Source organism: Pelecanus crispus, chromosome 12 (genome assembly GCF_030463565.1).
Source record: "Pelecanus crispus isolate bPelCri1 chromosome 12, bPelCri1.pri, whole genome shotgun sequence".
NCBI classification, from domain to species: Eukaryota; Metazoa; Chordata; class Aves; order Pelecaniformes; family Pelecanidae; genus Pelecanus; species Pelecanus crispus.
In genome coordinates, this window is record NC_134654.1 from 16,778,871 (window position 1) to 16,923,049 (window position 144,179).

A 144,179-nucleotide genomic window follows, 5' to 3' on the forward strand; every position below is an offset into this window, starting at 1 on the left:
AGAGTTCATTCTTTGGCATTTCAGAAAGCTTCTGCTGAAGAATGTCCTGGACTGCCTGCCAGTGCAACAGCACCATAAACTGATGCTGTGGGGGCAGATGCTCAGGAGAGTGCTGCTGTGTTCCTCCATATTCCTCCAGCTGTGTTCCTCCATATTCCGCCAGCAGTGTGCCCAGGTGCCAGCAGTGTGCCCAGGTGCCAGCAGTGTGCCCAGGTCGCCAGCAGTGTGCCCAGGTGGCCAAGAAGGCCAACAGCATCCTGGCTTGTATCAGGAATGCTGTGGCCAGCAGGAGCAGGGAGGTGATTGTCCCCCTGTACTCAGCGCTGCTGAGGCCGCACCTGGAATACTGTGTCCAGTTTTGGGCCCCTCACTACAAGAAAGACATTGAGGTGCTGGAGCGTGTTCAGAGGCGGGCAACGAAGCTGGTGAAGGGTCTGGAGAACAAGTCTTATGAGGAGCGGCTGAGGGAACTGGGGTTGTTTAGTCTGGAAAAGAGGAGGCTGAGGGGAGACCTTATCGCTCTCTACAACTACCTGAAAGGAGGTTGTAGTGAGGTGGGTGTTGGTCTCTTCTCCCAAGTAGCTAGCGATAGGACAAGAGGAAATGGGCTTAAGCTGCGCCAGGGGAGGTTTAGACTGGAAATTAGGAAAAATTTCTTTACGGAAAGGGTGGTCAGGCATTGGAACAGGCTGCCCAGAGAGGTGGTGGAGTCACCATCCCTGGAGGCGTTTAAAAAACGGGTAGATGTGGCACTTCGGGATATGGTTTAGTCTGGTCTACCCTTGATTAGTCTAGAGTGGGCTTGGTAGTGTAGGTTAATGGTTGGACTGGATGATCTTAAAGGTCTTTTCCAACCTAGATGATTCTATGATTCTATGATTCTATGATATGAGCGGGAGGCCAGCTGGAAGGACAGTTGGGGCTGGTTCTGGCATGACCAATTCAAAAGGAGAGGCAGCTCTGAGGATAAATCAGGGCCTATTGGGATCCCTGGATCCAGAATTCCCAGCATAGTGACAAAAGAAGAACATTCGGTAATTTTGCTCTCTTGGAAGACACATTGATGCTTGCAGATGGTCACCAAGAAGATCTCTGAGTTGGAGTTTATTATAAAGATGAGACTTTAATACAGCAAATAGCTAACAAAAGTTAGCATGAGCAAATGATCAATGAGGGAAAATGAAGAATCTTTGCCTCTCTCTGGATCAGGCTGCTTACAAACCACTCCTCAGGTTGTTCCACTTCAACACATGCCCTTTAAGAAGACAGTGACCTTGCCACACTGACCAGCATTCACTCATGGAAGGCAATCATACATACTGAGAACAGAGCAGGTGGATATTTAGATTTTCTCCAGCACTCAGGATGATTGATGGGGCAGAAAGTCACTGCCCAGAACAAGGGAAGAGCCTAAGTCTAGTTCACATCAAGTTCTGGGCTAGATGAAAAACACCAACATCTTAACTAGCAGTAGATTTGCCCTGCACATATGGGGACTATGCACTGCATTCAGCACAGTGGGCTAGGAGTGACACAAGGAAGTCAGGATGACTGTAGGGAGAAGAGTCCTCTGTCAAGGACACTCACTTATGGAGTCTCTTGAAAGAGGTAAGTAAACCCTACAAGCTTCAACCATCACAAAACCACTGTGGTGGTGTGACCCTGCCTGGATGCCAAGTGCCCACCAAAGCCACTCTATCATTCCCCTTCTCAACTGGACAGGGGAGAGAGAATATAAAGAAAAAGCTCATGGGTCGAGATAAAGGCAGGGAAATCACTCACCAATTATCGTCAAGGGCAAAACAGACTTGACTTGGGAAAATTGGTTTAATTTATTGCCAATAAAAACTGAGTAGGGTAATGAGAAATAAAACCAAATCTTAAAACACCTTCCCCCCACCTCTCCCTTCTTCCCAGGCTCAAATTCACTCCCAGGTTTTCTCTATCTCCTCCCCCTGAGTGGCACAGGGGGAAGGAGAATGGAAGTTGTGGTCAGTTCATCACATGTTGACTCTGCCACTCCTTCCTCCTCAGGGGAGGACTCCTCACAGTCTTCCCTTGCTCCAGTGTGGGATCCCTCCCATAGGAGACAGTCCTCCACAAACTTCTCCAATGTGGGTCCTTCCCATGGGCTACAGTTCTTCATGAACTGTTCCAGTGTGGGTCCCTTCCATGGGGTGCAGTCCTTCAGGAGCAGACTGCTCCAGCGTGGGTCTCCCGCAGGGTCACAAGTCCTGCCAGCAAACCTGCTCCAGCGTGGGCTCCTCTCTCTCCACGGGTCCTGCCAGGAGCCTGCTCCAGCGTGGGCTTCCCACGGGGTCACAGTGCATCCACCTCCTTTGGGCACATCCAACTGCTCTGGCGTGGGGTCCTCCACAGGCTGCAGGTGGATATCTGCTCCACCATGTACCTCCATGGGCTGCAGGGGCACAGCCTGCCTCACCATGGTCTTCACCATGGGCTGAAGGGGAATCACCTCCTCCCCCTCCTTCTTCATGACCTTGGTGTCTGCCTAGTTGTTCCTCTCGCATATTCTCACTCCTCACTCCAGCTGCAGGTTGTGTTCCCTTTTTTTTTTTTTTCCCCCTTCTTAACTATGTTATCACAGAGATGCTACCACTGTCGCTGATTGGCTCAGCCTTGGCCAGCGGTGGGTCCATCTTGGAGCCAGCTGGCATTGGTTCTATCAGACATAGGGGAAGCTTCTAGCAGCTTCTCACAGAAACCACCCCTGTAGCCCCCCTGCTACCAAAATCTTGCCGCACAAACCCAATAAAACCAGTCTGACTAACTCTGGCAGATCTGGCTAACTTCTCTAACTGGGTGCACTAGGCCTAGCTGAGGGAAATCTATTTCACCAGCCAGATGCTGACTGAGGGTACAGCAGACACCAGCAGTAGCTTGGACAGTCTGGGGCTGCTCTAAGTTGTGTTGACATATTTGGCAGGAGCACCAGATCTTGATTTCTCTTTCACTTCTTTCCCTGAGGTGCAAGGGAGCATGATGTGAATTCATTATACCACCTTTGCACTAACTCCATGTGCTGGATAAAAAGGTGCTTATTTTTTAAACATACCTGTATTTCTGCACTCCCTTTGGACCCCAGCTGAGGCTGACACCTGCTTTTGCACAAGTGTCTGGAGCCTCCAAGAAGAAAGTCATGTGTCTGATACTGTCCTTCACTCAAAAATCAACTCTCCCATGGAAAATACTCCTGCTGTCCCCTCCCCAGTTTTAGAGGTCTTCAATGTTGATGGAGATAATGATGCAGAGCAAGAGCAGCAGGACAGACAGAAATGATTGGGACAACTCTTTGTTCTACAACCTGTCATGCAATATGAAATTGTTGTCAGAGCCTTGCCAGTATGGGAACAGATGCGAGTCCCCTCAGCAACTGTGTTTTAATGAGGAGTCTCCCACACATGCATGGGGCAGGGAGCCCTAGTCAGCTGGTGATGGAGAGTCACAGGGTGAAATAAAATGACGGAGAAATGACCTAACACCACTGTAAGGGGAATGAAGCAACAGAGGTCAGTTCTGGGAGAAGTGCACACTGGACATAGACACTTCAGGGAGAGGCAAAAAGCCTGGTCATGGACCCTCCTAGAGAAGGTGAATGCTTATAGTCAGCATTTGCTCCTGTCATCCCACTGATTTGTTCCCTCCAGCTCCTGGCTTAGGTGGGAACCAGCAAGATGTTTACCACATTGCAATTGCCCCTGAATTGCCCCCCTTGGGACACCAGCAGTTCTAACTCTGGGATCACAACTTATCAATGCACTGTAGTAGTCTGCATTTAGACATCTAAACCAGCCCTCCATACTGCTGTTAGAACTCAGTTTGGGTGCACAGCCCTAGGGGTGTAATGCCATTGAGAGACCTAAGACACTGATACCTGCATTAAGGGATAGTTATCTCGAATTAAATCCTATCTCAGGAGCTCTTGGAAGCCTCTCCTTGTGCTACTAGGATCATCATGATGGAATCAGTGCCATTGGCACACCCTGGCACAAGCTGAACTTGTGTCCTTCTGGTACAGGACCCGCCCCTGGTGACACAGGGAGGAGTAAGCAGCCACCAAACAACACTATGCCCCTAAGAGACATAGAGCACACTTACCCTGGAGTGCTCACATCCTTTCTGGGTTTGCATTTTAAACTGATATTCTACAGCTCTTCACATTCTTCCTGTTGCTTATTATGGTTGGAAATATTAGATTTCAGGCTCTGCATGTTAATTCTTCCCTGTCATACTCTCCCTGCTCCTGTGGCCCCGGCCAAATGATCCCAAGGGTACCATCTCCTTTGTTTCATAGAGAAGACTTGCTTGTAGAAGCTCATGTTTGTTTATCAGGAGTTCTGTCTACAAGTCTTTAAAAACCCAGCTGATTTCTATTGCTTGCTTACTGAAAATCAAAAAAGCCTGCAGGAAATTGGCTAGGACAACCATTAGATTAAATAAAAGCTGGCCCCTCCATCTCCCTTGACTCCCTAATCTTCTCTGCAGCAAGTGTAATGCACACTGAGTTAATCTATGGGACACAGGAGGCTGTGCACTCTGTGCTTTTGGGCTGGAATTAGATCAGCTCCGATACAGGATAAGTGAGGAACACATTTTATTGTCCTCATAATTTTCACAGCCTACAGTGTCTTTTGGAGAGAGGTGTGATAGGGGGAAGGGAAGGGAGGATTTTCTGCAGAGCTGAGCCTACAGGGAAATTACAGTTCCTCCCACTGGCTCTGTTGCAAAGATGTTCCCAGCAGCTATTCCGCATGCCTCTAGCAGTCGGTAACAGTGAAATTCCAGATTGCCCTGTGTAATTCTCGTACTCACTTCACTTCCAAGATGGAGGCAGCAGCCACAAACCATCCGAAATTTTCATGAAGTCAAAATTTAAAAGAAGCAAGTAAAAATATCTGAATACAAGCTACATGACAGAACTTGACCTTCATTTCCTGGACCACTGGAGCTCTACAGCTCTGCTGTCTCTCCTTCAGAGATTTGAGGTCTTGAGGTTCAAGTATCAGATTTGGGTGCCTGCCTTCTCCTCTTGACTCCACCCCATCATCACCAGTTCATTTGTCCCAGGTGATGTTGCCTTTCTATACCTCAGTGGTTAAAATTCCCTGTTCACAGTTGCATGTCCTGAGAAGACCTGCAGAGGTAATAGAGCAGAGAGTGTCCTAAAGGCCTGAGAAATGAGAGATACATCATGTTTCAAGGAGTGTCCCTATTGCATAGGCTTAAGAACTGTATATTTTATTCTAGGCCCTTTACCTAAGTGATGCACTGAAGCTATAGATGATGTAAGCATCTCTTAGAGTCCAAAGTTATATCCACCATACACTTGAGAGGGTAGGAATTTTTCTCTCGGCAAATTCCTAAGCTGCTCAATTAGATGGGAGGAAGCCAGACCTTACAAAATAAGCATTTGCATAGTTCTTGGTTTAATTAGCACTCAATACTCCCTTGTTTAGTATGTTGAGTCCCAATCTATTGGACCAACATGTTCTTAAGCTTCTTTGTATCTAAGACCTCCCCCTATCCCTGCAGTGTTGCAGGTCACTCTGGGACTGAAGTTGAGCTCCTCAGTACTGTGGGACTGAAATCACACAAGAAGGGTTGTGGGATCCTAAATATCTACCTTGTGCTGACATGGGAAAGATACAGGTCTCCCAAGCCTGGTGTGCCATCCTGTGCCTCTGTTCCCGTGCATGGAGAGCCAGTGTACAGTTTGCGTTCCTTGCTTGAATGTACACTGCTGCCTGTCTGAAGACAGCGAGGAGACAATAAAAGGGTTTGTTGCAAATGGAGTAGAGAGAAAGGAGGTAAAGATGATAAAGATCAGCAGCTATCAGCTTCAAAGATACTTCAGATGTCTGTATTTGGGGCTTGCCATGCCCCTGCAGCTGTGTACACGCTTGAGAACAGTATCAAACCATGGTAATGAACCTCGCTGAGGAACAGAGAAAAGAAACTGGGTTCAACCCCCTGCTCACACCACTTCTCATCTTCTGGGCTGAAGCTGCCTCTCACACGGATAAATCGAGCATGGCTATGTGCCTGTTTGCTCCCACCCACCCAGGGCCACTGGCCTTTCCAGGGAGACTGGTCCGCAAGCCCCAGTTACTGCTGTCACCACATGAGCACTCTCTGTTAGGCACACTAACATCAGCTTGAAGTAGTCTGGATTTTCCCTTTGGACACAGCTCACCACAGCCCCGTGATTAGCCCCAGGCCTGAGGACTAACCCTCCACCTTGTGTCACAAGAGCTTTTTCCTCCACCTGCATCCATGGGTTTCCCAGTCAATTCCCAGTGAGGGTGAGTGGCCAGGGATGTGGGGATAAAGCTGAAGGGACTGTAGAAATTTGAGTGGTGCCTAAGCCTTGTGTAGGCTCTGGGCACAGGCTGATGGCCACATTTCACTGAACCGGAGCTTGTTGATGAGGGAAGGGACCAGGTGTCTGTCTAGCATATCACAAGCCTGGGTTTAATGGAAGAGGAAGGGGGGTCCTGTGGTCCCTCTGACACACTGGTGCATTCTGCAAGCCATGCAAGCAGACACGGTCCCTGCCCCAAACACTGGCAGATACATCCAGCCCTTCTCAGTTCATCAGGAGAGAGTCTGGTCTATGACATTTTCCTTGGTGTATCCCCAAGATGGTCTCAGCTGCAAGCCTCTGCTTACTCTTTTGCCATTCTTGTTGATGAGGGCAGCTCGCCCAAATGGTTAAAGCACACAGCCCCAAGGCAAAGGTTGTCCTTGAGGAGCCTGCTGGTATTGAGGATCTGCCTGGCTCAGTGTTGGAGCTCAGCTGCAGCTCTTCAGATGCAAAACGAGCTGGCTGGCAATCCCATTCCTCTGCACTGTGTGCAGACCACAAGATATTTACCGATTTTCCATGGCTCAGGATTTTTGTTTCTAAAAGCAGCGAACAAACCCAATAAAGTCAGCAGCCTTGCCTTATTCATCTTCATTGCTATTTAAAGGCTGAGAACATTTTCAGCTAAAAAGTTCGCTATATTTTTCTTTTAACACTTTTGCCAAGGAAAACAATTAAAGAGCAGACTAACTCTGAAGCGGGATCTGTTACACTAAAGACTCTTATCATCCTCAGGTGGATTCATGGCTATGAATCACTCAGTTCTCCAGAAGTTTAGTACCTGCTGCCATGAGGTAAACACATTTTATCACAAGTGCATTACTCTGACTCACTGTAGCATAGCTTGTCAGGCACAGTTGTTCCAGTCCTAAAGCTGTTTAGCTTGATATCATGGTAAGTGTGATCAGATTCTTTGAAATACCATTGAGCAAGTTCATTGCCTTGGAAATCATCCTGAGTTCACCTCACCACTCCTACTGCCTAAGAATTAAACATCTCCCACTAGACCTCAGTTTCCTCAGCTGTCTGTGCCTTCAGCAAGGAGGAGTGAAGCTCACCAGGGGGTGAGTCTCCTGCCCTCTGAGATGACCCACTTACTGCTGGTGTGTGTCTCCACTGGTGGGGGCTGAGTTGGCCCAGGCTCAGGTGTCTAACTTTGGAGTCTTGCTCAGATGCGTGAACCTGACCCGTTGCAGACTTGGACCCCCCCTCAGAGTTCACCACAGCTGACTTCCTCACCTTTCACAGACACCCTCAGGTGAGGAAATCCACCTCCCCAAGCTCAGTCCAGGGACCAGGGTGACCAGCTGCAGATAACTCTTTGCAACCTCTCAACAGCTCCCTTTGTACAAAATAATGTGCAATGCTTCTTTAATTCTTCCCAAGATAAAGCAGTGTGGTGCCATTAGGCAGTGGCTTTGACCAGTGGTGACCATAGGACACAGTTGTGCGGGGCTGGGAGGACACAACCCAACACACATTATAGCCTTTACCAGGTTCTTGTGTTGAGCCCAGGTGAGCTCCCAGCCAAGGACTGAGTTATGCGTGTCACACTCTAATAGACACCAATAATAATAGTGCTGTAATATAGATGTGAAAATTTAAGTGAGCAGAATTTCACTCACACTAGTGGATGGGGAAGAGAAAGTACGCACTCTGGTGAAGGGCAGCTGGCTGGGGATGCAGAGGCCTCCAGGAGCACGTCTGAGGATGCTGGAGCAAACAGAGTTGTCCTGATCGGTTTCTCAGCAAGGTCACACAAGCCTTTTCCTTCAGCTATTCTAGCCACTTCCCTTGGCTGGCGCTTTCTCTGCCAGGAGAGCAGAGGTTTAAGTAGAAGAAGAGCAATGCTTTGAGCCTTCAGAGAGATGAGGTACTTGTTCACACGTGAGAATGACCTTTGGCTCCAGCATTGCTGCATATTCGTCGGTTGGGGGAAGATGCTTGGCTTTGAATGGAGTTCAGCAGCCTCAGGTGAACCTGGCAGAAAACTGAATTTCTTTTTCAGAGCACTGTGCAATGTTATGATTTGACAAAAGGCCTTGTTGTCTCTGTCACAGAAAAGAATAACATCCTCATGCTCGCTGTGACGCTTTTATGTGACAGAGTATTAATTCCACTGAATGGTGCATCTGTGGAGCCTGCTCTGATTATACTGCTGGGCCAGGTGACAAAGGCAGGCAGGACATGAGGGTAGCCGTTAGACAAGCCCCAGGGAAAAAAACTACCACTGATCAGACCTTCACAGAGAATGGAAACTAAACCCAAAAAACCCCATATTTTGTTCTTCTACTGTGGGCTATTTGAAACACAAGGCAGTATTATTTCCAACAGATCCTGTATATCATGAGCCCATTTCTTCCTAAAATACCTAGATTTGCTGTGAAGTCATAAGGTTATTTTAAACATATATGTAAAAACAAATATATATATATATTCATTTATAAGTATTTTATAAATACACACACTCCTCCATATAAATTTATATATTTGGTCTGTTTGTCTTTTTTTGAGTGTGAATTTTTGGGTCATATTTATGTCATTTCCAGACTTCTCTGTGAAGCTATGAAATACAGGCAATTCCCTAAAATATGACTGTAAATCAATGAAAGATGAGATTCCCCTGGGACACCATGAGTCTGGAATGTGGGGCTTTAACTCCCCTACTTCACAGATATCCAGCTCTTTGTTAAAGATTTGTATCTCTTTGCAGTGGTCACCAACAAATGCCATTTTCACTGAGGTTTAATTTGTGTGGGAAATGTCAAGTTTTTCAGGAAGAACATGATTTCAGTGTAATGTAGCCCTCCTTTTTTTTTTTTTTGTTTTTGAGAGCAAAGGGATGTTCTCCTAGCCCGGCAATGTTGAAACAGAGTCATTCTCACTCAGCAGAGTGCAGGGCTTTTCCTCTGAGGTTTTGAAAGTGACAGGATACCCCATCACACAAACACCTGCTATGTTCATTTGATCAAAACCAGTAACAGATAAAATAACCTTGTTGGAGAAAAAAAATCCTGCGTAACACCTGTGACACTCATCAGAAGAGGCACAGATCTGATGCCTGCCTGGAAGCACATCAGATTCATCCAGCTGCTGGAGGATGAAGCACCTCCAAAACCCCTGCAGACCATGGAAATGCCAGCACACCAAATAACTGCTCTGCGCTGAGTCTTTCCCATGGTACAGTCCACAGAGCCCACCTCTCAGAGGAGAATGGGCAGGGAGGTGAATGGCCATCACTGGAGTCCATTTGATGGTCAGCCTCAATGCCTGATGTGATATCCCCTACCCAGGATTTGGTATCTGCTTTCCCAGACTTCATTCAACCACTCATCCCCTGCTTCCAATGCCAGTCGTTGTGGGGTATCAGGAGGAGGGATAGAAAATAGAAACACACTGGAAGGTTTTGGGATGTCTTTGACCGGGTCCTGTTGGCTGGTTCTAGGAATACCCCCAGTCTTGCTCTTCCTGACCACCAACCTGGTCTATGGGAGGACTGAATTCTGGTCTTTGTTGCCTTTCTCTACTTCATCTTTACTCTTTCCTTGTCTACTGTGTTGGCATCAAGGATTGTCCTGGTTTCAGCTGGGATAGAGTTAATTTTCTTCCTAGTAGCTGGTGTAGTGCTGTGGTTTGGATTTAGGATGAGAATTATGTTGATAACACACTGATGGTTTAGCTGTTGCTAAGTAGTGCTTACAGTAGGTCAAGGACTTTTGAGCTTCCCATGCTCTGCCAGGTGCACAAGAAACTGGGAGGGGGCACAGCCAGAATAGTTGATCCAAACTGACCAAAGGGCTATTCCATACCATATGACATCATGCTCAGTATATAAACTGGGGGGTTTGGCCGGGGAGTAGCGATTGCTGCTCAGGAACTGTCTGGGTATTGGTTGGTGGGTGGTGAGCAATTGCATTGTGCATCACTTGCTTTGTATATTATTATAACTATTATTATTATATTGTTGTTATTATTGTTATTATTATTATTTTACTTTCTTTCAATTATTAAACTGTTCTTATCTCAACCCAGGAGTTTTCTCACTCTTACTCCTCCAGTTCTCTCCCCCATCCCATCGGGGCAGGGGGAGTGAGTGAGTGGCTGCGTGGTGCTTAGTTGCTGGCTGGGGTTAAACCGTGACAGGATGGTGGTACTGTGATTGCAGGTGATGTTGAGCATATGAGCCATGGCTCAGGAGTCAGTCCTGGCTCTGGGGCTGGGCTGCATGTGGGATGGAAATGACAAAGAGACTCTGTTGTTGCTCACAGCTCAGCTCAGAAGTTCTTCTCTTGTAGCCCCATTCAAGCATTCATATCGCTCAGAAATCCAAATGAATTATTTTTGAAGGGTTCATTCTTTACATGTAACTCAATGTTTTTTATGAGAAGTCAGGATGGTTGTAAAAGAGCACAGACCTGAAAACACCAGTCAGGAGGTCACAGAACTGTCACACAGGGTCAGGATATGGTCAGGACCCTCCTGCCCCAAGAAAGCCCTTTGGACACAGGTGAGGCAGGGGACTGTTGCCTCCTGTCACATCCCATCTCCCTGAAGATAATGAGGAACTTGGTTACTTGAAGAAGGAGCACACACATCAGGAAGAGGGAGGTAAGGACTGGTGCTGCCTGTGATCGTGTCAGCTGTTTTACACTTCATGATACATAGATCCTGGATTCAGCAGTCACCACAGGATCAGAGCATCTATCACAAGGAACAACATAAAAATTATCTCTTTGCCAGCACTGTTGGCAGGAACAAGGTTAGACCAGTTATTTTTATTACTGGTTTTATTTTGTTTTACACTGTTTGGGAGAGCTATCAGCTCCATCTGTGGAAGTGTGATGCGATTAACCAATGAGTTATACAAAAATGAAGATGAAAAGTTCTGCTTTTTGTTTGAAGGCAAAGTTCATCTTTATTTGGTCTGGCAGCACAATCCAGAGGGCTGAGCTAGTTCCTGAGAAAGATGGGATCAGGGCCAAACCCACGTTGTCTGGGGAAAGACCAGGAGTGGATTAAAGTGGGAGAGGGAAATTGAGCAGCTGGGAAACTGCCTGAGGAGCAGAACTTTTGAAATACATTCTGTTATATGGGATTTGGGACATTTGTTTCCATCTCATAACCAAACCCAGGGACCTGAGACAGAAACATGAACGCTAGACGACATTGTGCCATTTGCATTGACTGTAGGACAAGCAGTTTTACCAAAAAACTCAATCTTTCAGTGACCATAGAGGAGGGGAGAGTAACATTCACAAATCAAGAAACAAGTATCACTCAGTTAAACGAAGGCTCATTAGTGCTGCACAGAGCATCATGCACTGTGAGGACAAAGGAACACCGGACCAGAGGGGGGTCCTCACAGCACAACCAGTCCCCACTACTGAAACCACTGTGGAGTACAATTCTTTTGGGAAATAAGCCTTTAAATACAGATAACTTTTGGCCCTTGGCTCCAGGCCCTGTTGGAAGGCTGTTCAAGAGCTTGAAGGAAATGTGTTCCCCTCAGAACAAACATAATTTTCTTTGTTTATCTGCTTATTCTGTTTTCCCATACTGATACAAACCACCTCTGCTAGTGCTCAGTTGTCCCCCTCTGACAGTGCTCAGCAAATACCTAGGGGGCCATGGGGCACTACTTATCTTCATTAGGCAGAAGAGGAGTCAGAATGGCGTGCTGCATCAGTGCAGAGGAGAGAGAACCAGCTAATTGCAGTCCCAAAGGTACATTCAAAACAGTCAAATTAACGATGTTCAGGTTTCCAACTTTTTCTTTTCATACACAGCAAATGGCACACAGTGCAAACAGGATTGAGCAGGGAGGTGCCGTTGCAATTCTTTTCTTTAAATGAAAGAGAGGATGTGTGGACTTGTGTCAAGGGCACAAAGTAACACCAGGCTGTTTGTCTCTGATATAACACTATGTACCATTATGGGCAGGATGGAGGTACCTTTCTGAGCAGAAGTTGGCCCAAATTCTCCCAGCATTAGCTGTGGATACTGCATTCTCCACCCACTACATTAAGAAATGCTCTGGGGAGGACTGTATTTGGGCCCCAACCCCAAGCCTTCCAACAGCCCCCTGGAGTCCTCTTGTGGTGGGACCAGTCTTGCTCCATCCTAGCATGGACATGAGGGCTTCCATTGCTGCTCAGCTTCTGTGCAACTGCCCACTTGTTACTGAAGCACCAAGCAAGTGGGAGACCCAAGCTAGATGCCGTCCTTAGACCCATAGCTGTGCACTAAGCTATGGAGTTCTGTAGATACGAGTAGCTGCAGTGGAAACTCTGCAGGAAAAGTTTCAAGGTCCAGAAGCAGGAAGGATGGATGTTTTCAGGTTACTTTTTTGAGCTCTCACCCAGGAAAGGGAGCTGTGGGTTCCCACCCCATTCACTGGCCTTCTTTGTGTTTTACTTGGTGGGTGAATCATTCCAAATCCATGGAGAGGATGATCACCTCTAGGAACATGCATCTATCATCATAAAATAAAAAGTGAATGAACAGTGGTGGAACATGCAGCAGGGAATGATCTGCTATAGGAAAGGTGACCTCAGACCTGCACAAAGACAAGCAGCTCCAGAAGGTGAGCACATGAAGAAGAGACCTGGCAGCACCAGTGTCTGAGCTGAGGAACAGGAGGACTCCTTTCACGCTTGGTAGATGAGCAGACTTTTTCCCTGACTTCAGCATAATGTTTATTTTTCACTAAGGCTTCTTCTGAGCTCAGGGAATAATAACAAACTCTTATTTGCAGATCAGTAGGATCTTGAATCTCCAACCACTTTACAGACAAAGGTGTTGAGACAAAAGGACTGAGAAGCATGCAGTTATATGTTCTCCTGCAGACAAACAAGGAGATTCTCAGCCAGAATCTAGAGAGAAAATCATGGCACAATGTCCTGCACCAGTGACCTAGTGAACTGACTAAGCAAAGATAACTAAAATGTAAGCTGATATCTGGTTTTCCCCAAGCACAAAGGGTTTTCTTCTGCCCCTTTTTGCTCTTTATTTTGGGTTCAGAAAGGAGTCTGGCAGCTTTGGTGAAATGATTGCTTTTGAACATGACCCATGATGATGATAAAGGAAATAGAGCTTCTTTCATATGGGGAGAGGTTGGAGAGCTGGGCATGGTAGAGAAGAGAAGGCTCAGGGACATCTTTTTAATGTGCATAAATGCTCAAAGGGAGCAAATGAAGAAGTGAGAGCCAGACTCTTCTCAGGAGCCCACACTGACAGGGCAAGAGGCAATGGGTACAAGTTAAATCACATAAAATTCCAACTGAACACACATACACAAAAAGGTTTCTTAAAGTGAAGGTGGTTGAACATTGGCACAGGTTGCCCAGAGAGGTTGTGGAGTCTCCACCTGTGGAGATATTCAAAACCCAACTGGACACAGTCCTGGACAACCTGCTGCAGCTGACCTTGCTTGAGCAGGAAGGAATTGGACTTCATGAGGTTGAGAGGACCCTTCCAGTCTAACTGATTCTGTGATGATGAAATGTCCACATCCACAGGAGGCAACTGGGATCCCAAATCCCACTGGTCTTATCTAGAGGTAGCTTGACTTATGACTGCTCTGTACAGTCATTCTCTGTTTTTCAGGAAAAACAGCACTAAATCCCATATAACTGATGCAAGAATGACTCTTCCTAAAGGGTAAACAGAGCCAGTCCCAGGACCATGGTGAACTCTGAAGCTGTGAAGAAAACAGATCCAACAGTGTCCTCCAGCCACAGGAAAGATCTCCTGTTGAAAAACTGCATCAATGACTGTGCAAAGGACAGTGGTGGCCTCTGGATATACAGCACCTGCATTATCAGAGACATCCCTGACTTGGGTTTTGTGAGGGCTGTCACTCCTGTAGGCCCTTGGCACAGGGTGGATTCTCCCCAGTATGGTCCAGTTAGCACTAGCTGTGTTGCATCAGCAGCATCCCTGAACAGGGAAAAGCAAAGCACAGTATCACAGCAGTTTGTGCTGCCTACTGCTTTGGTTCTGAACATCATGATTACAGTCCCAGGGTGATACTGTTAAGCTTGGAGTTAGTAATTTTTCTGTAGCTATTAGAGCTGAATGCTTAATCCAAAACAAAAACAACAGAGCCCCCTCTGAGCCAGACATCAAACTCTTCACTTAAAAAAGTAAATGTACCAAGAATGTAGTTGTTGGCTCAAGACATCATGCTGTGGTCAACATGTGTCCAGCAACCAAAGCATGACAGTAGGACAGACACACATGCCTTGGCTTGTGCTGTCATCAACAAAGAGCATGCAAAGCCAGAGAGCCATCAAAGGGAGAAAAAACCTGCTGTTTCACAAATGCACAGTCCACAGGGAGGAGGTGAGGGGCAAGAGAGAGGGCAGGTTTTCAGAGTGCAGGAGTTATCAGTGTAAGGGAGAGTCTCAGAGGAGAAGAGGACAGAGGACAACCTGGGGGAGCTGGTGTGTTGTGTGTGAGAGAGGGGACAGATGGGGCAGGGCAGCTCTGTGGGGGAAACTGAGGCATGCATGAAGCCTTGGAAAGACCAAAATGGAGTAGGAGACATGAAGACGTGGAGGGTGGAGAGGGGAGCTGTCAAAATAAGTCTGCAAGACAGTTGAGGTGGCAGGAAGAGAAAATGGGACTGGGACAAATGAGGTGACAGTACTTTGATAGGTTAACCATGTTACCTGACAGCCTTCATTGGGCTCCAAGCTCAGTAGATGTCTCCAGACCTCTCTGGTTAATTAACCCAACAAACACAGCTGATCCAACCTAGACCCACTCCCTGACATTGGGGTTGCAACGTGGAGCACTCCAGCACTTCCGAGGGTTTGACAACAGCAGCAATTAATCAGCAGATATTTTTTTCTTTTTTTTTTTTTTTAAAGGCACGCTCTGCTGGACTTTCCTCTGGTTTTACAGGCCCAGCTTTTTGTACAGGCTAGATTTTATTTAGGTGAAATAACTTCTGGGGTTTTGTTGTTGTTGTTGTTCAGGTTGGGGGGGGGGGGGGGGATGTTAACAACAATTTCTGCAGGAACTGTGACTAGAATCATAGAATCATAGAATCGTTTAGGTTGGAAAAGACCTTTAAGACCATCCAGCTCAACCATTAACCTAACACTACCAAGTCCACCACTAAACCAGTTAAGGGTAGAGTAGCAATTTCGTGTTTCCTGGCTTGGTGGCTGGATCATTTTTAATGAAAGTAAAAACTAGGAATCATTAAGGTTGGAAAGGACCTGTAAGGTCATCAGTCCAACCACCAACCCAACACCACCATGTCCACTAAACCATGTCCCAAAGTGCCATTCTATGTATTTTAATTTGAAAATGCTGGTGAGGAAAAGCCAAGCAAAATATTTCATGGATTTTCACTTTTTCCCAAAATGTTCAATTTTGCTTTTTTCAACTGGAAAATGAGAGTACTTGCCTCTACTTTCTGGGACTGTGACGATGTGAAGAAAGTACTTCTTACAGAGAGAAAGTAACAGGCTCTCAAAAGTGCCAAAGGGCTGAGAAGTTATTTGGAACATTTATTTTTATGAGTGAAAAAGTTGTTATTTCTTCAAGTTGCTTTCCCCGATTGTCTGTTGTTTCTGTGGCTTTGTCACTGAGGGAAACATGGAGGAGGCAATGCAAAAACTAAACTTTTCAGCTTGAAAACAGAGCTAAAAAACATCCTATTCCAAAAGGAAAATGCTGGTTTTGTTTCCAGCTGTTGCCTGGAAACTTAAAAGCAAAGCATTTGACAATTTTGTCTCACTTAGAAATTTCCCCTGGGAAAACCTCCCAGTTTTCAATCAGCTCCTCTTTTTGAGCTTCCCATGCCACTAAAATCTCCACTGACAACTTGTTTCATGGCAGAAGCCAGCTAGAGGGGTTTTCATAATCCTGATAGTGAATTGTCTCCGTCACAGACCAAATCTGCTGCTCCCTGCTCTGTCCCCTTTGACAAAGGAGAGTAATTGATTCCTGTAACATCCCACTGACTGTTTGTTTCAAACTCTTTGTACCAGAGATTGATTTTAATGAAACGTTCCACTTTCACACACATGAAATACATCAAATTAAGTTTTTGAATGTGAAATAACAGTTATCAAATACTGCCAAACAAAGGCTGTCAGACCAGCACAGATAGAGTCTGGGGGAATAGAAAGGGGAGAGGGACCCCACTATGTCTTGCAAAAGGTTCAAATCTGGCCCAGGATCATGTTTGCCCCTAATATCACCGAATGTGCACATTATTATACCACCTATGAATTCTGCCTTCTTTTGACTTTGTAGGGATTTACTGGCAATAGGACATGGGTGATTGTTGTGGTTTAGCCCCAGCCAGCAACTAAGCACCATACAGCCTCTTGCTCACTCCCCCTACCCCCGATGGGATGGGGGAGAGAATTGGAAGAGTAAGAGTGAGAAACACTCCTGCATTGAGATAAGAACAGTTTAATAACTGAAATAAAGTAAAATAGTAATGGTAATAATAACAATATAATAATGATAATAATAAAAATATACAAAGCAAGTGATGCACAATGCAATTGCTCACCACCCGCCGACCGATACCCAGACAGTTCCTGAGCAGTGATCGCTGCTCCCCAGCCAACTCCCCACAGCTTATATACTGAGCATGACATCATATGGTATGGTATAGCCCTTTGGTCAGTTTGGATCAACTATTCTGGCTGTGCCCCCTCCCAGTTTCTTGTGCACCTGGCAGAGCATGGGAAGCTCAAAAGTCCTTGACCTACTGTAAGCACTACTTAGCAACAGCTAAACCATCAGTGTGTTATCAACATAATTCTCATCCTAAATCCAAACCACAGCGCTACACCAGCTACTAGGAAGAAAATTAACTCTATCCCAGTCAAAACCAGGACAGTGATAAATTATTCCACTTTTTCCCAGGTAGCCCTGTCTCTAGGTGCCAAGTCCTCGTTTCCCCATAGGTTTTATGAAATCTGGGTTTGGTTCCTCATCCATCCCATTTTTCACAAACATCCCTGTTTTATACAACCTGGAAAAACAGTTGAATACTGACATGAAATTTGCTGATGGTATTGGGTTTTTAGGAGATACCAGTTTGTTTAAGGTAATGAACAAGGGCTGAATAGGGAGAATTACAGATAGGTTTGATAATTAGTCAGTGAAAATGGTTGCTGAAATTTTGTGTAAATAATTATAGTCATCTGCTTGAGGAGAAATGATCCTAACTTCACACGTAAAATGGTGAGCTCTGAGCTGGCCACTGTGGCATGGGAGAGAGCTCCTGTTATTTATGCCAAAGCATACAATCCTGTAAGTCAGAAAGATTATAGCAGAACTGCAAGAAGTTCAAAGAGCAACAGAGAAGATGAAAGATGCAGAAAGGCTTCCATACCCATAACATTTGAGTAGCCTGGGACTTATCAGGCTGTAAAAGGGTCAACTGCAGTAGATGGCTCTAAAAGCCAGAGCTACTAGCTGGAGGAGATGGACAAGAATTGACTTCTGTGTCTACAGTATGGGAGCTAGGGGTCACTAAATGAAGCTAGTAAGAGACACCTTCAGAAAAAACTTAAGGTGGAGGTTCTTTATGCAGTGGAAAGCAAAGCTCAGGACCTTGTAGAAAAACAATGACAGCTAACAAAAAAAAGCACAAAATAATTTCTGTCTGTTGAGAAGTAATGAAGCACAGAATTGTTCTGCAGCCACTGCAGTGTAGCGTTACCCTTCACTTGTGGAGCAAAAGTGAATATAAGCACTCATATCACAGCATCTACCCAGGAGAAGGCTCTAGTCATGCTGAATTTTAGCTTTCATCATTCCGCTGTTTATTTTCAAAGACACCTGTCAGTGGATTGTACTGTTAAGCTGATGAAAAAAGAGGTTTGATCTGGAGTTTTTTTCATTCATACTAAAACTGATGCACATGACTAGAATAATGATTTTCCTTCCTCAGAAGAACCCAGAACTGAATCAAAAGTCCTGTTTTTCCTTGGCAAATAAATAACTTGGGCCCATCTCCAATTATCTGAGTTCTTGTGCAAAACTTCACTTCTATCCATGAAGTCCAAACATCACTGGAGCTTTCTGATCCTGATCTGCCATGGGAAGTGTTAGGAAACACTTTGGGCTTCCTTATCATGTTGCCAAAGAAAGTCAATATTGCAGGTTAATGCACATCCTCCTGCAGAGATCTCATCACACAACATTTGGCTCAGTTGTTCAGATTGGATCAACAATGTCTGTGATGAGATCAAAGTGATTGATACAGAAGATATTCAAGGCGTTGGATATATCTCTCACCTAACACACAAAATGGGGAAAGCTGTCACTGATGGGGGCCGACATGTGGAACACAAAACTGTCCAAGTCTCCATCGTTCTTCAGATACAACATCCACATGAAGAATTTGCTGGGAACATCTGTGGTGGATATCATGACCATTACTGCCTGTTGCTGTTTTGTAGTAGTGAACAAGTTCTGAAGTTTTGCAGCAGTCTGAATTCATTTCCTGTTCTTAAGAAAAATTTCTGCAAGCTAATCTTAAAGAGGCAAGTTTAAGGACTGGTTTCTAAGATTGTGGTTCCTGCACACTCAGTTGACATTCATCAGTTCAGCTGTTAGAGGTCTGTCTGGAGCAAGACAAAGAGGAAAGAAGTCTGCCTTGGGTTTGAAGAAAGGCCCATCCAACATTGCATCCTGTGTCTAGAAGGAATCAGAGTGCATACTTAAAGTATGAGACAAGTCTTTCTCTGTGTCCTCCTCTTTGCTTTCAGTCTGTAACTTAGGGAGTTTCTGAATGAGAAATCATAAATTACTATTTAACAGGTCTTCTAGGTTTTTAATCACTTTATATATTCATGCACCATTTCAGTATTCACAATATCTTGTATTAAAGTTCCACAGTTTGATTATAAGCTGAATGGAAAATACGCCTTTTTTTTTTTTTTTTTTTTCCTAACTTGCTGACATGTGTTACAAGTTATTCCTTCTTGGTTTTTGGGTTGTAAGAAACAGACTAATTATGCCCTATTCATCTGTTTTGTGCCACTTACAGTCTTGAGGACTGTTATTGTATCTCCCAGGACATTGCTTTTCCTGATGGAAGAGTTCCCTTCAGTTTCATCTTTCCCCTATGGAAAACATAGTATACTTTTGAACATCCTTCTTGCTGTTCACTGTATTTTCATAGTTCTATGCCTGCTTCTACTTGATCTTGTTAAAAGTTTTTGGATAATCCATGTACACTGCATCGATCAATTCACCCTTCTACACATGCTCCTTTTCTCCTTTAAAGAGCACTAATGGGTCTGCAAGGCATCACTTCCCCTGATAAATGCTATGCAGATGCCTTTACTTCCAAACCCCAATGGGTTTGGTTTATGAGCTTGCCACTTCCAAACCCCAATGAGGATTTGAAACTATTAATTTCATTAATTCCAGACAGTTCCTTCAACTCATATCACATAAAGAAAATTTCCACTGCTAGAATTTCCCTAAGTTCCTCCACAGCAAACTTCAATATGAAGAATTCATTTAGCTTTTCTGCTCTAACCTTATCTTCCTTGAGCCATTCCTTTCATGCCTCACTCATTTATTGGCCTTGTAGACTCTCTGGCAGTGTTCCTGCTGATGATGTGTTTCAAATGGATTTATTAGTATTTTTTATTCTGTTAGCAAGTTGTTCCTCAAAATATTTCTGGGCCTGCCTTATTATGATTTTACATTTATCTTGCCAGAACTTATGCTCTTTCTTATTTTCCCCATTGAGACATAACACACAATTTAGGACTTGCAGCAAGGTGATGCTTTGTGACATATGTTACAGTGGGGAAAAAAGCACAACTGTTCTTGAACAGAAATGTTGTCATGGTATCCCTCAAAACCTGGATTAGAGGTGATACTTGCCAAACTTGCCATCACCTCAGAAAGACTAGTTATTATCATGTCAGTGTTGTGATGTAGGTAAGTAGTCAAAGCACTTGTCAAAGTATGCAGCCCTCTATGAAAGGCAAGGCTGGAATTCACTCAGCCGTGCTGCAGATCTTGACATACAAACCAATAGCTGTTGATTGCCTTTATAGGTCAAATGAGTCACATCCTAGAAATGCCCGTCTCTTGTGTGACTCCAAAGGGAGTTGAAGGCAATGGGCTCAGAGATATCTGCACCAGAGACATCTACACCATGGGAGATGCCCCCATCCCCCATTCTGAAGATGGCTCCATATTCCATGTTCAGTAGCTCTAGGCACCTCAAAGAGTGCTTCAGGCTAAATCATTAACAGAAATCCTTGGGAGGACAGGAGGAGGGTTTTAACTCCAATAGAAACTTTAAGGGAGTGTGTGTATGAAGATGATATGTGTTCCCAAGCCTCTGTCTTTTTTGTGGAGGAAATTTTAGGTTTAAGAGTTCTTGCATGAAAGCCTGATCCCCCAGGGTAGTATTGGTCAAATGTTCTGACAGCTTGAATGCTCCCTGACAGAGGAAGAGACTTCTCAGGACTTTGTTAACATAATGTAACTGGGTTACCCGTATTTGGACTTTCTACTTACAAATTATTTCTACCCTAACTTTTTGCCATGAGTTCGGGGTGATTTCAAGGTAACTAAAAAGCAGAAGGAACACGCTGGTCACCAGCTGATATGACCCCAGCTTTGGAGACCTTTCCTTGGGCTCCACAACCAGGCTGTTCTCTGGAGATTCAGCCCAAGCTGTCTCAGCTCCTTTGCTGCCTTGATGGTGCTCTTATGTCCTCTCAGCTCTGCTCACTGACTCGAGCTAATGTCTATTAGCCTGATCTTCAAAGAGAAATGGCTCACCTGCAGGACTTAAGCTGAAGAGACTGTAACCAGACAGGTCTGTAGCTTTTCTACACCATGCCAAGCCTTACCATAGGTACAGGAAAGTGTCCTTCACCACAGGAAGAACAGACATGGAGGTCTTGTATGCTCCCTCTCTACCAGGGTCAGCAGCACCCTCCCTCCCCACTCCTGTATAACTGTTGTAACAGGAAAGCCACCCACCTAGTTCTCCATCCCAGGGGCTCAGGAGACCCTCATCCTCACCAATAGAGCATATGACTTAACCTTGCTCTCCTAAGGCTGCAGGGACTGTTGGAGCTGCTTGACCCTGTGGTAATGTAGGATGCTGGAGAGTCAGGAAGATCAGGGCATTGCAGTCAGTCATGGGTAAAGGCCACAGATTATGCTGGCTTTGCTGGTACCTGGGCTACTACTTGCTTCACAGCTTAGGCTGTGGTCAGTCCTGCGGTAAGCCTGGCTTGGTCTAAGTCATTCACCTTATCCTGGTGCCCCCGAACTCTGCAGCTGACTGGCAGCATCTCATTCACTCTTGTGAGCCACAGCTGCTGCCACAGGGGCACGAACACAGGGAAAGGACCTTCTACCCTATACTGAACTTCTCCCTGTGTCATGAACTGCTTCAGATGGTGGAGTTCATGCTCCATCAGAGCAGCTTTCCTTCCCTGACAGAGGATCTTACATTTCTGTTTGCAGGAAGATAAACAAACAAAACTGAATACTTCCCAGCTAAAACCTTTTCAGAAAGAAATTTAAATTTCTGAAACTGTGTTGATGAGAAGTCAGGTCTGGGAACCAGCTGCTGTGGGTGCTGTCAGTGCCTTCAGGCAGCAGCAAAGTCTTACTGCACTGGCAGATGCATTTAGAAACATCTCATCTCTATTTTACATGATACTACAGTTTGGCTGGGAGTTGTATCCTCTGTAAATGAAAAAGCCATGAGAAAAATAGTTGCTTACCTGGGAACTGGGAGTTTGTCCAGGATATTAACACAACCCTCCCCAGGAAATGGCTTCATCTCGTTTCACTAAGGGAAGATAAGGACAGGGAAGGGTTGATTCATAGAGGAAGAGTACCAAGGTACTGTTAGCCAGTACCTCAGCAACAGTTCTCATTGTGGTGGCTTTGGACTTTTCTGGAGTTATACAATTCCATTTTATAAGGGTCTATAACAGTTTCCATTACAGAAGACAAAACTGACGGATCCTGGAACAAAGGAGATGTGAACTGTCATGAGTCCAAGCACTGGTGCATGTTTGTCTGAGGAACCTTGTAGGATTATTCACCTCTGAGCATTTTCACCCTAGCTGGAAAGCATGCATCAGCCAGACCCACTGGTGCACAAGAAAGGCAATGATACTCAGATGACTGGTCACAACCTGCAAAGAAAGTCCATGTTAGGAATTTTGGAGTGTGCTGCCTGCTCAGGCAGCAGGGCAAGTCCTCACCAGCAGTTTCCTGGAGCCCAGCATTATCTGCAAGTGCCAGTGTGTAACAAGAATGGGGCTGCCCCACAAGGGCAACAATCTGGGAGCCAGGAGTGGCAGCAAGGCAGGTAGAAACAGTGTTGTGAATGGAGGAAGAGTTCAGCAGCACCCAAGCAAGGTGAGCAGAGGCAGAGCAGGTCCCACAGCACCATCAGGTTCAGTCAACTGTCCAGTAATCATCAGACAGGTTCAGAGTGACAAGGACCACTCTGGGGTCAGTCCAAGAAGCCCCATCAGCAAGATGGGACAATATAAGAACAGGACCAGGCACAAAAGTACCCAGAGCATAGCTCAGGCTAAGCGTCAGTGGCTCTTCTGGGTCAATGGACATATGAGGAAGAGTTCCCACATGAGAGTGGTCAGGACAATTACTGTTTGTTGGTGCATTGAAGGCCCTGGCAGTAGAGGTAGGTCTTCTCTTCCTACCTCGGTTGGGAAATCACAGAGGTTTGTGATTAAATAACCACTCTAGAAGGGCTAGTGGGAAGCATTTAATGGGGCTGTCCTGTTCCCCAGACCATGAACAGCTGCTGCCTAAAGTTTCTCCAGCACAGCTCCAGCCCTGAGGGAGGGGAAGAATCCCAGGAGTCCTTTGTGGGCTTTGAATCATCCTGACAAACCAGAATCACCTTGGGCCCATCTGTTGATGATGCCAGGAGGGCCCCAGGAGGGCCTTCATTAAAACCTAAGAATCCCACCCCCCCACACCCCGCTTGTGCATGCATCTCAAAGCTGTTCCCCAGCCTCCTTCACACTTCCAAATCTTGTTTTCCATGGCTGCTCAGAACTGAGATGAAGGAAATTTCAAGGGCTTTAAACAACCATTTGCAGTTAATTTGGTGAAGCCTCTCCAGGCAATTAGTGCTGGAGGCACCCCCAGCACCCCGGGATGTCCATGCTCCCAGCATCAGACCTGGGCTCTGTCTGGCACACTTGCTGCTCGGTGTGGGAAGGGATTTGTTGTACACAATTAAGTAGCCAAGACACTTAATTTAAAATGAAGTGAAAATAAATGGGTGACTGTAATTAGTTATTACAGTTTATTAGCAGCTCATATCCTTTGGCAGATACTGTCTTTTTTCAGTATTTAACAGGATTAATAACTTCTTAAGCAGGCATGTGACAGCAATGAGCAGTTAAAGTTTACAAATGGGACACAAGTGCTCTCTTGACTCTTCCTTTTTTTTCCTTTTTTTTTTTTTAAGAGGGACATTTTTTCATGTCTCTTCTATACTACTTGCTGACTTATTGGCACAGTAAATAGATAAGCTATTGCAACAGGAAAACGGATAGTGGCTGCTCTTTTAATTCACCCTAACTAGTTGTGATTTGCAAGTCACACAGCATCAGCCATGAAACCCACCCAGGGCATGCTGACTCCCCTGGAAATCCAGAAGTCTCTTAACCAAAATGTTTCAGTCTGCCACATCCTGGTGCAAGCTGCTAGCCTCTGCTTCTCTCCCCTTGTTCCACAGTGATGTGTCAGGAGGATTTTAAACTTGACTGCCCGGCAGGGTGAGGGTCAGTAAGTGGTGCTGAGTTTCCATGAGGAGCAGTCTCTCCTTCTGACCACCTTCCACTGTCTTCCTTCATGCTCTCCTTCTTCTCACATGTCCCTTTTTAGGATGCCAGATTTTGCTCAGGACCTGTTCCAAGTGCTTCCCCCTGGGGAGAGCCATTCCAACCAAAGTCCTTATCTCCTCCCATCAACACTCCCAGCAATTTCTCCACTGTGGAAATGAAAGGTTCAGGACTCTGCTGCCTTCAGCCTGCTCAGCCAGCAGAGTCATGGGATAAGCTGGTCTCTGTGGTTCCCCAGCCCTTTTATCCATACCCATTCAAAGAGGTTTTAATTTCCCCTCCTGAGACATAGCTCAGCAGTTCAAAGAGTGAGTCACTTTATTCTAGCCCTGAACAAGCAGCTCTGTCAGATAAGAACAATCTCACCATTGAATGTCCCTGGACCCTCCTTGCGAGATAGCCTGGGTACTGCCATGACCACCAAAAATCTGGCTGGGTTGTGTGGGTCAATAGCGATGCTCAGGGACAGGGTGCTTCACAGCAGTGGCATCTCTGCCCTTCTCCAAGCAGAAGCAGTCTGAGAATGAGCATGCTGCTGTAGTCAATGGAGGACACAAATTATTCATTGCTTCAAGAGTAGCTTAGGCAGCCAGGCATGGGGAACCCCCCGGAGGTGGACCAAGCCTCAGCTCAGCCACCCTGGAGGACCTTGTTAGAGACACCCCATGAGGCACAGCACATTGCTGTAGTCCCAGTGTCATGCAGCTCATCTGGCAGTTGATGTTAATTGCAGCTCCCACAGTGGGTTCTTTCTGCCTTATCTACCCAACCACCACTGCCCTGGTTTCGGCTGGGATAGAGTTAATTTTCTTCCTAGCAGCAGGCATAGTGCTGTGTTTTGGATTTAGTAGGAGAAGAATGTTGATAACATGCTGATGTTTTTAGTTGTTGCTGAGTACTGCTTATGCTAGTCAAGGACTTTTTCAGCTTCCCATGCTCTGCCAGGCGCACAAGAAACTGGGAGGGGGCACAGCCAGAATAGTTGATCCAAACTGACCAAAGGGCTATTCCATACCATATGACGTCATGCTCAGTATATAAACTGGGGGGGGGGTGGCCAGGGAGCAGCGATCGCTGCTCGGGAACTGTCTGGGTATCGGTCGGCGGGTGGTGAGCAATTGCATTGTGCATCACTTGCTTCGTGTATCATTATTATTATTATCATTATTATATTGTTATTATTATCATTACTATTTTACTTTATTTCCATTATTAAACTGTTCTTATCTCAACCCAGGAGTGTTTCTCACTCTTACTCCTCCGATTCTCTCCCCCATCCCATCGGGGTAGGGGGAGTGAGCGAGCGGCTGCGTGGTGCTTAGTTGCTGGCTGGGGCTAAACCACGACAACCACCCACCTTGATTTCATTTGCTAGCAAAAGTACCCTTTGTCTATGAGTCTGTTTGTTTTTCTATCTGCAACTTGATGATTTTCTGTTGTGCGTCAAGGGGATGTAGTTCTTAATTGTTGGTTTTTGCAGTAGAGTGTCTTAATTTAAATGAGCAGACAATGTCTGTCTTATTGCTGTCAGGACACAGATTTTCAGTTTCATCCTTTTTTGAAACTCATCACCAAATCAGTGGGATAATATACCAAACATTAGAGAGAATCATTCTTTGGAAAAGGTCCCCTAGATTTAACCATGTTTGAGTGGGAGATGGTGAGGAGCATGGTGTGAACATGCTCTTCCAAATGTTGTTGTTTGTCTTGTCCATTTATATTTGTTCTCTACAATGGTGGAGGACAAGCCGATTACTAGGGTCAGGACACTGGAGGACTGATAAGGGTTTTGTGTATTGATTCATTCTTAAGATATAGGAATTGGAGAGCTTCACCAGATGCTAAACTTCCTAACTCAGAAAGTTGGGTAGGATTATGAAATACAAGAGAAAAGAATTCAGGGGAAGCATGTGCCTTGTTGGCTTCTGTGTCAAAATGTTGAGTGTTGAGCTGTTGAAACAATGAAGCAAACTCAATACTGCCTCATCTACATTTTTTCTTAACAAGCCAACAAACAACAAATTCCCAGGCAAGACAACAGGAATGAAGAGTAATAAAATCAAAGCAGGGCACACTGCTGTCTTCAGACCTTGTTCTAAGAAACTGAGCAATAAGAGCCAGGAGTTTTTTAAAGACTAATTTGGCCATACTATTCCCAGTTTCTCAATGAAGAAGGAGTGTCATTTTGCAAACTGCTACTGCCCCTAACCTTGTGAACTGCTTCAGCTTTTGTTTTTATTGCAAACTTGATCCTTGAAAGGGAAGTAAAATCTTTTAGCAACAACAGTGGTAGCTTTGGTGGACATGACAGCAATAACTCATTCTTTTGTGAGCAGAGAAAACTTCAAAACTATTAAAATAGAAAATGTGCGAGTTCTCCTTTTAAGAAGAACTAACTAGTAAAATGATTATATTTCCCAGAAGACAATGAAATGTAAATAATCTTGTCACTGCACATCTTGTAGTCAGTCCACCTCCTTTCTGTGTACTTCGAAGACCCATGAAGTTGTTTATTCACACTTGGAAACTTTGCAAAAATTATTTGTTCTATTCTCCAGTTTCCCTGTTGTTTGAATTTCCCACTTTATCTGCACCACCAAAACCCAGTCTCAGCCACTGCCCCGGGGCTACCCTGCAATGCAGAATGTAATGTCTTGCTGAGAGCTGTGCACACACACACTTTTTTCATTTATAGAGTGCTGTGTGTCTCAAAAAATGTGGGCTCCAAGGACTGTTTTATATAATATTTATGTTTCTCAGACACATGAGAGATCACTCACAACCTGACAGAAGAGAAATGATGCCTCTGCCAGTGGGAGGTGTTTTTTTGCTGCAACATCAGCAGAAAGTAAATTAGTTCCCAAATGAGAGTTCATAGAGTTTCTAGCTGTCATTTCCATCCAGCTTTGGACTATGCTAGCATCTTCTTTCTTACAGGGAGGAAAAGTTTCTGCAAGTCTCTGGTCAGCACCAAGTATATCAGCTACTGATGCCAGAAATGGAGCACAAGGTGATCAAGCACTTGTTCTCATTAAAAGGAAAGAGATACTCAAGCTGCAGTTGAGGCACTTCTGGCCATTATTGCCAATGATGTCAACTAATGAATGAAAACCTTGCACAGAGCAGCAGAGCTAGGGTGAACACCTCTGTTTGCCAACTGGATTCACAGGTTTCCAACAGCTAGCCCTCTCCTCCAAGAACTTTGTAGCAGTTCAAGCACATGAAGTAGGGAAGTCTTGCATTTCTTTATCTCCATCCTCCTTGTCAGGACCCTAAGCACAGAGATGTTAAATGAGATCTCTGAGGTCATGATAGCCACAGAAAGGCAAGAGTGCTGATTTCAGCTTCCACCTCACAGCACTCAGCTGCCTTCAAGCTGCTCACAGTATGTTCAATAAAAAAAACCAAAAACCCGAAGATTCATGAGCATCCCTGAAGAGCTCTGCTGGTAAGAGGGTGCAGTATAAAAAGGCCAAATACATATATCATGAACATTTGTGATCAGCAGGTGATGTCAAGCAAAACATCTGTTTCACTCGAGTTGGGACTCATTCTCTTGTGTTGCGACTGAGTCATTAAGGTGTATAATTAACACAGGGGTCTAGTCCCATTTCAGGAATCCTGGAGTAAGAAAGACATCTGCCCAAATCTGACAGATATCACACAGTATGTTCAGGAGACTGTCTTTCTGGAAAGACAGCTGGAAGACAGGCAGGATATCCTAAGGCATCTCAAATGTCATTAGACACCTATGATTAGCTGGCTGAGTCCTACCTGCAGCTGAACAGGCTGCAGAGGAATGGGAGACTGTCACTGACTTGCCTTCAAGGAGGCTGAGGTCCATCTGGACTCCTGGATGTAAGTTGTGTTTTGCTGAGCTGTGGCTTGCTGATCCCCTGGTCTAGCTACTGTTGCAAAACATGGAGTCAATCAAACACTGCCCTTGACACAGTGACAGCCCTGAAGGGTGCCCAGCTGCACCATTTTCACTCCCTGAAGTCTTGTTTCACTTTTCTGTTCCACTCCTGACCTCTGTCACTTGCTGAGAGGGAGTACAGTGATAAACTTCTGTCATTCACATGAGTGAAGATATCATGTGACTTTGCAATGTTATGGTGTCAGCATGTGAGACAGCAACACCTGGAAGATACTCTTATCGTCCCTGATACAAGACAGTCCTTTGCTCTGTTTGCACAGGAGGTCAGACAGCTTGATCCCATAGGTCTCTCATAACTCTACCCTCTTTAAATGCACAGTGCAGACACTGGCTTTCCATTCTGAGTAAGCATGCCCTATTCAGCAAGGGTCAGGGAGCCACTGAGACCCTGGAGTGAACAGTGGCACTTGTGCCAGAATGCAAGGATCTTAGGTTTTCTGGCTGCGAAACTGCACATTTCTGATCCTTTCTCTGTGGTCTTAAAGGAGCATTTGGCTTTAGCCCTGCTTGTCCTCCTGATTATTCCCATGCTTCCTCGACCCAAGACTGCGAGCTGAGAAGACTGCTGACTGTGCTGACTTCCCAAGCAGACTGGTTTTATAATTATTCTCTCCAGTCTTCAAAGTTTTCTGCTTCTAGATTGCATGGATATTTTAAAAGAATAAATGCTTTAGGGCCTTCTCCAGAAAACACTGGCATTAGTCTTTCCATTGAATTGTGTCAGTATTAGGTCATATCTCTATTAGAGGTCTTTCAATGACTTTGAGGTTTCATGGGTCAGTCAGGAGAAACAGCCATTGGTTTGTAGAAGCTGCAGCACAATCAGAGTGGAAAGTATTAAGGCACTTCAGGCTCTAGCAAATGCCTCTTTAGTGTGTGCACTATTAACTTTTTTGAAGCTTAAAATGTGAATGTCACCATATCTCAGAGGGACAAGAAAAGATCCCTGAGCACAAACAGATCTCCCTGAAGACATCCTACCTTCACTCCAAAGTAGGATTTGTTTTGGCAATAGACAAACTAGAATATAATCTTTGTTGAACTTTTCAATGGAAGGGATGACTCCTTTGGTTGAACTTGTCACCATTAGAAAGCCCACAGATGTGGCTGATGATAAATGCTTGAACATACTGGCATCCTGCCTACCCAGCTGCAGCCTGTCAAAAGCTGGTTGCTCATCGGAGGTCACCTTAAATGCTAGACAGTCAATGAGAAATTTTTTGCTTCTTTTCGCACCTTGCTGAAGAGCAGTACTAAGTGAAGACTTCAGCCAGCCAGTTTGGACACTTAGTCTCTGCTGGTATAGATGTTGTAGATGGACAGGAGATCCACAGATCAATTAGAATAAGGTTTTTTCTGAGCCTCAAAGCCAAACAAAGTCAATGATGTATGCAGTTAAAAAGAAATTTGGAAAGGAAGTACCAAAAGTGAATTAACTGCTCTGAGTCCCTAGCTGTAGACAGCTTTTCAGTGGCTTCCCCTTAGATTTAGATGATCATGTCTAAATTAAGGAAACTAATTAAACACTCATCGGCTAGTTTGCAAACAGCAGGCAATTAACTCCAAACACACTCGCTGCTTGAGTTAGCTCAGCAGCAATGGAGAGAGTGTCCCAGACAATACAAAATATCACATGGTCTTGAAGCTTTGCTTTGCCATATATGCTACAGACCAGAGCTATGGAAGCTGTAGAGCAACCAGGATTCCTTTGGAGCCGGTATTACCACTACATCAATACCCCTGTCTTGCTGAATTTAGTGAATGGCACCACTTCTAAGCACCAGGAGTATTGACAAGTCTTCCCACTGGGTTGAAACCAGGAACCAGAGCTCAGGCTGCATGAAGGTAGGTGTCACCATCACTCCCAAAGAAGGGGAAGGACCAGATGATACTGTCATGGGAAAGCACAGCTTTGACCAAGTCAGGTGAAGAGGTGGAAGACCACAACCTTTTCCCTCTTGACCACTTCTAGCCTTGTCATGAAATCACCAAGGTGCCATAAATGCAGAGCTAACCCTGTTGCACTCCAGGGGCCACCACCGCTCCAGGGCAGTTGGGCAGTTCTACCTAAATTTGGCTCCTAGGCATAAACGTACCCATGGAATAATTTCTACATGATTTCTCACTGCCCAGGATATATTTTTATTAAATTTTTGCTAAAACCTAGGAAAGCAATTTTCAGGGAAGAGTTAGCACAAGGCTTGTTCATAGTCAAGAGAGAAAGTGGTAAGAAAATGGTTATCTTCCCCTGCAGATAGCTACCAGCTGTATTTCAGAGAAGCCAACCTGGACAGCCACATCTGTGGCCCCTTAAACAATTTCCATGCTTACACCATTGCCTGCACTGCAGTTTAAAGGCAATGGTGTGAGCAGGCAAAGTGGTTACACATATAACCAAGGAGTAAAAGGGCAGAATTACCAGGGATGCCACTTGAAACAGTAAAGCTGGCATGAAGGAAATACAGTCAGCCATTGCAGGGGGATTAGGCAAGACAGGAAAGCAAGTGCTCTCTCACTAGCTTAACATGGAGCATGAGCTGAGCTTGCCCTCATTTGGAAGTATGCATTTGTTCTTTTGGTTTTCAGTGAATACAGCTGAGGGACTTGATACAACCCTGGGGATACACAAACAGTGAAACATGTCTCGTTGACTTGGTAGATGCGCAATAGCCTAGGTTGTGTCCAGTGTTGCTCTCCATCTCTTTTCTCTCCACCTTGGGACAGAAGTTGGGTCAGCTCCAGTACGTTGGCATTTTATATGAGGGAACAGACCTGTAAGGTTACAAAGGATCCCACAGACCTTAGCCACCTGTACCATCCCCTTCCCAAGATAAAATCAGCTCTACCTCTAGTCTAGCTTCTTCTTGAAGACTTTGGTGATGGATTCAGATCTTCCTCATGCAGTTTATTAGGTGCTATTATGATGATACCATTAGATGAACATATCTTGGCTGCCAAGGACATGGCACAAGGCCCACCTTTACAGCAGCCTTTTCCAAGTCTGAGAATGGAATTGCCTTCTCTTTCCCAAAGTTGAAAAACCCTGATTCATCAGAGCACTCCAGGGTTTTACGTTATTGATTGTTCTCAGCGTTTACCTCTGGATTCTTCTAGGTTACTCCAGTTGTCGTGCTGTGCAGCACTCCAAACTGGGCATGGTGTCCCAGCTGGTCCTTCTCCTGGTAGAGGTTCCTGGTGTCCTGAGCCCTGCCTGCACACAGCCAGAGTAGCCTGCACCCTCTGTGGTGGTGGGACACTGCTATGTCACACCCTTGTGTGATCCCCTCCTAGGTCCACAGTTGGATCCCACCTAAAGGGAGAGTTTTACATCACCCTTACTGAACTCTGGACTAGAGCTTTTTTTTTTTTTTTTTGGCTCTTTCCTCAGTCTCAAGGTCTTTTAAAATCCTTTTAAGTCCTTTGCCATCTGAGACCATTTGCAAATGCAAGGTACATGAGCATCTTCTGTTCTATAGTACAACTCATGGATGGGGATATTGAATAACCCAAGGTCCGGGGAAAGCCTTAGGAATAAGCTGTCCCAGGCTGAAAAAGAGTTACTGGTAGCTGCTCTATAATCCTGGTTGGCTGCCCAGTTCTGTATCCCTATCTGGTAGATTCACCTCACATATATTTCTTTAGCTTATTTATGGGGATTTAAAGACCGAGAGATTTAAAAGTGCCACTGCATCAGAACAGGTAAGATCTATTGCCTTTGCGTTGTCCACAAGATCAGTTACCCTCTTACAGAAGGAAATTAGATGGGTTTGATGTGATTTGTTTTTGACAATCAAGGCTGACTATTACTCACCTCCACATATTTTCCAGGTACTATTCTCCTTAATTATTTTTCCAGGAATTAAAGCTGAGTTACAGGATTCCAGTACTGAGAGAGAGGACCTCCAGTACCCACTCCTTTTCCCCCTCCAGGTTTAAACTTTACATGCTAAGAATAGTGTTGAGACTGAAATGGACTGTGCTGCCATGGTAGCTGACAGTGCTGCCTTTGATACCCCCTCCCTGTCCTGTCCAGTCACTTACCTGCTGAGGGGCAGATTCCCCAGATGTGTCGTCTCCAGAGCAGACTTCTCCTTGCCTGTGCCTCTGTGCAGGGATGTGTCAGGATCCCACAGCAGGAGCTCTGACTGTAACCATGGACTTTATCATGAGGAGGTACCCCCATGACTCTCTGGTCTGGTCTCCTGTTAATGATGTGGGCTGCAGCACCTTGCTGGCACTGCCTCCAGGAAGTTCTCTCCGAACATGTGTTAGCTGTTATGTGGCAGTAGTTACATTGTGATCCAAACTTTGCTGTAACTTCCCTACCAGATGAACATCTGTGTGCAGAGAAGAAAGCCCTCCCCTCCAGCCCTGGCAAGCAGGACTGACGTTAAGCTGCTCCTCACATGGAAGAAAACCTGTAAAACTGTATTGGAAAACTCCTAGATCTTTTAAGTCTATTCACATCTCAAATGCTACATGGCCTAGAAACTTCAGAGCTGATATATTGACCGGATATTGCTAAGAACCAGCACACAGGCTGCTGGAGAGAGCAGGGAGACTTTCTTTTTCATACCCACCCCGCACAGAGATAGCAGTGTGAGGGCAGGGTTCAGCAAACAAGCATTTCGGGGGCTGTATTCAAAGGCACATGGCGCCAGCAGTCCTCATTTCACTTCTGAAGTGGCTGACCATAATGTCAGACCTACTCAGCTCCCAAAAGTTCTTTTCACCCCTGTCACTCTGTGTTGGTGGCTCCCCAGTGCTAAGTGCTTCAGAATATTCAGTCCTCATCAGGACCTGAGGCACCAGAAAGGATGAAGAGAGGTCCCATAAATTGTAAGTCTTGCAAATATTCCAAGAAGCTGGAATTTCTCTGATTTCTCTGACTCTGCAGACTTGTCTTTATCTTTTAACCTTATCCTGCCCCTTGACTCCTTCTCCTTTTTGATATTGCTAGTTTTGCCTTACTAAAGCTTATTCCCAGTCAATAATTGATAAATGCTTCCCCCCCCCCCCCCCCCAATTCCTCTTTAACAGAGTTTTCTTTTTTGCCTGGGAAACAGCTGCAGAAAACACCCTTGACAGCTTTCCTTTTAACCTCATTTCCAGAGTTCTGGTCTTATTTAACAATAAACCACACACATCATTTACTGCTGTTCTGTAAGTAACACTCTGTGGTTCAACTCAGATTTATTCAATTTCACGCTGGAGCAAGCTATTTATTCCTGAGTCTATTTTCTCATAAGCCTAAATCACAATTTATCAAGGCTAAGCATTGTTTTAATTTAAAATAAAATATGAGAGAACCCATTGCAAAAGGAGCATGATCTGCTACAGTCAGGTGGTTACTCTCATCTCGGAGTTGCAGCTCTCACTTTTTCCTGCAGTCTATTCACAAGGGGGCTGGATGAACAGGGGGATGGTTTACATCAAATAGGGCTCCGAAGAAGAAGCAACCTGAGGTGTGACAGCAAGCTCAGAGCTGAAGTCTTGCATTATTATTTTATTGGGTAGTAGTGGCAGCAGACTTCAGCTAAGCATGAAAGGACAAATCACACAGGCCTTATGAGGAGCTGCTGAGAGAACTGGGATTGTTTAGCCTAGAGAAGAGGAGGCTGAGGGGAGACCTTATTGCTCTCTACAACTACCTGAAAGGTGGTTGTAGTGAGGTGGGTGTTGGTCTCTTCTCCCACATAGTTAGCGATAGGACGAGATGAAATGGGCTCAAGCTGTGCCAGGGGAGGTTTAAGTTGAATATTAGGAAAAATTTCTTCATGGAAAGGGTAGTCAAGCATTGGAACAGGCTGCCCAGGGAGGTTGTGGAGTCACTATTCCTGGAAGTGTTCAAAAACCGGGTAGATGTGGCACTTCAGGACATGGTTTAGTCTAGTGTACCCTTGATTGGTTTAGTGTGGACTTGATAGTGTAGGTTAATGGTTGGACTGGATGATCTTAAAGGTCTTTTCCAACCTAAATGATTCTATGATTCTATGATTCTATCATCCAACCCCAAATGTGAGAGGAGCTGGGGAAGGCAGGGGAAAGGGTTTTACAGCTTGTTAGGACCCATGGCACCCACATGTCAGACAGGGAGGGATGACCAGCAGTAGCTACACAAATTCATGGCTGTCCCCATGGCAAATGCCCACCATCAGGCCAGGGAACAGGGGCAGAGGATGTGTTGTCTTCTGGAGACCCAAGGTCACAGCACTGACTGCTCTTCAGGTCCCCTGAGCCACAGATGAGACAGTCCTCGCTCAGAGGCAGAGAAAGAGAAAAGCTGTTTTGGATGGCACCAAGGTAGCAGGGAGCAGGATAAGCCACGTACCTGGTCACCCCTCCAAGGGACAGCAGTGATGGATGAACCCTCAGAGCTCTCCTGTCCTTGTAAAGGCACTGGTGGTACCAGTGCCATGGGTGTTTCAGAGAATAAACACCTGTCTGCAGCATTTGCTTGCACTCAGTGAGGTCTTGGTGTTTCACAAGCTGTAAGGACCTTGTCTTGTGGGGAGGACACCTGCCCTGTTCCTCCTGGGAGCCCATCCCTGCTGTGTGTGCTGTCCCCAGGCAAGGAAGTTCATGCAAGACCCAGGGAAAGCTGAGAGGAGGTGACCTGCTGCTCCAGCACTGCAGGGGTTCACCTCTCTGTGATGGATCACCCTCTTGTGCCACTGGGCACTTAGGAAGCATACATGATATACTGCATGAGTCAAGGTGAAGCTCTATAATACAAGTGGGTTAGGGAGGTTAATTAAATGTTGCTAGAGGAAAGCTAATGAACAGAGAGTTTCCAGAAACAATGGTATGTACCAGGTGATGTGCTGTCAGCTGTGATCATGAATCAAGAATGTCTCGAGGGCTATCCAGACAGAGCTCTCCACAGCTCTCCACTTCATGGCCCAGAAGAAAGCACCTAAGCAGCAAGAACAGAGCGAGCCATGCAGTCAAACAGCATCCCTCCCTCCTGTCCTGTGCATGCTGCTCTTGGGTGCTGGTCTGCATCTCCATCACTCCCTCCTGCAGGTCCACAGGCGCTCCCTGGAGCCTCTACCTGCCTCCCCACTGCTCTGCCCCACAGCTCTCCCTTCACAGCCAGCACACACCAACCTCCTCCGCCAAGCTAGGACAGAGCTTCAGCACACTGCTGGCAATAAAAAAACTGCTGGGCATCAGTAACAGAGAAAAAAAAAAATGTGAGCAAAGAAGGGCCGTAGACTTGAAGGGAAAGTTACCATAACCAGAATATTTCTGTATGCGGTCATATGCTGGAAAAAGAGCAACTAAAAAACATTAGCATGATGGAGACCACTCCTGAGAAGGGTGTCACAAGGCAGTTTTTCCTCTTACTGATTTGGAAGATGAGATTGTAAATAGACTTGAAATGAGTTACAAGACACATACAACTGCCCTGCCATTTATAAAATGTTCGCTTGCCACATGGTGCCATCCGCACATTGGTTACTTAATGGAAACACAGGTTCTGCCAAAAAACAGAAACAGGACTGCTTCTAGTGTCTGTAAATAGATTGTGAGGGACATTCATGGAGCTTTAGACAACTGTGGAAACTTAATGTTAACTACAGCAGTGGATACCTGCAGAGTGACAGACGCTGCCAGATGAAACTCCTGGTAAATCAGAAGGAGAATGGAGAAGCAGCTGGTGTGGTTGCTGCTAAAGACAGCAGTCCATGTTTCATAAAGTGCTGGTAATGCAAGCCAGCTGCCAAGCAGGGAAAACCTGGAAGGAGGTGATGCACTGCTGAAGGGACAGGGAACAGATGTCCTCCTGCAAGAAGCAGCAGCCAAGGTTCACCAGCGAGAGCCACAGGGTTTCATAGGTGCTCTGAGCACTGGTTCATCAAAAACATAGCTCCCTGGGAGAGGTTGTTGGTTGCCTGTACCATGTGCAATTAAAAATGTGACGGAGCTGTGGAGCTGGATGGAGACCCTCTCCCCGCTGAGCTAGAAATAGCTGCCAGATCACCATAGTGCCAAAACAGGCAGAATGCATTCAGCAGCCATCTGGGCAGAGGACGACAGCAGTTCAGGAGGTGCAGAAGTGCAGAGGTGACTTTGAAGTGCAGGAGGTGTGTATGAAAGCACAGGGAAAGCCTCAGTTCCAGCAGCACAGGGCTCAAGGACGTAGTGGAGAGTGCCTGGAGCAATGCTCCAAGAGCCAGTATGAGTGCCACCCTGCCAAGGAGAGATCACCTCCCATAGACACATGAGCATCTCCCTGGTCCCTGCCAGGGGACAGCCTGTGGTACTGAATGAAAGTCTGGGGCATACTTCAGTCCACCATTTACCCCCACCCCCATCATAGTCTGACAGCAACTTGGTTTATTCACGTGCTACCAGGAAGGCTGCTCACTCACTTCGCATTTTTCTGGAGAAAAAGAGGAAAAACTGCTGGAGATGGTATCTTCAATGCATTTAGTAACCTACAGAGGTTGATTTTTGTCTGGTTTAGAGTTTAACATTTCCAGCGCAAGACTGTTTGAGGTATGGTATGAACTGGATTTAAAACCATCAGCTTTGTAGGGAATGCATCCAGAAGACTCCTGTCTCAAGGTCACTCAGGGGCTGAATGAGATGTTCTTAAATTATTATGGTGGTTTTCATGAGGACTGAAGAAAAGCAGTGTGAGAATGGAGGGTTATGACAAGCATAAAAAAATCAGTGTTAGGAGAGTATCATTAATGTGAGATGAGTTTTCCCTTGTGTGTGATGCTGCACACTAACCACTGTGTGCACTATGGGATACACTGGCTGGTGTACATGTGGTTCCTGGGGGACATGGGGAAGGGGGCCTCATGTCTGTGTCTCATTCAGGAGGTGCCACAAGTTCTGGAGCAATGCTGTTGTATGAGCCTCTTCCAATGTCTCCAACACACTCAGTCCCACCATCTTCAGCTTGCTCTTGGAAGCCTGGCTAGCACAGTGAGGTGTTACAGTGAGGACCTCTATGGCACGGCTCCTGTTTTCTCAGTGAACCTTGTCCAAAGGGATCTGGTCACTCCTACAAGCTCCATAGGCAAAATGCTCATACTGGGAGTGATGTCTCCTCACGCACGGTTCAGGCTTCACAGGTTCAGATGAGTCATCTGCAAACCACCACAGCCTGAAACACATGCAGGGGTCCCTGCACAAAGGGACAGCATCACCTGCCCAAGGCAGGAGTGTCAGCCCAGGGGCTGAGCACCCCTAACAGGAAAGACTAACGCAGTGGGGACAAACCGCAGGAATCTGTCTCTAGAGCTGTCACCCTGAAGGCTTAAAACAGCATGGTTCTGCTACTACTGCATGTCCTGAAATGCTCTGGAGGCAATGTTGTTTATATTTCCTGTAAGATTTCAGCCCCCAAAGTAAAAGTTCCAGAAAGGCATAAATATAGGGGAAAAAAAGAAAAAGAAGAAAAAAAACCCAAACAAACAAACAAAAAAAAAAAACCAAAAGCTGTTCAGTGTAGTTGGAGATATTTGTGGCCAGGGCTGTTCTAGAGGATGTTATTTGCACCTGCAGTCACATGCAGACACAATTTGCAAACCAAGACATCAAGGCAAGAAGCTTTCTCAAGTAAATATTTTTACTTCTTTCAAAAAGACAAACGAACCCAGCTGCAAAGGACCTTTTCTGAGCTGCAGAGGGCCGTTATCTACTGGAGAACCTCATTCTTGAGGCTGGTTATCCATAATTTTTCAATGCAAAATTTCTGGAAAATGAACATGATTGTTATATTTATTTTTAATTCTACATTTCTTTGAAGCTATATTTTTAATATCTTTTCCTCACACATTTACTCTGCTATTGGAAAGTGCTTCCCTACTTTTTCCCCCTTTTTCCTTTTCCAAATCCTCACTGTTTTGTAGTGGCAGAGTGACAAGAGAGCTTTGAAACTGCACAAATCTGCCAGTCTTCCAGTGCTGGCAAAGTTTTGCAGAAAAATAGAACAGTGGAAAGAAAAACTGAAAAAAGGGGAAAAAAACCAAGCATTTATTGGTACTTAAAATAAAAATGTAAAAACTTCCCCAAAAAATATATCCCCCCACAGGAAATTTGAAGAATCTGAACTTTGTGGAAGAGAAACACACTGGACTGGTTTTCCCCAGCAATTATTAATTTTTGACCAGTTCTCTTAATCTCTGTGGCAGAAGGACAACCCCTTGCCCATATGTAGCACTTTTCTGCAGTAGATAAATTTTGCTAGCAAAGGAAGTGGATTTAATCTGCAATAGGGAAACTGAGTCACAAAAAGCCGTGATAAGCTCAAGCCAGCAACAAGGTGAGGAATAACACCAGGTCGTCTGCAGTCAAAGGCGGGCTTTTATTGCTAAATTGGAGGATGACTAGACAAAGGCAGCCCTGCGTCACATGCCTAATATAATTTGTTGGTGAATGGCTGAAGTAATGGGAAGTGACACAATCTCTCACCCAGGAGCTACAATGCATTAGGAGCGACTCTCTGAAAGACAGAGCTGGCAGAGAGCCACGGTTTAAAGGGTTGCAATTTTCAATCAAACCAGCCAGAAGATTAAAACAGACATTGGCTAGATACAGAGGGGTGAAATATTTCTGTTAATCACAGATGTTTGGTAACATTGGGCTTTTTCACAGCTGTCACAGGCCGTGTCAGTGTCTCCTCCCTGATGCTCTGCTCTTTGGGGGTTCCCTGAGGGGTCATGGCTTGCAGAAACTCTCCTACCTCCTGTCCTGTGTGTGGGAGCAGCTGCTCCAGGAGCATCCAACCACTCTGCCTTGTTCCCTACATGCCAGTCCTTAAAACCCCACCTGCCATTGATCTGCCTGTGTGCAACACTCAAGTACCAGTTGAGCTCTTCAGCCACCAAGGCCACATTCAAAAAAGAGTCATGCTCTGGATCCCAGTGAAGGTTTGCTCCAGATTGAGGACTCTTGTGAGATGGAGCATGCCCTGACCTCCCGGCTGAGCATTACTCCAATCACCGACACTACTGAAGGTATAGCATAGCTGTTAGCTTTGTCAGAAATACCTGAGAGAGAGCAAGGACTTTTTCCTGTTTGGTGCTCCAGGCAGGGTGCAAAGCAGCAGCCCAGGAGTTCACAGCTCAGCTCCTCTCTAACTACTGTTAAGTGGAAGGAAAAATTATAACCCTTGATGTGAGGACCCATGGGGGAAGCAATTAGCAGACACCCATTTTGGCTGTGTGCAGAGAGGGGAAGCCTGTGTCTGTCTAAGTGTCCCGAAGGTCACAGCTTGATTTAATAAAGGTATCTGCCTAGAAAGGCAGCCTGATTTCCCATGCTGGAACAGCAAGCAGCACTTATTATCTAGACCTCAGGGCTTTGCTAATGAGCTCACAAATGTCTCACCTGGAGGCACACAGGGCTGAATCCTGCTCAGTGGAGATAAGAGTTGTTCCCTTTTAACAAAAAAAGTGGTCCATCTCAAGATGAGTCTGCAGTGCCAAAGCCCCGGCTCCCTCCTCTCAGACTGCTGCTGAGATTTGAAAGGAAGGGTGAGCAGAGCCATGGCCTGCCTGGGTGCTTAAGCTTGAATACCCACGGGGGTGGGGGCATTCCTTTAGATGAACACTGTCTTTTATCATCAGGGCACTGCAGAAAGAATTTTCCACCTGTAGATGAACAGCCAGTTGTTAATAACCATCATCACCATAGCCAGCACTTTCCACTGCTGCCAAATCTGCCCTGGTTTTACCCAGCAGTAGTTTATGGACTAGTGAAAATGTCTTCACTGCCTGTTTTGCCTCAGGGAGCAATGTGGAGCTGCTCTGAGCATTGCCGTCCTATGGGCTGATGTTTCCCTCTCCATGTGTCCTGGGACAGAGGTATCCTGCTCCCTCTACCAGTGTTACCCCCAGCCCAGGCTGCCCCTGCTGCCACCTTGGAGTGTGAATAACTCAGCTATGTTTCAGCCCTTGGGCCACCCAGCTGAGCAGCTTGGCAGGTGCTGTGAGTCTTGTTTTCATTTTTCGTCTTTCTCCATTAAGGGAGGAATGAGCATTTTTTCACTGTCCTTTTTGCCTCACAGGTAACTGACAATACAGGGACTTAGTACATGGCAACAGCCTTTATTGCTTTTTCTTAGCCTGGGATGTGTTATCATCTGTGGTGAGCCTGGATCTTCAGGACTGATGGTCTGAGGCTTGTTCACTAGGAAAGTCCTTGCTCTGTGGGGATGGTCCCTCTCCAGTGTGGTCAGGAGAGCTGCAGCCCAAAACTGGACACTGGCTCTTTGCCTTCTCCCATGCTGCTCCCTATTTCACTCTTCTGACAAGTCATATCGCACCCCCCAGCACCATCACACTGAGAGTTGAAACTGCTGCCAAAGATCAAAGAGGACAAGAAGGTGGCAGGCACCTTCATTATTTTAGGAGTTGAAAGGGATGTTTACAGCTTCCTGAGTGAGGTTGTGTCTCTGAGGTAACATTCCCAACACTTTCAGCATTATTGCTGTCATCTTCCATGATTAAACTTGTTCTCTTTTGATCCTTTCATGCAATGGGATCAAAACAAATCAGGCAAAGGTACAAGATCCAGAAGTATTTAGTCAGCACCCTGTTCAAAGCCTTTCATTTCTTACTGAGCTGGGGATAAACAAGCAAATAAAATGTGCAGACAATTAATAAGAAGGAAAACAGATCCTAAAGAGGCAACTAAATCGTGGAGGCAACCATTATGTTTACGCATGACTTGACACCCATCAGTGTGGAAGTGCTAAGGAGATTTAAACTTCAGAGAGGAGTGAAAGCTGAATTTGGAGGATGGGTAGAAAACAAGGAGGTTCCCCACAGACGCAGAAAGATGCTGAGCTTGATGAGTAGCTCAGTTTCTCTCTGCAGCCAAAGGAATAAAAATTGCCTGATCCCAGAGATCTTCATCCCTCCAGTGGAGAAGCTTTACTGGGATTACAGAAAGGCATAAAAATAACAACTAGCTTAAAAAGTTCTGTTAAACCTGTGAGAAGATCCCCTGAAGGATTCTCCTTAGACCAGGCTCGTTGACCACAAAGTGCTCCCTCACCAAGCATCTCTTGCCAATGTCACTACTGGGATACATCATGCTTGGGCTGCATGTGCATCTCAGATCAGAATGAACATTACAGGTCTAATAAGGTCATTTCAAATGATTGTTTTTCATGGTTTGTAAGGTTTTACCACTGTGCCTTGAGAGAAATACGGCAGGCAAGAAGAGGTACAAATGAAGCAGGGCACAAGGAATATCACGTAAGAGAAAGCAGATGGGATGGATAGAGGATATGACCTGATCTCTTCAGGTCCAGTGCAGGGAGTACAGATGAAAAGACATCTGAAAGGGCAGATAAGAGGACTCTGCCATGCTTTGCTCTCCTTTGTTTCCCAGTCTGAGTATCTGACTGCATTGCTGTTCTGGTTGATGGCTCCAATGGGGAACTTGACTGTACAGATGAGCAGAAGAAAATCAGCCAACACTGTGGAAGACCGGGCAGGAGGTTTTTGGCTTAGGCTCTCAACAAGGTAGAGATGAGTTTGAAGATGTTTGTGTCAAAGCTGGCCTCTGCCTGGAGCTGAGACCAACATGTTCAAGAGATAAGCAATTGACAGGCCACCCGTGTGGAAGTGTCCAGAAGATGACAGCACGTTCCTCACTGCTAACACAGCTTGCAAGCCTTGGCCTGGGAAAGAGCTGCTAATAGAAAGTGTCTGTGAGGCCCATGTCTCCAAACCTCAGGGAGGTCCTTCAGGGTGAGGATTTCCTAACTCCAGGACACAGTTTATTATAGAGAGGCATCCACTTTGTCATGTTCTCTGCCCTCAGAGCCGTATGTGACTTGCAAATCATTGTCATTCCCCTTCTTTTTGCCCTAGCAGGTGTTTCCAGAGAGTGAATAAGGCTGCAGAGGGGAGAGCTAAAACAGTACAAGATGTGACACTTAAAAAAAAAAAAGAAGGAAGAAAAAAAAAACAGTGGTTCCAAATCTCTTTCCTCAGACAATCACATGCGATTACAGTATTTATCAGCCTCTATCTTAACACTGAGCAGTTCCAGCTCATAAAGAGTGACACATGCAGAGCACAAAATAACAGGGCTGCCAAAGGATCCTGAACAGAAACAAAACCCACAGCATCTCAGTGAGTGGATTGAAAACACACCAGGAGGCCACACGGCTGGGCTGCTTGGCAATTAGTGTGACAGCGGCTGCAAAAACACATTCCTCCAGGGAATGGCAAACCCCATTATTTGCTGAAGGAGACAGCTTCTCTGCTTTGCCATCCTGGGAGTGCAACTTGGTGGCTTTTAAAAAAAATAATGCCTGGAGCAGGGGACCGTTCAGTGTTTTCACTAATCAGTCTTCCTGGAGAACACAAGAAGAATAGTTCATATCTAAAAGAGGGTAGATTTAGACTAGATATAAGGAAGAAATTTTTTATGATGAGGGTGGCGAAACACTGGAACAGGTTTCCCAGAGACATAGTAGATGCCCCATGCCCCATCCCTGGAAATGTCAGGTTGGATGGGACCCTGAGTAACCTGATCTAGTTGAAGATGTCCCTGCTCGTTGCAGGGGGGGTTGAACTAGATGACCTTTAAAGGTCCCTTCCAACCTAAACTATATGATTCTGTGATTCTATGTCTTGTCTTTTTGGCTTCCCTTGCATTAATAGGGAAGCAGGGTTTGGGTCCTCTGCTGTGGCCAGGCTGTATCTGCCCACCTGCACGGGGCAGTGTATCAGCTCAGCCTGCACTCCTGAAAATGATAAAACTGATAAAATTATAAAACTCCCAGGAAAAAGTGACCCCCACAGTACTGGGACCAGGAGGGCTGTGGCTTCACTGTCACTCTGTGTCACCCTGGTGTTCCCCTCCTGTCTGCCTTCATGTGGGCAGGGGAATCCCTGCAATGACCCTCTTCTCTGTCACGTGCCAAGGAAGGGTTTTTTTCAAACCAGATGGCCTGGACCAGAAGGGTCTGTCCAGGCTAAGGCTTGAGGCTCCAAATCTGGCTGTCCTCGGGTGTCAACCCCAAGTCTGAGCTGCTCTTGGACCGTCAGCCTTCAGGTATCCTGCATCACCCGCATCTCAGGCTGCTCCTGGCCCAGCCACCTTCAACCAGGAGATATTAAACCACTTCAAAGAAGTGCCCAGGTGACTTAGTGAACACTGTGGGTGGTGGGGAGCAACTCTTCTTCCCTCTGCCTGACCAGTCTTACCTGTGACTTTCTATGGACATTTTCCAGGTCATATGTGAATTCGCAAGAAGTTCATCACAAATTGCCTGTCCCTCCTGGCCACTAATCATGGACCCTCAGCAAACAGCCTGGCATCCTGGGGTTTTCTATCCTGATAATAAGCCCAGTAAATGTGATTTTCTGGGGAGGATTTTGGGCTTATCCTAGAGATACCTGTGCAGCTGTGACTTACCCTTCCTACCCAAGCTATTCAACCTAACCTAGAGCCACTTGGGATCCACTTCCCACTTGTCATGCATGACCTTTCAAGAGCAGGAAATAGATTCCTATTGTCTGGTTAAAGGCATCTTTATTTTGCCATTATATTTCTCAGTCATTTTCCTGTAAATGTCAATAAAACAGCCAGGGTTACTGGAAGAACTGTTTTAACAATGAAAGCAGCTTCACCCTAAAACTTACATTCTCCTTAATGAAGATCCATCTGCTACAGTACAAAAAGCACAGAAATAATGAGCGGAAATATGTTCGGTGATCACAGTCTTCATTCCCTGATAGCAGCTGTCGCTGGGAGCTCCCCTGCCTGTTGTGAAAGAATATAGGGAACATTTTCTGCCCTTGTGGTTTGGAGTCAGTAAATACCGAGAAATAGGCAAGCTACTGAAAGTTTGCCCAGCCTAAGCCCCTGTTAACAGTCAGGGTTGAAGCAGAATCACAGGTCACACCTGTGCAGGTGGGAGCACCCCTGAGACCTGCAGCAAATACGAGGGCAGGTGGGATCTTCATGTACATTGGAAAGGTCTGCATCTCTCTGACGTTGGATGGGCTGCCCTCAAAGGCTTGGTGGGACATACTGGACAAGTTGGAAGTGACTGAAACTCAAGCAGAGACCTTTTCCTGATGAGGGTTCAGGAATCTCAGCCAAGGCTGTGGTGCTCAGAGCCATCAGAGTAAAGGTAGCAATATATTTTCATGTCCCTGTATATCCTGGGACGGTGACTTCCCACACAGAACACAACTTGATTTGCCCACCACATTCTCAATGCTCAACGTTTCCATGGCCCCAAACAGGACCTTCTTGCCTTATATGTCAGAGGCGCACCTAGGTTCAAACTGTGCCTTGGGGATTTCGCTTCTGATGTGCCATGTGTATTCAGACAGAAAGGACCAACTAGTAGAGCTTCAGCCCAAAGGGGAAATGAAACAACTCACCACCTGCCGTTGCCATATCCATCTGTCTCTCTCCATGCTCTTGCCACATCTGCAGTAGCCGAGCTGCACCAGAGAGGAGGGTCTGGAATAGAGAAGTTGCCTTGACACAGCTTGGGGCTGCCCAGACTCCAGCTGCCCCCATCACCTGCTGACCACCCTGGGCAGACCTGGGACTTGCAGGACATGCTGGCTCTCCCCATCTAATAAACCTGTTCATTAAAGTGCACCCAGCTCTCTGCAAACTCCATAATGAGGCATCTAAAAACATGTATTCATGTTCTCCCTGATTAGGTGCCTTTGATAAGGAATGGTGACACTCATGTAATTAACACAACCATTAAGGCAACTGCTGGCTCTTTTTCTCTGCTGAGTTATGGCATACCTCCTGACAAAATGTGCTCTGTGGCTCTTGAGAGACAGACACCCTCTGCCCCATTCTCTCTTCATCTGGATCTCAGGGCCCAGGGACAACTGCAGGACCAGCACCAGACAGAGAATCTCAGCCCCTTGCATGCCAGCAGCAAGGAGAGGAGATGACATGTCCCTGCCTGCCTACCAGTTTCTCACCCTCACCACTGCATCTTCACAGCTCATCTGATCTTTTCTGCATGTCAAAACCTGGCACTACGACAAGCCTCCAGTGAAGAAGGAGAAGCTGAGCTGGGTGTCAGCTGTGCATGAGGAGGAGGAGATCCTTCTCTTAGTCCTCCTTAGTTAGTCACCTTGGCTCTTGCCCTCCTCCCTCCATGACCTCCCACATTCCTGCTCCAAATCCAGCTGGTGCATTCTCTACATTTAGTGACACTTTCAAATCTTAGCACTTGGCAGAGGCAAGGTCAACATCCTGAGTCCAGGAGATGTCAGACACAGATGAGTTCAGGACAACACCTGACCTCCAAGGTCTCCTCTCAGGGCAATGGTTGTCCTTATACCAGGGAAGAGAAATGAGGAACAAGTTCATCAGACCTTCCAAATGAGTTTTCAAAGATCCACTGTCAACTTTGTGTCAAGGCAAGAGGGAGACAGACAACCTGTCTGGACACTGACTTATAAAGGGATTTATCTGACTACGCCACAGCAGAAAATCCAAGAATAAAGCAGGAAGGCAGGTTAAATGCTCCATAGTGCTTTGTCTTCTGTCAGCATTAATATGCAGAATTAGGTTCTGAGAGATGTATCTTTGCAAAAGCATAATTAAAATGAGTGAGTCCTTCCAAGGCCCAGCTGAAAATTTCACTTTTAATGAAGAAGATAGCTTGTCACTTTCTGACCAAAACGATCAGGGGAAAAAAAAAAAAAAAAGCACAACTAAATCACATTTGGCTTTAAACATTGGCCAAGAAAACACAAAATTCTTTTTCAGATTCTGAATTTCTTTATGACAAAAATAGAAAGAAAAAAACTTCATTGTCCTGGTTTTGGCTGGGATAGAGTTCATTTTCTTCCTAATAGCTGGCATAGTGCTGTGGTTTGGATTTAGTATGAGGATAATGTTGATAACACACTGATGGTTTAGCTGTTGCTAAGTAGGGCTTACAGTAGGTCAAGGACTTTTGAGCTTCCCACGCTCTGCCAGGTACACAAGAAACTGGGAGGGGACACAGACAAGGTAATTGATCCAAACTGGCCAAAGGGCTATTCCATACCATATGACATCATGCTCAGTATATGAACAGGGGGGAGTTGGCTGGGGGGCAGTGATTGTTGCTTGGGGACTCACTGGGCATTGTTGGGTGGGTGGTGAGAAGCTGCATCACTTGGGTGGTTTTTTTCCCTCGTGTTTTTTTTTCTCTCTCTCATTTTTCTCCTTTTCATTATAATTTTTAAAATTATTATTGCACTAATCACACAATGGACTCAAATAGGAAACCCCAGTCGCCCAGGAATCTTGGAGGTGATCATGGACTGGCCAGAAGGCAAAACTTTTAAAATATTGCCAGAGGAGGAAGTGACACATGCTGAGGAGGCCCCACTGTATAATAAACTGCCAGAAAATGAAAAGCAATATGCCCTGTTCACTGATGGGTCCTGTCATCTTGTGGGAAAGCATCAGAGGTGAGAAGCTGCTGTATGGAGTCCTATATGACAAGTCGCAGAAACTGCTGAAGGATAAAGGGAGTCAAGTCAGTTTGCAGAGGTGAAAGCCATCCAGCTGGCTTTAGATATTGCTGAACGAGAAAAGTGGCCGGTCCTTTATCTCTGTACTGACTCATGGATGGTGGCAAATGCCCTGTGGTGGTGGTTGCAGCAATGGAAGCAGATCAACTGGCAGCACAGAGGCAAACCCATCTGGGCTGCCGCATTGTGGCAAGATATTACTGTCTGGGTAGAGAACCTGGTTGTAAAAGTATGTCACGTAGATGCTCACATACCCAAGAATCGGGCCACTGAAGAACATCAAAACAACCAGCAGGTGGATCAGATGGATCTGGACTGGCAACATAAGGGTGAATTATTTATAGCCTGGTGGGCCCATGACACCTCAGGCCATCAAGGAAGAGATGCAACATATAGATGGGCTCGTGATCGAGGGGTGGACTTAACTATGGACAGTATTGCACAGGTTATTCATGAATGTGAAACAAGCACTGCAATCAAGCAAGCGAAGCAGTTCAAGCTCCTCTGGTATGGAGGGCGATGGCTGAAATATAAATATGGGGAGGCCCGGTGGATTGATTATATTACACTCCCACAAACCCGCCAAGGCAAGCGCTATGTGCTCACCATGGTGGAAGCAACCACCGGATGGCTGGAAACATATCCTGTGCCCCATGCCACTGCCCGGAACACCATCCTGGGCCTTGAAAAGCAAGTCCTGTGGCGACATGGCACCCCAGAAAGAATCGAGTCAGACAATGGGACTCATTTCCAAAACAACCTCATAAGGCACATGGGCCAAAGAGCATGGCAGAGTGGGTATATCACATCCCTTATCATGCACCACCCTCTGGGAAAATCAAATGATACAATGGACTGTTAAAAACTACCCTGAGAGCAATGGGTGGTGGGACATTCAATCATTGGGATACATATTTAGCAAAAGCCGCCTGGTTAGTCAACACTAGGGGATCTGCCAATCGAGCTGGCCCTGCCCAGTCAAAACTTTTACATATTGTAGATGTAAGTGTAGCCATTTATTGACTGGGCATTGTTGGGTGGGTGGTGAGAAGCTGCATCACTTGTTTTTTTTTTTTTCCCCCGGCTTTTATTTCTCTCTCTCATTGTTCTCCTTTTCATTAAAACTTTTTTATTATTTTTATTATTATTATTATTACTATTATATTCCAATTATTAAACTGTTCTTATCTCAACCCACAAGTTTTCTTACTTTTGCCCTTCCAATTCCCTCCCCCATCCCACTGGGGGGTTGGGTGAGAGAGTGGCTGTGTGGTGCTTGGTTGCTGACAGGGGCTAAGCCATGACAGTCTTTTTTGGTGCCCAATGTGGGGCTACGAAGGGTTTGAGATAATAACAGATTAACCAGAGCTTATTAAGGAATTTGTACCTGTTAATTGTTGCAGGTCTAAGCCACAACATTGATGAAAGTAGGTTTTCATTAAATTGTTGTTCTTTCACAAACCAGTTCCTTATAGATCTGAAATTCCCAGCAAAAATGTCCAAACTGTTTGAAGTGGACACTTACTCTCTGTCCTACAGGCTTTGGGTAGAAGACCAAAAAGGATTAAGGATTAAGGATTCAAAAAAATAAAGAGCATTTCTATTCCTTCAGTGGCTAGGGCAAACCTGACACTTGAAGGTCCCATGGGCATGCAAGGTCATGAACTGGCTTTCTGGAGCACCACAAGCCATCTTCTATACAAAAAAATCCCACGTAACTGGCATCCTTGGTGCAGCTGGGTAGCTTTAGCTCAAAGACTGATGCCCTATTCTACCTGTGCAGTGTTTGCCTTTGCAGAAAGACTGCTTGAGGTTTTCCTTTTCTGGTGACACACAGTACAATGAGCCTTTAGCTCAGACCCAGAGATATCTACAGATGGACTTAACCAGTATGGAGGCTGATTTGCTGGAGAATGGTCATTTTTACAACATACTTAGCAAAACCTTTCTGAAGTGACACAAAAAGTTCACTGCCCACACATAAAATCCCAGCAAATTACATAGAAAGGGCATGCTCTGGAAGATGCTATTTTCTAGCCCCAGCCCTCGCTTCCTTTCTGCTCCCATTAGCTCAGAGAGCTGTGTCTTGCTTCACACTAATAACACACAGACATTGAGCACAGTTACCTTGTTTTCTCCCTGGTCACGGTCAACATTTAAATTTATACCATGCTCCTCTTCCATTTAGGAAAGCAGAATTACAGCAGAGATTTGTATTGGTTTAACAAAAGTATTTGCTAGGCAGCTTTGGAGACTATTAAGCAGCGAGCTGCGTTTCATGCTAATTTTCTTTTTAATAAAGAACAAATGGGCAAGAGTTCCACACAAAAGCATGTAGCTGCTCTGAAACGAGAGGAACAGAGCTACGAGCAGCACAGCCCTGCTGTGTTATTATGTTTTGAGGGTGAATAACTCCTACAAATCATTTGTATACATTGTCTAAAAGGAATGCAGAGGGAATAATTTAAAGCAGGAAAGCATTAAGAAAGTGAAGGATACACTACTGCACTCATTTGCTCAGCTTAAGCTCCTTTCCTTTGTTTGCTGCCCTTGTTAGAGAAATTGTGCCTTGGTTAAACTTAAAATATGAGTGTGATTATAAACCAACACAGAATATAAACCACTATTCATAGCCACAGAGAGCAAGAGCTTTACATAATTTCCGTAGTGTGTCATGCATTTCTAGGAAGGAGAAAAAGGTCTTGAAAGGAAACAGCTGATGGGGAAATCATTATGAGAGATTTTTATGCTCACAGGGTAGTCTTAAATGAGAATAATGTTGCTCAGGAAAATAACACTTGCAAAGTTATTTGGGCCTAAAGTTCCAGATAGGCATCTCATGGGGTTTGCAGTAGTGCTGAATCAGGGCAGAAGAGGCAAAACATTTGCACAGAAGCTACACAGAGAAATAAGCACTTCTGGCTTGCAGCATGCCCCTGCCAGGCTGCAGGAGAGGATTTCTCCCTCCACCAGCCCCTGCCTTGCCTCCCACCCCAGGCAGACAGGCTGTTGGGCAGGTAGAGCAGGGAATACTCAGTGGGGACAGGAGCATCCTGCCTCCCTCCCTGCATGGGGCTAGTGCATGAGCCAGTCCTCTGTCCAGGGAGACAAAGAGGCTAGATACACATAAAACAGAGAAGGGGACAAATGGATTCATCTGCCATGCCTGCCCAGCTCTTCTGGGAATGGTATGGAGGTGAGGAACCACACAAAGCCCGGCTAATGACATGCCACAAAAACACAGAGCAGGGCTCATGTCAAACCCGCAGCAAACAGTGTTGGAAGGATCTATGTCTGGGTGAACTCAGGGAGAGAGAACATGCTTTGACTTTTCCTCTGCCTGCTTGAGTCTGCAAGAATTACTTGAGCCAGATTTTAAAGTCAAACATTAGATTCATCTAAGCTCAGTGGGATAGAAAGTGTCCTCAGAAATGCGGTGCTGGCAACAGATATTACAAACTGCAAAGTTGGTAGCAGTGGTTGCTCCTTTTCTCTGATGACCTGTGAAATGCAGTGGCAGAAGGGCAGGCAGGGGACTGCCCAGGCAGCATGGGCTGGGACCAACCCCTTAAGCAGAGTTTCAAGTCTGGTGCCAAATGCTTGCTCCCAGTTTTCATTTATTTATTTATGCTTTTAATTCTCTCCTAGATGCTGGGAAACATATTTGCATTTCATTAAAATGTATTTTCCCCACTTAGTTCTGCATTCTTTTCTGGCAAACATTCCCTTTCTGTCATTTTCCCTGGGCCTGGAGCAGACTCAATGCATTGCAGCTGCTTTGTTTTAACAGCTACTTGAACCTCAGGGTTGTGCTTCTTGCTGTTCCTGAATCAATGCAAGCATCTGACAAGACTCAGGCCATCAGTGGCTCTCTGGTAGTCGATGGATCATCATCCACCACAAGACATTGCACCCTGAGAGGGTGCAAAGGGCAACCACATGCATTCAGAGGTCCCAAGAGGATGGGCATTAGTACAGGTCCAGGAGCTACACCATTGCAAAAGGGGCTGAGGGTGTGATTTAACAGTGATTGGGCACACATCTGCCATCAGTGTAGGGGCCAGGTTAAGATTTTGTCTCTGCTGGGAGTAGCTTGGCTAGCACAGCTAGCTATTGGCACCATTTCACTGTAGCCAAGTCCCAGTCCAACCTTAGCTGCAGCATCTGGGGATATGCAAATTCTCCAAGTCCCACTTCCTGCTCAGCATTGCCCCTGCATATACACACATCCCCTCCAGCTATGATGGGCCTTGGCCAGAGGAACAGCCCTTTCTGCCAGTGTGGAGATGACACCTCCTTTCTTAATAATGCATGTCACTTTCCTCCCATCCCATCCGTAGATGGTAAGTGTTATGTGTTCATTCCTCAGCACTGCCCCTAATGAACGTACTCCCTGTCCCTCTGCCCTGTGTGTGCTGGTGTCCAGCTCCTCCCAAGCTGTATGACGCATTAACACCTTTTCTCACTCCCAGAGGAATATACATCCCTCTTCCTGACTGTGTCTTAGTGCTCTGTATGCTGACTTTTCCTGCCAAACAGCTTCAGAGCTGTCCTGAGTGTCATTACAGACCAACTCTCTGCTCCTGGCCACCAAACAAATTACCTTCTCTCTGGAATAGACACGTTTTCACTGTGTGTCTCACTCAATTACATCTCAGCTCAAGTAACATCCATATTTAATTATAAGAGGTGCTATTAAAGTGCTGTGGCCTCCTCAGGTGATATGTGCTGTTCTGCATTGCTCATCAGACTGCAAGACAGGCTCACTGAGGCTGGACCTTGGCACCAAGAGAGTGAAACGCAGCCTCTGTGTCTTTGAGTGGAAGCAGGTCCACCTAATGATTTGTTGCATTTTCACATCTATAAGATGTTAATGGAAATCTGCACACACCCCCAACCACTTTTTCTTCCAGAGGTGCATTTAAGATCATCAGATGAAAGGCACTAGAAATGCAAAGTATCATTAATATTTAAGTCAGATTTGCAGAAAGATAAATTTAAGCATTGTAGAAATTAACTGGATAAAGATAACCATTTCCTGCAGTAAAGAGCTTAAACTGATAAAATATTTTATTGCAGAAACACTCTCCCTTATCCCTGTATGCCCACACATTTACTCACATAGAAAAACAGATAGTACTTCTGAGGTCATGACACTGGTGTAATGGAAAGCAGGTTTGGGCTCCTCTGGACATCACAAAGCACAGCTGGGTCAAAGTCCCAGCTGTGTCTGTTTGGATATCACACCATGACTTGAGTATAGTCCGGTTTTACCAGACTATCTCAGAGACCAGCACTGTGCTTGCAGGGACCCCAAAACAGCCTCTCCTCTCTGCAGAAAAGGGGCAAAGGATGTGGATCCCAGCCCCATATGGCTCCCACAATCCGAGCCCACCGTGACTGGGAGGTGACTGCCAAGTCCCTGGGGACCCTGTGGGGAGGCAGCTCCATCACAGAGGATGTCACCAACTCCACAGCAGGAATGCAAATAAATTCCATCTTTTCTTCTTGGTAATTTGTTTCTGTGCAGAATAAATTGAATATGTAATTTCATTTTCTCTCTCAGAGCATTAACAACCTTGGAATTGTTCAGATTCACAATGAAGACAACAAACAAGTAATTACCGACAAACTGATACCGCTATTGAGAAGAGAATGCAATTGATTTTTATTCTTGTCAGCCCTGTTTACTCTCCCATTGCATTAGGCATAATAAAGTGTTACAGTAGATTATGTTCTGTTGTAAAGTAGTTCTTATCAGACACCATAAACTGCCTCCTTATTAGAGAGCATGCCTACACCATTATGCTCTTCACCCAGTGGCCTCTGGGAAGGGGTGCACTGCCTCCGGCATGGCTGCCTGCTCACAGCAGGCACTCACAGTAGATTCATCCCCAGATGGGAGATGAGAGCTGCAACATCCATGGTTCTCCCAGGGCCAGCAGCTCCCAGGCAAGGCTGCTCCTCCTCGAGGGACCCTTTCTTGTGCATTAGTTGGAAATGTTACCTTGGAAGCTAAGCTGTTCACTGCCTTTCCAACATCCAGGAGCTTCACAGCATAACGAATGAAGATGCAGAGCCACTGTGCACAGTCACTAGGACCTTCAAGCAAAGGTTTGGCCCAGGTTGTATTTTTAGTGATTTCATGAAGTGATCACCATAAAGTTGTTGGACTGCAATTTATTAGAATGAAATTGATTGTGATGTGAAATTTGGTGTGCAAAATGTAGCTTATGGTGCATCCTTCAAAAGACAGGACATCTGGATCCTGTTTCTTTTGCCATCAGAGGCTTGTGTCCCAGGGAAGGCAGGACCCTTAGTTTCAGTCCCTGGCTTAGTCACTGTTTGGAAAGATGACCTTCATCTTTCTGTGCCTTGGTGCTTCTGTGTGTTGAAGAGAAGCAGAAATCTTTCCCTCTCACCCCAGAGGTGTGAAGATTCAACCAAAATTTCTGTGGTCAGTCTGTACTGTCACTGGTTTACAAGAAGTGCAGAGGAGTGTGGTGAGCAGAGCTTTCCAGCTTGGAAAGGATACTCTGATGAGTATGCACAGATTATTTCAGTGCTTGTGAAGGGATTACAGAAACATGGAAGTGTTGGTGTGCAGGGACCACTGGAGGCCTCCAGTCCAGCATCCCACTCTGAGTAGGGTGGTCATCAGCATTAGGTCAGGTCAGCCATGGATCTGGAAAACTCTCAAGGATGGAGAGCGATTATACTGCCTCTCTGGGTATTACTTTCCCATCTTCAACCACTCTCATGGTGAAGACATTCCCTGGCTGCAATTTGTAACCACCACCTCCTGTCCCTTCCTTGTGCCATTCTGGATCTGTCTTCACTATAACCACCAAATGAGCAGTGTGGTACTGCTGTTAGATCTCCCCTCCTCACCAGAGGGAAGCTCAGCAACCTCCCTGTCCAAGGAATTTGCTGCCAAAGGGGAGATGCTAACACCATAAACCATGACATCCCAATGAAACCACTACCAACAAAATGGCACAAATTCTCTGACAGTGACCTCTGGCCCCTGGCCCTGAAGCAGGAGCTGGAAAGTTCAGGAGGTGAAGTTTGGCCCTTGCCTGCATCCTGCCATCTCCCAACTCCCAAGCTCTCTGCAGCAGCCGGCTGGGCTAGCAGGGTTGGGGAAGATGCAATACCCATTCCAGAGGCTGAGGCATGCCCAGGAGTTTGCCACATGCAGCTTCAGAGCAGTTTATGCTCCTTCATAAGCTCATCAAGGACACATCTCCAAGATAGATGCTAGAAATGCCTCCTGCCACAATTTTCATTGCCTCAGCACCATTCCTGGGGCTGTCTCCTAAGAAGTTTCTGCAAGAAATTCTTGGAACGTCTTTAAAATGGGGTTTTTTCCTTGTTCATGCTGTTTTCTGAGATCTGCCTTCACTTCTATCAGATCTTAACAGACAGTTGATGTTCTGCGTTAAATTAGGCCCTCGTGTTATGTGCAAAGTCCACCAGCTCTCAAAATAATCTTTCTGAGCATAATTAATTATTAAAGAAAGTCTAAATTGTGAATGATCGTTAAAGGAGGCATTGTCTCATCTTAATTATCTTTGCAGAGGTTTCTCTGGTCTTTCTGAGTTTGGTAAGAAAATTGCTTAAGCACTGTAAGATAACTAAGTAATTCCCCAATTAATATAACTAATGTTTACACATAGATGGCTCCTTATTTTAGTAAGCAATTGCAGCATTAAGTGACCTTGCTAAACTCATATATTAAGTATCTCTCTCACAGGACACAGATACACTGATTTTATTACACAAATATTCATCTTTATTACAAAATATTCCCAAATTAACTTCTTTGAAGAGGCTTCTCATTTGATAAAGAACATAGGTTGCCACACTGAGGAAAAGACATTATCATCTAATTAAGCACCAAAATTATCCAATAGAATTACTTGGTATCTCCTTCAAAACATTTTCTTCCTTTGAATTCCCAAAGAACATGAAAAATGGAGAGTGCAATATGTTACCAAGAAATAAATCCTCTTAAGACAAAATCTGCAGTCCTTCATGAGCAGGTTTAGATGAAAGCATTGGGATTTTTGTGCAAAGGAAAGTCTGCTTACAGAGCTCAGTAATTCTGAACCAAGTGCTTAATTTCCTCCCGTCTCTTGGAAGCAGGGATACTTTTTAAAACATAACTCTTGCAGGGTCTGTCATGTGTTGCAGAGTCTTTTCCACTTCAGCAGGTGCTTTGTATCAGGTTGCTGTGGCCTGTTTATAGGTGAGATGATGCTGGCCAGATTTTTATGTTTGACCAACTATCCCCTGGTCTACAGGTTAACAATTGCTGTCAGTCTATAACATGTAATTAAAAAAGCTCTATCCACTGTTCTTTAGGCAGCACAATGCCAATGCCTACCCTGACATGCACCAGTCACTGGCATGATAGGACTCTTGTACAAGAAAGCCTCTGAGGCATGCAGAGCCTTCAGCCCAATTTCTGGACCACCAGCAGCAGCAGGGGTGGACAGAGGTCTGGCACAAAAACCACAAACCTCCTGAAATGGCTTTCATGGTCTGAACATTTTTCTCACTCAATCAACCAAACCCATGAACGATCACTGACAGGGGGTCTCAGGTACATTTGAACGGTTGAGTGAGCAGAAGTGAACCAGGTCATAACATCACAACCCAACACTATCACAGTGCATCATAACAGTTGCATTAACAGCTCTTTGGTGCCAATGCCAAGGTGTCTCCTGCAACCTGTTGCAGCACAGCAGGCTCTGAGCCTAGCCAAGGGGGCAGGCAGAGTCCAGCCCCCAGCTCCCAACTGCTGTGGCACCCCAAAGCTAGCAGAATCATAGAATCATAGAACTGTTTAGGTTGGAAAAGACCTTTAAGATCATCCAGTCCAAACATTAACCTACACTAACAAGTCTACTCTAAGCCAATCAAGGGTAGACTAGACTAAACCATGTCCCGAAGTACCACATCTACCTGTTTTTTGAACACTTCCAGGGATGGTGACTCCACCACCTCTCTGGGCAGCCTGTTCCAATTCTTGACCACCCTTTCCGTGAAGAAATTTTTCCTAATTTCCAACCTAAACCTCCCCTGGTGCAGCTTAAGCCCATTTCCTCTCATCCTATCACTAACTACTTGGGAGAAGAGGCCAACACCCACCTCACTACTACCTCCTTTCAGGTAGTTGTAGAGAGCAATAAGGTCTCCCCTCAGCCTCCTCTTCTCCACACTAAACAATCCCAGTTCCCTCAGCCGCTCCTCATAAGGCCTGTGCTCCAGACCCTTCACCAGCCTTGTTGCCCTTTTCTGAACACGCTCCAGCACCTCAATGTCTTTCTTGTATTGAGGGGCCCAAAACTGGACACAGTATTCCAGGTGCAGCCTCACCAGCGCTGAGTACAGGGGGACAATCACCTCCCTGCTCCTGCTGGCCACACTATTCCTGATACAAGCCAGGATGCATGAAAGACATGTCCAAGCAGTCTGGGAGACCTGTCCCCTCAGAAGCCTCTACTCCTGTTCCTGCCTCACCATTTTCCTCCCAGCCCCTGGGCCATGATGGACCCAACAAACCCTCGGGTGTCCCTGGTCCACCCAGGCTGCCTGCAACCACCCAGGGCTGAGCTGTCTTTAACAGCCACTGCGGAGACAGTGGTCTGTCTCAAGGGTGACCCATCTTATCTACCGCCCACATCTGCCATAGGATGGGACACACCATCCTAAGAGGAGTCTGCCTCTTTCCAGTGACCACAGGGGATTCCTGACTTAGACTTTGATCCTTATCTTTTCAAGTGCTAAATTTGGGTGAATAAACCCCACTGTCTTTATGTTACATGTATTAAAAATGTTAAATTAAAATTATTAAAATATCAAATAAAATCTAATAATTGAATATTAAATTAAAATATTAAAACATTAAATTTATTATTATATTACTAATATTTAAATATTAAGAATGTTAAAATATTAAAAATATAAAAACATTTAAAATTAAAACTTTTTAAAGCTATTAAAATAAAAATAAAACTATGACACATAAAACAAAGGTGTAATTATGTTATAATTTAATAAATTAAAGATATTTACAAAATTCACAATAAATCTTTGCAGCCAAGGGCCTAAGGAGTCAGTGAGAGCTATCCTAGTGCAGGTGAAAGAAGGACTCTCACAATGAGGGCTGGGAACACCAATTTTTTTGCCCAGAGCAGGCAAAACCAGCAATGTTTATCAAGAAAGCAAACAAGTTTCTCTGCAGAAGAGTGTAGATGTCCAAGGATGACTTCTACTAGTTCTCAAGTTCTGAAGAACATGGTAACCAGAAACTGTCTGGTTACACAGCTTTGCAAACAGTATAGGAACTGTTTGATAAATCCATTTTAAATGTAGACCGAGTTTAGAGACCTTTTTCCCTGTATCCGGTTAATTTAAATTCCATTTCACAATACTAGTTTAATGTACTTTGATTGAATTTTAATTTGTATTCAAGTGACCTTGACACAAATCATCAATTAAAAATGCATCATTTAATGTGAATAAAATTTACAAACTAAAAATTCTAGTAAAAGTATGTTAAGTTATATAACTGCTTAAATAAATACACATAAAGAAAATATTTCTTTCTTGGTAGTAGTATGAAGTGCAAGACTGCATGATGGTATTTATTAACATATTTTAAAATTTATTGCTTTTGAGGGTGGAAAAAAATTATTATTATTCTTGAAGACAATGACCTCCAATCCTTCTCACTGCAAATGATTTTCTTCATCTCTGCTGCATAGAGGCAACTGGCTCGCTCACTAGGATGCTGAGACATACTGTTTCATCTCAGAATCTTCAATTCACAAGGAATTTCTCCTTCCATCACAAGTTCCTCTTTCTCCTGTTTGACTCATCTTCTTAAGCTTCACCTCAGACCCCAATGTGGCACAGGAAGGAGGTCAAAGTAGAAAAGTGCACACAAAAGAAACACAATAGAGGAAAGGATGGTGAGAGAGAGCACAGCAGAGAAGCAGAAGGGTACAAGCGCAGCTGATGGTCTCCAGTAATGTGGCAGATAATTGGAAGAAATTCGAGTAAGAGTTTGTATTTTCATGAAGATTAATGAAGATACTTGAAAAAATGAACAAAACACAACTATGTTAGTTGAAGAAGAGAGGTATGAAAGATAAGTATTGTGAGCAATCGGAAAGATTGCAAAGAGCAGATTCTAGAGTGAGTCCCAGTTTTGTGGAGTTCTGATTTTGAGACAATTACAATGGGGATCCAACCCTAGAAAACTGGATCCTCACTTACATTTAGCAAAACGGCAACAGTTTTCTGGTTGCAAGACAGTGTCAGATCATCTTAAGGACTTTGGGAGGGAAAGACAATGAAGCTGCCGGTGACTGAGTTATCAAAATGCAAGGAGTCTGCAGAGGAAAATCAAAAGAGCATAGTCCAAGGACAGGACAGCAACAAGCAATTAGAGAAGCCTGTGAGAAGGTGAAGAAAGGATTGTACATAATTATTTTTTTTAAAAAGAACAACATAGACAGTGCCAGCTTTTGGACAGAGGCACAATACCTGCAAAAAAACAGTCATTTTACAAAAGCCTGAAGGATTGAAAATACCAAAGCAGAAAGAAATCACAAAGCATGAAGGAAGGAACAAAATTATATGCAGAAACCTTTCAAGCTATAACTGTATCCAGTGATCAGGCCATCATGCTGAACAGGTGTTAAATCTTTATTTTTCATTTCAACACTGACCAGTGGTGTAGGACTTCCCACTGCATCTGAAAGTGCAAAACCCATGTATGAGACAACCTAGTCAGACTGGAGAGATCTAAAATTCAGACAATGAGAAAATAATTTCTACTGTGCGACTCTGTGAGCTGACCTAGAGGTAAAACAAAATCTTATGAGGATAATTTGGTAATTGTTTTGGGAAGCAGAATATGCATTTCAAGGCTGAGAATGTCTCCTCTACAGAGAGTGGGATTCATGTCACCTTGTTGTAGAAAACAACATCTGAGCTAGTCACCCTCAACTCCCTTGACAACCAGGGGAGAGAATAGACACTTCTGGAGCATGATTCATCTGCCCCAGCGTAGACACCTACCTAAGGATGAGAAGAATATACATTAAAATACCTAGAGCTTCTGTCAACCATAAAGAGAATCTGGACTAGCTCAGAAGTAAATATTTCCATTGAAGACATCTAAATCTGTTGGATGAATCCTGCCCTGGGTCTCTCACACAGAAATTATACTGCTAAGGACATAACCTCAAAAAGAAAGAAAGAAAATAGGGAGATGAAAAGAAAGCAGAACTAAGGAAAAATATTATGATAAAGGAGAAGTTGAATTCCTGGGAAGGAGACAAATACTACAAAGGAAATGTGAAACAATTTTTGAAACTGCTACAAACCAGGTAGAAAGAAAAGGTAGAACTAACTCCAAGCTGTAGTATTATGCAGTATTATGCAGGTAAATAGGCTCTGAAAGAATCAGTTTTGTGGTTAGCCCAGGTTATTTGGTTATGAGAAGAAAAATCAGAGTGGTACTGCTTTTCCAAATAGTGAGAATTGGAATTATTAGGGAATGCAATTTCTAAATATGTCATTTAGAGCATACATGAGGTATCTGTGGGACAGTCGATGCTAGACATAGCAGTAACAGGCAGCAGACAGCAGTGGGCTGTCGTGTCAGTACCTGTTCTGCAGAAATTTGGTGTGAAGCCTCCTGCACCCAGCCCAGGGTAGTGTCATCTAACAACTGGGTGGGAAAAGGGAGCATGTTCTTCAAAAGGACCTTTGAGAGGTTTGTAGAGTCTAGTTTGGCATTACTAGATTATGGGACAGCACCCTTGAAACTGGGGCTGATAACCTACTAAAATATCGTATGTTTGGAATAAACCTGCCAGATTACACAAATACTGATGGCAAATACAGAGGTATAGTGTGCCCTTGTAAATGCTATAAAAATTTAGAGAAGAAAATATTCTGTTAAAAGGTCACTTCAGCTGAAGTGTTTGCAGTCTTGAGACTGTGACAAATGAAGTGTCAAAGTGGAAGCAGAAAAGGCACTTTGGTAAAGTTACTGCACACTCCTACCTAAAGGTGACCAGTCCTACCCTGGATCCTAAAGCAGGGTGCACCTACAAGTGCCATCTTTAGTGTCTTCAGCAGAAGGGACAGGAAAAAAGACGTTGTATGGGATACATGATACGTAAATTCAAGATCTCACACAGAATAAGAACCCTCTGCAGACCAATAGTTAAGGAAGATGACCACAGATGGTCTGAACCCTGTTGAAATAGCCTTGGGCTACCACTACTGTTTGCTGACCCTCAAGATAAGGCCAGGGTCCTGATTTCCAGGACAATCAAACAATTCCTGATAGAGCCACCACATGTGCCACTAATCCCCAGCAGCTCTAGTTCATGGAAAAGTGAGACTGAACATCACTGCTGCTCGCAGGTTGGACTAGGGTGCACTTCCATCCAGCAAGAATGAACATGGATGACCCTACTTTCATTTTCCAGGCTGTGGACCATATTCTGCCCCAGGCCAGGGATACATGAACATTAATCTTCCCCTTTCCTATTCAGACATATTTCTGGCATACAGTCAGCAAAACTAAAGAACAGCAAATTGACATTATTTGCCCAGTGTTTCAAGAAATCATGTGGCCAAGCTGGGAGGGGAACCAGAGACTTGTTTCCTTGTCCAGCCTTTTAACGCTTACAGTTATGTCCCTACTATATGATTTGAAATAAAGTCCTTGGAATACCCAGTAAATCCAGTCTGCTTTGGAACCCCATGAGAAATATCCCCTTGTAGTGAGACTCTTCCCTCAACATCCTTCTTTCAGAAGGCACTGGATCCTTCATTCCCTCAGCCTGGGCTTTATTCATTCTGGATGGAGCTGGTTTTCCATCTCACTGTTATGAAACATATCTACCACACCTCTATAGATATCATTATCAATCAAACTTGTTTATCATTAAAAAAATGAGATCAGGTTAGTCAGATGAGACCTACTTTCTCTAAGGTTGTTGACTAGTGTTAAATATATTCCCGCTCTTATCTTGACAGAATTTCACCTCAGCTTTTATAGTGTTTCTATGATGGGGGTCAGTCTCTCAAGTCTACAGGCGTTCTCCCGTCTGCAATTTGGCAGACCATTAGCACTCTTCTGACCTTTAATGACCTCCCCAGCATTTCCAGGCCTACCAGCAGTTCATACTTTTGGCCAAGGGAACCAGCTCTTTCAGTACTCTTCAGCACAGGTTTTCCATGATTGCTGATATAAATATTTTCACTGATGACAAATACTGTTTAACATCATCCTTAGCTGTCAAGGTACCAGAAAATAGTTCATCATACTCATGTACTATTCACCCCACTTCTTCCCAAATTCAGAACAGATTTATTTCTCTATATCCTTCAAAATTTATGCTTTATTATCCCTTTGTTGTGCCAGCTGCAGATTTTCCAAGGCACTTCAGCTTGACAGTTATCTTTAGTTCATAACTTCTAACATACATTAATTGCCATCAGCTTTTCTATGTCTTTATTTTTTTTTTATTATTGTTTTTTACTTGTGTAGCTACTGTCTGTGCTTCCATTCTGCACTCCACAATCAGTCCCTTGAGGAAGAAAGGTAAAAATGAGAGAGACCAAACAGAGGGGCCCAGCCTCCACAACACATCTTCTGTGCAGGGATCTCCTAGCACTCCCTGGATGTTTCACCACCAACACAAGTAGCAACTGTACAGTAATAAAACCTTGTCCTCTGATCTGGAGTGAGTCAGCTGTAGTTTCTTACTGTCATGTGGGAACAGGCCCCAAGAACGTCTGATGCAGGAGAGGAATGACCAGACAAAGGCAATGTGCTGGGGAGCAGTAGAGACATGGGGACAACAAATGCCCAGGGACTCCATCCCCCTGCATGCGTGAGTTAGCACAGCCCCCCCACACCCTCTGCTTCCCCCTGGGGCTTACATCCACTAAACAACCTACAAGCCAATAGGTGAGCTTTTTGGGTGTGGTTGATGCTTTGGGTGACAGGTCTCTGTGTGGTCATGGACAGCTGCCAGCTCTCCCCATCCCCAGGACTGTCCCCTAACCTGGGCAAGCCAAAGCCCTGTAGCCAGACACCAAGTGAGAGACTTGAAGCTGAGCTCTTTACAGCATCTGCCACCAGAGAGCACAGGACAAGAGATGTATTACCTGAGCACACATCAACAAACAGCAGTAACAGGCAATGAGCTATGGGAAGAATTGAGCCATTATTAACATCTTGTTATTGTGTAGATGAAGCAACAACACAACCAGCCTCCCAGGCAGTCAGAAGGAACCAAAAGATCTGGCTGCCAGCTGTGCCTCCAGATGCCTTCCTAAGAGGGGGTAACAACTGCTGTGTTGTATGTTGTTGCTTGCCCTTAGACTGCCTGTAAAGCCTCATACTCTACAGTGAGGTAAAAGTGGGATGAAGAACCATTGCACATGATCGTTTTCAGTTCTGGCAGTTCCTGGGAGTGGCTGCCTTCATTCTGAGCAGCAAAACAAGACTAAGAAATGCCAATTTGTGAAAAGATCTGACTGAGGACACAAGTTATTTCCTGGGGCAGATCTAGTCACACAACCACTTAGTCTCAGCTTAGAGTGCAGCTTGGCTTATGAGGTTGTAAAAAGAACAACTTCCCTCTTCCTATGATCTTGACATGAGATACTGGTGAGTGGTCAAGGGGAGCCCAAGGAGCAGGGGGAAAGACAAATTATTGTTTTCCACACAAGCACTTAAAACAGGATGACCTTTTTTTCCTGAAAATAAAACATAAAGCTCCAAGTTTGCAGCCAGCTGTGAACACCACAGACAGGAAGGAGCTATAAGAGGTATCTCCAGAGATCTGTGCGTCTTCTTCTTTCTGCCACAGCCATGCATTTCTAGAGAGTCACTGGTGAGGAAGCTGCTCTCCTTGCACAGACCCAGGTCCCACGTTGCACAGGTGATCATCTCTGCCTGTGGCCAGACTGTCACTTTTTGTGATGGAGGTGTCACCATTGCCCAGGGAGAAGTGACAGTGTTGTGTAGCTTCAGGGTAGCCCCAGATCAGCAGAGACCTGAAGTGAATGTGCCTGTCTAACAGCCATGTGATGGTCAGAGCAATGTCCATGTCCATGGTTGGAGCCCAGACATGACTTGAGGGTGCTGGGTACATCTCTCACCCACAGAAATAGACTATACTGCCCTGGTGCAGGTTGAGGGACAGGATGGAGCTCCTCTGTGCTCCTTCCTCAGCAATGTGATCTTCCTGACTTATGTTCATGCTAGCTCTGAAGCCTCAGATCTTTTTCTACAGAAAACAGAAAATTTCTGCTGAAAAACAGCCTGTTCTTGGTCAGTCTTTCCATTTTGTTGAGAAACTTTTAAATCCTGATCCTATGCTCCAACATCCTGCAGCCTCACCCACCTGATTTCACCTGCAGATGTACTGTCTTCTCTCTTCCATCACCCACATCTAGAACATAAATATTGGATAACCAAACCCAAATCAGACCATGAAGATGTCCATTTAGCATTTCATTCTATTTTTATTAGGGTACCACTGCTAAGAACTGCAGTGGTCCATATCTTCTTTACAACAGTCTTCACTCAGAGGAAAACTAACAACTATGACAGTACTGACAACAGAGGAGAATTTTTCAGCTTTTAACAGAAGAAGAGCAAGCCAGAGATTATGCAGATGGGTGAGCTATGTTCACATCTTTTGAATCTGACTTAAAACTGGTTTAACTGAAACGCTAAGCAGATTTTAAGAGCCTGAAAGTCTGACAAATTCACAAAGCATTACTGATTCTGACAGTGATTTTGACCAGCCCTATTTAAAGCCATCCTTGGATGAAAAGCTGATCCTGGTGGAGACACCAGACACTCTCACAGAGACATCAGAGACATCAGGGTTTAGGCTAACACACAAAACAAATCCAGCAGAAATAGCAGGGGGCAGCACCCAGCGTTTGCTGGAAAAAGACCCGCACTCTAAGTTTCCCAAGGCCATGAAAGTCCAGCTTGGTATATGCCATGTGATCACTCACAAAACAAGTAAAGTGAGGAAAACTGGATGTGGCCAGAAGACAAGGGCCTGCTGGTATCATGCCAGGTTGTGTTGAGATTGCAGCTGGTAAATAAGGGACTGGAAATGAATGGTCCGGGATTGTCTGTTAGAAAAGAAGCTCAGCTGAACAAGAGGGTGGGCTGGTCTTCTGAAGCAGTTTTATTCACAAGCACTTTGTTTGTTGGGCAAGGTCAAAAGCCTAGGTGTGCCTTGCCTCGCCTCTCCTCCCTGCCACTCTCAAACTGCATTCAGCTAGCACATGGAAGACCTTCCCTCTGGCCCAGTAAGCACTAATTATCCCATGGAAAGGGATGGCAGGAGAATGCTACTACCCCAGGCCATCTCAAGGTTAGACCCTAACAAAGACATGAACCAAGGTCTCACTCACTTCAGATGAAAACCTTAGTGACTGCCATCACTCCTGTGATCACATTTGGTGGCTATCCTGTTCAGGTGAAATATATTGTACGTACCAGTGGAGTAAAGCAGGAACGAGGCTTCAAGCAGCTCTGCATGTTGCCAGGCCTTTTCTCACCATGCACACATATTGCAGCAGGGACTCAGGCATCTCTAGGATTACTCCAAGCTCAACTCTCAAGGGGCTTAAATGAGGATGGAGAAATGCCACTGATGCCTAAGTTTAGGTGTCTAAATGTCATGTGAACTCAGCCAGTTGCCTTTATCATATCAATGCTGATGTACACCAGCGGAAGAGTGGAAAGCAAGTCTGGTGGCCTGGGAGCCTGGAAAAGAAGAAAGAGCACATGTGAAAACCCAACAGGTCAGAGATAGGTGGCAGTTCCCCATCCTCCTTCCCCAGCCTGCCAATGCAAATTATTTTCTCCTGACTTTGGCTTTCAGGACAGGAAGGCCATCATAGACAAAAGATACCTGCAGCTCTCAAAGCCTATGACCCTGGCATAGTTGTCTGGAGTCCAAACCCATAACAGAAATTATGATCTATCCCTGGATTATATTGTCTCAACCAGAGTAGATGCCAGGGACAGGAAGAGACAAGAATTATGGGTCACAGCAGTAGGAGGGCTGCTGAGTGTGGAGGGACTGAGAAATGGTGTGAGGTCCAGACATGCTCTGGGAATATTTCACCTTACTGTCTCTTGCTTCACTGGGGAAACAAAAGAGATACAGATGCTGGGTTATAAATTTTAAAGCAATTCTGCTGTGAACCTCCTTTTGAATTTAGAAGCAAATTCTTCATATAAATGGATTGAGAAATTCTCCCTCTGAAGTCATCCATCTCTTAATAGGACATCCTGACACCAGATGAGTCAATCCAATGTCCATTGTTGATTTGAATGTGTTCATCCAAGGCTGACGTGACATTTCTTTTGTTGACAGAGCTCATATGCTGCAGTAGCCTGTCCTTCATATTTCTCTGCCTTTCACTGCTTCAGCAGCTGCACACCAGGAGAAACTGCTGCATTTACTTGTTTCATTTCTTCAAGGTCCATTTCCTAGACATTCTCTTCCCCAGCTAAGGGCAGCATTTGTGCGTTCATCATAGATTTCAGTTAGAGAAGGATTTACCCTGGTGATGGTTCTTCAAAGGCCAATACAGCAAAATTCTCCAAAGCACTGGAGCACCTGATTTTAATTCAGAAGCAGATACATAATAATGATATTATTCAGCACCTTCCATCCCAAAGGATTCTTCTCAAAAGCTAGACTTTGACAGACAGCTCTGTGGATCTGGTGGATCTGGATGAACAACATAGGCAGGATTTCACGCACTGTGACATTTCTGGGAAGGAACATGACAGCTAATTTGAACTTTGTCATATCAAATACTAAATCTCACACAGATTGCTGGGATGATGATTCAAGCAGACAGCTCTGCTCTTTTAGCATGATGGGATCTTCTTCACTGAAAGCAAATCTCATTTGTGCAAAGAATCCAGCTGTCCTAGAAGTCCAGACTGGAACAAACCCTGAACTCTGGCTCAGGAGGCTGGGAAAGTGCTCTGGGAAAGCATGACCACATGCTGGTCCTGTCCTTATGTCCTAGACACTCCCTGCAGAGGCCTCTCAGGGACAGCATGCTGGGCTGGCTGGATCACTGGTCTCACCTGACACTGCTACCTGCTTGTATTATCATCTTATACAGATATGGATCAGTGTGGACATAGCTATGAGCACAAATACTGTTTTGCAGGTTGTTCCCTTGGGAACATCATGAACAACAACAACAAAAAAAACCCACATGCAGCAAGGATTAGTCACAGGGATTGGTGCACAGGTCTCCTCTGAAATCGGAAGTGTGGCAGGGCTGGAAACTGCTACAAACAGGGGACAGGGGAAGGGTAAACAGAGACACTGGAAAGATCATTTGGTACCATGGTACTGCCTTCTTGTACCTGTACCCCAGGTGCCTAAACAGAAGCACAAGGTAATGTTTTGCTAGCTGCTTTCTGCCATGGAGCAGAACTTTTTTACGTTTAAATCATGCTTACCCATGAGTGAAGTCACCCCAGCAGCCTGAAAGATATTTTCTAAAAGTTACTGAATAAGATTTAAATTATGACTGATTAGTGCTAAGGGTTGTGTGTCCACACAGGAACACACTGAGCAACCACTGCTGCCCATGGTTGGTCCCACCAGTGCCACCATGGTGATTGTCACTTGAGGAAGCCATGATCCTGGGTTGATCACAGACATGTGATGATGATGTTTCTGGGTATGTCACTGACAGCAAATACTAAAGCAGAGACTTTCTTCTCTCAAATCCCTCCTGTCTGAGCAAGAAGCCTCATATTGGCTCTGGTAGTACAGCTCACCAAGCTCTGGATGTGTCCCAGCCATGCTGTATCAGCAATGAGGGGGTCTGCTTGTCAGGGACAGTTTTTCACTGGGTCACTGTGTTTGTGGCATGGGTAGGACAGAGGAGCTGGAGCTGGAGCTGGCAGGAGCATACTGGGGATCGTGCTGCATTGTCCTTGGAGAGCTGACATTTTTTCCTTTGCTGGGGAGTTTCTGCTCTCCTGAGCTCGCAAGACAGATAGGGAAGCTCAGGAAAAACCCTAAATTGCAATTTCCAAAGAAGAGGTGAAGGAGAGATGAGAGAGAGCTACCAAGAGGCTCTGCCCTGTCTGGGATGCTGCTTTCCAGTGTGCATCAGGCACTTTGCTCTAATGGGACTGACAGGCCTGCAGAGGCAGATGAACCCTTGTGCTGGCTGCATCTCACCCTGCCTCACTTACTGGGGACAAGCTGTGCTGTGCACTACCCATCTGTGTGCAGCCCTGTTTAGCTGAGTGGTGGGGGCTAAAGTCCATCTGCTGGGTTGCAGCTGGGCAAGGTGTTTTCTATGGCTCTGCTGATGTGGACCTACTGAGAAGCTCAGATACCACCATCCTCAAATCTGGACTCCCTCCTGTCCACTGACCCTACACACCACAACTTGTTACATTGGTTACAGCATGAAGTTATATAAAATCCAGGCCTGACTGGGGAGCAGCAGCCAGGAACTGCCTGAGCACTGCTCTCAACAGGCAAGAGCTAACATGCAGTCAAGCTGCCTCTGCAGTTAAAGCCACTGCAGGGAGATTTTCCTGCTGGAAGCCCTGCTCTAACATCCATGGTCATGCCAAGCACATGGTCTGACTAACTAGTGCCCAGACAGGGACCCCATGTTCTCCCCATCCCAGCCCCAGTGGGTCACAGGCTCTGCTTTCTTTTCTGGAGGAAAACAGGTCTAACTATTCAGTGCTGGTTTGCTCCTTGCCTCATAAAGTTGTAGTAAAGACTTACAAGGTATTTTCTGCACAGCTGGCCAACCAATGCCCTTCACAGCACATCTCCAGCCTTTTAAATATTCACAAGGCTGGGTCTGCTGCCTAATTGAATTTCCTCTATGAATGAATCAGTTATTTTCCCATCTCCTGCAGCAAAGATGCAGAATAAGTATAAAGCGGGGATAGTATACCAAGAAAGCAATTCCTCTCTGGTTAGCAACTGAGCAAACTCACCCCTGCTGAGATCAGGTTTCCAGCATAATTATTCTCCCCAGACAGTCTGAAAATCACAGATTCATAGAATAATTCATGTCAGGATGCACTGCCAGAGGTCTCCAGTCCAACCACTGCTCAGGGAAGGGTTGCTGTCATAGTCAGAGGAGGTTGCTGAGGGCCTCATGCAGTCAAGCTTCAAGTATCCAAGGATGGAGGTAACACCTTTCTCTATGCCCTTGCTCCAGGGCTGGGTGTCCTGAATTTTGAAATTTTTGTTTTCCTTTACATTTAGTGAGACTCCTCTTTGTTGTGTCTGTTGCCTCTAGTCCTTTTGCAATGCATTTCCACCAAGGGTCTGGTTCCATCTTTTCTATAACCTCCCTTAGGCAGTTGGCAACAACGGTAACACCTCTCTCAGCCTTCTTAACACCAAACAACTTCAGCTCTCTCAGCCTTTCCCTGTGTCTCAGCACAGCCATCATGTGCTCCAGCCCCTGAACTAGATACAGCACTTCAGATGCAATCTCACAAGTGCTAAACAGAAGGGAATAATCACCTCCCTCAACCTGCTCACTATGCTCTTGCTAACACAGCCCAGTAGGCAGTTGGCCTTCATAGATGCAAGACACGCTGCCACCTCTTGTTCACCTTGTTGTCCACCAGGAGTTAGTATTAGTCATGCTGCCCCTAATATGGAATTATTTAAGACCCTGGTTTTCTCATGAATGAAGGGGAAGAAGAAACAATGGGCAGAAATGCATTGATAGCAAATAGGGAGAGAGTAGACAGGAGACCAGGTCAAGTGCTAGACATCTGTATCAGCCTCCCCCAGTGCTCACATCCTGTTTCTTAGAGGTTTTGGGTGTCCCAGAGAAGTTATTCTGTACAGATGTCTTAGGGTCTGAGATTAGTCGAGGAAATTGTCCTGTTTTATCCACGGCCAGGAGATAACATGTAACTGGATAGCAGGAAGAAGGGAAAAAGGAGCCCAGTGGCCTCAGCATTTGGGTCACAAGACCACAAGGAGCCTGAGCAGGCTACTGACTGGCAGGGACAAGTTATGGGAGAAGATGAAGGAGCAAGGTGACACATTGGATTGGAAGAGAACTCCTCCACCCATGCTTCAGATGGCTTACAGGCTTCACTAAGTCTTGGATTCAGATTTATAGCAAGATGTGCCTGTGTGACCCAGAGCAGGACAGCTTCTGCTAATGGTTTCCTGGTTGGATGTTGCTTCATGCCCTGAAAATTTCTAGGTAGTTGGCTCCCATCAAGAAAGAACTCCTGGCTTGGTCTTTTGGCCATCAGGAAAGAAAGTCTCTTCTCCCTTACATGGTGAGCTAGTCCCTTCAGGACTACCTGTTGGGAACAAAGTTGTTACCCACTGCAGGATCCACTGACATCTATCCCAAGGATGTGCTTGGGTATATGGCACAGAGCTAGTGTGCGTATGCATATAATGGACAGCAAGAACCACATGGGACTTTCGTGAAAGACCCCTGCCTGCAGATTGCATCCCAATACTGCAGACTGAAGTCTAATCTCTCCACTCCTACACAATATCCAGCTCTTCCCTGCTCTTCTCTAGTTGGGAAGAACCTCAGCGGAGCTATCTGCATGCAGAGATCTCCAGCTACACCGGGCTACCTTTGATAGCAGCCGTAGTCTTTCTATAAAGCACTAGGAAACAGAAGGATTGTGCGTGGAAAAAAAGTTCTTCTAGACCCAGTCCTTTGCATAATTGCAAACTCCTACAGGCCACAGGGGCTGCTGAATCCCTAGCAACACAAGGGAGCCTGCACCAACTTGGGCTGAGTTTTATTGTGCTGCAGTGTTAAGAAGCAAGATGTAGTCATTATGGCCATGCAAGCCAACTCTGTCCCTTCCTGGTGTGGTTGCTAGGATTTCAGTCTCTAGTCTATCTTGTTGTGTTTGCAGTATAATTGCTTTCTCCACCACCTGTGACAATGGTGCTGACTTGAATCGTAGATCCACCACCCTAGAAATTGCTCTCCACTGTTCCTGGCAAAAGCTTTTGTCACTGGCCTTCTCTGCCAACAGGAAGATTAATCCTGGCAGGAATCTCAGCATCTGAAGACATCAGGTTATTCCTCAATGACAGGGATTTTTGGCAGGGGTGGGCAATTTAGAGAAGTGGACTAAGCTCATTGGCACCTTGACTGATGCTTGCATGGTCTCTACAGGGTTGTGGCAGGTCACTGGGCTTTGCCACTCACTGAACCTCATAGCAACGGGTTCCAGCCAAGACAGATGCTGGTGGTGGTGCATTTGGACAACCAGTGCCCAACCCCAGGGATGAATTTCCACCTTCTGAATGAGAATCACACTCCCCCACACTCCTTGTCCCTGGGGGAAGCTGACACTCTCATTCAGATAGGATCTTTCTGAGATAAAGAGAGTAGCGGGGAGCAGCTGCCTCACTTCATTGTAACATACAAGGAAAGGTAAGTGCATTTACACCACCACTCTGCTGCTGTGCCAGTGCTGCAGTAGTGAGGTGAGTTTCCTCAGCTGCAAGGACAGAGGAAGAATTGAGATGTGGGTCCCAAGAGTGAGAGGCAGCACAGGGAAGAGAATAAAACCCCTTCATCCCAAGCTGCTTCATCTTCTTTTACACAGGCCAGTTCCTGGGCCCCTTGCACTCCTGATATCTCAGAGAGGTGAGAGGTGCTTGTTTCATGTCTACAAGACAGAGAATGTTAAGGACATTTCTTCACTGTACAGCGCAAACCTGTGCAAAAGTCCTTATGCTAACTCTGAAGGAACTGGTCTGGCTGACATCCCAGCACTGTGCAGAGATGCTCACTGATGCCCTGGAGGTGGGAACATCCCATTGTCTGCATGCTCCCAACTCCAGCACCAGCTGAGCACAGCTGGAGACAACTAAGCAGCATGACCATGGTGGTACTGGGAATCTGTGGCAGAATAATTGTTAAAGCAGCCACCTCACAGGCAGAAAGCAGGCTGAGTCCTCAGTGAGCTCAGAGGGATGAACTCTACCCTCCCTGGGAGGGACAAACCTCCAGGTCTGTGAAGTTCTGGCTCCTGGGACCTCACGTCTTTTCTCCTATTCTGTGACCTGGGCTGTTTCTGGGCTGGGAAAACCTTTGGATCCCAGTTGTTGACAGGCACCAGGGAGGTGAGGGTCTGCTCTGCTGTGACTCTGGGAGGGTGTGCTTATGCAAAGCACACTGAAGAGGCATTTCCTAGTTCAGCCTCAGAGAAATACACCTTAGGAGAGCCATGGAAGCAGACTGGAGAAGTCTCCTGTGCAAATGGACCAGCTCCATGACTAGAGTATTCAGGTCTCAGACATGGTAAAAGAATGAGAGTGGATTAATTGCATGGGACATTTTGTGGCTGCGCATGGATCACAGTAACATTGTTTTTACTGAACAAGGTGAAGAACACAAATCCCAAAGGGTCTACAGTGTCTCCTTGCAGGCAGAGGAGTTGCCTCCCTGCTGCACCCCTTCTTGTATGAAGGGTACCATACTCTGGGTCTAAACATTGATCCTGCTAAGATCACCACTGCATGTCCTGCTGCAAGACTACAGCTGCCTCCAAGCCCAGAGCATAATGAAAATGTCCTTTTTTAGACAGCACCATCCTGTGTGCAGACAGACATTGCTCTGAGAGCTGTCTGCATACAGCACAATGGAGAAATCTCAGTCCAAGTCCCTGGTCCCCAACAGACTGGGAACATAGGAAGAAGAGAGTGGAGATTTAAGGGTGAAGGACAGAGCATCAGGAATTCCTGCAGACCTTTTCTAGAGTCACTGAAGTAGGACTTCAGGACTTGGCCCACTACATGAATGCAGCCTGCTGGGTTTGAGGATAAAAGAAAGGCAAAGCCTCAGTAAGAGACAGATTAGCATTTAGTGCAAGTCCTTAAAGGATATCCCTATGGGATACTGGGCAGCAGGATATGGTGGGTTTTACATCCCTCCAGCAGACATCCTGTCCTGCTGCGGGGAACAGAACAAAACCCTTTTCCACCTCCCTGCAGCCCATATTGAGGCCAGCTGAGAACAAGGGAAATGTGCCATTTGTTGGCCACTGGGATTTGTTGCATCTCCAGGAGTTCAGAGAGCAGAGAGTGTTGTCACCAGGGATTTCTGAAGGTGTTTTCTTTCCAGAAAAGTACAATTTCTTATTGAGTCTAACTCTTCCATATGATTAACAGCTGGTTTTCATCCAAAAACATTTTCAGATAAAATATATTGCCTTGAAGAGGCACTGCTTGCCCTATTTTGCATCTGCCAATCCATGATGATAAGTCATTTGAAGACTCACCTTGGTATGTCAGGTCCATCTTCTTTTCTGCAAATTTCACTAAATGTATCTACTTTGAATGGCATGTTTGTGGAGCTTCTGAAGGACAGGATACAGCAGCCTGACTGATAAACAGCCTGTTCTTGCATCTAGACATAAACCCCTTCTCTTGTTCCTTCTCATGTTTGCTTTCTGCTAGGTGCTGCAAAGTGAGAACTATCAAAACGTAAGATTATGTAGGTTGAGCAGATTTCTCAATTACAGCAGATTGTTCATGGCTTTGTACAGTTGAGCTCTGAATATCTTTAGGAATGCAGATCCCACAGCCATAGCGGGCTCCTGTTCCAGTGTCTGAGCACCCTCAGACTTAAAATATTTTTCCTAATTTCTAACCAGTGTTTCCTGCGTTACAACTATTTCCTGTTGCCTTTTAGCCAAACTCCATGCACTTCCAAGAAGAGTTGTGGGCTGTCTTCCCTACATCTTCCCACTGGACCTGAAGACAGAAATAACATATCTCTTTAGCCATCTCTTCCCAAGACTAAACAAGCACCATTCTTGCAGCCTGTCCCCACACATCATATGCTTCAGCCTTCTAATCATCTTTGTTACCTCCACTGGATTTGTACCAGTATGTCAATGTCTGTCTTCGGAGAGCCTAAAGCCGGACATAGCTTCCAAATGTGGTCTCACATATCAGAAATAGAGGGGAATAATCACTCCTCTTGCCCTGCTTGTTACACCCTTGCTACTATAGCCCAGTATGGTTTTGGCCATTATCTCTACTATATCATGCTCCTGACTTGTTCTCAATATGTTGTCCACCAGGATCTCCAAATTCTTTTTTAAGAGGAAAGCTAAACTGCTTTCTAGCCAATTGGCTGCCTGCCTGTCCTGCTACATGGAGTTATTGCATCCCAGGCACTGAACTTAGCATTTTTCTTTGTTGAAGTTCATGAGTTTCATCTGAAGAGCAGTCCTGCCCTTCCCAGGGTATTGACCACTCCCCTCCAGCCTGCTTTCATCCACATGTTTGCTAAAAGTGCACTCCATCCCATGATCCAGGCTGCTAATGAAGACGTTAAACAGTACTGACCTCAGTATCAGCCTGAGGGATGCTGCAAGTAACCTGCCACCAGTTGTACTTTGTAAGACTGATTACAATCCTTTAAATCTAGTGTACCACCCAATTTTCTACCCAAATTATCACTTTAATCCAGTCTGTATCTCACCAGTTTGGCTATAAGGATATTAAGGGATTCTTTGAGATTTCTTTGCGCCTACTTTGCTCCAGAGAAGGAAGGAAGATCTCAGGCTCTCACTCTCAAATACTGATGTTTCTCCACTGGTCACTTGATCCAGGAGGTCCCAATCTGGAAGGATCCAGGTCTCTGTACAGTCAGTTCTCTTCTGAACTGTTTCCTAGCTCTCAAGCTGTTTTGAGACCTAGGATCACGTGAGATGCATTTCTCCAGTAAAGTGATTGTATCCTTATTTGCAGTAGCCAAGCAGGTATTCAAAAATCAGCAAGAAACTTCAGTCTTCTTCTCTGGCCTCCTGTGTGCCCTAGGCAGCAGAATTTCTCCCAGTTATTCAGGACTGAGTTCACCAACTTTATCTTGACTAAATTGGCAATACCAAAGAAGTACACAGTAAAGGTTTGAGGAAGCAGAAGGTGAGGACTGTATCACTTCCATTGGGTAACAAATCCAGCACTTAAAAGTGTATTAAAGCTGATGCCTTATTTCTATTTGTCTCTTGTTTTTCTCTACAAGAAAGAAGTGGTCTGAAGAGCACAGAAGCTTCTCCACATGAGGGCTGTTAAAAGAAACTCTTTTCTCACTTCGTGTTTTCCAGCATTGAATTTGTTTCTTCATTAAAGTACAGCTCTATTCTGAAACCAAACTGACCGAGAGTCATTCTGCAGCTTCACTTTCTTTTTCTGTATCCTTCTGTTCAACCCACAATGAATAAAATACTCTATGTTTGCGGAAACCACCTGGGATCTTAAAGACAAGCTGAGTTTGTTCTTTCTTGGAGCTTCGGTCCAGACTCTCATCTATTAGCATATGACTCCGTAGGTCCTACCAGAAGCAGGAAGCGAGGCTAGAGGAACAAAGAAATGTCATCTCTGCAGAGTAGCACAAGAAACTGATACCAAGATGACAAGTATTGCTTAATAATCAGTAACCCTGGAAGTGGGTCGCTATCCCTCTCTGTGTCTCCCATCAGATGTTCCTCCTACATCCAAATCTCTGGCTGTGGGCTGTTTGAAGCTGAATACCAGGTGGTGTGTTGCTCTTTTTTTTTTCTCCCTAAGGCTTGACAACTTATGCTGAGCTTAATTGAAGGTGTTCTGAGGCAGCTATTAGTCTGTTTTCAGAGCAAGATAAAAGACTTGACCTGCTTTGTTTTGGTAGAAGCTCTACTATGAGTAAAGCCAGTTGGCTAATGACTGCAGCCTTGGACTTACAAGTGCCCCATCTGGGACTTGATTCACATATTTCCAACAGAATGGGTAATTTCTTTTACCCAGTCTGAAAGTTAGCTATTCAGCCTAATCTTGGTGTCAAGGCTCCCCCTGCAGTCACCGGAGAAAGATGGGCACTTCCAGGGAGCAAATCTGGCCATACAAAGGCTTTCTTTGATGAAGATATTTGGAAGCATGACCCCTCAGAAGGAGCTGAGTCTCCTCCCAGAGGCCATATTGCAGTCCACACTGCTAAGTGTAGACAGAAGTGTAATTTCTGGGGAGTATAATCTCATCCCCACATTTAGCTGCATGAAGCAAACCCAGCGCAAGGAAATGGAGAACTTGAACTGGTTTTGTCCCCGTAATAAGGTGTTACATTTCCCTATCTTCTTCTTATTGCTTTGAATTAAATATCTAAGTCCACCACCCTCACATCTATATTCCACCCTATATTTCCAGAGGCCAGTGTTTTTGCAGCTCAGCTCCTAGTGCAAGTCTGTGGCACAAAGCCAAAGTAATTTCTCAGTCTTTCCTCATTTGCACATGTCCATCAGTCTTTCTGACAGAAATGATTGCAAAGAGCATAGATGCATTTGCCTTGTGTGAGTATTTCAATGCAACCATCACAGCTGATTCCAGGAGAAAATGTGCAAGGAAGGAAGCAAGCAAGGAAGGAAAAGGAAAAAAGAAAGAAAGTAAAAGAAGACAAAGGAAAAAAGTTAATTACAAAGGCAAAAAGGTAATTACAAAGGCAAAGGAAGAGGAAAAGGAAAAAAAAAAAAGGAAAAAGAAAAACTTGCAGTGATTCCCTGCAAAGAAGAAAATCTTCCCAAGCAAATATTGTTTTCTTTGAAGAGTATACACCCTCTTCCATGCTAAGAAGTATTCAAAGTATGGTTTATCATCCTGAGATCCAATAGGCGGCCTCATCACAGATCAGAGCTGTGCCCAGACCCAGCTTCCTGCCACTCTCTTCCATTTACCTCATCTCATTTTCTCTCTGCTCTGCTACTTTTCTTCCCTTTGCCTCCTTTTCTCTTCATTCCTGTCTTGCATCATTTCTGCATCCTAATCCTTCTCCTAGAGCTGCCAGGCCAGTTGAAGACCTACCATCTCATCTCACCACAATCCTAGGATAAACCTGCCACACTCTTCATTGCCCCCAGCTCACAGGTCTGCTCTTTTTTTTTTTTTTTCTTACCTACTGATATTTTAGCCTTCCCAAGTAAAAAATGCAGTCAACAATTGTGCAGAGACTTCAGGTAGGGGTGAAGAGATGAAACAGAAACTCACAATGCAAGCTGTTAAGTGAAAGCAGGTTGTATTGATCCACTCAAAAGCATTTTGCTAACACTTATCTGAAAAATATCCCTCTGCAAGACATTTTTCAGCCTTTCTTTTAAAGAATAGCTTGAAGAGCTTTCAGCAATCAGTTGAACAGATTTACCCCTGAACTTAAGTATTTCTAAAATATTTTTGACAAAATACCAATTTCCAACTGAATATCAACTCTGTTTTCAAGTGAAGATCTAGAAATTTTTCAATGCTCCCTTGTGGCAAAAATTAAAATATTCCTTTTCAATGAATCTTCATTTTTCATCCAAATTTCCATGGGAATCCCCAAACAAAAGTCCAGAAACCTGCCCTGTGTGGCTGTCCCATCCTTTTGACCTTTTTATCACTTACCATTTTGTTTTACCAGAAATGTTATTGTCAAATTTAAGGCACCTAGTTGTGTGCATGCAAGGTTTGACAATTTAATATTCAACTTCTGGCAATACTCAGGGTTCAGCTAGCCTCCTAATTAGTTACTGGCTGCAGTGGAGAGAATAATTGTGGAGAAACACTGACCTTCTACCCATGGGATCTCATTTTTCTTTGCTATCACTAGCTAGAAATTTGGAATAGTGATGCTTAATCCTGCTGGCCCTGCTGTTCTTGGCTCCCCATCTCTCTCTAAAGATATATGAGTGTGTGTACTACTTTGTTTGCTGAGGGCTGCTTGGAGAAATCTATATCTTTAGTAACAAAATTTCTGCTCAAGATGACATGGTAAAACTCTGCAACAGCTCAACTTAAGAGGGCCTGGGCTGGGTTTTAGTCCTACTTAGGTCAGGGTGTGTCTGGAACACCTTTCTGGGAGGGGTGTTCTGGCAGGGCTACTCATATCAGGATCTCTCCACTGCATGATGTTGGTAGTAGAGAGCTGTTCACACTCATTGTTTATGCTTTCATTTACTTTTCATTAGTTTGTTAGGTAAATCTTCTTTCGAGTGTTTTCATTCTCATCAGTCAATAAATGATAAAAATCAGACACGGAATGTTCTGAAAGTGGAACCACAAAAAGACCTATTTCCTGTCAGCCCATATGTTCTCAGCAAAGAGAGCTGTATATCCCAGAGGAAAATTAAAGCTCTGAAAGAGCAACTGAAAATTCATCAGCTGAGTTTCTCAGCAGATCTCGATTGTACAGACTGAAAAACAAGAGCCCAGTGCTAGCGGACAACTAAAGATCTCCACCTAGTGAAACAGAGTAATAGGACAGCTTGCCACTTCGCAGTCTTCCTGGGAAAGCCAGGCAGAAGGTAAGAAAAATGGTCTTCAATTAAACAGCAAGTTTAACATCAGTGCTGTCAGAATACCTGTTCTGACAACAATCTCAGTATCGTGTCGATGCCATGAACAGCAGCCACCTCTGCAACTTGCAGGGGGAACATGGGATGCCCAGCCCAATGGCCTCCCCGCTCTGTGTGCCCATGGGAGGCCTGGCCATTACAATGGCGAGAGCCATGACCTGTACAAAAAGGGGTAATGCACAAGGCTCTTGTTAACCTCCGTGTGGCAAGACTCCATTAGGAGAGCATTAAAACTCCCCTCTCAAAGTCCCAAACCTTACCCAAGGTGAGCAAGGCTCTGTATTAACTACAACCCAATAAATTACACAATACAGTAATGATGACTTTTGGCTGGGAACCTTTTCACAAAATGGCATTTTTCCTGTTGATGGGATTACCCATTCTGTTGCAAGCACAAGATAATTGTAATTTCCTGGACTGCTACCGAACACATAAAGGTTATGGGTAGTCTTATTAAAGCTTTCATATTAGTGGAAAATTGTATGCTATGAGCTGGGAGAAAATTAATGGCCATTCTTTTGCTGTTTGCATACAGTCAAATCCCTGAGGGGCCTTTCTATTTCATCTGACACAGGTGATGTGTACTTTATTAAAAACATCACCCCTTCCTTCCAAGCACTATGATGCTCAGGATTATTTCTTAATATGTCCTGCTGAGCTTGCAGGAGTGTGTGACCAGACTCCCCAGCTCTGCCCTGCTCTCTCAGCACCCAGCCATGAGCAATGTGCTTCTACACTATTAGCAAAGAAATCCTTTCAGATGAAGGACTCAACTTTATAGGTGATTACATTGCGGTAACTATGTGGTGGGTAGCTGGAAACCAAAAAGCAGTTCTCAGAAATGACCATAGCAGGGGGACATTTCAAAGCTGGAGGCTACACACCTCCAGAGAAGTACCTGGAATTTATGTGCCTCCAATGCTGTAAACACATCCTCATGAATAGAACTGGGCTGATGTAGGTCCAGTCAGGTAGTTCCCAACTTTGGCCAGGCTGAGATGTCTCATTTTATCAATGCTTCATCTTGTCTAAAGGATAACACTGCTGATATCCCTTATTTGCAGGTTTCCTTGCAGGCCTGAAGCTTTTTCTTCTCCCAAGAGGAGAACTGATACTTTGTTTTCCCTCCTTAGATGTAACTCCCAGAAAAACTGATTCCCTATCTCTCCAAAATAAGCTGTCCCTTTTGTTTCCCCACCTGCTGCTTAAGTCTAAGAGATAAATGTAATAATAACCCAGCAGTGTTTCCACTGTTTCCATCCCACTGTGTTCAAATAGTGGTGCCTCACTGTGCAGGCAGCATCTCCATCTTAGAAATAATTGAGCTATAGGCATTAGGACTACATCCACCCTGTAATCAGGAGGCATGAAATGTCCACACCAACAGCATTAATCCAGTAGATATGAGAACCAACAAGGTTGATAGTGGGTAATGTCTGCCTTTCAGCACAGGACTTTCGCATCAGTCCAGAACACAGGACATGCAGCTGGGCAGCTAAAACATGCTTCAGTCCAGGTCTCCATGTCCTTACAGTGACCATTACCACTAGATAAATTAGACCAAACGGCACATCCTGCTAAGGTTTTCCTGAATGCAAAGAAAAGGGTCTGAAGAACTTGAACAAATTTTCTTGGGAGATGCACAGCTTCTCAAAAGTATGTCTGAAACCTAGGTACAACTTTTCTCCAAAATGTGATAGCTTGGCCAGTCAGTTAAATGGACTTGACCACAACTAAAATGCATCAAACCTGTTACTTCTTCCAAGATGACAGTGCATCTTTGCATATTTTAAATTTCAGAAAACACTTTTCTTTCATTTCATAAAAATAAGTATTAATTATATGCCCACATTTTTGGAGGACTTCAGTTAAAAACTCTCTGCTCCATCATCAGCTCTGAACTTTGGCTGTTAAATTTGGTTACACAATAAAATCGATCCCAATTCCCTTTTAGTGGCCCCAGGTTATCAGGGAGGCAGGGAGATCTCATGAATCATGTTTTCAGAGTACACATTTCCTAGCTCAGGTCAGTATCTTGCTTCATGCTACATTTTACCTTTTCCATGATGAACACTGATATAAATAAATTGTTGTGAAGTTGCTGGTGGGGCTGGAACTGAAGTCATTGCCCACATTTTGACAATACCTTCTTATGACTTCTCACTAGCTGGAGAGAGATAACTGGATCAAGATAAAGATGGAGGAGGATGGGGTAAGGATGTGACCTGACTTGTGAATCCTCAAATCAGCAAAGAGGAGGGAAAATTGTTTTCTTAGAGAGCCAGCAACATCCATAAAATTGGTCCTTATCCAGTAACCCTGCTGTGCTTTCCCAGCGCTCCATCTGTCTTGTCAAAAACTCTGCCAGATTCCTCCAACCTTCTTCAGACTTTGCTTTGTGATACCAGTGAGGTGTCACAAATAGAAGAGCCTAACGTTGGCTCCCACTTTGCTAATAGCAAGACCTATGTACCATAACTTTTCTTACTGCAAGTGAAGTTTGGTTCAAGAAAAATAAATTTTGTTGTGGTCTGCCTGGGACTCATCGCTCCAAGGATAATGTGTGCTCCTGTTTACTATGTGGAAACATAAAATTCATTTGGGCTGAAGTATGATTCATTAACTACCCCCAAATGGCAGTGGGGCTAAAATTATTTTGGTTCTGTTTAACTGAAAAAGCTCTCTCTCCGCATGCATGGTTGGGAAAGCGAGCACAGCTCGATGTGCCTCATAACCCCTGCAGAGACATGAGACTGCTACAGGGCTCACCTTCTGTGACAACTTCTCCTCCTTGAACAGTGCATGGCAGATTTGGAAAAACAGTTCTACTTTGCTTAATCATCCAGCAGAGCTAGGAACAGTGTGTTGGACCTCGTTCCTCTTCAAGGCTGGAGGCATGTGATGGTCTTTGGTAAAGGAGGGTTAACATGGTCCCACTGCCCCTTTGCATTTGCAGCCCATTGCCCCATGGGCAGACCTTTGGCTTGGTGATTCCTGCCCCCAGGAGAGATCTGAGCTGGGCTGTCATGGTCCTCCCTGGAAGAGATAACTTGTCCCCTTCCAGTAGTAAAAACATCTGTGCAAACCTCACTTACAAGATATGAGGTGGGGTTGGGACATCAGGAGCAAGGAATCTTAGATGTGCTTAGATGTGAAACCTCAGTGCCACAGAAAGAACCTAGTCATGGTTACAGCACAGGCCATGGCCCAGTTAAAAATCTCATACATAGAATCATAGAATCATAGAATGCTTTGGGTTGTGTCATGGTTTAGCCCCAGCCAGCAACTAAGCACCATGCAGCTGCTCGCTCACTCCCCCTACCCCCGATGGGATGGGGAAGAGAATCGGAAGAGTAAGAGTGAGAAAAACTCCTGGGTTGAAATAAGAACAGTTTAATAATGGGAATAAAGTAAAATAGTAGTATTAGTAATAATAACAACAATATAATAATAATAGTAATAATAATATACAAAGCAAGTGATGCAGAATGCAATTGCTCACCACCCACCAACTGATACCCAGACAGTTCCCAAGCAGCGATCGCTGCCCCCTGGCCAACTCCTCCCAGTTTATACACTGAGTGTGATGTCATATGGTATGGAATAGCCCTTTGGTCAGTTTGGATCAACTATCCTGTCTGTACCCCCTCCCAGTTTCTTGTGCACCTGGCAGAGCATGGGAAGCTCAAAAGTCCTTGACCTACTGTAAGCCCTACTTAGCAACAGCTAAACCATCAGTGTGTTATCAACTTTATTCTCACACTAAATCCAAAACGCAGCACTATGCCAGCTACTGGGAAGAAAAGGAACTCTATCCCACCCGAAACCAGGACAGGTTGGAAGGGACCTTTAGAGATCATCTAGCCCAACCCCCCTGCACTGAGCAGGGACAGCTTTAACTAGATCAGGTTGCTCAGAGCCCCATCCAACCTGACTTTGAATTTTTCTAGGGATGGGGCCTCCACTACCTCTCTGGGCAACCCATGCCAGTACTTCACCACTCTCATTGTAAAAAATTTCTTCCTCATATCCAGTCTAAATCTACCCTCCTTTAGTTTAAAACCATTACTTCTTGTCCTGTCACAACAGGCCTTGCTAAAAAGGTAGTCCCCATCTTTCCTATAGGCCCCTTTAAGTGTTGAAAGGCTGCAAGAAGGTCTCCCTGCAGCCTTCTCTTCTCCAGGCTGAACAACCCCAACTCTCTCAGCCTGTCCTCGTAGGAGAGTTGCTCCAGCCCTCAGATCATTTTTGTGGCCCTTTTCTGGACCCGCTCCAACGGGTCCATGTCCTTCTTGTGCTGAGGGCTCCAGAGCTGGACGCGGTACTCCAGGTGGGGTCTCACCAGAGCAGAGTAGAGAGGCAGAATCACCTCCCTTGACCTGCTGGCCATGCGTCTTGATGCAACCCAGGATATGGCTGGCTTTCTGGGCTGTGAGTGCACATTGTTGGCTCACATCCAGCTTTTCATCCACCAGTACCCCCAAGTCCATCTCTGCAGGACTGCTCTCAATCTCTTCATCCCCCAGCCTGTATTGATATAAGGACTTGCCCCATCCGAGGTGCAGGACCTTGCACTTGGCCTTGTTGAATCTCATGAGGTTCACACAGACCCACCTCTCCAGCTTGTCCAGGTCCCTTTGGATGACATCTTATCCTTCTGGCGTGTCAACTGCACCACTCAGCTTGGTGTTGTCTGCAAACTTGGGTGCACTCAATCTCACTGTCATTGATGAAGATATTCAACAGCACTGGACCCAGTACGGACTGCTGAGGGACTCCACTTGTCATACAGAAGTGAAGGTGGCAGATTAAGACTAATTAGGTTCTGCCCCAGCCTTGTCACGTTCATCACAGACCCCATGGTGTGAAACAAAATCTCCCCACCATGGCTATCTGCCACTTTACAGGTTTATGCAGGTGATGATTAAATACAAGCTCTGCTGGGTCCTCTGAAAATGCCGCAGAGTTAAGACTAGACCTAGTCCCACTCATGGACTAAGTTTGGGAGAGCTGAAGCTGCCCCATGCATTAAAGTAGTAAAAAGTCACCGTGCATGGGGAAAAGGGGGTCTTACCTGGGTATTGCACTACCATTCTAATGGTCCATTAGCTTAGTCAGGGGATGCCTTGGACACATCACTGCTGAGCTAAGTTGCTGGAGTCTAACTGGGAAAGCTGCAAAATCATTTGAAAGCCAACTTCTTTTTAGCCTGGATTAGGGGAAAGACTCTGTTTCCCAATGAAGGCCAGCTGCATTTCACTCTGCACAACTAACCTCAAAGTAGGGGCCCCCTGCAGTTGATTTATGATGTGGCTTCTTTTGATTTAAGAGATAAATTGTCATTGCTTGAAGGTTGGTAGCTCCTTATACAGATCCTTTTGACTAAACACTGCCTTCATCATGAGCCATGAACTAGGAAAGAGGAGGAGGATAAAAAGAAAGTGGATCAGGAGGAACTTTTGTATGTGATTGCCTCATGCCCTTTGGTGAGTCAGAGGCTCTCCAGCATCAGGGTTAGTTGTTGCTGGATCATACAACAGAAGGTCTCGAGCAAGAGGTGAGCAAGAGGCGAGCAAGAGGCTAGCAAGAGCAATCCATGATCCTCAGAACAAGCTTTGTCCTGGGAGAAGTCCAAGCATGCCAAGCCAACACAGCCAAACTATGTGTGCATGAAGAGTAGCTCTCCTGTCCTGGGGGTCAAGACATTGGCCCAGAGACCTCAGTCAGTTCTGTCATGTGTATAAGGAAGCAAGCCCTGTCCCCACATACAAAAAATAGCATCATAACTGAGATTTAATCAGTCAAGTAAGCCCTGCTTAACTGCCCATATCAGCCTGCCTGCTATGAAAAGTGAATAGCCCTACGAACTGCTTGCCACAAAATGGTCAGCACCTAGGGCACGGGTTTCTTTCATGCCCTTCTCCCCAGGTGGCAATTTCAAAATTCTGCTTCATTTTGCAAATGGGTGCTCAGCTCCTGTCAGTAAATGAAGACAGAAAATGTCCTCAGGGACCTAGAAGCAGAAAAGTACAGATATTCTTGATCTGATAATCCAAGCAGAGCCCACCAAAACATCTTCCTTTGGGTTTTTTGTTTGCTTTATTTTAAAATAAATGTTTTCCAGACTAGATGTAGCTACAGGCTGGCACAAATTTGACAGAGATAACCATGTGCAGAATGCTTGCCAGTGGTTCAGTGGTTATTGGTGGTAAGAGGGCAGTTGTGTGGGAGGGATTGTGGGTTGCAGCATCTGCAATAAGGTCCTGCTGCTGAAGGAAGAGGAGCACTTTCTGGGGATGTAGGAAAGGCAGCAACACCAATATCTGTAGGGTATGTGAGATAACCCTGCTTCCCTCCTCAGCATGGGTAAAGACCCATTGGAGCAGCAGGACAAGACTGCAGCAGAGGAAAGATATGGAGCAACTGGAGAGTTCAAGACAAGGCAAGAGAAGGCAGCAAGAAAATAAGATCTGTGAACAACAACTGTATGAATTGGATTCACTTCATGTAAAGAAGACAATGCAAACAGTATGTCTCCAGGTACAACTGCAAAGAGGAACAGAACAGCTGGTTTATCATGTCCATCATGGATAGGACACAAAGCAATGGGTTTCAGCTGAAAAATGTAAATACAGTCTGGAAGAGCTGAGAACAGAGACAAGCATGTGCCAGGGTGAAGAACTGGACCATGACATGCTATGATCCTTTCCAACCCCTGGTGTCCTCCAAGCATTTAGTTCAGGTTAGAAAACTGAATACTGTAAGTCTGCAATTAAAAAAAAAAAAAAAAAAGTCTTTAACTCAAAACTGAAATAATCAGCTGGAAATGTTAATCTTAAAAGATGGATGTCTGGAACCTGCAGAAATCTGAGGATTCTACAGTTTCCAAAACTACATACAGGAAGAAACTCCTCTTTAGCCTACTCCAGGTGGCTGTTCTGGTTTCAAAGCATTTATAGATTACATTTTCTACCCCCACTTCTCAAAAATAAAACAAAGCCCAATCCCAGGACCGAAAGAAACTCCCAGCATCTCAGAACTTGCAATTAAAATCACAGAGGTGACAGCACTGCAAATGCTTAAAAATAATCAAGCCACCTTCAAGTTTTCTAAGATTTGCTTGGGTTTTTTTAATGCCTTCCACTCAGAGGGAGAGGAGGATTTCATTAGAGCTTGAAAACTGCCTCAGATGGAAGCCACAGCTATGGGGCACTGAACTGCTACCTGAAAGGATGTAGAAAGCTTTATGTTTCCCAGTCTTTCCCCCACTTCCAGACACAGATGGGTTTTTTTTCTAACTTGGTAACTCATAAAGACTTAAAGCAAAGGTGCTGCAACCTCAGGCTAATTGGGGAGGGTTTGAGTCCTGGGAAAATTTGTTTTGGGGACCCCACAAGAAAAATTACTAAGAGGGATGGGATGGGATGGGATGGGATGGGATGGGATGGGATGGGATGGGGTGGGAGCCAGGACTCCACTGGACCTGACAGCAGGTCTCCATGGCCCAGAGAGTGGTTTGGGGCTGTGTGCTCCCCTTCCCCATGCTCTTCCACATTATTTTAATTTGCAGATAAAGCTTGGGAGTTCACCTTCCAAATAAATTCCAGCCTTCTCTTTTGACTACTGCTGGATCCTGCTGATTTCGCATCTTGTCCAGGTGTATTGATTCTTCCAGCAGTGAAAACACTGGCATATAAATTGCAAATTCAAGCCAAAGGAAGGTGGCTGCATTCAGAGCACATACGATAAGAGATTTATAATAAGAGAAAGGTGTGTTTATTCATCTGTTGACCTCAGGCCCTGCATTACGACACTCCCCATAGAGTCATGCTTGGTGTTGACCTTGAGACGATGGCTTAACAGAGGCAGCACAGCCATCTTTTAATAAGTGAGTTTAGCAGTGGCAGAACCATTCCAAGAAAAATGCTCCAGAAAGTGATCCTGTCAATCCCGACACAGCAAAATTAACAGCCTCACTCTGGCCAGGTTAATTCCTTTCTTGTGATTATCATTATTATTCTGTTTTCATATTGCAATAAATAATGTAATTGCTAAAAGCCAAGTGCTGATTAACAGACTCCCTGCTCTGCTGGCAGAGAGACAGTCAGGTTGGAGACAGGAGAGTGAGCCTCCAGCTCCTGCCTATGGGTGCTGCAGTTTTCCTGCATGCTATTCAAACAAAGGATCACTTGGGGAGGTCACTTCAAAGAAAGGGCCTGATTTGGTGACCCACAGAGTCCCTTCCAGACCATGCCTGATCAAAAGTATGATTTACAGGGATGTACAGGGCAGAAGCCAGGAGCCACAGGACAGATGCAATGTCATCTCAGATGTCGATGTCATACCCTCAGTGCTGTCTGTGGGTAACTCACAGGTATGTGGGAATTGGGGTACTCACTCCATTTCTCCAGGCCTGGTCTTATCACAAGTGTGATGGGACCTCGAGTCCTTTCCCTTGTCCCTCAGAGAAAGGATGCAGAGCTCCTAATGCAGGGCAGTGCTGGCTGGAAGAGGAGAGAGTGGGACACTGGGCACAGTGTGAGTTTGTGTCTGGGAGGCTTTCCCCTGCACCTTGGCTACAGCAGGCAGAAAATTTGGGAAAACAATAAACTCTCACCACCTTTGCCAAACTGAAATAATAGACAGATATTGAGACTTATTTCAGCTCTATTTAATAAGGGATAATTAATCCAACCATCACAAGGCCATAGGATTACACTGGTTGGAAATTTTCCAGTTAATGCGCTACTTGATATTTCCGCCTAATTTTCAAGAGTTTAATTGGTGACTTAATTATGAAAGATATCGCTAATAACACCATTGTCGAACAAACTCCTATCACTGCTGTAATTTTACACAGGCACGTGAGCCTCTCGCTGCCAGTCCCCATTGGCGGCCCCTTCCCCTCGGAGACAGTTCCTGCCCATGCTTACTGAGCCAGAGCTGCACAGGAGCAGCTTATGCAAGTCTACATGGAGGACTAGGGCAAAGCAAGGATCAGGGTATCTTTTGTTAGCCCCAGGACAGAGTCCAGCATTCCCCTTATGCAGTACTTGAGTGTGCAGCAGGTCCTGTGCAAGCCCACATCAGATCGAAGAACAAATAAAGGTCGCTGCCAGCTCCCAACCGTCTGACCCCCCACTTCTCTATAAAAGTAGGTACAGTTATAGAAGCCATTCACAGCTCCACTTCTGTCAGGGACCGGCTCAGAGCTATAATAGAGAAATGGTGGTGGGGTGGTTAGGGTTGTGATGACAGACAGGGAGGGTGGGACTGAAGCTGGTCACTTGAAAACCAACAATGCTTACCTGTCACTACACTGCTGAAGGGCAAAGGAGGCACAAACATCACCCTTGGTCCCTTGAGGCCAGCCTTAATTATTTTTTGCACTACTGTTGGCTAATGCAAAGGCATTAAATGTAAGGCCACCTTCCAAAGGTACTTGATAGCATTTGGTATGACAAAGGATGCTGCCAATAATATGCATGGGAGGGATAGCTTGTGTGGGTGCACCTGGTCAAGGATGACCTAAAGGTGGTCTTGATGAGTAGAGGCAGATCCTGGGAATCTGAGCCATGGGGCTGTGAGAGAAGGGGAGGCTGAGGACACACTGCAAGAAAAGTCTGTCGAGAGCAGAGCCCTGCTACTGCACATCCAGCCTCAGCATCAGCTGAAACCCAATTAAACACACCAATTACCAAGGGGTCACAGGAGAATATTCATTAATGATGTACCCAGGCACACACCTGCTTCATTACAAACACCAAAGGATAAATAAGGCATCTGAGGGATTGAAAGGAGACTCAGCACTGAAGAAGTCACCTCTAAAGATTCTGTTCCTCTTCAGTGCCTTTGAAACCCCAAGAGCTGAAGAAGTCCACCCAGCAGTAGGAGTCCAACAAACCTTCCTTGCTTGGCCTCTGAATCTCACCCATTAGCTCAGGCCTTGCCTTTCGCTTCCCATAAGCCCAACTACTCCACCCTGCCTGGTTCCCCAGAGATGGGGCCCAGGATGTCCAGCTCACACTTGAACTTTTCCCAGATCAGAGACATGGGCATAAAGGAGATATGGATAGATTAACCTTAAGAGAGACTCTCTCCATCTCTTCTACTAGAGATCATGTCTCATGTGGAACCTGCATGGCCCTCGTTGCCTTGACCCACTCATTCCTCCCAGGCAGCACTGACCTCCCAGACTTCCTCTGTTAACTCCCACCTGGCCTGTGACAAGTCTTTCTAAGCAGATGGTTGACCTTCAGGGCTCTTCGACTGCCCTTAAAAATAGACATCCCCTCCCAAAAGGGATGGCCCTAAGCTGGAGATCCCAGGCTACCCAAACTCTGACCCACCGCTCTGGGCAGGAGGCTTAAGTCAGACACTGCAGAAGCACAAAGTCTTGAGCTGGTCTCCACAGGTGCCCCAAAGCCCTCCTCTGCACCCAACTGTCTGGATGCCATCCACTTTGTGTGGGTATCCAAAGATACCTGGCCAGAAGACAGGGAACAGCTGCCAGGGAAACTTGGGGAGATAAAGACCCCTGCTAGCTCCATGCCCCAGCCCACGTTTCTGAGGAGCAGGCCATTTCTCATGAAGTTTTACTTCCAAGCAATTGTGATTTTGTTGGAAAGAATCTTCCTTATGTCCTGTTCTTTGACGAACAGAATGGGATGGCCCCAATTCATAAAAATGAGGACAACTCACTTATGAGGAAAGAAGAAAAAAAGCCAGTCTGAACACTGGGATATCTGGACTCTGCAAGGCCACGAGACCTCTTAGGAGCTGGAGAACAGGCACCATGTTTTCTGTGAACTGATCTTTCTTTCAGCCTCCTCTCCCCATAGTCCTCACAACCACACAACTGCCACTATGCACTGCTCCCCATCCCCAAAAGGGTAGATCACAGTTCATCATTGGAAACACCCAGATAGGTGGGTCTAGAAAAGAGAATAGCAGCACCTGATTTCCAGTAAAACATCCCAGGAACTCCTGAAGAAACTCCTCACAGTGAAGATATTGCAGATTTTCCAGGTATTGTTTAAACTGGAGATTTTTTTAATAGATATTTTCCACACAGAAAGGAACATCTGATTAGCTCCAGTTCTCAGTGTCTCTGCCTGAAATTCACAAGAGCAGACACCCATCTCCCAAGGCTTCACATCTGATTCACAAGCTCAGTACAAGCCCCAAATTATGGGATAACTGTGTCTTCCAGTTGGCTATTCTCTGCCATTGCTGCACCCATGTAACCTGCCTGGATATTGCTGAGCAGAGCATGCCAGCAGTGGGGAGGGGGTCAGCAGGGACTGATTTACTTTGTCTCCTGGCCCACCCAGAGCTCCAAGTTCTGGCTCAGGTATCTCTGCAGCAAAGGGATGGGGGATCCTGAAGGGACAGCCTGTTTGCAGTGGTTGGACAATGTTCAGCTGGCAGTAGCCAGGGAGGAAATGTTTCATGTACATGGGACTGTTCCCTCCTGCTTTGGATGTTGCAGCTCAATGCCCAGGTATAGGTCTAGGGTTGGTTTTAGGGAAAATGCAACTCCGAGTGGCCTCAAAAGTGTTAGCTGCTGCCATATGAATAACTTTCCATCCTCTCCGCAACTGACCTAAACTCTCCTGGATGGTAATGAATTCGCCCATAGGGATGCAGAGAAAGAAAAGCAGGGACATACCTGTGGGTGTTTGCAAAGGCAGAGGGACCAGAGGCCAGAACCCCTCTCCTCTTCAGCTCAGCTGCAAATCCACCCTGAACCCAACTTCTGCCCACTCCTTCCATGCCCTGGTATCCATGAATTGCTCTGGGAAATGTGGTGTAGGAGATATTCTCTCTCATCAGTACCTGTTACAAACACAACTCCTCTGCAGAATTTGGTCTTCTGCAGCATTCCCCAACTCCCATATAAAACCACATAAAGGTCAAGTTCCCAATACCAGAGGTAGAGTGCTGCTGCCGCTGACCTGAACCTGCCTGGCAAAGTGAAGTCCTTTAAAGATGAGCATGAAAAGGCCCCTGGGTCTGAAACAAGCTAGGGAAGGTGCCTCAAGCTGGTCTATATGTCCAAATGGAAGAAAAGATGCCATAGCGGGGGTCTGTGTGGGCAAGAACAGCTGCATGTCAAAGAATGTTGCTGAATGATCCCATTCCTTCTGTCTTTTCAAATCCTTCTCCTCTTGAAGCCCAAGGGCAACGGCCAGGACTTGACCACATTGGGAGCTGTCTCCCTGGCTTGAAGGGACTTGTGTCAAACATCCTCCCAGCCCATTCCAGTCACATAGATATCACCACTGAATTTAAAAATGCTGCAGCTGCCACGACAATTAAAAATGCAAACAAGGAAAACAGCATGAAAGCTAGCAGGAGAGCAGGGATGTTTATTTATAGCTCCTTATGTAAACTAGATACAATGGAGTTATTTGAAGCTGAAATAGGCTTAGTATTATTCTCCGTCATGGGATGCCTGGTGCAGACTACAGATCTCAGCCCCACCATGTGCCTCCTTGGACTAAGTGGAAGATGGGCACAGGATCACCCCTCCACAGGACACAGCCTGCTCAGGGAAGATGCCAGTGGTGGAACAACACAAGAAGAACTTAGAGGCTTTACAGCCTGTGGGAGATTAGGTAGCTGGTAGTGATGGGCAGATACCAGGTCTCATCCTGCTCTGCACATGATGAACAAAGGGGGAAGAGGTTGCCTAAACCCAGCTAGATATTTCTAGGGCAACAAGATAGGTTGCTTTGCCCTGCCCTTTACTGGAAAGGAGGAATTGCTATTAGTCATCAGCAGGGACCCTGAGGCAAAAACCTGATGACCGAGGTCTAACAGATTCTCACAACTGATAAATTAATTTCTAAAGGTCGTTGTGAACTGCTTTTAAAAAGTGCAAGCACATGAAAAAGGGGTTACTGCTCCCTGAACATAGCTGCCTGTTCTCTACTCATGTGCTGTTGAATTAGATATTAAGTCCATAAATGAGCTAAATGCGTTGATCATGGATAATGTTATTACTAGGAGTACCAGAGGAATCAAAGATGATTAGCCACTTGTCATAAAGTCTTAGCACAGAGGACAGAGAGAATTAATTTGTCCCACTGACCTCCTTTTGGTTTCCACATGTTTCTCATTGATGCATGCTAGAAATATAGGAAATAAACAGGGAGAAGTGGAAATCCAAGATGATGAAACAGTGTAAATACATGGGAAAAATGAGACTTGGAAGTGAAGTTTCAGAAAAGCAAGAAAGGGTAAAGATGGGACCAGCATCAAAAAGGGGCAGCCAGAGAATTGCCAGCCAGCCACTGGTGCTCCCTCCTAACCTGAATTATCCTGTGACTCTAAGTGGCACTTTCCAGCAGGGGAAGTTCATTGCTCTTCCCCTTGGGAATCACCTTGCCAGTCAAGACCCTCCAGCAGCACCGGCTGTTGCTTTGGGCCAGGCTACCCCTCTCCTGGCCACAAACAGGTGTCTTCACAGATCAATAGGGCTGGAGACCTTGTCCTTCCCTAGTCATGCCTGCTTCTTGCCTTCCCCCTCAGTGCTGCTTTCCTTGACACAGCTAATTTCCTAGAGGAGAGGGATAGATTCTCCACAACCACTATGGATTTAATACATGCTATTTATCACCCATCTTGTTACTCAAATGGAAGATGTGTGTGCCTGCACAACATATATGCAAAAATCTGCATTGTATTTAGTTAACCCTCTGATGGTCATCAATAAATATCAGGGACTTGGAAGTCTCGCAGGAACAATTTTAATAAAATATTTACATAAATATTTTTTAATTGTTGTTTAAGGTCTCACCAGCCCTTCCCATTTAAAAGTGTGTCAACTTGCAGCAGCTCTCTTGTTTTAATTTTGTCAGTCTGACAAAGCAGTAGAAATTGTGCTGGTTACATCAGTCCCACCATCTGGGGAAGGGAACACATCAGAGGAAAATCAGTTATCGCTGTTCTGATGTAACTGTGTCCTACAAGCCATTGTCCCATGAGCTGGCGCATGGTTCCATCGGCTTTCAGAAACATTCAAAGCAGGACCTGGGCTGGGTCTTCTGTACCTGGCAGTAAGCATACAATCAATACTGTGCGCACAGTGGGTCTAGCTTCTCCAGAAAAGCACCTCAGGCTTTGTGCAGGGACTGCAGGACACTTGGATGGCAGCCCCAAATGCACAGCTGGGCCAGGACTCACAAGGTCCCATGTTTGCTGAAGCCAAATCAGGCGTCAAGTTAAGAAGGGTGCACCACTCATGGAGATGATCTTTTCTGGTACAAGAGCTTGGTGTAAAGTGGGTCTTTGAATACAAACCAAAGTCTGCCCTATGTGCAAAATGGTCCTCTCCTGGACTAGAGATGAAATGTGTGTCTCCATCAACCTGGTGCTCTGGAACTCGTATTGCATAATGTTCTTGCCTCAGCAATGCTAGCAGTGGAGATTATTGCATCCAATTTAATAAGAAAAATATCTCCATTTTGGCCAGTTTGATATTGCAGTGCAATATCCCCATATTTTGCAGAAATCAAGCAGTAACAATTTCAAAATAGTTTGCTCAAAACCCATTTCCCATCACAAGCCAGTTTCCTTTTTAAAATCTTAAGATTCATGTCATCAACTGCCTAGTGGCACTTCTTCAGCCCTTGCTTACAGCCACCACCACTTAAGAACTGCCTCATCATGAAGCAGATGAAGACAATTGCCCAACTTGACCCAGACACTTTACCCATCTCAGCATGGCCCAGCTGAAACAGTTTTCTCCTCATGAATCATCAGATGCTGCTGCTTTCTCTGTCTCCTTTTAATTGTCATTCTTAGAACAGTCCTACTTCTGTGGCACAAATACCTCAGTACCATTGACTTTCTTAAGTACTGCTCAATACTTCATACAGAGACATCCCAATCTCTTAGCCTACTCCCAACTGGTCTCTTTATTCATGAGCAATTCACTGAGAAAGCCTAAAATAGTACTTTTTTGCTCCTTAATAGAAGGAGAGGACCAAAGTTTTGTGTAAGGGAAAGTGAATAATGAGGGTCTGATAAGGATATTTGGACAAGCAAGCACTGAACCTCTGTGAAATGCTTATGCTCTGGAAAAATTTCTGTGATCTATCAACAGTTTTCCTCCTACCTGAGCAATGCACAGACTGCAAAGTGCAAGCAAAGACATAACATGTTTTTATTTGCAAATATAAGCATGAATCACTTTTTCCTAAATGCTCAACTGGCTCAAGAAGCCATCACATGTACTTTTGCCTGAGTTTTCATCTGTGGAGGATTTGTGATCAGCTGCAGCATGTTGTTCTTAACAGTTTGTGAGAAATGGTCCTCCATAGCTTGCTTCTGACCTGATCCCCAGCCCAGTGTCAAGCTCTGACAAGTGCAGCAGGACTCATCAGCCCACCCAGCTAGGGAAAATGGCATCCCTTCTGTTCCCACACCAGATTTTGCCCCATATAATCTCTGTCTAGGTCTATGGGATCCAGAACTACCCAGCTGACCAGGCATCTACTTTTTTCAAACAAGCATGTGAATGAACTTGCATAACCTGAAAAGTTTGAGCCCTTTTGAGATCACAACTTACATACACCTTGCAGATGTGCCAGCAGCCACTACCTCTCCCTGGTCTAAGAAGGCATCTCCCCAGGACAGGGAGAGAGGACAAAGTGCTGACTCCATTGGTGCTGCTCCACGGGGTGTGTACCCACCAGGGCCAGGGAATTGGCTGGCACAAAGGAAAAGACCCTGACATCCAGACAGGCTGCAGCTCCTTTCAACTCCAGTCCTGTCCTGCATTGCACAAAGAAGCTGTAGGAAGACACAAGAAGGTCACCAGCACAGGGCAGTGGATCTGAGATAATTTTGCAGGAAGAAAGAGAAAAAACGTCTCCAGGGATTACAACAAATTGCCACCTTCTTCCCAAAGGCTCCTATGAAACACTTGAAAAAGTGACCTCATTAATTAATGAGATGGGTTAACACTCTCTCCACATACTCTACTTAATTGCAATTCTGTCATTCCCAGTGAATTCTTAAAGCCATATTGATTATTCAAAGCTCTGTTCAATCAATAAAGCAATAAACCATGTATGCTTAAAAACACGACTAAAAAGATAAATACATGAGACACTTTAAAGAAGCCACGTCCTTCTGCAGCCCACTTAGCAACTAAGAGTAAGCAATGGGTAAATATGTTTTAATGTCCTCATCTAAGTGAAGTGGGCAATTGTCTCATAAATTTATTTTAATGCCTAATCCATGTATAAAGCATTTCTAAACAGAAATCATCCCAAACAGTAATGCTCTCAATTTTGACCGGCTGCTTGCTCCATGCCCTGCACAAATAATAGTCATGGATGAGCAGGGTAAGAAAGTTTGTAGCCAACAAGTGAGACCATGTGAGCCTCCTGCCTTGGGGTATAGGATGGGCAGGGGACCAAGGAATCCTGAAGGACAAGCCCGCTTGGGAAGCTGCAGAAACATCACAGCACTGTGGCTGGTTTCCTTATTGCATTAAAGGCAGCTGTGTCCTACTCTGTGGGCATGAGCAGCCCTATTCAGCCCTGGTTGGAGCTACATCTTCTGGAGTCAAAGGACCAAGCAAGCCCATTCCTCATCCCTGAGTATATCTGTCTTGGTCTCAACATGGCTGATCCTCCTCCAGCTTTGTTTCTTCTTGACTACAGCCTCCCTGCACTGAGCATCCGCCACAGTGGGTGCAAGGGATCCCTGCAGTCTGTTGCCACTCTTATTCTCACGGGAGCCATGTTGCACAGCAGTGAGGAGGAGTCAGGGAAACCTCATGTTCTCCCAACTGTGTGAGTACCATCTCAGCTCTCACCAGTCTGTCATCCTGCCATATAGATCCTATCACCCTGTAGATGTGGATCAAAGCAATCATCTTCACTTCCCTAATCCTCCACAGCTTAAGCTCCATGATGGTAACTCGTGTTGCTGGAATTTGTTATCATACTGAGGTTACTGGTATCTCTGTGGGAGGTGGGACTTGACCTCCCACTGGCCCAGTGTGACAGGGCTTTCCAGGCAATGCACCAAGGATCCCAGCCCTGCTCCTGGCTGTACTGATGGAGACAGTCTCTGTCCAGGGCTGAAATCTATCAGTACAGTAATCTGGGTTTGAAACTCTTCTGCAAGAAATCTCCAGTTCCCACTTAGGCCAAGCCTTTTTCTCCTTTAGAGAAGCAAATGATATTAATTTTTACAACACATCATGAATTTGGAGCTAACAGACCCCCAGGGCTTCTAACTAGAAAGGATCCAAAGCAAGGGCTCAAAGCTTGGGGCAGAGGAGGAAAAAACTTTTCTGGGCTTGAGGTGGGTTTTTTCTTCTTCCTTTTTTTTTTATTGAAAACATTATGATTTAACAACTACAGGTGTTTTGAACATAAATAAATAAATAACATGGAGAACTGGGACATGCTAAGCTCTGTGATTGCAAAATATTCACACTGCAAAAGAAATATAAGATTTCAAAGGTGTAAACCCTAATTACGGAGTTGGTATCTATCCCCCTGTAGTAATTCAAACATAAAGTACACTTCCTCATGGGCTGGTAAGGGACCATAGTGCACACCTGAAATGCTGAACCTGGAAAGTACAGCATCCTGGCACAGGTCAGCATCGGCTCACCCTCACACTCACACACACAATCTGCCCAGTTAAACCATAACTAAGGGCACAGCCTTGACCTGCCTCTGATTCTGCCATGAACAAAGGGTTGGGGCTCATATCCCCTTCCTGGCATGTTGTATCCTTCCATCACTTGCAGGCTAATGCTATCTTCGTCTTGTCTCTCCTTGCAACCCCTCTACTGCATTTGGTGCCATGAGGACAAGCACAACTTGCCATTGGTGGTAGACTCATCCCATGGATCTCAGACCTTTCTACAACAATGCTGGGCTGTTCCTGCCAGACTTTTCTCCTGCCACCTCACCCTGCCAGGTTTTCTGGCTGGATTCCCCCATGCCATACACTGCCTGGTTTGACACAGGTCTCCCCATCCTTCTGCATGGCTCCCACATGGTCAGCTGGAGATGACTGTGTCCTGAAAGCCTAGGAAAGCTCCTGTGGGCTGTGGGCAATGCTGGAGGATACTTCAGGTCCCCTCATTGCTCTGCAACTACTTTACAAAGAAGCCTAAAACTCATCCAAGTTTTGCTGCCAGCTCTTTTATGCTGGGATTTGGGGGCTGAAAGCGCTCACCTTCCTGCTCCTGCCCCATCTCTGCAGCCAGACACTGCCAGCTCTGCTTGCTGCTGAGCTCTGGCCAGTGCCAGCGCAGAGCAGCAAGAGCCAGGCCAGCATAGTCCATGCTGGCCTGAGAGCTGGGGCAGAAACGAAGCAGGCAGCATGGTTTGAGGGTGCTAAGACTTTCTCTGCCTCCACGGGCAAAGCCAAAGATACTCTCCACTCCGATCAAGAACCTGCAGCTGGTTCAGAAGTGAAAACCTGAGCATCTGCGTGTTTCTCCACTATGTTGCCATGGAGGACAGTGACTCCAGCAAACCCTCCCTAAAGGTGCTTCATGACCACTGGCTGCACCCAGGTCCTTTCAACCCCAATGCTTCCCACCCTGGATTTTCAGGAAAATGGATTTTTATCAATGCAACAGCTATGAATCTGGGCCAAAGCCATGGCAGGACATTGGGAGCAGGGAAGCAAGCAGAAAAATGGGCTCAGGCTCAGTTTGCTGTTTTCCAGGAGATTAAGCAGATCCCCTTGGACATTCCTTTTCAGTTGTCAGGGGTTCTAGGGGCACTGCAGGCCAGCATGCTTCCCAGCTGTTTTCACATGTGTCTTTTTTTCCTCATTTTACCCGTTTTGCAGGGCTCAGCACACATAAAACCACAGTACAGGAGGAATAACAGTATAAAATCCAAATTGTTCATATTTTCCCTTCAAATTTTTAATGGCAAATAACATTTAGGGATCCCCCAGCACCAGCTATTTGTTAAAACACAGATTAAGGCTGGCAGATTAAGCTGGTGATGAGCCTCCCCACATCCTCCTCTGCTCGTGCTGTTGGTGATGAGCAGAAACACTGCCCAGAGGATGACAGTGCCAGCTCTCCTGGCCTTGATGGGCAGCACGGGCAGGGTCCGGCATCTCTGCTTGCTTGCTTGCTTGGGGCCAAATGATGTAAATCAGAGGAGTACCACTGCAATCACATGAAACCAGGCCACGCAGGTTTATGCCAGCTGCAGTCTAGCAATGCTGGATTTGGCCTCAGCAGTCATGGGGCCAACAGAGCAGACATGGGCAGCCTGCAGATGGGCTGTTGTTTGGGTCCAGCCTTGTTTGCACAGACTGTTCATCCTGTTTATCCAGGACAGAGGCAGCTTCAACATGATGGGCACAGCCCTGACCTGGGCCATTAAGTCACCAACACCAGGGATTTCTCCTGGATTTTGCCAATCCTTACTGCAGGGAAAGTTCACCACTGGAGAAACAAAAACACCACACAGACCATTGATCAATCTGAGCTCCCTCTCACATGGCTTCTACTATAACAGCTGAACAACCTTAACAGACTACATTTGACCACTAGTCCTTTTTCCATACAATAGGCTTATGGAAAAATGTCCCTTTACTATCTTAAAATCAACTTTTGAATTAATCTTTTAGGTTTTCCACTGTAGTTTGTGTTAAAAGATTGGTTTGCTTCATCTCCCTTTTCAGGTTTGGGATTTTCCAACAGGAAAATGTGATTTCTGCAATATTGTCTCTACAGCCAAGAAAAAAAACACCACGTCAAAACCCCCCATCCACCTCTGGGCAAAGCTGTGCCATGACAGGAGACCTGCACAGGGGCTCACTGCTCCCTGCCAGCCTCACATGCCCTGCAGCACCAGGCCCCCCACTCAGAGGTGCTAAAGCCACAGAGCTTTTCACCCTGGGTGTGCTATAGGTGGCAATGCACAGCTGCTCCAGCCAGGAATCAATGACCTGCCATAACATTGCTCAGGAAATCAATGCCGCAGCCATGCTGAGCACGTACTTTACAGCTGCTGCACATGCTACAGTTAGAGGTTAGGTTTCAGTTGCATCCCAGGGGAGGAAGGGGAATTGCAACTGGGGCACTGGCTGCCACCAGGTTTGCTCAGGGCTCCCTGGTGACTCTTTGGACCATGCAAGCTCCATTTGCTGTGAGACAAACACTTGGGAGAGGGATGCTGTGTCCTGGGACTCTAGGGATGGGGATGCTGGTGCAGCACAGGGTTCAGCCCACACAGTAGAGCCCTGTGTACTGCTAAACCCTGTAAAAGAAATGCCTGCCTGCTGCATTGCAGGTTTTGAGAGTGGCATTGCTGGGGAGAGGGAAAGAGGGCCTGGAAAAGGCTTTTGGGCGTGCAGGTTCCCCTGCCCAGGGGCCTGGGACGGACACAGCACTCCTGAGATGCCTGTTTGGATTTCACCCGCCTGTGCACAGCTAGACGTGCCAGCACCATCCTGGACGGGCAACAGCGCCATCTGCTGCTGCAGAACTAGAAACGCTGCACGGATCCGCTCCCCGCCATCCCCAGCAGCAGTGCTCTGGTGAGCGCATCTCCATCCAGCATGCGACTTCTTCCTTGTCCTGGTCATACCCTGCAACAGTTCCACATCCATGGGAAAATGGTATCTCTTCCCACCAGAAACGGCTATGGCAGGACAGATGCTTTTGTAGCAGCATAAGTATGCTCCCATTGAGGACAGAGCTATGGGGAGGGTGGTGGGGGTACCCCATCTCCCACTCCATATAGGATGCACAACAGACAGCCAGGAACAGAGCAGCTTTCCTTTCCTCCCTGTCCCTGCTCTCTTCCAAGGAGCGACAGGAAGGAAAAGCCTTGGTTTTATTTATTTAACCCAGATTAAGGGACTTTATCATGTGATTTGGGGCAGAGCTAGGATTTGAACAGAAACATGCCCCGCCCTAACCACAAGTCCTTCCTGCCTGTGTCTTTGTCAGTTGTACAAACCCCAGGGTGGACTTACTGGGGCCTGTGGAGCCCACAAGCATTGCTCAAAGCTGCTTTGAGTCAAGGGTGTCTGTAGACAGGCCCCTCATGCCCGCACATATCCCTGAGCCTGGGGCAGAAGGTCCTGTCACCCACGTCTTACTCTGGCCCTGTAGAAGATGAAGAGATCAGCTTTATTCACAATTTGCTTTCAGTGCTGCCTTTGAATGCCTGAAGCTAGTTGTCCTGTATCGTTGCAACCACTCAGGGATGTCTGTCCAGGGCCTGAGATCCCAACTAAGAGCCCAGGAGAGCCTGAGCTCACTGGGAGCTCTGTGACACTACCACAGCCAAAAGCAATGTGCTTTTTTCCCCTTCACTACAGTGAAATGATGCTGCTTGGAAAAGACCTTCACCATCTACCTCCAACACCACCTCCCTCTTAGTCCTGGGCATAGGTGGGCATTGGGTGAGGAAGAAGTATGGACATGGGGCTGGATATTGGAGGAGGCACAAAGGAGCTCCCCTCAGCATGGAGGAGTGAACAGTATGTACACAGCAGGACCATGCAGCCTGACCCCATATGAGTCCCTCAACTCTAACAGCTGATGGAGAGGGGCTCTCCTGCTCCCACACAAGCCATTTGGGCCACATGGGAAACCACCAGTTCAACTGGAGAACATGGAGCCTCACCAACCATGACACCAGCATGGAAACAACTTGAGGAGAGGTGGTAAAAGCAGAGACCATCCAGGAGGGACCTGCCTGGAGGCAGGAGTGCCCCAAAGAGCATATCTGGGGCCCATTTTGTTCACTATTTGAATGAACACAGCTGTCCCACTTTTTAGGCAATTAGTGCCACAGAAGCCCAGCATCCATCCAACTTCGAGAGAGAGAGACCATGACAACATGGGAAGGGACAGAGAAGGACAGTGGGTACTGGCAGGGCAGGGAGACATTCCAACCCCAGGGCACACTGCCATGGTGGGGGACATGACCTCTGTGAGGACATGAGGAATAAACAGAGGCAGGGTGCATAGCTCTGGTGAACAGCAGCGCTAGCAGCAGCACAAGGATGATGAACTGGCCACCAGCATGCACCAGCTGGAAGACAAAAGTCAAACAATGAGCTGGAAAGGGCTGGGTCAGCCTCCCTGTCCAGCAAAGCTGAGCTGCCCAGTCAGGTTATGTCAGGAGCTTCATGCCATCATGCTTGTGGCCACCTCCATGAGGCTCTGCTGGCTCTTTGGTCCTCTTATAACTCTGCTCTGGCACCTCAGCTGCCCCAGTGCTGAGTTCCCTTTCCTGGGCACCTCCTGCCTACCCTACCTTACATCATATCCTATCGTATCCTATCCTATCTTACCCTGTCCTAGCCTATATCATTGTGCTGCTGAGCTAGCCAGCCCAGAGCAATGCAGGTGACCATAGGCATCTCTGAAATTGCCTAAGCTGCTCATAGGTCTCTGGACATGGCACTCATGACCGTTGTGGGTTATATTACCTCCATCCCAGCTACGAAAAGGTTAATTGTCTGTGGTGGGCTTGATCAGACCTGACTGGTACACCTGCCCTAGGAAGCAAGTTTGGAGGGAGGGGTGAGAAGGAAGGGGACCGAAGTATGACTCATGCTTTCATTTGCTGTCACTGTGTAGGGTGGTGACCATATCTCACTGTCCAAAGGGTTTGGCAGTTGAATTAAATCCTTATTCGCCTTTTGTGCCTGCCAGGGAGCCGGCAACCAAGTCATGATGAGCAATGCAGGGCACACAGTTCCGCAGAGAGGGATGCACCCCAGCTGACAGTCCCACAGGGTCATGCGCTGGAAGCCACATTGCCCCACCACTGTGCAAAGACATCTCTGCAAGCCAAATCACTGTGGGTTTTCCACCACCTGTGCTGCTGAGGTGCTTGGGGCTCCCTTTGCCTCTGCGGGGGTGACAGTGATATAACCCCTCCGGCTGCAGGGATGCATCTCTGCAAGCACCACCGTGTGTGCATGCGTTTGCCGGTGGGGGGCTCTGGCGGGGGATGCTCCGTCCCTGGTGGGCTCAGGGACAGCCTGCCCCTGCGTGCGCAGTGTCCCCATCGCGGTCCCCACCCCACAGCCCCGCGAGGTGGCAGCAAGTGTCCACGGAGGAAGCAGAGAGGCTGGGAGGCTGCAAACTGCTCTGCCCGGCTGCGGAGAGGAGCCAGCAGCCAGAAAGCTCAGGCTGGCCTGGGAAGGAAGGTGAGACCCGGCTGGGGTGGGGAATGCACCCACAGCATCTGCCTGAGGGACAGACTGGGAGGGATTCCCCATTCACTCAGCACATCCAGCCCACAGATGACCCCGTGGGGCAGACTCTGGCACATGGGACATACCCCAGCCCTGGAGGGATGCAGAATCATGGAATGCTTTGGGTTGGAAGGGACCTTTAGAGGCCATCTAGCCCAACTCCCCTGCAGTGAGCAGGGACAGCTTTGACTAGATCAGGTTGCTCAGAGCCCCATCCAACCTGACCTTGAATGTTGCCAGGGATGGGGCCTCTACCACCTCTCTGGGCAACCTGTTCCAGTGCTTCACCACCCTCACTGTAAAAAAATTCTTTCTTATGTCTAGTCTAAATCTATTCTTCTTGAGTTTAAATCCATTATTCCTTGTTCTGTCACATGTACCCCAGCCCCGGAGGGACAGGAGCCATCCCTAGTAAATATTTGGCCCCTGGTGCCTTGTTCAGGTTGCCATGGATAAAGGCGACTCCATGTTCAAAAGGCACTCCTGCCCGTGACCATGCCCAGAGCCTGTGACCTGGTCCCTGCCTGCTGTCTGCCACCACAGCTTGGTCCTTGGGGCAGGAAGGGGGCATCAGGGGCCCTGCAAGAGGCACGGGGCAAGGTTGCGGGCTGAAATGAATAGGGCCATGTGATAATGCAGCTGGCTGAAGCACAGGGGTGGTTGCTCCCCAGTAGGGCAGAACAAGGTCAGTTCAGCTTGGAGACTGTACAGAAGGACAGTGTGAAATGCATCCTGCTACAGGTGCTGAAATGAAGCCTTCTCACCTCTTTTTTTTTTTTTTTTTTTTTTTACCCCAACTGCTCCTTTAGGCCAAATAATTTACCCCCTTGGACCTGTACTAGTGAACCTGAATCCACTCAACTCTCCCAATTCTAAAGAATCTGTTCATCTGTTAAAACAAATATGCCCTGAACACTCCCAAAACACCTGGCTCCTTTGGCTGCTCGTTCCCAAGTCAATGGGAAATGGAGCTCACCCTGTTACCTCCAGACTTGGCTATTGTGCTCAGCTAACACATCCACCTCCCATTAAGAGGTGAGGACAGACCACAGACTAGGATGCTGAGCTCATTCCACCTCTGCCCCTCTCTGTCCCTGCCCCAGTCTGTGAGCCCGCTGCTCCATCTGTCCCTTACTGAAGAGCTCCATAACCTGTCCCATGTCACCCTACTGCTGAACAGAGGTCTACACAGAGCTGAGTTGAAGGACCTCATCTTGACAAACAGCCCTGGTCTTCCTGCCTGAGCTTTCCACACCTGGATGAGCTGGTTATCCCCCACCCTGACCCATAGCCCCTCTGGACCCTCCTCCTCCCCTTCCAGCCCCATGTGCTGCCCTGGGATGCTCTGCACCCAGCCCACCACCCTTGTGGGGCATGCCTGTCCCCATGAGAACTCCACAACCACTTGCCCATCCCACCCCATCCCACTCCCTGGCCAGATCTGTGGCGCAGCTTAGGTACCGTTACTTACCACACCAAACCAATAAAGAGGCCTCGGGGATGGAGGCAGCCCCAAGGATGCTGGAACCTGGCCCTGGCCACCAGTAACGTCTGTGTCAGGCTGGATCCCTTCCCTGCAGCAAGTGGATTCACACTGATGTAAGAGGGTATTAAAGTTTGGCCCTGGGTTTGTGAAATGAGACAGTATGCCAGAGTCACCTCCCTATACCATTCCCTTCCTTGTAATGGACTCAGGATGTTAATTGAGAGCTAATTGCTAATATCTTGCATCCCTCTAATGTCTCAATAAGGAGCCTCAAAGCGCTTTGCAGAAACTGGCTATGATCCCCTGCTTTGAGAGTGCAGAAATTGCAGCCCAGAGATGTTTCAGGAACTTGCTGATGAGCCAAGTCTGGATCAGCAACAGCCCCTGGTCCTCAATCCCTGCTCCAAGCACTGTCCCACACTGCCTCTCCTGCCACACTGCTGGACTGCCTCCCAAACTGTGGCTTTTTATAAAACCCTCCCAGGCAAGCGGCCTAGAAGTCAGCCTTGCAGGGGCCCGAGGCAGGGAAACAAAGAGTTAAACAATATACTGGCAGGCTGGTGAGCTCATCAGAGCTGGGATATGCTCCATTGTTTATTAGACTCTTAACAGAGCCCAGTAGACAACATCTAGAGGGATGTGGGGCTCGGGGTGAGCCTGGCTTAGGAGAGTGAGACCTGCTGCTGCAGCCTGTCCCACTGCTGGTGGGGCGGACAGCCATCCCTCACCACTCACCACGTAAGTAGGATGGATTTCCATGGGTTTGGATCTGGGGGTGGCAGCAAGGGAGAGGGGATACAGTATGGCGAGGCTGGGGATCATACTCTTGCTGAGCCCCGAAAAGGGACTGGCAGACGTTCTTTCCTCGGCAAGACCCTGAGCGTGTTGCTGGGACCATCTAAACTCTGGACGATGCTGGAAAACTGGTCCCAAGGGACGCATATGGCTGGGTCCAACCCAGCTCCACCACACTGGCAAATGGACACTGGCTCCATCTCAATTTACATCCAAGATCTGGCGGGGCTTATAGGCAATGTGAAATCCCCTGATACGTTGCCTTACTTCTCCACCCCGGTCTCAGAGCAGAGCTAGCCAGTCTGCAGGGACGGCTGCCCACGTAGCCACTGCCAGCCTCCTCCTCGCTCTGGGGCGAGCAGGGGTGTGGGGAAGGGAGCAGAGAGGATGGAGCTTTAGCATTCATGCTTGGCACTGACACAACTCTCCCCATCTTCTCCCAGAGCAGAGCCCACTCAGCCAGCAGGATTCGGCCCTCTTCAGGCTGACACACAGCGACAGAAAGCTGGATACTCCAAGCCGCTCCTCCTGTGCTCACAGGAGCCAGCGGCTGGGTTCCTCCTCAGCATATTCAGGGGATGTTTAGCGCAAGCGGCCATCTCACCTCTCGCAGCAAGCCGCTACCCACCGGTGACAGCTGGGACGACAGAGGCACAGCATGGTGAGTGGGCTCTCGGTGCTCGGTCCCTTCCCAGGGAATTCCCTGCCCCAACACCCGCACAAGGAATGGGATGCTGCCCCCGTCAGCACCTCTCTGTGTGCAGGTCCCCCAAAGCAGGCATGCAGCTGCGGGGCTTGAGTTCTTCACAGGATGGCTGTAGGCACGGCAGGTCCCCCACCTCCACTGGGAAGCAGCTTACTCAGTTTCTTGGGGACCTCAGGCATGCTGGCTCACTGAATATACATCTCACTCCTATTCACTTTGTACCTGATTGATAACCACTCTCAATTAAACTTGGCCAGCACTAAGCAGCTAACAAAAAGTTTCTGCAAAGTGCATGCATGCACGTGTCTGTCAGCGCAGCAGCCTCCTTTCCCACTCATCCCATGGTCACACATGAGTCCTCTAGAGCAGCTAACCCCTTCTCCCGGCAAGCATGGACCCACGACTATCATCTGGGATGGGGTCCTGTACTGAGGTTAAACATCAGGACTGATTAAAGAGTCAGACTGAGACACCCCAGAGCAGCAGGAAAAGCCATGCCCAGAAAAGTCATGCCCTAAAATGCTCTTCTCAGTTTTCCTGCATTCCGCAACATTACAGCTTCCTCACAGCTCAGATCCACCAGTGAAGACTTTACTGCCTGCCCACTGGGGTGGCAGGCAGGACACATCTTCTGGCTGAAGGACAAATGAACCCTTTGGGCCTTGCCCCAAGATTTTGCAGAGCACCTGATACTGCCATTTGCCAGGGGACCATCCCAAGCCACCTGGAGGCTACTGGAAACCCCAGAGAGCCATGGGGCAGTGGGGAGAGTCTGGGGGTCCCCCTCTGTGGGACAGCCTGGGGCTTTGGTGGGGCAATATCTAGATCTCACACGGCCAGATCGGAGATGGGTGGGAGAAGCATGTGCACATATTCAGGTGACCCACCCAACTGCTCCATAGCACTGGAGCTGCCATTCACCCGAACCCAGTGGCCGCACTGGTGCCAGGCAGACCAGAGCTCACTTGCTTTATCTGCTCGGGGATGGCTGGCAGAGTCTGAGCCCTCAGGAAAAGCCTGTCCAGGCCTGACCCTCGAGCCAGGCTGGTGTTTTTGCTTCCCCACGGTGTAAACCAGAACAAGCCACATCCATGGAGTGTAGGGTTCACTTTGCCTTTTCCTCAGAAGTTTATTTTCCATGATGGTTGATTCCCAGAGGGATGTGGGGCTGGAAGTGAACCTGGCTTAGGAGAGCAGGAGCTTCTGCTGCTGCCTGTCCCACCCCTGGAAGTTGCAGAGCTTTCTTCAGGGAGGTGGCTTGACAGCAGAGAGGAAGGAAAAATATATCCATAAACTTGGCCTGGATTTCCAGCAATATTTGGCTGTTGGTTTGCAAAATCCTTAGCTTTTTCCCCAGTGATTTGTGTGGTAAAACACAGGGCAGAGACCCCAAGTGTTGCAGCCTCTCTGCACTGCCCTGCACACGGCAACACCACCATCAATACCCATGGCTCTGTACCCGGGGCAGGTCCACGCTCACCTGTACCACCGGTACTCCCATGGGATGGCACCTACTTAGTCCTAGGGCAAAGACCAGCTTCATTCTGGGATGCTGAGAGGGGTCTTCATGAGGAAGAGCCAGAAGGAGATGGACACCAATCCCTGGGGTGAGACTGTCTGAGCTGGGGAAGCTCCTGTGCCCCCAGCCATGCAAAGTGGGAGGAAGAAGTGGCAGAAACTGCTTGCAGTGAGGACTTAAGAGGAGCATGTAAGAAGCTCCTGAAGAATCAGGGCTGCCTCGCCAAATAAAAAGGACATGCCCAGGCTGAGGACTGGATTGGGAGAGTAAATCCAGCCCTTGCATGGCCAGGAGGACACAGGCCTGTGCTTAGGAGTAAGGTCTTCAGATCGGGCTGTTGCCCCACTTTTAGGACAACTCTAGCCACATCTGCAGGTTATTTGCAGCATCCGAGGTCCTGGGCTGGGATGCCAGTCCTGAGATCTGCTGCTGCTGGGGGCCGGTGGGTGAGGAACCCCATCTGCAGCCAGGATGGGCTGAGGGACCTGGGGCAGAGCACTTAGGTGCTCTGTTCAGTCCAAAGCTCTCTCCTCAGCACCACCATGTAATGTCCCCAAGGTCCAGGAGGTACCCAAGTGTGTGCTGTGCTGCTTTGCCACTGATATCCCCAGCAGGTGGGCGTCAGTGAATCTCCCAGCTCAGAAGCCAAACATCACCACACAAAGCACTGGAAGAGCAAAGGGAGAAGAAATAGAATCACATGAGGCTCTTCCTTATGGAGGGGGAAAAGAAAGACCCCAGTGTTAGGTCCAGTGCCAACAGCTGCCCAAGATTTCAGAGGCAGCAGCAGAACAACACCACACATGAAATCCGAGATGTGCTCTGGAGGCATTTTCAAGGCAGCAAACAGTCATCTGCTGATGTTCTCCTTACAACAATAATGATTAAAAAAAAATTGGGAGAAATCTGATAGCATTATCCTGCCAGGCTGCCCAGTACAACCATCGCTTCTTCAAATATGAGCACATCTGTGGTGAATTAGGGAAGGAGCATGAGCAGAGCAGGAACTGAAATCACATTAGCTCTCCCAAGAGCTGCAGATACATGCAGTGCTCACAAACAAACTCCCAGCCACTTGCAGGGAGTGAAATCCTTCACTAGATAACAGTGGGGAAAATATACAGAGCCTCATGCAAAAGCACAGACAGAAATACAAAGCAGAGTATATAAATCAGAGAAGACCAAATGTGGAGAGAAGTGTGACCAAAAAAAGCATGCTCTGCCAGGAAGTGCCAGAAAATTGATCAGTCTGGGAATTGTGGTGAGATGGACGGTTATGCCAGAAAATAAAATGGGTGGGATTTTAAAAGGAAGACGATGGTTTCTGTAGGAGCCTGCCATTAATGCTCTGCAAAATGAAGAGGAAGGTGCTCTGCAGAGTTCAGAGTACCCCCAGATGCAGAGTGAGGGTGGCAGAATACAGGCAAGCAGGGAGTGGGGTGCCTGAAAGATGGGGCAGGGCAGACTGCATTAGACTGCTGAGATATGAGATCTGGGCATTATTCCAGAGAAGAAAGCAAATTTCCAACCACAAAGCCAAATTAAAATTACACAGTGGCTTGATCATAAAACCTCTCCACAATGGATGTTACAAGGATAAAAGCAAGAAATGCCATGACTACCTAGGATGAAATTTCAGGAAGAGCTTGCAAAACATTTGAGCTAGAAGAGAGTAATGCTATGAGCAAGGGAGATGGTGGACAGGCTGCACACACCAGCCAAGCAAGAAGTTATCCAGGATCTGGACACATCTCTGCAAAACTGCAGTTGGTGGGGTTTTTTTGGAGGACTGGGCTGACTCCTGGGCAGGTTGTATAGGTGGAAGGTTTTGGCCCATGCAGAGCCAGCCTCACTGTCTCCCCAGAACACTGGACACTGCTGTCAGTATTTGTTTTTTGTCTGAGGATACAGTGGCTGCTTGGAGCCACAACTTACAGGAATGGTGAGGCAAGCTGCATCACAGAAGCTGAAAGGAGAGAAAGCTGTACCCAATCACCTGCATGTCTAACACAGCTGTAGCCATCAAAACAACATTTCATGGCAGCTCATGCTTCTGCAAAGCCAAGGGGTCAGCATGCTCCACTGCAACCAGTCCAGCTTGCAGAGACAGGGTTAGCTTGCTACTATGACCAAACTTACCTGCCTTGTCAAGTGCTTGATCATCCCTGATGAAGTGCTGTAAAAGATGTATCAGGATGGCAGAAATGCCCCCATCTGTCCAGAGAGGGGTGAAAGCTGTGGATGGGAGGGATGTAAATCATGTCCATTGCTCTTGCCTTTTTTTTTTTGCTTGTTGGTCCAATTTTGGCAAACCTGGAACATTACAAAATACGTCAATACCACCAGATCTGCATTTCTGCAACAGTGTCTGTGTTGGGGGGATTACATTGAAAACTTACATCTGCCTCTTTTCAAAATAAACCACAAAACTTGGCAGGGGACACAGGTGAAAGAATAAGGGAGATGCTGGCTGGCACCCAGACATCAGCATCCCTAGATGGGCACTGGGCCCAGTATGGCTCAAATACAAGCAGGTTTCCTTAAGAGGGTGCTTCTGAAGCTGTGCCAGTTTTGCAGCCTCTGTGCAGCTGCACTTATGTGGTACATGCTCTCATATTGATTAGCAGCAACGGGAAACGAGCTGGGGCCACCAGGCTTCATCCTCATCTCATCTACACCTTGTTGCTGGCCGCTGCAGCCACAGACCTTCCTGTGGCATATGCAGTATGCAAATCCAGCCCAGTTTCACCCATGATGTGCACCTCCTGGTGAGCCATCCCACGGGCCAGCAGTAGGTCTGGGGGCAGCCAGGGCTGAACTGAGAAAACACACAGCCCACGGTGCTGTGTGTGCCAAACAAGGGCCAAAGCAGGGTTTTAGATGAACTGCTCCAGATCAAAGCCCACTTAGGCTTGTGTAGTGCTTAGGAAGAGCTGTGCTTGGCAGTGGAGGGACCACAGAGCTCTGGTGGCACTGCCCATCCATCTGAGCCCCACCGAGAGCTTGTGCCCAGGCCAGCATGGTTGTGACTTGAGCTTGACTGCTGCCCTAAATGGGGGGGCTCCACAGGGACAGCTTTGGGGCTGGCAGCAATCACCAGTGGCTCTGCTTTGTGGTGCTGGCAGAAGGGTGATACAGGGTCCTGGGCTGCTCCAAGCCAGTACTGCTGTTGCACTCCTGCTGCAGAGCATCCCCATGCCTGAAGGGCGGGGACAGTGTTAACACCTGGCAGAGGACAGGTCAGTCCCAGCCCTCCTGACACTGCTGAACCCCTGGGAGAAAACCTGGCAGCTCAAGCATGAGTTCGCTTTGCAAAAAAATCTGATTCCTGGGTGCAAAGCATCCACATTCCTGGCTTCTCCTGCCTTCTTCAGCCCTCATACCTGCATGGGTTCATTTCTGCTGGACTTCCCCAGCAGCAGGTCAGACTGTGCATCAGGAGCACTCCCTGATCCAGCCTCCTGCCCTTGCCTCCTCATCTGAGCCCTGAGGAAATAGTGGATAACATAATGCTCAGCCCTTCCAATTTACCATAATGGTTTCTTCATGCTGAAGGCACTTTGTTTCTGGGAAAATGTATTTTCTCCTTGAGTTGGTGAAAAAATAATGCCTCAAAAAGCCACACTGCTGACCCAGCCATCACAAGGCAGGGCGTTTTGGTATGCTCCTGCTACTGAGCCTAAGAGCCTTTCCTCAGCAGCCTGCCCCAGCTTACAGCTGGAGAAATATTTCCTGCATGACAAGCATTTCCCCATCTCTCATCTGTGCACTTAGATAGGAAATGAGAAACTCCTGTGCTGCGGCTACTACAAGGCTGACATCTCTAGGCTGGATGTGGCAGGAGGAATATCCAGCCCCAGGGGTCTGAAGGAAGCACTCAGTCCATGGAAGGATGCTTTCTGTGCTCCCGCTGAGCAGTCTTGACATGGCACACCAGTGCCAGTTTCCCCACCTACAAGAGGGAGAGATGATCATGCCACAAGGTGCTGAGGAGGGAAAGCAGCTCTGGGGGTACAGAGCTCTTCCGCACAGGCAGCATCACCAGCCCTGTTTGCAGCACCCTGATACCCCCCTGAGAGCAGCCAAGAGCCTTGGGAGGATCAGGGTAGTGGATGCTAATGGACATCTAGTCACCCCACCACTGAATCCCTGTGGGAGCTGGAAGCTGGGGAGCTGGAAGGTCTCAGGACAGGGACAGGGACAGGGACTGCGGGAGTCCCACTGTCCATGGGGGAGACAGTGGAACTCTGCAGGCATCTTCAGTCCAGCCTACCTGCAGGACCCTGTTGCCTATTCCTACATCTCATTGCTCTCATAGGCGTGATGCTCTTCTCTCCCTGCAGTGACCCTCAAAGCCTTCTCCACCTTCATTTGACTTGTCACTAATTAATGACCAAATGAAAAGCACCCAATCCATCCTCCATCACTAGCGCTGCTCTGCTCTTTCTCTTTCGTCCATCTCAGGTCTCCTCCTCAGATCCTGTCACCGTGGAAGTTCCCCCCAAGAGCCCTGATGGGAGTGAGAAGTCTCCTCAGTCCAAGGAGCTACTGACCAGTAACACGGCCAGCACCCTCTGCATCAGCTCCCGGAGTGAGTCCGTCTGGACCAGTGCATCAAGAAGCAAGTGGGACATATACCACAAGCCCGTCATTGTTGTGTCTGTTGGAGCAGCCGTCTTCCTCTTTGGGATGGTCATCACCAGCCTGTCTTGCATCCAAATCAGGAACAAAAACATTTACAAAATGTGTGGCCCGGCTTTCCTGTCCTTGGGACTGATGCTCCTTGTTTGTGGCCTTGTCTGGATCCCCATCATTCGGAAGAAGCAGAAGCAGAGACAGAAGTCACAGTTTCTGCAGAGCCTCAAGTCCTTCTTCTTTAACCGCTGAGGGCAGCCCATGACCTTCCCAGGAAGTCTTCCCTCCCCTCTACCCACCTGTGTTGGTTAGCCATAAAAAGAAACATGTTCTTGTACTCTCCTAGAGGATTTCATCCCAGTAAGTCTCTTCCCTACAAGTGAAATGCAATGTACCAGTCTCTCACTGTACCATGTGAAAATGAACTTTGTATTTCATCCAAGTAATCCCAGAAAAAAAGAGAGCAGGATTTTGCAGCTAGGCCCAGCAAGGTAGCCCGAGCTCCAACAAGCAACCCAATGTCATGTATTGGAAAAAGCAAAGCTCCTAAGTAGCCTGGCTCCGCCCAGTAGCTTCTGCAAGATACATCAGCAGAGAGAAGCCAGCTGACTAGAGTGTGAATAAAGCTGGGTGTGAACATTTCTGACTGTAAACGGCAGCTCAGACGCAGAAACTGGGAGGCCAGAGATGGTTCATCCAGAGACAGTGGAGAGGAGAAGCAGGACAATGTAGTTCCAGGCTACTTTTTATCAGAGGAGGCCACCAGAAGAGGCAACACACATCAGCAAAGCTTAGGAGGACCAGATGTAATGCCCATGGTCTGGACTTTCCTGTCATTGAGCTGTTATGACAGCTGGCTGAGACATGGCTGCAAACTGGAGCTCACTCCTTGCTCAGGATGGAGCATGCACAAGCCTTATTTATTGCTGCAAATGGTCAAGGCAAGGAGCAGTGTCACAAGCAGCATTTTTTTCTCCCCCCTGGCAGAGGGTGTTTAAGAAAGGCTGTTCCTCCAGGCCTGCAGAGGCAAAGTTGTTTTGCAGCATCTCTGCATTTGCACTAATGTCTGCCAGAGACACCCAGAAACCCGAACCATCAGCCTATTCGTGCAACCAGAATTGGACCACAGGCAGGTGAGACTGGTTTGTTATCTCCACCATTCTGTATTTCTGCCTTTAATAAATGTGTACCCTGAGGCAATTCACCAAGAAAGGCATGGATACTTTCTGCATGGTTTTTGCTTTGATTTTATATTTTCAGCAGGCCTGATTTACTTTAAAAGACAAATTTGAAATGCAAATTCTCAGTCTGAAGAGCTGGTCTCAGTCTGGACAGCAGATCTGGGTTGGTATAAATAGACCTATAATGTCCGGCTCCTAATTTTGGGTTCAGGCACTGATGAGACTCTGATTTTTCAGAAGTGCTGATGCAGGCTGGATCCCATGGCAGACTTCCATCAGCCCAGTGAAAGTCCCAAGCAGAGCAAGCACTGGCTCAAAGGCCCTGACACCTGCTGTGGGATGAGGATGTGGTCAGTGCTGATCAAAAGCAGAAGAGGAACACAGAAGAGGAGACCCCACCAAGCTCCTCTTTGTTGTCTGCACCTCTGCAGGGAAGCCGAGGCAGCCCCATTGCTCTGCCAAATGCTGTGGGAGGAAGAGACACTATCAGGGGGTGCACTGAGAGAATTTGCAATGTGTTCGCTCTTTGGTTTCAGACAGAGAGGATATGATAACCTCCATCAACTGCTGATGAGAGGAAGCTCATGTAAGCCCTCAGGTTTCTGTAACCCAGTGTCCCACATCTGCCAACAGCTCCCAAGAAAAGCGCAAGGAATGGGGCATGCAGACAATAGTCCTTCTCCTGGTTTATGTCCACCTCCCAGCTCACAGCAGCTCAGAGCGAAGCCAGATGTTGCTCCAGACCACTGTTTAATGGTCACTGATACAGCTAACATGCCCAGCTCCTCCTCGTTTACCCACTTTTTCAAATCAGTTTGCACTTTTAGGTTCCGCAACATCCTGGAGCCAACAATCCCTTCAAGCCCTCTAATTTGCCAGACAGGCTGGAAGCTCTGCATAGTATCAGGAGACATGGCAAAAGCAGAGGGTAACAGATCCTGCTGCTCCAGGCCAGCAGGTGCCCAGCAGGTCAGCTAAAAGGGAGTGTTCTCTGTAGTCAAGGATCATGAAGCTGTAGCTGTGGGAACTGTGCTCGGGGCCAAGAGTTGATTTCCTGTGGGGAAATATTTAACCTCCTCCTGGTCATCTCTGGCTGAACTCCCTGGTATCTGAAATCAGTGCCACCTCAGCATCTTTGCCTGCAAGTATGGTCCAAGGTGCCTTTGACCCACAGCCTTCAAGTGGAAGCATTTGTGCTACAATTGGCTAACAGAATTAACCAGAGCTCAGGCTCACCTTGGCACTGCTGCCAGGCTCCCACTAGTATATTACCAAGGCTGACCAGTCCCATGCACCTGGAGATCCCCTTCACCAGTGTTGGGAGAACTTGAGGAAGCAGCTCCCAGCCTGGCAGCTGACACAGCTGGATTAAGAGTATTCAAGAAATGCACATCCCTTTGCCCCAGGCTCAACCTGGCCCTGAGTTTTGTTTCCTGGGTGGTACAGATGTGTGTCCCTGACCAGCCAGTGCCAGGTCCATGAATGGGGTGTACAAGGTGTATGATCTAGCACTGGACCCAGTAAACCTCCATTTGTTTCTCAAGCCATTCATCATGCCGTGCAAGGTTTTGCTTGTTCTTGCAATCCTGACTTGGCACTAGGCAGCAGTCTCTATTGATTTAGCTGCAACGGGCAGAGGACACTCACCTAAAACTCCTACTTGGGAGACAGCTGCAGTCAGAAGAGCAGACAAACATCAGGACTCATGAAAGGGAAATCACGGAGTAACATGAAGAGCATCACTAGGTCCCAGCTGGCTCCAGCCTGCAGATCTGGTCACAGACAGATATCTTAAAGCTGCACAGTCTGGAGAAGGCACCTGGGAATGTTCCCTGCTGCAAACAGCTCTGCTGTGGCAAGAGGCTGCTCAGCCCAGGCTTGCTGTCCAAAGGGATGCAACAGGAGGACTAGAAGTACCAAATGGCCTGGAGAGAGGGAGCAGGGGTCCTGCTCTCCATGTCTCACGACCAAGGATAAGGAGATGGTCAATGAAATGTAAATATGATAAGAAGTCACTGAGACCAAGAATCTAATGGGATTCCAGACTGGTCATTTATAACAAGAATATTAGGTTTAATTAAAGCAAAACTTTCCCAAAGGACTTTCCCATTGCTGCTCTGGTCTCATGTCCATTGTTTTGTGCCTGCTGGTAGAGAGGGGAGGCTGCATTATAAGGTGTTTGAGATAGATGATGGTGTGGTATCCAGGGGCCACCATGCAGGGGCTCACTCAGGACATTGGGAGGGGGAAGAGTGGGACTGGTGCTGCAGCCACGGGCGATGGCCATGTGCCCTGGGTGAAGGTCTCAGGTGTGCACATGTACTCAGTGGACACTTCTGTTGAAGTGTGAGGAGCACATGGGTGGCACGGGAAAGTGCCTGGCAAGAGGATGGAGCATGCCCAGGTCAGGGTAAAGGCAATAGCCCATGGATCAGCAAAGCTTGCTGAGAGGAGGAGGGGGATTTATCAGGTGGTTCTTGCCATTTGCTGCCCAGATCTGTAGGGGGACAGTTAACTGAAGGGAAAGCTAGATTAACAGCTTGAAGATCAACATGCAAATGGAAGTCCAGCAACAGAGTGGGAACTCTCCACTTTGTTGCACAGGGTATAAATGCCTGCTTACTGCCAGGAAGTTGGGTGGATTTTGCATTTCCACATGCAATGCAAAGACCTCCCAGCACTGGGAAATGCACCATTCTCCTGAAGTGAGAGAGGCTCAACTAGAGCAACTTAGGGAAACAGATGCAGGGTATCCTGGAGGCTGCTCACAAGGGTTTCATTAGGAGCTGACATAAAGTGTATGCCCTACTGTGGCCCAGCAAAAGTGTGCAGGGCTGCTGAAAAGTGAAATCCTGCCTTTGTGCTGTGGGACCGGTGAAATTCTACATCCCACTGACAAGGGAGGCTGCAGATGCAGGGGGTATCCTTGGGTTCAAAAGGGCTTGATGGACAACAGATCAAAAAAGAGACAGCAGAAGCAACAGAGCGAGATGTGCCCTCTAACTTCTGTAACATAACAGTGGTGGATGTTGGGGATCTTAGATTCCATGGGGATCAGATGGCAGCAAGGGCTGGGCTCATGTGCTGTCTCCTCCTGCCACTGCTGGAGACAGCACTGGGCTAGAGGGACCTTTGATCTGACCATAGGGCAGTTCATGTCTTCAGGTCATTCCCATGCACTCACAAAGCACTGTTTGACTGCTCCCCAATATTCCCTTCTACTCACGCTGAAGCCTGTTTGAATCCTGGTGTGATGCTTTGGATCAAACCAGAGAAAACCATGTTTTAAGAAAATTATTCAGCAAATATAATTACGTCTGGTCCTCATTAAAGCAAGCTTAGATGCGATCTGCCAGCTTCCCTTGTTCTATAAAAAGAACAGGAAATCCATTACAAAATTCATTATCTCTGCAGAGCAGTTCAAAGAGGAAATGTTTCTCCTGCATCTCAAAGGTCAACCCCCCAGCAAACCTGCCGAGCAGGCTGTCCTGCCACGTGACACCCTGCTACAGGATGCCTGCAACAGCTTCTTCATTCCTGGGCTTTAATAAAAGTTAAACCTGCCCAAAGATACTGCACACCTGTGTTGCATACCCCTCTCTGAGGATGTAAATTGTGTTTTACCCACTTTGCATTAACTGGATTCATCCCTGGTATAATCTTCAGATTTCTGAAGCTGCTGCTGGGAATTGCACTAACACTAACCCCCCTCCTCTGGGGTATAAATGATTTAACTGTGGAAGGAAGCAGGTGACCACCTGTGTCCATAAGCGCACATATATTCCCCTGAGCACTCCCACCACTCATTCCTGGAAACAGCTGAGGGCTCAGGGGCCATGGGGGGCTGATAACTCAAGTCCCTGCTGGGTTGTCAGCTTCATGCCTGTGTCTGGATATTAGCCAGGCCACCAGTTCAGCGTGCACCCTGAAATGCTGCTGGTGCTTCTTTGCACCCTAAGGAGCAGACGACACCGCAACGGGATGAACTGCAGTAGCCCATCCTTTACTCAAAGCCAGCAGCAACCCTTCCCTGTCCTTAATGAGCAGTAATGAGAGTAATAACTTTCAGAGGACTCTCAATGCTAGCAGTGAGTTTGAAACCTTACGAAAAAAAGAATCCTTCCTATTTTCACACTAGGTCTTAGGCACACGGAAACTATTAAACCAGCTCAGACCTGCATCTTGGCACTGCTGAGAAGGGGCAGGAAAGCTGCAGAGGCAGATGTGAGCAAACATGCCCCAGCTTTGCCCCTTAACCTTGCTAAGGGAATGCTGAAGTGGGGCTTTCACCCAAACCATGTCAGAGACAGTAAATCTGGTTATTTCTCACTCAGATGTGATACTGCTGTGACCTGCGTGTTTCCAGGGGAAGAAATGTCTCTGGCTGTGCAGTCACCCAGAGCTTCCAGGCGTGTGTGTGCAGACCCAGGGAGAGATGAGACTTCCTCTAGCAGGATCTGGGTGTTGCAGCAACAAAAGTAGTTGTGTTTTTTCTTCTTTTTTTCCTTCCACCCAACCGGAATATCAGGTTGCAACAGAAGTCAGCACCAAGAAGGAAAATGTTTACTTCCAATGCTCTGACCCAGGATATTCAAAGCTCTGCTCCTCTGCACACAGCAGTGTCTGGGGTAGGAAAACTCATGTTCCCTGCATTACGGGGTTTGCAGCAGTCATACCACCACAAACACCAAAGGTTTAGGGGCTTCAGAGATGTCAATCTCCTTCCCAGCCTCTCCTGTATGCATCCTTGGGAAGGAAATACCATGAATCCCACCCTGCTCCCTAGCTGGCTAGTACAGCCTGGTTTTAACTCATCCTGAATCCCCAGTCCTGCCACGAACTCCTGAACTGCTGGGGTGGGGCGGCTCCCAGGACACCAGCGAGAAGTGGTTGAAAATGTCCCCCCTGCCTCAGTTCTCTTGGATTCAACAACTACTTGGACCCCATTAGGGGTTACGAAACTTTCTAGTCCTTTCCATGCTGGAGAACCCTGGGGGTGGGACTGGGCCAGTGTGGGGGCTCAGGTCCTCAGCCATGGGTTGGGGTGGGCCACAGCCTGAAACTCTGGAAAGGGTGGCTGGGCAACTGTGCTCAGGGCAACCTGTGTCAACGTAGGGGTGTTGGTTAACCGTTATGGAAGGACCAGGGGGACCACCAGCCTGCCCAGCAAGTGCTTCCCTGGGTATTTGTTTAACCAGGAGCTTACTTTGAAGCTTCTGAGACTCAAAGTTTAAACTATCTAGCCTAAATTCCATCCCTGGGTTGCTCAATCCTTCTCCAGTCCAGCGATGGCCTTTCCAGCATGGGCCAGTCTGTAGCTGCAGGGCTCCATGAAGGCAGTTGGAGAAATTCAGCTACTCCACCTCCCTCTTGTCCTCGTAAGCTCTTGCAAGGGGATGCTGCATTATTTGCAGCCCTGCCATGACTCAGCAGCCCTGGTTGGAGCCTGCATTCACCTGGGGAGGGGGGGACCCAAATACTTACTGCTGTATCTGTGTCAGTGCAAGGAAGGTCCCTTCCAACTGAATTTCATAGCCCTTGAGCTGAGTGTATGTGTAATACAGCACCACATAACTCTGCACTGAATGCACACAAGTCAGTAAGGCTCTGTCTGTCCTGGATCGACGGGCAGTGATGCCCTGGTGCAGCTCTCCTGGTGATGGTTGATCTCTGGACAGAAGAAGCAGAGCCCTGGAGAGGGTCTGTGGGAGGAGGTGCCTTCTGCCAGTCTGCCCTGCCAAGCCTTGCTACCTCACATCCCTCTCCAGATGAAACATGGATCGCAGGTGCCTGTGGCTCCTGTGGTGCCCACAGAGGTGACCACTGGTCCTGACTGCCCCATAGTGCTGAACCATCAACCAGAATCTCCTGGGCAGCTCTCATAGATAGTTATGTATTTTGGGGTTTATAACTTTTTATGCTTGACCAGTCTTTGTGGTGTCCTGTTTGCAGCACTTCTCCCCTAATTCAGGGCCTGGAAAGACTTGGTTTTAAAGCAAAATCCTTGGGAACATTCCTCAGACTGTCAGATTCAGCTGTCATCCTCCAAGAATACACGTGTGATGAAGGACTGGAATTGTTGGGGTGTGGGTGGTTAATATTAAACTACTTTTTGAAGAAAACCTGATGTACTGCTTGGAGAGACCCTCAGTCAGTGTAGGTAGCTATGGGTGGGGGGAGGGGAGTAGCAGCATAGCCTGTCAAGAAAAGAGCTGTCAGGGGAGGCCGAGTCCTACTATGTATCTATCTATCTATCTTTCTATCCATCCATCCTTCCATCCATCTGTCCATCTGTATACCCTCCCCACACAGCTAAAAGCTGATTTTAATCCCTGAACAGTTAAGGCAGCCTGATGCTAATGGGTGCTGTGTGGTTTCAGCCCATGCCAGCCAGCCCTAGAGGTATGTACTGCAGTTGTCTGCAGCATCACCCACCACTGGGACATAGCTTTTCTTCTCCCTGCCAGTGGAGAGCAGGTTGGTTTATGCTGGAAGAGGGAGAGAGACTTTCGTCTCCTCTGCTCCTTCCTTCTTACCTCCTGCAGAGAATCTGTCTGCATCTCTGATTCTGGCCAAAGCTCTTGGAGGAAGTCTCAGCCAGGCTTGGCTCATGCCCAGCTTGCTGCCTCTGTCTTCTCTTTGTGGAAGGAATTATTTCATTGGAAAGTTCTTTCATGTCCTTTGCACTGGCAAATTATAAAGCTGAGCACCAGTATGGGAAGCATAAACTGTTTGCAGAGCTGAAAGTAGCTCAGAAAGTCCTTGGTGGGTGCAGGCAAGAAAAATGGTGGTTCAAGCCTCCAGGACTATCCCTGGACAAGGTACAAAACAAGGATGAAGGGAGGGAGATGGGAGCTTGGGTCTTCCATACTTGGTTACATGCTGGAATCATTAAGCTGGGGGATTTAAGGGAAGATGCAGCTCTGGAGTATGTCCTGCCTGATTTGGGAGGGACCAAAGGACTCAGAAGGGCATCCCACATGTCTGTGTATATGTGTCCCCACGGGATAGTTGATATTTTGGGAAAGGGTATCCAGGGAAAGAACTTGAAGGGAAGCTCTGCAGGGTTGTGGGCTCTTGATGTGTGGCTGAGATCAGGAGAGACCAACAACCCCAGAGCTGATGCTGGCATATCACAGGGATCGCTTAGGGCAGCAGGCTGGTCTCCTGGCATGCTTTTGTTGTCTCCAGCAGTGGTAGGAGCCATAAACCCCAACTGGCACAGAATCAACAGCCTCTTCTGCTGAAAGGAGGTCTCTCCGCTCTTCTGAGAAGATCAGCAATTACTGCTGACCAGGGCCCTGCAGGTAAATGGGAAGCAAGTCACCAGGCTTGCCTTGTGAAAGGCACTGGGTGTGCATGGCACTGCCTCTTCTACAACAAGACTCGGTGGCACCTCAGCCTGAGGGACCGAGGTGCTGGACCAGTGATGGCCCTGAAGGCTCCCAATTTAAATCCTCACTGGGAAAAGCTGTAGCCCCTCCTTCTGCCCAGTGCTGATAATTGACTCTGGCTTTCCCTAGTGGTTACAGACATCATTTAGTGCATGGGTTCCCCCCTCTGCTTAGTGAGGGCGGGAGGTTGAAGGTCTGTCTGTTTTTTCTGGCTGCTGTGGGTGCTCCCCCAGCCCTGGCTGGATCTGCAGGGTTTGGGGGTGTGGGGTGTCAAGCATGGGTCTGGTCTGCACCCCACCTTCCCCCATGCCTGAACCAGCCCTTAGGGTCCCCCATTGGGTGGATGTGCCCATGGATTACACTGAGTTTTGCACAGTGCCTGGGGTTGGGATAAGCCAGCAACCCACCTTCCAGCTCTGTTTGCTTTCTACCTCCAAATGTAGCCTTAACCCAGGTCTTTGAACTCCAGTGTAGGGAAGGGGTGGCTGGAAATTGCAGGTCAGTATAACCAGCACTGCCAGCATATTTCTCAGCTGTACCAACCTCAGCTCAACACGTCTGTTTGCTGGTCGCTTGTGCCAGGGAAGGAGCTGCTGCCCAAGGCAAGCAGCACTGTGCACAGCCGATTGCATCAGGTCTGCGGAGGAGCGGGCAGATAAGCTGTCCCTGGGGCACTGCTGCTGTTAGTGCTCATCAGCCCTTCGGCTGCTCATGGTGCAGGTGCAAGTCTAAGCCAGCTCTTGCCTGTTAAATCTGTTGCAGTGGTTTTACAGCGGTGCCTGCCAGCACCAGTGGATGCTGCCATGCAGGTCAGACATGGGCGCTGCCGCTCCTCCACTCCTGCCATGCAGCTCTGGCAGATGGCACTGCACAGGAGCATCTCCAGCTGCTGGCTGCTCCTGGGGAGCATTTGGAGATATTGCAGAAAAGCTTTCAACAGCTATGTACCCACCAAAGCCATGTGCCAGCCAAGGCTTGATGATGTTCACAAAGTTGGGAAGGGGGTGTTGGAGCCCCTCTGCACTGTGGCCTGGGTAGGCTGAGCTGCCTCTGGTCAGGGATGTGAAGGGCTCTGCAAAGTGTGAGAGTTTCTTTCAGCAGAGGGGAGCATGTGCTAATCCACCATGCGCCAGGACACTTTGAAGTGTTGTACTCTGTGGGATGCTTTCCAGAGAATCAGCATCACCAGTCAGGGCTCAGCAAGGAAGGAGCGCTGGGGGAAGGAGCCTTTCCTAAATCAATGTTATTCCTGTCCAGCCATGATGTCTGGGCTCCTTTCCCAGATGTTTGAAGAGGTACAATCACTCAGTGTCTATCAGTCAGTATTGGGGGCAGGAGGACCATGGAAGGGTGTGCTGTTTTTACCATTCCTCCCCAAGGAGATGTCCTGAGAGTTCAGTATAAATTGCTCTGAGCTTTTTTGTTAATTGCTCAAGGAAGGTCTTCCTACACTCAGACTTGGGAGGAGAGCGCTTGGAGAGCAGCTTCACTCCTGCAGCTGTTGAGTCCCACAGCAGAGACCCAATCCCAAAATGCTCCAACCCTGCATGGAGCTACTGGCCCTTGAAAGAAACCAGTCCCCTTGTGCCGGGTGAGGCAGTTTGCCCACCCCTGCCAAAGCTAAACTTGTCTGCAGCCCCTGCATTTATGGCAGCTTGAGCCATTATGACCACGGGCACAGCCAGCATTGAACTGTGGAGCTGTGGCTGGAGATCACTGTACATGAATTGCCCCTGGGTTGCTTAGTCAAAGAGCACCATGCTGCCCATCCATTTTCGCCTCATCTTCAGGCAGATATTTCACAAAAGCTGAGCCCATGCTACAGGGAGTTACCCAGGCTTCACTACAGGACAGACTTTCTGAAGGCTCCTTCTTGGGTTTGTCTCCACATGCTGCAGTTAAGTAAATACTGACTGAGTCCCACTAGCCAAAGGTTTTGTCAGACCACTTCCATTCGCCTGCTCAAATTCTTGCTGCTGCCGACTAATATGTAACTCAGGGAAGCAACATTCATTGTTCCCTGTGAAGAACTGGTTCACTCTTGCCACATACTTGTGCAAACCTGTTCTGGGCCAGCTCCAGGAACAAGTGTTTTCTGCTAATGTCATCTTTCTAGCTACAGCAGAACTGGGCTAGAAAAAGGCAGAATAGGTAGGCAGAGTTTTCTGCTTTTTTAGGTATCTTCGAATCAAAATGCAACTGTTTGCAGTTTTCTGAGCCATTAATTGGAGGTGAGTGAACTTCCAGAAACCTTTAGGTTCCTTTCCAACCCAGGGAGCGACTTTGTTTAGTGTGTCACATTTCCTTTTGTGCTATCACAGGCAAATCACTGCTCTCATGCACTGCTTGGCAGGGCTCAGCATCACTGAAATGCACCCAGATGAAAACCCTGCCTCCTACAGAGCAAATCCAAGCTGGACTGCTGAAATCCTCCTGAAGGGCAATACACGGTACTCACCTTGCAACGTCTGGCTCATGAAAGACAGAGACTGCAGTGGAAGGAGGCCTGAAGGAAGCCTTGTCTGCAGTGGTAAATACTGCCCAGGCCCCAGAGCTCCCCTGGAGGGACACCAGATGTAAGGGACAAGCCATCCCACCACACAGTGTTTCCTTCAGTGGGACAGGAGTTGCCACAGATATTCCACCCTCCAGAGTGGGGTCACTGATTCCCAGTTTCTGAGTTGCAACAACCTCCACAAGTTTTCTTGCTCTCTTCTTCCCTCCTGGGTTGCCCCAGGCATGGGATGCAGCCCAGGAGAAAACTTCTTCACCTGGTCTGGTGAGATCAAGGTGGCACCAGCCTTTTGCAGTGTGGGGCTGGACAGGCCTGGATTGATCTGAGCTCCTTGCATCAGACCCATCTTCCTTCGAACTGTTTGTTTTTGGAGGGTGTCACTGGTCTGAGAGAGATTCCTGGGGTGATGCCTACTCTGCCCCATGTGGCTAATGTCTGTTGGGATCAGAGACCAGGCTAGAAAGGACAGAAAAGGCTTGAGGCATCTTCTGGAGCTCTCTCACTGCAATAAAAACTGTCTGTCTAATCACCTGGAAGAACTCCCTGAAATTCAGTGAACAGAAGATAAAGACTTAGAAAAACAAAGGAAGTGGGAACTGGATACAGCTGTGGGAGCAAGAGGGGACACAGAAAAGGTCCTTCCTTTCAGATGGTGATGAGGCTCAGGCTCATCAGAAAACTGGATGGAGCAGCTCCATCATTGTCAATGCTGAAGCTCAGGAGGGTTCATCAAAATGTGGCTGAACTGGGGAGCAAAGAGCTGTAAACCTCTTTTTTCATCCTCTGTCCACCTCCACAATCACTGCAGTCCATTGAAAGAATACTACAGAAAAAGGTATCCACCCAATCAGCTGCCCAACAGCAAGACAGGCACTGGACATGGGGCTGAGCCGCACGTCACCCCTGGCAGGGCAGGGGTAAGGGAAGACCACCGGTATATAGGCAAGCCCAGCCTGAACTTGGGCTCAGGGTTCAGGGACTGGGGAAGCTCTGGCTGCTGAGTTCTGCGTGACTCCCCAGCTCGGGTCCCTGGGAGGCAGCAGGCACTGAGAAGACCACCAGAAACTGAAGGCTGGGTTTGGGAGCGAGGGATTTTTTTGGCTGAGCACTCATGAAGGCAGATTTCAGAGCATGTTTTGTGCAAACCGAGTGATCAGATCCTGAAAGAAGCTGTGCCCCAGCACTTGCCTCCAGCCTGCTGGTAATTAAGCCAGGGCTGATCCTGGACTGGCAAAAAGCAGATTCTCCCAGGCCCAGAGGGTGATAATGCACAGAGGAGATTAGTTATTTATTTGTGTATTTAAAAGCCTTAATTGTTCAGGGACAGAGGGAAAAAAAATTATCTCCTGGAACAGGCAGACCCTTGCGATTGGGAGGGAACAGCACATCCTGGAATAGGCAGTTTGCACAGCACTATCTGCCATGTGTTTGGAAGCGGCAGCCTGGATAAGGTTAAGAGAGAGGACCACTGGGCCATGCTGGGCAGCCTCCTCTGCTGTGTGCTTGCTATTTGTGAGATGCACACTGTGGGTGGCAGGCAGGAGCAAGGTGACTCTTAGCACCTGGGATTCCCTGGGCAGCAGAGGAAACACTCAGTCAAGGTAGGTAATGTCCCCAGTTCCCTCCAGACATCACCCCACACATGGCAGAGCAGTGGTGGGGCTGCCTGGGTGGCAGATGGGCCCTGGGTGCTCTGGGTTTGGCAGGGAGATGGGGGAGGACACTCCTGGTGCAACCCCTGGCATCTGCTGGAGCTAAGGCCATCTTCAGCAGGTACTCGCAACTGGGCACTGCTCCAGTCCCTGATGCCAACCTTGTGCCCAACAGCCCTGTCTCAAGGTTTGACATCCTCTGCATGACCAAGAGATAGGGCAGGCAGCTGCCACCCCACAGGCCATGCAGTGCTCGTGTCTTGGGATGGCTTTCCCAGACCCAAGGGCTCCCTAGATGCTCCACCTCCCCCAGACTTTCCCTGTTTGCCAAGCATGCACAGACCAGAGAGGTGGGAGAGGAAAGATGTGCCCAGTGTCACACAGCAACCTGGGAGTGGAAAGTGATACTGGCTGCTCAGAGACAAGCCAGGAGCTCTGGGAAATTCTGCCTTATTCAGTGATTCATCACTAACTTGCTTGATTCCCATTTTTGGCATGGGAGATGACATAGATTTTCTGATTTGTGGCTCTCCAGCAAGACCTGCTTTTTAGAGGTGTTGCAAGAGTGACATATTTTTGACACTCTGGACAAATTCCTGTGCCTCAGTTTACCTATAAAGAGAGGGGAACACCAATGTTTCCAGGCTGTCACCAGGATGTCACAGCCTGTGTCCTGCAGACTTTGCTGGGATCCTCACATGGTGGATGCTGCTCAAAAGTGACATGAGACCCCTCAGGCTCTCAAATTGAAGGAGCTTGGCCCATCTGTGGGATGGGTCAGGACCTTTTAGGCACCTTTTAGGCAGGCTGGGCATGATGCAGCTACACCCAGGCCAGTCACAGGGTAACCCAGCAGTGGGTCGCTTCCCCAGAGGGCTCACATGCATCGTGCAGAGAAGTGCGCCCCTGGGATCCACTCCAGGACTGGCAGAGGCAGGGCAATAGTAGGGCCATGAAACAGTTAAAGCAGTATCGTGTGCTCCCTCCCGATTGTTCTGCAAGGCGTGTTGTGACATTTGTACTTCCTCCTGGCAGCCAGTGAGCAGAGGCAGCAAGGGAGAGACTGCTGGGATGCTGCCAGCCCCTCTGCCCCTGCCCTGAGAGTCTCTGCTGGGGGACTCCATCATGGCCTTCTTCAAGCTTATCGGCCGCTGTGCTGTGATACTCCTCCTGGCTGTGCTGTGCGATGTGGTTGGGCTGATCATCCTCTTCCTGGGAATTTTTGCTCCACTAAGCTCCTGGGACTTCTTCATTTACTTGGGAGCATTGCTGCTCGCCTCCAGCCTTGTCTTCTGGATCTTCTGGTACACATTCAACATCGAGGTCCCCTTTAGGGAGCTAGGTTTTAACTAACCCACAGCTCCAACAAAGCTGAAATGGAAACTTGCACTTGGAGGAGCAATGTCACATGCTGGGAAGCTCCAAAGCATCATCCATTTGAAGAGCATCCAAAATGACCAAAAGGAAGGGCCTGCTCGTCCACACAGCATCACCCAGCCAGCTGAACCCTCAGGGGAAAGGTACCTACAGCTCAGTATGCTCACGGTTGCTTTGCTAGCGTTGAGGAACGCAGAGGTCTTGGCAGGGCAGCCAGACCTTCCTGCTGGTGATAGCCACTCTTCAGGAATAATATTAGATTTTAAAATGCTCTGGAATGGATTATTGATGGACAGGAACTTGGTCTTAATGAGATCAGCCTGTCTGAACAAATCTGGGGAGGGGGATTTTGGTGGAAATTGGAGGTGGCTAGTATCTGGGGTTTCTTTCCTCATTTCTTCCCATCAGACAATGCTGTGAGTTGTGGGTCCTAGAGAGCCACTGCTCGTGCGTGACAGCTTTTGGCTGCAGAGGGACAGGGAGCACGAGCATTCTCCCAGCAATACAGCCCGGGCAAATAGAGAAAGTCAATAAGAATAATCCAGATCCGGGCTGTCACTTTGCACCAAAATGTCTGTGTAAATGGCATGTGAGTGAGCAAGCCTGGCTGATCGTTGGCATACCCCCATCACACCAGTGTGCACTGAGAGGCTGCCCACATTGGGAAGGTTTTGCCAGAAGGGAACGTATTTCCAGCAAGGTAACAGGGAACAGTTTAAAACCAAGCAAAGGTTGTGTCACCAGGCACAAGTATGATGCCCTGTACACAGCCCGGTGACAAACGCTGAATACACAGAAATGCGGTACAAAGTACCATGTTTGAACACTGGCTTTGAGATTATGCTTTCTTAATCTTGGGCTGGTCTAGAACATGCCTGGTTTGTCTGGCAGTTGCCCAACAGGCAGAAAGATCAGGCAGCATGGACCTTGGCTGGGTTCTACAGCCTGGTCCCTACAGCACATAAGCAAGAGAGACCCATGCATTGAACACCACCCCCTGCATTGCATGGAGGGGCTGGTGGTGACATGGAAACATCCAGGTCAGCCAAGAGCTGCTACAAAGGGCTTGGTTTTGGCATCACCTATGAGCAGCAACACCATTGCAAAGCCTAATGGAGGCGGAAATGTCTGCATGTCGGGAGAGCACTGCTGCACGGATGGCATCCTGCCTCCTTCCCAGCATCCCAAGGAGATATTCCTCCCTGTCAGCACGCTGGAAAGGCTGGTGAAGCCAATTAGCCCAGGTTAATTAACAAGCAGCCCCACAGTGCTTAGAGCTGTACAGTACATGACAAAAGGATGATGACAGTAGGAGGATGCCCCAGCCGGGAGCCAAGCATGCACCCATGTACCAAGAGCCAACCCTCACCCCAAGGAGCTAACAGTTTTATAACAGTACATGAGACAAAGAGAAGGCAGAGATGGGGAATATGTCTCCCACTGACATGTGGGTGAGTATCAGAGCTGAGACCAGACTCACCTCTCTTCAGTTTTGGCATCTCAGCCAGGCCAGTGACCCCAGGCATGTACCTCCCAGTGCCTAACACAGGAAGATTGCCAAACAACATGATCCCCATCCACAAGTCACTCGAGAGAGATTTGCTTGCACAGTTTTTTATAAAGCCTCGCACAACTGGTGAGAAACATTTTTTTTAATTATTATTATTTACTGAGTTTTCTTTATTTCTTATCTTGTTGGCAGTCACTGTAAGAGGCAGCCAGGAAGTTTTCTCAACTCTCCCGGGAGCATGGAAGCTGCAGTGTGAGTCATGTTTTTTTACAGCCCTACACTTACCAGGATGCCTGGACCAGGAGTTCAGCTTTATCCTCCACCACCAGGTCTCAGGGTGCTTTTCCACCCATGTGCCCTTGGGACTACCTCCTTCAAGAATTTCCTTGATGTGCCTCCAGATAAGAGCCTGTAACAAGCATTAGTTGGATACTGCAGATATATATAAGGAAGGGCAGCAGTAACCAACACCCGCCTTTATTTGCTCTGGGATTTTTAATTGCCAATGCTAAGCCTGTTCAATCCAGCCTGTAAAGCTTGGCTGAGGGCTTTGTCACCGTTCAATTTCTGTCCCTTGTTGGGTGCATACCTAGGTGCACGGCTCAGGGACAACACCCAGGGAGCTGGTGTCATCGCCCAGGGAACCCAGGAGGAAATGGGTGCAAGGTCCCTGTCACCACTTGACACTCCTGCCTCCTGGGCTGGTGGGCCAGACCGCTCCTGAACAGTGTTTGTTGGAGGGCAAAGTCTCTGCCAGTACCTGACATTGGATGAGCCAGTGAGCATTGCCAGCACATGGCTGGAAGAAAGCTTTGGGGTGATAAGGGGTGGAGGGTGATGCTCACCTGAAAGTGCTGTCAGCCCTGTGCCCAGACCTCCTGGCATGCACCGATGAGGCTGTATCCAGCTCCATGGAGGAGCAGAGGCCTCCAATGCACCCCACCATGTAACAGCTCTGGGTCAGTCCCAGCACTGCACTTCCAGGGGGATCCTGGGGATCCTGCATTCCCCATGGGGTATTCCTGCTTGCATATTTTCCCCTCTCCAGTTCATCTGTGCTCTCTGATAGTGACCCAACTCACATGGCTCCAGGCAAGGTGAGCACCATTCCCCAGTGGGATGCACATGGTGCATGAGTTAAACCCAGACACATCTTTGTATTTATATGTATGCACAAGGTGCCTTCAGTGCCCTCCACCTCCTCCAGGCAGCTGGCATGGAGGGTCACAGGTACAGGGAGGACATGGTGGCTTCAATCACCCCAGTGCATGGACAGAAGCAATTAGCCAGGCCCAGTGACCAGAGGGAAAACATTCCACCCGTGGTGTGTGCCCGTGGCAGGGCACTGTGGGATTTCTCTCACCTCCCTATCCGACCTTCTCCCGTGGTGGGCACCCATGAGCCTGCACACCCCAGCACCTCCAGAGCACCAGCTCTGATGGTCTCCAACATTCCTTTCCATCCCAGGGACATAGGTCCTTCCTTCTTCTGCTGTCCCCAAACCACACTGGCTAGAGCAGAGTCTATCCCTGCCAGAGACAACCTCACCAACAAGAGGATAAGGATGAGTGAAGCATTTGTGAGTCCCTGTCCCTTGGAGGCTCAGTTCCATGCAGCACTGGGAGAACTGGCCCAAGCCAGTGCATTACTGACCCAAGAGCTTATCTTTCACTGCTGGCGTTTTGTGGTTTTGTACTCAATCTGTTTGCTCCGGGCTGCTGGGGGTGTTTTACAGCCATGGGCACAGTGTAGCCCAGTGGCTATGACATGGTACCCATGTGTGCAGGGTGCTGGGAAACAGCAGCCCTCCTCCACTCCCTGACCTGGCTGTGCTCCCGAAGTCACCCCACTGACCTGAACGTCCTGTCACCAAAAAACAGCACCCTCCAGCTTTTCCTGCCCTGACACTTTAACCCCAAGATCCTGTGGAATTGCATGCCAGGAATCCTCTTTCATGATTTGTGCGTGGTCTCAGGAGTCTGGGGTCCCTTACACCTCTTTCCCCTGTATGGCACCACAGCCACTGTATCCCCCATTCTGCTCCAGGGGAGGCACCGGGGAAATGTCAGCCTTGAAGATGCCAAGTGTTTTCTCATGTGTCTAGATCTTAAGTGGGAAAAAATCCTCCTTTTGTGACCAAATATTAGCAGCCTTACTCATACCCTGACCTGGGCTGATCCTGAATATTACTGGGCAGCCCACAGCACCCAGCTCAGAAGCTGACATGGCTGCATGCATGGGCACCCCAGACGTCATGGGTATCCTGTTTGTCATCCAGGCAGCAGTCTGCTGGTGCTTCTGTATCAGATCTGTCTGGTGGTCAATGGTCCCCTGAATCCCAGTGTTTTGATTTTAGCTGTCTTCATCAAGATCTGCTAAAGTATTTGCATCTCTTTTCACTGTCTATTTATAGGGAAACAGAAAAGGACCAGAGTGCGAATGTAAGAAGCAAGCACCAAGCAAGCAAGAAGCATGAAAAGGAGTAACACCAAATGAGGACTCTGTTGTGCTACTCTTGCAAACCCATCACCGAAAATACAGATAGAGCTGGCTATACTGATCTGCTGAGCATGTTGTTAGCACTCTGGGCACAAGTACTCAAGGCACCCCTTGAATGCTTGATAACCTTTTCACATCCTCTCTAAGTACATCACATTCACTCCTATGCACTAACGTTGTCTCAGAGGGCCCAACACAAGCAACCTGGTAGCAGCGGAACCACTGCAAGCTGTGGTCCCGGTGCAGATCCGCAGGATCTGGCTGACAGGCTGGACCAGTTCTGCAAACCTCACCACATGGTTGTGAAGAACTGGTTCAACAGGACTCACAGCTGGAGAGACTGCCTGAGGTGCAGCTGACTTGCCGGCTTGGGGACCTCCTCTGTACATTGATGCACTCAACAGAAGAGGGAGAGAGAGACAACAAAATTGGACAGGACAGAGGATTTCCTAAGCAAAATCCAGCTGCTGGCTGGATAAATGTCCCAGGTACATTTTACCTAGTACCATCAAGGTCCAAGGCACTTTCTAAGTGGCACTTAATGAAATACTCAGAAAATTGTGGTTCAAAGAACAACTGGAGCCATGGACAGCTGCAAAGGCCAGGAAAGGATTTAGTGCTTCAGCTGTCTTATTGGTGGTGGCTCAACACGGAAACTGGCGGTGGATCAACATGGAAACCAGTGGTGGCTCAACATGGAAACATACTTCCCAGCTGACTCAAAATACAAATCTCAGGTGGGAGGAGAAGAGACCAAAAGACCCATATCTCCATCCTCCTGTGTTCTTGATGCTGTGTTCAGCTGACCATAAAGACACTTGTGTACAATGGAAGCACATATAACACCTATCAAATAGGTCATTCAGCACTTTCCATTGCAGATGCCTCTTTCAGTTGTTTACACCTTTACCAAAATTTATTTCTTTGTGATTTGCCATCCTGGAGAATCTGCCTCTGAGATGAAGTTTGGTGTTTCCCTTTGTCCTTCTCTCTGGAGACCGGCTGACAGGACAGTGCCAGCACTCAGGAACCTCTCTGTTAGTCAAGACACACTCTGCTAAACGGGCTCAGGATGGAGATGCATTGACGTGATGTGGGAGAGATCGCCCTCACTATTTCAGAAAGACCTCCACAGACTTTGCTGCAGTGATGGAGATTTGATTTGGGCCCAGTGTGCCCATACTGCTTACATTAGTCCATCTTCATCAGCCATTTCATGCAGAGTTGAAGAGGCCCCAGGGAGAGCACACAGAGAAGAAAACAGTTGGGTCTCCAAAGGGAAGGCTGAGATTCACTGCTGCCTAGACAACAGCATGGACCAAGTAACACTTTATGGGTGATATCAGACCTTTTCTGGCCTTGCTGGACTTAATTTTAGCACCTTGGGCTAAAATTAGCACCTTGGGCAGTGGCAATGGGGTTTGTGGGCAAGTAGTTCATCGTGGGAACTCCTCATTGGGGCGGAATCTAGCAGCTCTTCTCTGTCTAGTTCCCAGGGCATGAGACTGGTGGCAGGGCTGGCATCTCAGCCTCTGCCATGAGGAGGCAACTGGTGCCCCTTGTAGCCACCTAATCATCCTGTCTTCCCACGCTGGGAAGGAAGGCTCTCTGCTCAACTCCATGGATGTGCTGTGCAGGTCACACAGCCTCAAAGTATTGAAATACCTTACATTTGAAACTTAAGCCTATTTGGGGCTTAATCCTGTCCCAGGTAGAACAGGGACCACCTCCCAGTTCCCCCGAACATCAGTCAGAGAGTCATCATGCTAAGGGATGCCATCAAGCATGTCAAGCAGGATATGAGGCTGTCTTCTGGGGATGCGAAGAGGAGCAGAGCCCATGCCAGGGTGTTTTGCAGCATTCTGTTTTGTTCTGGGGGAACTGTTTTGGTGTCACCTTTGTAGGACTTTTTTATTAAAGTTGCTACCCTCCCTTTCAAAGCTGTTTGTATACTGACAGTAGGTGGTGGGGTAAAGAGAGAACCTCTGCTTGCAGCAATTCTGTTGAAGAGTAGCTTTTACACAAGGGAGAATCAGAGCTGGAAAATGTGGTAGTGCATAAAAGATAAATCATAGAGTCAGAACATCAGTGGCAAACATCTTCATTAACCATTCTCTGGCAATATGGAGAGACCCCCTCCTGTGCAAGTAAGCTTTTGTTAAAAAAAGGTCTCTAAAAAACACAGGTACTGTTGGCTCCTGCATTTGCATTCAGTGTGGCAGTGGGCCCTTCAGAGGTCACTAATTAATTCTTTTTTCTTCAAAGATAAAATCATGTTAAGAGGATCTCTGAAATTTTTGCATATTCCCATGACTCCAGAAGCAGGAACTTTTGGGAAACAGCAGTTACCAGGAGATCACTGGCCATAGCCCTGAGGTAAGCAACTGCACCATCTCTGCAAGTGACTGCCTTCTTCCCCAGGCAGGAGCTGACCTTCTCCAGGGCAGCCTGCCAGCCTGAAGCCAGATATCCAGAACGGCTGATCAGGGAAGGAGCCAGCCTGCAGTGAGGAATTTTATCAAAGGGCCTGGGGAAATTCTGAACTGACCCCACTGCTTACAGGGCCACCTTCACCCTTCACCCATGTGCAGAGCCAGCCTTGCTCGGAGGCAAGAGGTAGGGTTTGAAAAGGGACTAGCACTCTTTGACCTGACAGGGGACCCAGGCCAGAGACCATAAAGTCCTCCTGCACATTTGGACCTGCACAGCACCTTGTACCCAGGGTTTGTACATCCTGGAGTAACTGATTCTCCCAGACTGCACAAACCCTCTGCAGCAATCCCTGCCTCTCCCTGCACAGCTGCATCTACCCTCCCGGAGCTCATGGTCTGGAGGGAGCAGGATGTCTGGTCCTGCAGGCAGTCCCTGCCATAGTCATGACAGCCCTGTTTCCAGCTAGACCCAGCACAGCTGGTGATCTGGAATGAGTGGGCTCTGAACTGGGATTTAACCCTCACCAGCCCTAATCGCTGCAGCTGCCCAGCCATGGAGGGTGCCCAGGGCTGACGGATGCCCAGGCTGAGCAGCTCCTCCACCCTCAACACACCAGGCCAGCACTGACATCACCCCCCTCAGACCATTTCCTTACACTCTCCAGGGCCAGGCACTGCCTTGTAACTTGCAGGCTCATTTTTCTGTCCCCACCCAGTGCTACTGCAGTTCAGTTTCTGGTATCAGTCACACTCAGGGCATGCGGCATCTGCAGACACAGCACAGTCAAAGGATCCCGATGCCTGCCCCATCCTCCTGCTCTTCCATTCAAGCAGCGGGGACATGACCAGTCCTGCATCAGCTGTGGGAATCAGCCCAGAGTGAAATGCAATCCCATGTAGGGAATCCTGGAGAGACAGGCTCCAGGGTCTGCTGCAGCAAAAGCTCCCTTGCTTGTTCCCCTGCTGTCGCTGGGTGGCAGGAGGGGCCTGTTCAACAGGTCCCCAGGGTGAAGGACCATGGCACACTGCTTTGCAATGTCATGGATGTTTTCATAGCCACCCGGGAGCGTGCACACTTGCCTGCTCCAGACAGGCACTGGTACCAGCGGCTGGAGGCTGGTCTCTCGATACGTCTTCTGCCTGTGTGGAGACAAACCAAGGTCTGGCTTTGCCAGGGAGCTCAGTCATGGGGGCCCCAATACTTTGGCTGGGCTGAAATGAAGCCACTGCTGGATCTGAGCTGCAAACCCCTGGAAATGACAAACAGCCCTTAAGGGCAGTTCAGACCTTTTGCGCCTCTCCTTGCTCTCTCAGTGCTCTGGGAAATGGGGGCAACTAAAAATATCCCAATCTCAGTGATGCAGCAGGACCCACTAGTGGGGTAGAGAAAAGATGGAGACAAACTCTTTCTGGAGGTGTGCAGCAAAAAGATGAGACAATGGACATGAGATGCACTGAAGGAAATTCCAGAAGGATGTAAGTTTGTTTAAAAAATCACAATGAGAGTGGTCACAAACTGGGACAGGACTATAGAGAGCTAGGGGGGGGCAGAATCTTCATCCTTGGAGAATTTCCAAGCTTGACTGGACAAGGTCCTGAGCAAACTCATCTAACTATGAGGTTGTTCCTAGCAGAGGTTGGACCAGAGAGCTTCATAGATCCCTTCTGACCTGCATTAGGCTATACTCTGAGCATTAGCCCTTTTCTGCCATGTAACATCTGTAGGGGTCCTCAGAGGCACCACTACCCCCCAAGTGTCTAGATGATTTAAGCTTAACACTTTTGAAAACCACATAAATGCAGAAATTTCTGTAGCACACCAGCCACGCCAGAGAGCTCTCTCCCAACCCTACAAGTCCTCCAGTGTCCTGTGTGGTGGATCCAAGCCAGTGTCCCATTGGTGTAAGATGTCCTCAGCACAAAAAACAGCTTGGAAGAGGCTCAGGACATGGGGAACGGTGCAGACCATCCTGGACTGGCTTTGTTATGCAGCAGTCAGACCAGGAAGGTGTTCGAGGAGGTGTTCCACCTTCTTTTCCTCCTCACTCCTAGTTATTCAGCTGTCTGCTGTCCCTCCTCCCCACAGCATGGATGGAGACCTCAACCATGTCCTCTCACAGCCTTCCTCCAAGTGACTGGAACTCCATAGACTGCAAGGACTGTTGGGGTGGGAGAGACTCCATCATGTCCTATGCAGGTTCTCTGACAAAGATTGATCTATTGAAGAGCTTCCAGATCAGACTCATGGCTTCAGCTGAGTCCATATAGACCTTTCTCAGATTCAGGGCAAAAGGAAAGACAAACGTATGCATTTTTCCTAATTTCCACCTACCTTCACACCCTCACTGGAAGCCAGAGAGTGCATGGCTGGGCTGAGCCCAGACCTCTTTTCCTCTCTTGGGCAGAGGCATAACCTCATCCATGAGCTGCCTGTTGTGACAACACACCCAGCATTCACACCATTCATGCCACAGAGCTGTCTGAGGTGGTATATACAGGATTAAAAGCATGGTCCTGCTTATTTTTCATGAGGAAGGGAAAGGGCACCTGCCTCCAGCCCACCAGCTGAAGCACAGACACATCCCTGCAGCCTTGGGGGCCATGGGGGAAATGGAGGAATGGGCAGTCCCCAGGGGTCTTTCCACCCCTTCCATCCCACAGCCCAGCCCTCTACTGTGCCCAGCCCCACTGCTCTCTAGCCAGAAGCTAATTGCTGCTCATTTGAAAGGTAACTGCAAGACCTGCAGTCATTAGCCAGAGGGGTGAAAGGAAGCACTGGTGTCACCAGCAGCCAAAGGCGCTTGCCCAGGGACTTCTCTGTAGCTGCTGGGTGTGAAGGTGAAGAGCAGCTCCTGGCAACACACGGTCCTTGTGCAATGCCAGCATCCCTGTGCATGCCCAGGGCTGGGTGCTGCTCCAGAGCCTGGCTGGGAGGAAACCACCTGCCAAAGCACCAGTGATGGCTGGGTGGCTCTGCCATCCAGCTGGGCCTCATGGCTAGTGCATTCCCCGAGCGGCCACCAAGCTAATTCATGACTGCCATTACCAGTTCTCAGCAGTGCTTCATGGCTGCCCTCTGCCCACTCTTGATACAACCAGTTCCCAGGGAATGAAAACCTTGGGACCAAACCCTTCCACCAGGGCAGGGGCCAGGTCTGACCAGGGATGAGATCTTGCTCCAGCAGACACAATCATCAGCTCTCCCCAAGGATGTGCTCCCACATGGGTGCCTGGAGATCCCTGATACCACAGAAGCTGCCTCCAATCCTGGATTGTATCAGTGCCTGGCAGCTCCGAGCCTCGAGGCATCTGACCAGGCAGGATGAGTTTTCTGGGAGGCTCCACACCTTATAGTTAAGTAAAGTAACCTTAGGCTTTCCTATCACACACAAATGTTTCTCAGCATTCAGGTTCATATTAAACCCCTGACTTTCCCACATTCAGGCACCCTGTGGTAGATTACAAACACTGTTCATCTTCAGCTCTGCTGTGGAGAGGACATGTAAGGGCTCCTGTATGCATGTGCCAGGATCTGCCCATGCACAGTGAGTTGGGTGCCCAGCACAGGCTCTGCAGCACCCCACCTCAGCATCACTGATTGCCACCTGCACCCAGGACCAGGAGCATCAGGCACAGGTCTGCTGCCAGCAACCACAGGGAGCACTGGCTATCAAACAGCAAAGAAGTCACATTTGAGACAAAGAAAGTGGTTTTCCCAGCCTAATTTGCTGTTGCAAAACAGGACATCATTTAAAGCAAAAACCTGTTGAAAAGAAGCTCTTCCTAGAAAATACATTTGTGGGTCTTTGCCAGCAGTTGCTGGAAAGAAAGTGCAGACCCTTAATGATATTCCAGGGTTCTTTTTTTCATGGTAGGTTGCTGAGTTTTGGACAAAAAGGATCTGTAAGAATGACACAGGGAAGGGTAAAACCTCCAGAGCCAGTTGAGCAGGATGTGTCCCAGGGTGCTGCTGCCAGGCAATGCAGAGGAGCACGGGGCTGGCCATTTGCTCCTCTGCACCATGGCTCTGCTGTGCCGTGCTGCGAACAGCTGTCATAGGAGAATAAATCAGACCCTCACCAAGGGTCTGGATCCAGTCCAGCTCCTGTGCCCACAAGCTGAGAGCTTGGGGATCTCATCACAGTAAGCTACCCGCGCCATGGGCTTTCATCTCACAGGGACAACACTAGTTAAGCTCCTCATGCACTGCCAAACCTCCAGTCCCATTGTAGGCTTGGAAACCCCTGCACTTCTGCAAAGCCCAAGAAGAGTTCAGCCCAGGGCCATGCCCCATGTGCTGGAACAGGTGGAAACATGAAAAGGTGTCTGCCATGTGGTGGAGATGAAGCCAAAAGGATCTTCGCTGGAGAGACCCAGGCACAGGGACAGCCAGTTGGGTCAGTGCCACCTCTTGTCCATGTCCCACACAGGCTACATTGGACAAACTGGGCCAGACCCACTCCAGCCTCCAACTGACCGTGGCACTCCCGGAGCCCTGGGGCTGGATGTAGGGGAGGGGAGGCAGCTCAGAGAAGTCTCCTTCTTAATTATTCATGGTAAGATTTCAGCTGATGGAGCTGGGGCTTTCAGAGGCTGGTTCCTAATGGACCCTGCTGATGTGTCTGGCCAGTAAGCGCTCCTGGGCCCTGTGCAATTCCCACTTCTCCCATCTCCATGCCGTAAAAATGCCACCTTCTCCTGCTAATGATGCATTATGCAGCCATCACTCAGGCTTCGTAGCCCTGCTGCCATCATGCAAAGATTTTGAGCTGTTAGTGAGGGAAAGGCAGTGTGTGCTCTCCAGCCAGGGAAATCGCACATGCTGGGATCTGCCAGGGGTCCTGCCCACACTGGAGGATGACAGAGGGATCTGAGGCCATCTGAGAATAGCTTGCACAGGGAGGGGAAGAGGTACCAGTGAGACAACAGGCATAGCTAGAGCATACCATGACCTGCAGCCATCCCACCCCAGGTCCTTTAGGCAGAGGAAGGGAAGGAGATGACAGAGGACACTTGGGGCTGCATCAGCTGGCGCCCCAGGTGCTGCAGACCAGTTAGCATGATATGCTGACTGCCTGCAGGACATCTCCACCTGCAGAGTCAAACAATGCCATGGGTGATGGGTGGAGGCAGTGGTGGAAGATGACTCGGGAATAGCAAGATTAATGGTTGAACACTGTGCAGGAGAACGTGTTAAATGCTGCATCAGGAACACCTGCCAGCCTTCCGGCTGCTCTGGCTCTGTCCCTTTGCAATGCTGGCCAGTGTTTCCTGGGACTTTCACCCACTGCTGTCCTTGTTTCCATCCCACGCCAGCTGGACAGGGCTGGAAACACAACCCTGGTGCATGCACAGCTCAAGGCACCACATAACCAAAGAGGGGGTTCGTGAGGGCCGGAGTATCATGGCAAGGCCTAATTAGGTCACCTTGCATAGTCCTGTGTATCATCCCCATGCCCACTTTATCTATTGTCCATCCCACATGGAGAACTGTGGAAGTTGCCCATCTACCCATTCATCCCCACAGCCTTTTATCCTTGCACAGGCATACCTCCAGCTAATACTCATTCTCATACTGACCTGACACTCCATCTGTCTATCCATCTGTTCATCTCCACGCACTCCTCACCCAACTATTCTTCTAGCTCAAACCAGTGCTCCACCCAGTGAATACTCACCTTTGAGTACTTGGGAGAAATGGCTCAAACCTGGGGTCATTCTGGTGCCCTCTCCTAAAAAGAGAGTATTAAATCCTTGTGCTTATGGTGTAGACTGGTGTTCCTGTAGGGGTTACCGGAGTGCAGGAGACCTCTCTTTCAGGAGGGCAGAGGACATGTTGATGGGAAGGATCTGTACCCATCCTTCTTGTGAGAGGAGACCTATCCTCAGAAGCATCCTCAGGAGGATTCTCAGAAGGATCCTTAGAAGGCTCTGCATGGGCAGACAGCTGCCGTGCCCAAGTCCTCCCTCAACAGGCTCCCAAAATCTGTAGCAGGTAATACAAGCTTGCTCCAGATAGCCATGTTTATAAAATCACAGACCTGGCAGAGACATCCCAACCCCTTTTCCAGCCAACTGGCACCCAGGGAAGGTCCCCAAGCTGGCCTGCCTGGTTGAGCAGTGGTGATGCCCAGCAATACACACCAAAGCATGCTGCCTGCATCATGCAATGCCCAAGAGCAGGGACGCTGGACACTGGTTTGGGATCATGTGGCATGGTGGAATCCATTGCCCAGGACCTGCCAGGCAGTGAGTGGGAAAGGCTGCTTTCAGGGACATACCATGATGTCTCCAGCATGGAGAGAGAGGAGATGTCTACAGTAGGAGATGGTGCTTGCTGCAAGTGGGTTGAGGGCTGGAGTCAGTAGCACAATTGGTATCGGAGAAGACAGACAATTACCCCAAGAGCAGTGACCTGCCCACCCTGCCAGTTGAGTTAGGGGCCACATGCCTGCACTCATCTAGCCTGTGGCCAAATTGCAGGGCTTCTGGGAAGAGACATGGCCTGGAGACCTCTCCTACCACAGCAAAGGAGAAAGCACCTCTCATATTCTGGGGTCTGGGGTCCTCTGACACCTCCACCCTTATGTCCTGCCTGAGCACAGCCAGGGTGGAGGAGAGCTCCAGCCCCACCATGATGGAGGAGATGAAGGTGTGGGCACTACAGAGTTCAGAGGGATGGGACATCCCCTAAGTGACCCATACAGAGGCAGGCAGTGGAGAGAGGACTTTCATCTGCTTTTAAAGCAGTCTACAAACAAGGTCCACACCTTGGCTGTGCTGGCCAGCAGGAGATCAGTTCGTCAGCTCCCTCTATGGGGACAACTGGTGCCACAGTCCCAAGATCGTGCTGGTGGGGTGGAAGATGCCTGGTCACCCACTTGGGCTCAAGCATCTCTTTGGGTAGTGCTTACTGAGGCACACATGTGCATTGGTAGCTGCTTGAGATAAAACATGTGGGCATGAAAACATGCATGGAAACACATGCACCAACAGTCATACACATCCCCCCATGCACACAGCCAGCTGCTTGCTGGGCATAAGAACACATGGACACACATGCAAATACACACACACACACACATGCTTTCAGGGCCACACCCTACCCCTACATACAAGCACCCACCCCCCGCCCAGACTGGGCTTTATTTCTTGCCGTGTGCTTGCAGAGCAGTCCCAAAACAACATTGGGGCTCCTGGCATCTTGCCCCATCATTGAGAGCCCTTTGTCCTCATCACTGGGTCCTACAAAGTCCCTGTCCACCAGGGATGTGTCCCCTCCTCCAGAGCTGCCTGGAGGATGTGTCTCTGGCCCTTTCGCTATGCCGATGTCATTAGTTGACCCTTAATTTTGTGTGCACGCACTGTAGGAGAGAGACATTAGCTTCCTCTCCACATGCACATTAGGAAGTAATTGCCCTAATGGGCTCTAACGGCCACCTGGCCCATGCACTTCACAAGTTACTGCCTTGGGCCACCTGCAGCTGCTCGTGAACAGAGCCTGGCAGGGGAACATGGCTCCAGCATCACCAGGGCCTCCCGTGGGACAGGGGATGGGAGACCCCAGCCCTCTCCAGCAATGGAAAGGGCAGAGGGGGAGCAGGGCTGGGCCAGGTCTGTAGCATGGAAGAGATGCTGATGTGAGCCATGGGGTGGCTGGACGGGGGGCAGGGGTGTCGGGGGAGCATTTGGGATGTGATACCAGTGATGTACAGGCGCAGTGGAGCCAGGGCACTCAGGGCATTGCCAGCAATTGCCGGCAGCTCCCAGCTCAAATCACAAGCACTAGCCATGTGCCTGGAGCCTACAGCTAAGGGTAAGTGTTCAAGGTGCTGCATGGGGCTGTTCACCAGCAAATTTGGCTGTGAGTGAGCGACTGGCTGCCCACAGTCACATACTGGCATCTCTGCTGACAGTTGTGGCAGGGTCAAAGCAGGACTATGCGAGTGTCCCTGCCATGCAGGGATGTTTGCAGAGAACACAACCATCTAATACATGTCCCAGAGCTGCAGGCATGAGTTAACCTTGGGACATTAGGTCACCATGATAAACCAAAGCACTGAGTTACTCAGGACTGAGCTGGAAATGGCTGCAATATCCTCTAATGAACACATGCCTGGTGGGAGGACAAGCTCTGCAGCATCTGGGGGCTCTGGTTTGCTGGACATCCAAAACTCTTCCCCAGGGACTATCAACAGGAAAGGGCTTGGGAAGGTCTGGCTCCGGCCATCAGCTTTAATAACAAGAAAATAGGATGGTGGCAGCTTTTCCATCTGCACAGGAAGGGGCTGGGAAAGTATCTCCCAAATGCAGGCAGACCTTGACCTAAAACAGACACCTGTGCCTCCAAGAGCACCAAACATGGGTCCCACTGCCTGGAGATGATGTGGCTCTGGTGAGGATGTGGAGATGGTGGGTGATCAGCTGGCCCTGAGCAGCAGACATGACTGCAGGCTGATGCAGCAGGTGCTGGCTCAAATGGGCCCTGGCTCATGCCCACAGGCAGAGAAGTGTGCCACCCCCAGCAGCGCTAGCGGATGCTCAGTGCAGGACTTCCCAGGCAATTGCCAACCTCTTGCTGCCTGACCCTTACCCACCAAAGGCAAGGACTGGGGGCCCAATGTGCCGTTCCCCAAGGCTTGCCCTGCCACTGTGCCAGCCCTTGACAGCCATCCCTGGCCAAGCAGTGCCACCCTGTGGCAAATGTCCTCCTCGCCTCAGAAGAGGGTGTTGCCCCTGGACCCCCATCCCACGCATTCATGTCCCTGACACTTGCTGCCCCTGCTGATACCCCCAGCCTTGGTCCCCTCTCTGCTGGTCCTGCTGGAGCCTGTGGCCCCAACACAGCACAAGACATCCCATCTCAACCCAGTGCTGCCTCTGAAGCTCTTTACTGTCCCCATTGCCTTGTCCAAATATCTCCAGGGCTTCAGCAACAGCAGCCAAAATTAGTTCCTCCAGCCCTACCCCCGGCGGGCCCCCCCAGGGTGCAGACAAGGAGGGCGCCCACTCCCACATCCCAGCAGCCCTCTGCCATGGCACCCTGCATTAACTCCCCAGACAGACTAATAATAACGTTTATTATTAAATAACGAAGCATGGATGTGTTGTTATCAGGTAATAATTTCTTATGAAATAGGATTTCCATTCCAGCGTGGTTTCTCAAGAACTTTTCCCCAGGCAATCTCCCAGTCCTTCATGCAGGGGTCAGTGTCATTGCACCTCAAGTGTGGGTGAGGAAACTTGAGGCACATGGTGCAGGAGTGCAGTAACAACGTCACAGAGAGAAGCCAGGAAGTCAGCAGCCCACCTAGGCACCATGTCCTGGTTGTAACCCCAGAGGAAGGGGTGGGATGCCATCAGCTCCTCTACCCTAGACTGCTCACTCCTTTCTAGCCCCAAGCAGTTCTTATTTGTTCCCCTGAAATGTTCTGGCTGATCCCAAAGCTGCTTTGGGGCACTGCTGGACTTGTTTGTCCTACCTGATGCTCAGCCATGCAGTAGGAACCTCGCTTCAGGGGCACAGGAACAGTGCACCAGCCCTCCACCCCGCTGTCGCCTCCCATGGGCACTGGTGAGGTATGCCCTGCTCCTGCTCCTGGACACATTGGGGTGCCTGTGAAAGCACCGCGGCCCTCAGGGCACATTCCTGAATGACTGGGCAGAGAGCAGCACCCACGGGGCTGGGGCCAGGGCCAGGGTCAGGAGGACAGAGGTGGTGGTGATGGTGGAGATGCTGCATTGAGGTGTACATTGGGGAAAAATGTGATGGGGGGGCCCCAGCACTAGCAGACAGCCCCCGCTGCACCCTCCCCTGAGAGTAGGCACAGAGGGTCCCAAATCTCAACCATGCCTCTCAGATGTCCACTCCCCTCCCAAACCAGGGCCCCTGGGATTAGGGGCTGACGCTCCCATGGGTGGAACCAGTCCCAAAGAGGGCAAATCTGGGAGGCATGTGGGGCTGAGCAGTGCCTAACCTGTTTGGCACAGGTGAAAATGAGCTGCTGGGTGTTAACCCTCAGGAGCTGGATGTAGGGATGAAGAAACATCACTCTCCTGAGGCACAGGGCTCTAGCAAGGAGCACTTACTAGATGGGATCCCAAATCTTCACCCTTATACAGTCTAGACCTTTGGTTTAGCTCCCTGCCCCACACCCACTGCCTGTCGCTGGAGCCCCAGGGCAGAAGGGATGCCTGTGACACCAGGAGGATGGCAGCAACGCTGAGGAGCTCAGAGAGGTGAGGGAGTGCAAGGCTGGGACTGCCTGGGGGATGAGCTGGCGTCCCTTCCCACCCCATCACTCCGCAGGGAGGGGTACGTTGGCTGACAGAGGGAAAGGTGAGCTCATGGAGGCCAGGATCACTCTCTCCATCCTCTGGTTTCACTGCCCTTGTTGCCCAGTAGCTAAAGGCTCACATCTTTGGGGTGGAAAGCCATGAGTTTCTGCTCCAGGGTGGCTGCACCATGTACCCTGATGACCTCAACAGCCAGCCAGGAGCCTGGGGACCTCCAAAAGCCCCACAGCCTGGCGGCATGACCCTCCAATGCACAGAGCCTTTGGCTGTCCCCAGGCTCTGGGTTCCTGGGTGCCATGGTCACAGCCCCCCAGGAGTTGGGATGGAGGGGAGGGACCAGCACAGCCCAGCCACTCCCTGCACGCACTGTCACAGGGTGTGGGATGAGCAACTACCCTCTCTGCTAAGACACTGGAGGAACCCACTAGCAGGGGAAGGGGCAGAAAATGCCAGCAGTGACACTGTGAGCACCTGGAGATCTGCTGAAAGGTCTGAAAGGCCATTCAGTCCCTGGCCAGATGAGAGAGCTTCACCTGGACCTGCTTCTGGACTTTCTCATGGGATCTATCAAGAGAGGACGCAGCCCTAGCTCTGTCCCAGCATCAGTGACACCTCTCCAGTACCTGAGCTGATCCCATCCCCACTACGAATCCCTCTTCACCAGCAGCAGCCAAGGGAGCACAGCTGCCAGCATGGCCACAGTCAAGATGAGTAGGACAGCAAGGGCGATGGGTGACTGGCAGCACTTCACCCCCAGGGCTGAGCTGGATGACACTGAGCTCTGTGTTTCTGCTCTACTTCTCCTCTCCAGGGAGCCACAGTCTGCATCCACCAGTGGCATCCCGTGGTCACTGATGACAAAGATGTGGGCTTCCCGCGCCAGCTCTCCTGGGACCCCCTGCGAGTCCATGGGGCTGTTCCTCATGCTACAGCACCGGTCGAAGTTCTGCACTGGCATCACAAAATGGCTGGGCACCACTAAGGTGTTGCTGGCCTCCATTTTGGTCAGATGGGACAAGGAGGAAGGTGACAGAGGCATCTCTGGTGTCTGGGGGTTGGTGCATGCCTTGGGCGGCCATAGAGCTTTCTTGCTGAGGAAAGTCACATAACGGCAGATGGGGCAGATGATGCTGCTCTGGACTTGACCGTCGAGCTTGGTGGAGAGCAAGCACTTCACCAGGCAGTCATGGCAGAAGGTGTGCCCGCAGCTGAGCTTGCGGTGCATGGCCTCCAGCGGGTGAAACTTCTCATAGCACACGGGACACTCGGCCAGGGGACCCTCCTTGCTGGACGAGGTCTCAGACATCCTTGCTCTGTCAGCAACAGGCACTCTCCAGCTGCAAGTAAGAGGCATGATGGGTTAATAAGGGTCTTGGTTGCAACAAATAGCATGATCCATCTCTTCATCTCTCCTCTTCCTCCCTGCTCTCTTGCCTTTGCCCTCTTGCAGATGCAGTGGATGGCTACTAGGCATGGTCTCAACAAGGCAGGGCATTTCCAGGAGCATTAAGCCTCTCAGTGTAGCCCTTGGGGCAAGAGAGATGATGGGAGGACCTCAGCTCCAGAGCCACTGGGGGCAACAATCCCTGGCTGCAAAATCACATAGAAAAAGGCATGAGCCCCTGGATGGAGCTGTGTCTACCTGCTCAGCACCTGCTACAGAAAAATCATGTTCAGCTTGTGTCACAAGTGCCTCTGTGCTCTGCTGCCAGCTCCAAGTGCGCGGGGGTGGGAACTCCCATCCCACAAAGAAATCTGCCAAGGAAAGGGAGATGTTTCCAACCCCGGAGATGCAGAGGGGCCAGGAGGAGCAGGGGGAGGCCAGGTCAGTGGGGCAGGTGGGAGCACAGGACCCCATAAGGATGAAGAGCAAGCGTGCCATACCCAGGGCAGGCAGCGAGCACCCATGCCAGGCTCCTTCCAAGCTGCTGGAGGATGTCCCAGGCTGGTGGCCGCCACCATCTTCAGGCGGTGCTCCTCACTCTCGCTGGAGCACAGTGCAGGCAGCAAGCCCCAGAGACTGGTGTGTCCTGTTAGTCAGAGCAGGCAGGGCAGAGCCCAGCCAGCTCGTCTGGCCACCACCCTGGCCTGGGATGTGAAGGGGATCATGGGGCCACTGTGATCCCCAAACTTGCGTCTGGGCTGGGTCTGAAGCTGTCCTGTGCATCTCCCAGGGCAGGGACCGTTCACATGGCAGCTTCAGGGAAGGGAGAGGGGAGAAGAGAGAAGGGAGGGGGAGAAGGGAGAAGGAAGAGAGGAGATGAGAAAAGGGAGAGGAGAGGGGGGAGAGGCAAGAGGGGAGAGGGGAAAAGGGAGAAGGGACAGGGAAGAGGAGAGAGGGGAGAGGGGAAAAGGGACAGGGGAGGGGGGATAAGGGATGTTCAGCTCCCTTCTCTTAGACTAGTTCAGGAACTGGAGCTTCATAAAACACGCAGGTTTTTCCAGACCTTGTAGCATTTTCACACCCAACCCAACCTGCACTGTGCCCATGGGCATCCTCACAGCTGTTTCTGGAGGTTTTGCCTTCCCCTCCCTGGCTGCCCTCCTCTTGCACAGGAGCCACCCGCTGCATCGGGATGTCCACAAGAACATAACGAACCATCCCCTCCCCATGCAAGAGAAGAAAGACCCAGGCTTCTGCTCTGGTTTAAGAGGGATCAGGGACTTGATGCTCCCCCAAAGTGCTGCAGAAGGAGACCCTATCCCTTTGTACCTGCTCCTCCATGTCCCAAATCCCCCTTACCTGCCGCAGGGCACCAGGGCAGGAGCCACTCCATGCACTCCACCACTGTCCCCAGAACCAGGGCTGGCTGTGCCCCAACCCCAGCACCAAGCTCCAGCTGGGGAGAGGACCGGGAGACCTATATAACACAGAGGTGTTGGCTGCGCATTTCATGCGGGCACATTGCGCAAAAGCTGGAGCAGGGACAGGGACAGCTCCTGGGGAGTGAATGCGGAGGAACTCGTTCACGTTTTAAAGGCCTGATATTCACCTGGTTGGCCAGGGAGTGGGTGAGGAGCTGGCGTCAGGCGTCAGAGGGAAGGGACAGGAGGCATGGTCCTGCCCGCTTTTCCCTCATGTAATGGGAAGCTGTAGCTGGGCTCATCCCTGAGGTCAAACCCCAATGAAACAGGTGCTAAAGGGGATGCAGGGACCCCAAACGCCTCTGCTGCTGCAAAGCAGGGTGAGCTGCAGCATCCTGCACCGGGGCTGGGCCCCTGCCAAACACTTCTTACCTCCACTCACTGCTGCTCCCCATCCCTCACCCTGGCCATGTCTTTGTCCCTGTGTCTCCTCCCCTCCTCATTCCCCAAATGCTCATCCCCGCCAGCCCTGCACTCCCCATCCTGCATTGTTGGATGTTCACCAGAGCCCTGGTATGGCGGTGCATGGCCCAAAAAACTCACAGCTGAGCAGGCACAGGGGCCACTGCTGACTTGCACCAGCCCTGGGGGCATTCTAGCATCTCTGGGAACTGTGGTCTAGGCAGTGGCAGGAGCCCCTTGGGCTCAGGGTAATCAGGAGCCCGATGCTTGGCTGTCTCAGCAGCTGTCGATGGCTCATGAGTCACCATTTGGACACATGTGGGCTGGTTCCCTGTGGCCTTACGCGTGTCCCAGCATGCTGCCCGTCCATCACCTGACCCCAGGCAAGAAGCCGAGAGGCATCTTCCCTGCAAAGCCTTGCAAAAACTGCCAGCAGGGTGGGTCGCTCCTGCTGCCATCTCAACTCTTCCCAGCCACCCTGGCAACCCCTCAGCCTGGCCAGCAGCCACGGGGCTGCCAGCCCACACTCAG

General features: G+C 47.8%; 2 protein-coding genes across 2 annotated transcripts; one reads left to right on the forward strand and one right to left on the reverse strand.

The window, feature by feature from the left end:
* Positions 1 to 14,068: 14,068 nt before the first annotated feature.
* PIRT (phosphoinositide interacting regulator of transient receptor potential channels) lies at positions 14,069 to 109,777 on the forward strand. The gene is made up of 2 exons (XM_075720145.1): positions 14,069 to 14,230; positions 109,355 to 109,777. Exons 1-2 carry the CDS (start codon positions 14,069 to 14,071, stop codon positions 109,775 to 109,777), a joined length of 585 nt encoding a protein of 194 aa, XP_075576260.1.
* A 31,247-nt stretch (positions 109,778 to 141,024) lies between these two features.
* RNF222 (ring finger protein 222) lies at positions 141,025 to 141,687 on the reverse strand. The gene has a single exon (XM_009477662.1). The coding sequence runs from the start codon at positions 141,685 to 141,687 to the stop codon at positions 141,025 to 141,027; it is 663 nt and encodes a 220-aa protein (XP_009475937.1).
* Between the last annotated feature and the right edge of the window lie 2,492 nt (positions 141,688 to 144,179).

Bases quoted from the DNA above. Each gene is read 5' to 3' on its own strand.
- RNF222 (XM_009477662.1), bottom strand. From the start codon at position 141,687: ATGTCTGAGACCTCGTCCAGCAAGGAGGGTCCCCTGGCCGAGTGTCCC.
- PIRT (XM_075720145.1), top strand. From the start codon at position 14,069: ATGGTGAACTCTGAAGCTGTGAAGAAAACAGATCCAACAGTGTCCTCC. The intron at 14,231-109,354 runs GTGAGGGCTGTC...CGTCCATCTCAG, and splicing joins ACATCCCTGACTTGGGTTTT to GTCTCCTCCTCAGATCCTGT.